The sequence below is a fragment of the Aristolochia californica genome, unplaced genomic scaffold, assembly GCF_029961685.1.
Source record: "Aristolochia californica isolate CCGP_79_NKW_82.1479 unplaced genomic scaffold, dmAriCali1.0.hap1 SCAF_5, whole genome shotgun sequence".
Classification (NCBI taxonomy): Eukaryota; Viridiplantae; Streptophyta; class Magnoliopsida; order Piperales; family Aristolochiaceae; genus Aristolochia; species Aristolochia californica.
The window spans coordinates 42,959,103-43,075,890 of record NW_027182214.1 but is presented as its reverse complement, the minus strand read 5'-3'; the positions used below and the strand labels follow the sequence as shown (position 1 = coordinate 43,075,890).

At 38.9% G+C, this 116,788-nt stretch overlaps 14 protein-coding genes and 2 pseudogenes across 21 annotated transcripts; 6 read left to right on the top strand and 10 right to left on the bottom strand.

The window, feature by feature from the left end:
* Positions 1–1,168: 1,168 nt before the first annotated feature.
* LOC137965388 (GDP-mannose transporter GONST2-like) lies at positions 1,169–5,348 on the bottom strand (annotated as a pseudogene).
* A 2,388-nt stretch (positions 5,349–7,736) lies between these two features.
* Positions 7,737–12,115, bottom strand: LOC137966067 (glycosylinositol phosphorylceramide mannosyl transferase 1-like). Its single transcript, XM_068812534.1, has 5 exons — positions 11,697–12,115; positions 9,113–9,509; positions 8,384–8,547; positions 8,190–8,260; positions 7,737–8,109 (listed from the first exon to the last, which is right to left on the bottom strand). Exons 1-5 carry the CDS (start codon positions 11,885–11,887, stop codon positions 7,949–7,951), a joined length of 984 nt encoding a protein of 327 aa, XP_068668635.1. The 5' UTR covers positions 11,888–12,115; the 3' UTR covers positions 7,737–7,948.
* A 4,583-nt stretch (positions 12,116–16,698) lies between these two features.
* On the top strand, positions 16,699–18,411 carry LOC137966068 (probable aquaporin PIP1-4). Its single transcript, XM_068812535.1, has 4 exons — positions 16,699–17,118; positions 17,488–17,783; positions 17,908–18,048; positions 18,140–18,411. The coding sequence occupies exons 1-4, from the start codon at positions 16,788–16,790 to the stop codon at positions 18,233–18,235; spliced, it is 864 nt and encodes a 287-aa protein (XP_068668636.1). The 5' UTR covers positions 16,699–16,787; the 3' UTR covers positions 18,236–18,411.
* Positions 18,412–19,705: 1,294 nt separating this feature from the next.
* On the top strand, positions 19,706–33,481 carry LOC137965802 (succinate dehydrogenase [ubiquinone] flavoprotein subunit, mitochondrial-like). Of its 2 annotated transcripts, XR_011116158.1 has the most exons (17): positions 19,706–19,935; positions 20,748–20,918; positions 21,060–21,147; positions 21,543–21,689; positions 21,781–21,921; positions 22,498–22,583; positions 22,703–22,795; positions 22,876–22,939; positions 23,077–23,220; positions 23,470–23,657; positions 23,756–23,930; positions 24,022–24,192; positions 30,225–30,294; positions 30,399–30,519; positions 30,603–30,640; positions 32,548–32,721; positions 33,370–33,481. XR_011116158.1 is itself a non-coding variant. In XM_068812152.1 (16 exons), exons 1-16 carry the CDS (start codon positions 19,837–19,839, stop codon positions 32,648–32,650), a joined length of 1,899 nt encoding a protein of 632 aa, XP_068668253.1. In that variant the 5' UTR covers positions 19,706–19,836; the 3' UTR covers positions 32,651–33,167. The 2 variants fall into 2 exon arrangements, 1 of the variants encoding a protein (XP_068668253.1); XM_068812152.1 differs by lacking the exon at positions 33,370–33,481 and having other exon boundaries at positions 32,548–33,167.
* A 1,948-nt stretch (positions 33,482–35,429) lies between these two features.
* Positions 35,430–37,819, top strand: LOC137966102 (glycerol-3-phosphate 2-O-acyltransferase 6-like). The gene is made up of 2 exons (XM_068812589.1): positions 35,430–36,157; positions 36,709–37,819. Exons 1-2 carry the CDS (start codon positions 35,543–35,545, stop codon positions 37,615–37,617), a joined length of 1,524 nt encoding a protein of 507 aa, XP_068668690.1. The 5' UTR covers positions 35,430–35,542; the 3' UTR covers positions 37,618–37,819.
* A 5,238-nt stretch (positions 37,820–43,057) lies between these two features.
* Positions 43,058–44,366, bottom strand: LOC137966668 (uncharacterized). The gene has a single exon (XM_068813355.1). The coding sequence runs from the start codon at positions 44,276–44,278 to the stop codon at positions 43,193–43,195; it is 1,086 nt and encodes a 361-aa protein (XP_068669456.1). The 5' UTR covers positions 44,279–44,366; the 3' UTR covers positions 43,058–43,192.
* Positions 44,367–46,269: 1,903 nt separating this feature from the next.
* LOC137965386 (probable anion transporter 1, chloroplastic) lies at positions 46,270–48,868 on the bottom strand (annotated as a pseudogene).
* A 4,073-nt stretch (positions 48,869–52,941) lies between these two features.
* LOC137965385 (cytochrome P450 86A1-like) lies at positions 52,942–54,498 on the top strand. The gene has a single exon (XM_068811683.1). It carries the CDS (start codon positions 52,942–52,944, stop codon positions 54,496–54,498), a length of 1,557 nt encoding a protein of 518 aa, XP_068667784.1.
* A 965-nt stretch (positions 54,499–55,463) lies between these two features.
* LOC137966323 (probable methyltransferase ICS2) lies at positions 55,464–57,992 on the bottom strand. Of its 2 annotated transcripts, none has more exons than XM_068812905.1 (5): positions 57,819–57,992; positions 57,537–57,706; positions 57,033–57,443; positions 56,141–56,413; positions 55,464–56,037 (listed from the first exon to the last, which is right to left on the bottom strand). In XM_068812905.1, the coding sequence occupies exons 2-5, from the start codon at positions 57,609–57,611 to the stop codon at positions 55,684–55,686; spliced, it is 1,113 nt and encodes a 370-aa protein (XP_068669006.1). In that variant the 5' UTR covers positions 57,612–57,706; positions 57,819–57,992; the 3' UTR covers positions 55,464–55,683. The 2 variants fall into 2 exon arrangements, with proteins under 2 accessions (XP_068669006.1, XP_068669005.1); XM_068812904.1 differs by having other exon boundaries at positions 57,537–57,660.
* Positions 57,993–63,006: 5,014 nt separating this feature from the next.
* Positions 63,007–63,745, top strand: LOC137965384 (WUSCHEL-related homeobox 5-like). The gene is made up of 2 exons (XM_068811682.1): positions 63,007–63,460; positions 63,567–63,745. Exons 1-2 carry the CDS (start codon positions 63,007–63,009, stop codon positions 63,743–63,745), a joined length of 633 nt encoding a protein of 210 aa, XP_068667783.1.
* A 3,820-nt stretch (positions 63,746–67,565) lies between these two features.
* Positions 67,566–91,796, bottom strand: LOC137966503 (uncharacterized). Its single transcript, XM_068813143.1, has 7 exons — positions 91,569–91,796; positions 90,100–90,191; positions 89,659–89,964; positions 89,432–89,514; positions 69,204–69,285; positions 68,268–69,109; positions 67,566–67,585 (listed from the first exon to the last, which is right to left on the bottom strand). Exons 2-6 carry the CDS (start codon positions 90,152–90,154, stop codon positions 68,988–68,990), a joined length of 648 nt encoding a protein of 215 aa, XP_068669244.1. The 5' UTR covers positions 90,155–90,191; positions 91,569–91,796; the 3' UTR covers positions 67,566–67,585; positions 68,268–68,987.
* Positions 91,797–93,531: 1,735 nt separating this feature from the next.
* On the bottom strand, positions 93,532–98,743 carry LOC137965085 (3-hydroxyacyl-[acyl-carrier-protein] dehydratase FERN, mitochondrial). 6 transcript variants are annotated; one of them, XM_068811486.1, is made up of 6 exons: positions 98,589–98,743; positions 98,066–98,402; positions 96,930–96,995; positions 95,895–96,010; positions 95,647–95,785; positions 93,532–94,736 (listed from the first exon to the last, which is right to left on the bottom strand). In XM_068811486.1, exons 2-5 carry the CDS (start codon positions 98,324–98,326, stop codon positions 95,671–95,673), a joined length of 558 nt encoding a protein of 185 aa, XP_068667587.1. In that variant the 5' UTR covers positions 98,327–98,402; positions 98,589–98,743; the 3' UTR covers positions 93,532–94,736; positions 95,647–95,670. The 6 variants fall into 6 exon arrangements, with proteins under 6 accessions (XP_068667587.1, XP_068667586.1, XP_068667585.1 ...); XM_068811485.1 differs by having other exon boundaries at positions 95,652–95,785; XM_068811484.1 differs by lacking the exon at positions 93,532–94,736 and adding an exon at positions 95,006–95,289.
* Positions 98,744–99,148: 405 nt separating this feature from the next.
* LOC137965083 (sulfoquinovosyl transferase SQD2-like) lies at positions 99,149–102,884 on the top strand. The gene is made up of 11 exons (XM_068811481.1): positions 99,149–99,617; positions 99,946–100,012; positions 100,291–100,361; positions 100,660–100,777; positions 100,861–100,934; positions 101,025–101,080; positions 101,156–101,239; positions 101,318–101,405; positions 101,479–101,556; positions 101,858–101,914; positions 102,243–102,884. The coding sequence occupies exons 1-11, from the start codon at positions 99,250–99,252 to the stop codon at positions 102,736–102,738; spliced, it is 1,557 nt and encodes a 518-aa protein (XP_068667582.1). The 5' UTR covers positions 99,149–99,249; the 3' UTR covers positions 102,739–102,884.
* A 280-nt stretch (positions 102,885–103,164) lies between these two features.
* Positions 103,165–103,921, bottom strand: LOC137965084 (uncharacterized). The gene has a single exon (XM_068811482.1). The coding sequence runs from the start codon at positions 103,919–103,921 to the stop codon at positions 103,322–103,324; it is 600 nt and encodes a 199-aa protein (XP_068667583.1). The 3' UTR covers positions 103,165–103,321.
* Positions 103,922–103,953: 32 nt separating this feature from the next.
* LOC137965087 (josephin-like protein) lies at positions 103,954–105,267 on the bottom strand. Its single transcript, XM_068811489.1, has 2 exons — positions 105,135–105,267; positions 103,954–104,424 (listed from the first exon to the last, which is right to left on the bottom strand). Exons 1-2 carry the CDS (start codon positions 105,216–105,218, stop codon positions 103,954–103,956), a joined length of 555 nt encoding a protein of 184 aa, XP_068667590.1. The 5' UTR covers positions 105,219–105,267.
* A 345-nt stretch (positions 105,268–105,612) lies between these two features.
* On the bottom strand, positions 105,613–107,097 carry LOC137965383 (uncharacterized acetyltransferase At3g50280-like). The gene has a single exon (XM_068811681.1). It carries the CDS (start codon positions 107,095–107,097, stop codon positions 105,613–105,615), a length of 1,485 nt encoding a protein of 494 aa, XP_068667782.1.
* Positions 107,098–116,788: the final 9,691 nt, after the last annotated feature.

Below are 116,788 nucleotides of genomic sequence, written 5' to 3'. Positions count from 1 at the left end.
TTTTAGCTTTCTTAAGATTTGTAGCGATCATGTCCAATTTTATGTAGAGGTCATGCCCAATTTAGGTAAAAATTATGCATAATTTTATATACAGTTTATTTTATATGTATTTTATGCAAAGTTTTAAATATTGGTTGGAGCTCGAGCTCAATTAAAATTATTGGGTTTGAGTTCGATTACAATTTTAAGCTCAAGGCTAGACTCGGCTCGAGCTCGAGTTCGAAATATTTAAATCAAGCCCAACTTGAATATAAGCAGGTTCGACTCGACTGTATGTCATCCCTAGGTGAGATCTGTTAAGGAATAGTCCCACATGGATTAGTGAATACAAAGATTTTGAGTTTATTAGTTGGAAAAAAAAGTTTCCTAAGTCAACTAGTTATTTTGGAATGGGCCTTAAACCCAAATTCACATGGTATCAGAGCAGGTACTCATATGTGAGCCTCCACCCAAATTATCTACATGTAGAGCCACAAAAGAGAGGGCCTACACATGAATAGTCCTACATAGAGAGCCTTACACACGAATAGTCCTACAAAGATACTTCTTAAGTGGATGGGCCTTAAACCCAACTTCACAAGATCCTCCTGCTTATTTGCATCAGCAAGGGCACCCCCTAGCCTCCATTTCTTTGAATAGGGGCAGTGATAAAAAAGGGTGAGAGTCGCACTCCCTACTTACATGTTATAGATAGTAAAGAATAGAAAATGTTGCATGTGGCCTAGCAAGAAGCACGGCATTGGGTGCCTATGATGGCAACTCTGACTCAAACCTAATGTTCGACTTGTACAAGTTGTAAGCTCATCCAAAGCATGGTTTTCCCATGATGGACCACTCAGTGACCGGCCTCACTTGGGTCATGGACCAACGTCCGTTAATTTGCTTTGGAGCTTGATGAATTTGATCAAAAGTGGTCCTTAACATGAAGCATTTTCTTATAATGAACGGACACATACATCTCACGTTTTAGTTGGATTTTCACCACGCATACGGGCTACTGGTAATACTTTATATGGATCCGTGGCACTGAAATTTGGGAAGCCCAGTTCAATGGTTTGTGAAGAGATTTAATTCGACCAAAAGAAACTGCAAATATTCAATACAAAAGAGATTTAACATACTGTGAATCATTAAAATTTTGCTTTAAAGATTTTGACAGAGAGATAAACACATCCACATTAAACTTCTTTGCAATGTTGCTCATGCAGAATGCAGACACAGACACGAGCAACAGCTTGTAGTAAAGCTCACTATTTTTTTTTATCAATAAATGTATAAACGAATAAAAGAAACCAAATAATTCGTCCACTTCCCTGAAGAGCCGACCGTGGGGAATGGAAAACCAGGGCTGTCTGTTAAGGTAAGCCTGTGAAAGATCCTCCAAATATATTCAAGAACCATCTCCCTTTCTGATGAAAATAACCAAATGTTCATCACTGGAACTCCGTTCTGATCCTCCCACAGGAGCAGGAAAGCTCTCACTGTCTACCTTCAAAGAAAATTAAATTTTATTTCTTAGAGGGGTTCCATGGTGAACTACCTTGTGAGACAATATTCAGGACATTTTGGGCAAAGAGACCTGCTCATAATTAGAATGCTTTGTCAGAAATTCCAAAACAGAAAAATGAAGTTCTAAGTAAACAATGAAGGTTCTAATTGTTCAGTATCGAAGAGGATGCTAAATAAGTTGGGCACATTGAGTGGAACATTGATTAGCACAATACCAGCTATCGATATAGGAATCTTATTCAAAGAACCCACCAGGCTGAAGAAGAAAGTAAAAAACAAACTCTTTGTTAGCCATACATAGTAAAGTGTTTTGCTTGGAAAATAATAACAAAAGAAACAAAAGGAAACCAAATCATAAAAAATTCCACCTGTATGTTGTGGGACTACTTCGGTTTAAAAACTTACCTACATGGATTAGTGAGTACAAAGATCTTGAGTTTATTAGTTGGGAAAGAGACTTCCTAAGTTGGCTAGTCATTTTGGGATGGGCCTTGGACTTAACTTCACATGGTATTGGAGCCGGTACTCATATGTGGGCCTACACTTAAATTATCCACTTGTAGAACCACAAAAGAGGGCTACACGTGAAGGGGAATGTTAAGGAATAGTCCCACATGGATTTGTGAGTACAAAGATCTTGAGTTTATTAGTTGGGAAAGAAGATTCCTACGTTGGCTAATCATTTTGGGAAAGACATTGAACCCAACTTCACAAAACCAAATATCAGAAAACTGATAGAAAGTCCAAGTAACCCACTGAGTGTTGCCACAACCCAGAACATTGGCATCCCAATCACGTTACTGTGTATCAACCCCCCAGCTAGATATCAGAGAGGACAATAACAGGTAAAGATACTACAGTTTCAGGTGCTATATATAAACTGTCAAAGAGATGGAACTGCTTATGAGTGATAGACATCCATTCATTGAAGAGAAAGATCAGTAATATTGCAAAGGGTAAAGAGAGAGCATTATTTAGCAAAGACATGGACACTTCATTCAGAGAACCAGATATGGTTGACTGTCTTGCTCTATCCATAACTCGGCACAACATTAGCTGTCCAAGAAAGCAAAAGATAGGATAAGTATTGTGGAGTGAGGGTAATACTCTGTAAGATAAACTAAACTTCTATGATGCATTCTCCTTATTATAGTAATCAAGATACAGTAAAAGAGACAATTAATGAGAACACCAAAATAATAAAAGAAACTTAAAGAATAAGTTCAGAAATTGCAAACAGACTCTTTGATAGAATAACAAAGTTTACAATGATTTCGTGAATGAGAAATTTTAAACTGCCGTAGCAGGGTTTTAAATTTAAAAGCATCCTTAATCTCGAATAGTTTACCCATGTACAAGAAATTATAATATTTAACTTGAGTATTATGTATGGGGCTTTTAATACTCAATGTAAAAGTTCGCATAGGTATTTTAGGATATAAAAAGAAACTCATTTAAGTATAATTAAGAAAATAACATAATGGAAATAACCCATCAAAGTGGAAATTTCTCAAAGTGTGCAACACAGGAATTTTCCTCTCAATGTGGGTATGAGTTTGATCACAACAGATAACAGTATAGTTGGTATTTGAAGGAAGCCAAGTGACAGCCAAGTTGTGAAAGCATATGCACATCTGCAGACAACCTCAGAAAGGATTTTCTAGCTTCAAATAACAAACAGAAAACAAATCTAAGAAATAAAAGAAAAAAGAATTAGCCACAGAACAGGGAAAACATGTTAAACTAACTGAATAGCCTGCTGTGAGAAAGCAATTAACAATTTACCATGTATAACCCACTGCATCAAATGAGAGATCTGTAATGCCACCGCTCATGGCAGATATGATCTAAAAACATTCAGCGAAATATATTCAGTTCACATCCAATGGTAGCACAAGAGAGACAATGTTTTGGTGTTTGTGGGTAATATCTAACACTCATAGACTGGATACAAGTACAGCAAGAAAATTGATCCATTTTAACAAAAACTAATTGAAAGAAGGGCAAGATAACAAACCACAATAAACAACAGTTGTATGAGCAAATTCATACCATTTAAAGCATTGCAATCCAAACTTTTCTATTTTGACACTTCCTGAAAATGTAATATTCTCCAACTGCTGTTATTATATTAATGACATTCTTTAAGATTGTCACCATTGCAATGCTCATATATTTGAAACTGACAAAACATAAAAAATAAAAAACATAAAATAGAAACATATCAGTAAATCCTAGTAAAACATGAAAAGCTGAGATTCCAGAAATTGCAATATCTAATTTGATAAAAAGTCAGGAATCCAAAAGGTTACATGTACATGCCTGTTACAAGCATACCAACAAAGATGAGATTGAGAGGCACCCAAACATGAATGAACTTCCAAGAGAAGCCCAATGCAATAATCACTATTACACTTACTAAATTCTGCAGTATGTTAAATTGACTCGTAATTACTGGATGAGGACTTCCAGATTGGAGAAAAAAAGATTAAGAGTGAGAGTGAGAGTGAGAGTGAGAAGGTTGAAAAGAAGAAAGTTAGGGTTGTTAGGGTTGGTGAACCCCTTGAAAATGAAATAAAGTATAAAATCCAGGGTGAACCACTGTCCTTGAAGGATTTTTTTTTTTTTTTTTTGTGTGTCAGTGGTGATAATGTAGTATTTCAGGGTACAATTAGTTAGTGAAATATAAATTTTTTGACTAGTAACGAGATTATGCAACCTTATTTGACTTAAAATATTGCAATGTTAAATAAAATATCAGCCCCCATAAAGGATACCTTATTCTTCCTCTCTAGGCATGAATTTTGGAACTCATTTTACGTGGGTTATCTACTTTGACTCGGTTCACTAAAACAACAAAGTGGGTTCACTACAAGAATATGAATTCCATTGCCTTATTCCTAGTGAACTCTGAATATAAATTCCATTCAGCATGCCCTGTGCATCTAGGGAACCTTACAGTGGCACAATGTAAACCACAGATGCTACAAATAATGACATTAAGAAATCTTAAGCCACAATTTTTCAGAATGAAACCAGGTACTTTTATCCAGCTAAGCAATTAACTTTGGTAGATCATTCATGAATACAGTTTTGCTACCTGGTAAAGCATTAAAGTAATTTCCGCATTAAAACCATAGCCGGATAGAACAACTTTGTTCAACAATATCATACAGCAGGAAGAAATACAGTAGGCTGCTCCTGATAGGAGGGCCCAGACATTCTTTCAGATCCATGCTGCCACTTAATTTTGTTCTATTATTATCAGGCAATATTCTGTAACAGTGGAATGTCCCTTGACATGACCATGGAAGTTTTTCCCTCGAGCATAAAGCTTTTAAGAGATGAAGGTCTCACAACTCATAGTCACATGCATATCAGATGTTGAAAGCAAAAGTTTCAAAATTAAATAAGATGAGAAAAAATATTGAGGCTGATAATTTTAACAATTACTTGTTTCTTGATGCTCTCCTCACTACATTTGTGGCAATTTTTACAACTGCAGTATTTCCTTCCTTCAGAAAATCATGGAGGATCTTGTAAACTATACTACCACATTTTCAAAGTTTAATTCCTCTTTGACATCACAAACTCTTGGATTCTCCTGATCATGGGTGCAGTTTGAAATTTACAGACATGACAATACACCTGAAAAAGGGAGTATTAGATCAGTAAACCACAAAACTGGTAGGAGTGTCTACAGTCACCGAAACTGAAGGACCTGAAGGACCCAGAGCCACTTAGAACATGGTGGCAGGGGTGAACATCAGCTTGCCAAATGCTAATAGGAAGACCACAATATCAAACACTTCAACACTAACTTCCAGGAAGAATGACATATTGCCGTGTGAGACAATTCCATGTAGGAGTATGGGTGAGCATTGAGCTGGGTTTCACGGTGAACCCTACCCAATCCAACCCAAAAACCCTGGATTCGGGTTTCAGGTTTCGGGTTTCACCCCAAGCGTCAGGGATGGAGCAGGAAAAAAAACATGTTGGGTTTCAGATCAAGGAGAGATTTCCCCAAACCCAACCTGCGGGGACGAGACATAGATATAAAAAGGGGTAGGAACGGGTCAGAGATTAGTTGGTTTGCGGGGATGGGATGGGTCGGGTTTAAGTTAGGTTTACGAGGATGAGGTGGGGATTGGTCAAGTTTAAGCCAGGTTTACAGGGACGGGGCGTGGGGATGATGCTCGGATCGGGATCAGGTTTGACGTTTGGGTTTTTTTCGGGTTTGGGTTTTGGGAAACCCGACCCCGACCTGACCCATGCCCACCCCTATGTAGGAGAACCTCTCACACACATAAGTAATTCACCAAATAGTCGCACCTTAGAACATATCGCTAATCTGATAACAGCATGGCACTATCCATCTCAAATTGATTTTGGAAAGGTTTGTGGTTTACTGCAAAACGTCATGCTATGTAGGTGCATGACACATTGGTGACTTGAAGCAACAAGAGGTAAAGTTTACACCATCCAATGACACCAGCTCAAAATTAACTTTACATTTCACATATAGACTTAAGTGGATGCTCAATTTGAGTGTCTTGGTACACACGTATCAAGTATATCAAGGTTAAAAATTGTAATAAATTATAGGAACAATTCAAATCATGAATTACTGAGCTATGTATCTTCTTAACCAAACGGCAATAGTGCAAATTTTACACGATCTGACCACTGAACCATTTCCATAGGAAACAAACCAGTTACTTGGGAAGAATCCATAAAGCAGAGGAGTCACGTAAGTGGACACAGATGACAATGACAGAATCAAATAACACAGACAACGTCAAAGACAATACTGACATCCAACATCCAGAAGAAAGATTCTCTTTAGTTACATAAATTTGGAGCAACAAAAAATACACAATATATGAACTACGTAAAAAATTCACATGCAATAAATTTAGATTCTCATATTCGATCAGCGTTCATTCATCCTAACAGAAAAAACAAAGTACAGAATGATTTTGAGAAAGCAGTAGCTGAAACTTAAAAGAAGGAAATGTAATAGAAGTACATACCCATTTATCAATTAGATCAATATATAGTACCAGAGTCAATTGTAGGATCTCCGGCTGTTGCTTTGTTCTCGAGCTCGACAACAACTAAACCTGTTCTTCTGAAAAGCGATGCTGTCGGCTTTCCGAGAATGGAAAAAGAGAACACGGAAAGAAAAATTTTCAGCTAAGACTGCCAACAACATAAACAATATCAAAGGCACCAGAGAAATTTCAAAATTATGACGAAGCGCATACCTCCTTTTGTTATACGCAAAGGAGGAAACGATGGAAGAGAATCTAGAGAGAATAGATGGAGAGGGAGTTTTTCTTTCAAACCGAAGAGCACGGAGCATTAATGCGACGAGCTCTACGATCGAACCATCTTGAGATGAAATTTTTTCTAGCAGTAGGTCCCGAGATTCGCAAAGTCAGATTCTCGGAATCCATTGCTTCAAGACTTGAAGGGTTTAGCGTTTCTGACTTGCAGCTGACAGACGTTGCAATAAGCGGCAACCGTGTTTGAAGCTGGTCGACCGCTGCAGCGCGCCAAAAAAAGGGATTTCATATGTGAACAGGGCGATTGTCGAGGAATACGGAACCAGTGGCGGCAGTGGGCTGGTCCGAGCTAATCCGTATCCCGAATCTCCGTCGTCCGCAACCTCAAATAAACCTCAAATAGGGTGGTGGCACCGAGCTAAACCGATTCGCAAAGCATTCGAGGTTAACTCACAAAACTCCGGCTACTTAAACTTAAAATAAAGCTTGTTAAATATAACATATCAAATTCGAGATTTTCCAAACTCTACTTGTTAACATCGACTTTTTTACAAAAATACTATTTACTCTAATTACTCTTGTCAATTCTCTCTTTAATTTGGTTAATAATTACTCTTATTTACCTCAAATATCAAAGATGATCGATTGTTCAGCAAAACATTTGGTATTATTATTTACGGATAAAATAAATACTATTAATAGAAGTATTTGCTATTTTTTAAGTCTATTAAACTGATTATTATATTTTCAAACAGAGAACAAATGTTGCATTACCTGAAAACTTCCACCACTGATCAGAAAATAGAAGTTTTCTTTTTTTCATGCGAATGACCAAGGCGGCACACCTGCTGAAATGGTAAATTTGTCATCAATGTTGTTAACGAAACTTGTGAATTTCACAAGGTAAACAATGCAAACAAAAAGGCAAATATACAGGGGTTTGCACAACATCCCCATCTAATAAAAGATTTTGGATGTTAACAAAGGTATTAAATGTCTAACTACGAGATAACTGATCTACTGCTGCAATGCACATGATGACTTCTGAAGAGGCTCTAAACAAATAAATATGATACACAATGGCGTAGAATAAAAGGCTAAGTGAAATCATGGGAGATAAAAAAACCCAATGAACAACAAAATCCAAGATATCACCACAACCAAAGATTGCGGCTGTCTACAGCCTTCACGGATGTTGATACCAATGGCATATATCCATATACCTCGGCAAATTTGTTCACACATACTGATCTGCGCTCACTGTGACCTCCCAAACTACTGATTCCAGTGGAGCCAATCTCAAATATATTACCTGCATCAAGCAAAAGAATAAATAATAAGGATTTCCCAATCAGGTAGGAAAGCAAGCTGCAACGCCAGTCAGATATTTACCTTTGACCCATATTGGAGGAGCCCTAGTTGCATTTGCAACAAGGAAAGCCATTGCAATATCTTCACAGTTCCTGGGAAATCAGAATCTAATGCACATGAATATGTGATTTCACATCTAAAGAAAGTTCAGAAAAAAAGAATAATCAAAGAAAAGTAAAAATGTAAAAGAATATTTGAAGTAACTGAAATCAGACCTATTCTTTGTTATATAATCTCGGATAGAGGCTGGCATGTGATTCGTGTATAATTCCAGATACTTCTTATGGAAAAAGGCTGCCTTGGAAAGCACCATACTATATCTGCCCATCCACCACACTGACCACCACCCTCCATACGAGTAAGTCTCTGATTTGCTCATCTGCCAACACAAATTCCACATTGATCATTACCTTACATTTGGAGAATGGAGATTGCAATAAAAAAATATACAAGGATGCTTTGGGAACACATTCTTTTTGGCAGGTTCCAATACTAAAATTTGCAACTTCACGATCAGGAGAAGAGTTGCTTATAAGTGTTTTTATGTGACAAACAAAGTAATTAAGTTCATTCTGAATTTTTGGAGCTATGCTTCCAGTTGTGCAATCATCTACAATCCAAGTAAAGGAACACCTCTAGGGAATCAACCTATCTCACATTGAAAAGCTAAAAACCATATTAATGGTGAGGACATTGGGCCAGTAGGCAGAAGGTCCCACATCCTCAACCAAATGGATCTTTTTTTTTTTTTTTTTGAATAAGGATCCCATGAATCTTGCAGCCATCAAAGCCAACAATATCACTCGGAGAGAACTAACTTTCTTCAAACACGGCCTTCATCATTTATTTTAAAGCAACTATGACAGTGCACAAATAGGTCTTATTGGACACCTTCTAATAGAAAGATGTAGACAGGATATTAAGAAGAGAAGATGAACTGTTACCGATTTATCTAGCCAGTGCATACGAGGCACAAATCCCACCATGGCTGCAGGCGCACTCTGCCAAACTTTGAAAGCAAATTCCACGGAAGTGCATGGAAATATAACATCATCATCAATTGAAAAGACAGCTTCCGTCTTTAAATCTGGAATCTCCTTGAATCTGTTGTTCAGACTATCTTCCTTATGTATGTCAAACTTCAGTTCAATATGCCTACCATCTCTAGAATTGGACTGTACAATGTGCCTTAAGACCCTATGAAGAGAATCAGAGGGTGGTTCTGACTCGCTCCAAACAATATGTATAGAATCGACACAAAGACAGGCTGAGTAGTGAGCAATAGATTTCTTTAGAAGATCATTTCGTTTCCATGTGTTAACCACGATGGTAAATCCTGGTCTGCACCCAACTAAAGAGGATAAGCATTTAGAAGCACATACGTAAAATCATTGATTTTTTTTTTACAAAGACATAAAATCATTAAATAGCCATACTTAACCAAAGAAGATCACTAAAAAGTAATGAATCACCAATCTTACATTAATCAAAGAAGATCATTAAAAAGTTATGAATCATCAATCTTACATTATCATGAAGAGGTCAAATGTCAGAGAGAAAACTGTGAATTAGCCATCTATCACAAACACTCCAATTCAATAATATCTCGAGGACAAGAACAAAGTTAAAATGACAGCCTAATGGGAAAAAAAGACATTAAAAATACCATTCAGTGTATTTTTTTATCAGCAGTAATGGTTGTTCCATCAAGAACCAAAGACAAGGGGATATCACCCAAAAACTGATAAAGAAGTTAGATAATAAGAAGATCATATCAGCAGTTCTACCTGGTAAGAGCTCTGACAAAATGAAACGTTACCATTTTATGTCACTGGCTATTTATGGCTGGTTAATCTTTGAATATACAGAATCACTTCATAATCAAAGGCTAGAAAGCTAGAAGAATTATAATAATTTCTGGATAAAAGTTAAGTGTCTTCCTGCTTTAAATTGGTCTATTTTTTAGTAAGTTAGAGTCAATTAGCTGTATGACTTATAATACTCTCTACTTCTAACTGTTTTAGCACTCCCTTTTGTATCCAAAAGTTTATTATTAAGTGGCACTAAAAAGAGATTAGATGCTCATTGAAAAAACAGCTCATCAAGTTGATTATTTCACTTTATTCTCTGTTCTCTCATTCTTTGTTCTCTAGTTCTGCTCTCTTTTCTTCTTTCTAGTCCTTGTTCATTTTAGCAATGACAGAGAAAACAGAAAAAAGAAGGCATTCAAGGAAGAAGAAGCCTTCAGTTTGCTCCTACCATTCTCCTCTTCTTCTTTCCTAAATTTAACAATGATGACTAGCCAAAAAAATAGTACCTAAACACTCATATGGCAGTTCTTTCAATTTCAGTATAAAATGACGTGGAGCAGCTACATAATTAATTTACCAGCATGCCCTATAACAGGCGTAAGCTGACGAAAAAACAGATAAAAGAAAATTTCAAAGCCTGGTTTCACACAACCATTCCTCACATCCAAATACTGAAGTTAATCAAGCTTTCCTAATGGATAGCACAAATATGATCACCAGCTAAACCTGAACACGAGAAATAATTTCATGCCCATTGGTAGTAAATGTTACCTGACTGGTTTTCTAGACCTTGAGTTTTAAGTATTATTCATTGACATCAGATCCATCTGTAGTGCGCTCAACTGCCTGAACAGTGTTCTAACCTTCCAAACTTCCAAGTTTTACTCATAGCTCTCGTTTCTATTGGAATTATATGCAGCTAACCTGATAGCTTCTAGTCCTTGACCTCCAACAGTCTAAAAAAAAAGCTTAAATTCTAAAGCAATTAACGTCATCTATTTTGACCAACTCTTAGGCGTAATAAGCAAAGTCCTCTTCATCTGATTCAATAATTTAAAAAATAGTTACAACAACTCCAACTATAAAGAACAAGTAAGGTTAAGGAATAATAAATCTCTAGAAGTTAAACTAAGGAATCAACATTAAGAGATCAATACAACAAAAAAATGTAGATAACGAACTCGTGTAGCTAATAAAACGACGCATCGACGAGCTATAACTGGTTATTTGCAAAGCTGCACTCTAGCTCTTTAAATATGACATGACCGAAGTGATTCAGCACCCAAACTTTTTGAATAAATCTACCAAATGTTGACCTTATTTAGAGATTTCTTTGCTCTCGAAAGCTAACCAGAAAGTACAGTTTTAGAAATGTATGCTGTCCAGTGAGCGCGAAAAGTGCAATAACATAATTGGCAACCGAGAAATCCGATAACACGCTAAGAACGAAAAACTCTTCACATAAGCAGTCATTGAAGAAGTCTTCTGGAAGTTACACAAAATTACAGACCTTAAGCCTTTAGATCTAGGGTAGTCGTTCCAAAATCAATTTCCGGAGCACTTGAAGCTCCAGCAGTTTCAGAATTACTTCCAATCTAAGAAGAACTCTCAAGCCGGAGAGGCAGAAAGCGGCAGAGCAGGCCAATACAAGTCGATAAACAGTAACTTAATAGGAAAAGCGAAAAGCGAAAAAAGAATAAAGAATTGGCGCGCAGACCTGGAGGGAGAAGATCCAGTGGGAGAGTGACGATGCCGCCATCCCATAAAAGAAGCGGTTCGGCCGGCAATGAGGAAGAAGGTGAAGGCGATGCAGCAGGTGAGTAGCAGCTTGATCTTCACAGAAGCGGCGGAGATGAGAAGCTGGCGGAACCTAAGGAGAAACCTGCGGCTATAAGAGTTCCCTCTCATCAGAGCAGCGCTGATCCGTAGCCACCAACGGGATAGGTTCAACAGGCATTTCTCAGGGGCGGCTTCCCGGGCATTGGGATTGCATCGACGGACGCTACATGAGGATTGGATAAGCCCGAGGAGCAGGAGACGACGTAGGCTGGTCCGCTCGTTGCAAGGCCTGCTTGTCCCTCTCGTTGATTTCCGCTCTGCGAAGACAACGTCGCCTGATTCTTCCCTTCCTGGCTGGTTTCCTCCTCCACTAAGTCAAAACCCAAACCCGAAACAAGACCTCACACGTGCCAAGTCCGTCGACGCGAACGAACCTCAGTGGATAGATTAAGGTTTGAACTTCAAAGAGCTTGGGGATCAACTCCAAGTACACAGTTGTACGGTACTTTCGGCGTTTGGCCAGATATCATCGTCGAGCAACCTGGATTGAATTGATCCACAGCTCTTCTTTGATACACTACAATTGGACTCGTGACTTGGTTGACTGAACATAGATTTAGGGGGGGGGGGGGGGGGGGGGGGGGGGGGGGGGGTTCTTTGATAAGAGTATAATTTCTTGTGACTTGGTTTAATGAACATAGATTTTAGGGGGGGTTAGTCAACTTGACTCATGACATGAACTTCAGCCGTATTGTCCAGAGGTCGTTAGGGGAGAGCCAGATTTCAAGTCATGTACGTGACTAAGGGGGGGTTAGTCCACAATGAAGTGGAATGAATTCCCCCCGCATTATTTAGTTCATCCCATTTATGGCATTAATCCAGAATGATTTGAATTGAAGTGAGATAACACCGTTTCATTCGCTCAGGCAAAAACGGGAGAAAGCTGTTTCCTACCTATTTTGCGAATTATCAGCTTTCCACGCGCGACGCGCGTTGCTTCTTCCCTTCCCCCCTCTCGTCAGCCTCTCCAGACGCAGAGCCCCCTCGGCCTCCCTCTCTTCCCCCCCCACCACCCCACCCCCGTCGGCCGTCCTCCCTCTGCCCCCACCTCCGTCGCAGAGCACAGGAGGCTCTGTCGCAGAGCCCCTCGGCCTCCTGGCTTCTCTTCTCTCTCGGCCTCCCTATTTTCTCCCTCTCGGCGCACTGTTGGAGCGTCGCCGTCGCCGTTGCCAAGATCGCCGCAGAGGAAGACGAAGACGATATTTAATTTTTCCTAAGTTAGGAAAAATTAAACATCGTCATAATTGGTTTAATTATCCAATTAATTAAACCATTAGTTTTATTTTTTGTTAATATATTATTAATTAATAATATTTAAAATGTATATTATGTTATTGATAAATTAATATATTTATTTATTTATTATTTATTTATTTATTTTAATTAAAATAATGAGTTTTAATGTTAAACTATATCTTATGTTATTACAGAATAATTTATTTATTTATTATATTCACTTATGTTATTTTTAATTTTTTTATTTATTTTAAATAATTTATTCTAGTCACACGTAATTAGTATATTAATTTATAATAAACTATAATCATTAATTGGTTTAATTATCCAATTGTTATAATTAATTAAACCATAATTATTGTTTTAATTTATAATAAATTATAATCATTAAGTAATATAATATATTTTTTCATTAATTAGGATATTAATATATTCTAATACTACACGTTAAATCACTTATAAGTGTAGTAACCACGTTTATTTCTGTTAATTATATGTTTAGGTATATGTTCTATTTAAGTATATTATAAAATGTTACTTATTCTCTTTTTTATATCATATTTTTCATTTGGGGGCACTAACACTGGAATCTGTTTTCCAGCCACTTGAACTCGTTTATACTAACACCCAAACGTAAATTGAAGTGGAAGCAATTCATCTCACTTCAATTCAATTTTCCACTTCATTTCCACTTCATTGTGGACTAACCCCCCCTAACATGACTCAAGATATCATGTCCAAAGCGTAAATGACGGAAAATGTTTTTCGCCCAATTTTGGATGCTGATATAAGATAAAACAAGTATGATCAACCTTGGAAGTAATTCTTGTTTTAAACATGGTGTTACAACTTTAAAATAAAGACTCAACTTGCAACTTGAAGTTGCAACTTGACTCATGTGACCTTGGCTCAGGCAATGTACTATTGGAAAATGTTGGTCTTGATTTTCACTAGTTTTGATAATAAAAAATATTTGATACTAACAATGTACTTTGAAGTATGCAATAGATTTTTAGATCAAATTGTAATTAATTTTAACTTCAACTATAATTCCAAGAATTCAAACACACAAAGCATGCAAATATTAATCAATCGTAAGAAAAAAACAACTATTTTTATAGTGGTTCACAAACAGACATTGTCTCAAAGTGTCAATCTATTCCCTAGGTGTTTATACCTTGGGAGTCGGTTCATTATGCTTATCCATAAAAATAAAAATAAAAAACATCTACAACAACAAATCCAAATGGTCCAAATTACCGCACTTGTCTAACACTTGGGATTTATGATTAGTAACTCTAGCTACAAGCATCTAGACACTTAAAAGGACGTTTAGCAACTATTTATCAGTTAATCCAAATATTGATTGATTTACAATTTCAAGGGAATTTATTTTTCAAATTTAGTTCAATAATTACAAAATTAAGTTCGATATAAATATACCTAATCCTATGGTGAATCTTCTAAGTATATTTAGCAGCTCAACGATTTAATAATTTTAAAAATTTGGTTTTTAGCTTTAGAGGAGGCATAAATTCTCAAAATCGTGTGTGAGGGTTTAGGAGGCTTGGAATTCATAGTAGCAAAAGTTCTAAGATGTTTGGGGTGAACTTTAGTTAAATGGAAAAACTCCCTAATATAGTTATTATGGCTGAATAACGATATTTTATCATTTTAAAAATTAGGGCAAAAATAGGTCCAAAAATTCTAAACATCTTGTGTTAAACCCAATTTTTGCTACTAAAACATAGTGGTAGGTCATTGACAATTTTTGGAGGTCTACAACTCCTGAATCTAAGCTTGAAAGATTTACAATTTGAATTTTTCGTTGCATGTGGTCGACTAGATGGACAATAGTAGACTCCATTATTTTCTGCCAAGTTCGGTTTTTGTATGTGGTTGACTCCTTTTCTTCTTTTGCCTTGTGATCTAATCAACTATAGGTCATGTTCTCAAAAGTTCTTCATTCTAAAAATATTTATTTCTTCATGCAGTTGACTCATAATCGATTAAAAACATAATTCAATAATTATTTCCGCTTAGTTGAGTCTTTTTCAACTTCAATTCTTCATTCTTCCTATTGAAGTGGTTGACTCATTTATGTTTATTCAATTCCCTTTGCATATTTTGATAAATTACCCTTCTTTGTTACAAAAATTGAACTTGCATGTTACGATTAACCATCTTTATTATCGTCAAAATTAGGGCACACCGAGGGATCTTGAGATCTCACTCCAACATTATCTCTTTTTTATGATGACAAACACATTTAAAATTCAAGAGCAAAATGCATAATGGTTTCGAAAATAACTCTCGTGACTTTGAGTTTGGTTAATTTTTGCATACTTGCTCTCCCTCAATGTATGATTTCAAATTAGATTTAACAATTGGATTTTACTCCCCACAACATTCAACAAAAAAGAAGCTCCATATACGAAAATGAATACAAAAAATGAGAGCTAATATAAAATGAGTCTAATACATCCAAAATGAAATTCTAAGAATAGTTGGAAATGATAAATTGTTCATCTCAACAGGTTGACACATGTAGGTGTCAAGTCAATGGAATGAGAGCACCTCTAGAGGTTAGAACATGTGCCATCTTGGGTTCTAGAGGTAGAACATGTGCCATCTTGGGTTCAACCATGAGATGACATTACAAAAGTAGAAGTAGGATGAACCATTGGACAATCAATAGTGAGGAGTGGACCCTATGTTTGTAGTGGGTAGTCACCACTACTCAAATCACTCTCTTTCAAACCCAAGTCCTGGCAGTCCATTAATGGCCAGGAAAGTTAAGCACGCTGCCCTCGTGACATCACCAAATAATTTTGTCTGACCGGCCCAATCACTTAGCCGCCCAAAAGTCGGTCGCCGCCAACGGCTGAGATGCCCTCTATTTCATGCGACATCGCAATCAGAAATACGATTCAATCAAATCAATCGAAACGTGGCCTATAACGTCGTCACTCTTCCTCCATTGCTTAAATACTAATATAACCCTATTCGTAAACTGTGAAGGAGAATACCAGCCACAAACATTTGAACCGGAGAGAGTATTTTCGTCATTTCACAGAATCTTCTTTATCGTGCTTCTCTGTGGCCACGATATTTTGCTTTCTCGTGATATCTCCGCCGATCCGTGCCTGCTTAAACAAGAATTTGCTGGACCGGACGGTTCAGGTAATTATAGCACTCAAAAAATGATTAAACGGATATAACCTCAATTAACTTGAGATTATTCTCACATCTACCAATTGGTTTGCTTAATTAAGTTCAATAACTCATTCCGGTTCTTTTTACTTGTTCGAACCGGTCCAGCTCACGAGCATATGTTAGCAAAAATACGTGGCAATGTACCGAATTATGTAGTTGTCTCTATCCTCAACGAATAGTCTTCAACCACGTGTACTGACGTCAGTAGAATAAAAATAGTTAATAATTGCTAATCATCAAAGATGGGTATTTTAACATCGAAAAGGACAACGAAGCCCGTGAATGAATGGACAACGGGGCATGGTCGGTCGCCCCACCGGGCACCGCCGTAAGAAATATCAATTTCATAGCCTAGGAGTGGGCCAGCCCGGCGGGAGCTGGCTTTGCTATAAATGCGCCATTCCACCATCCACTCTGTACAGCTCGCAGTTGAGACCGAGTCTTCAGATTTTGAGAGAGTGAGGCGTTGAGCAGACTAGGACTAGAAGCGCGCGCAGGTGGGAATTCTGAGATAGAAATGCAAGGCAAAGAGGAAGATGTTAAGCTCGGAGCCAACCAGTTCGCGGAGAGGCAGCCTCTGGGGACGGCGGCGCAGAGCCAGGACAAGGACTACAAAGAACCTCCGCCGGCGCCGTTGTTTGAGCCCGGGGAGTTGACCTCCTGGTCGTTTTACAGGGCAGGCATCGCAGAGTTCATGGCGACTTTCCTCTTTTTGTACATCACGATTTTGACGGTGATGGGAGTGAAAAGATCGCCGAACATGTGCGCCAGCGTTGGGATTCAAGGGATTGCTTGGGCTTTCGGGGGTATGATCTTCGCCCTCGTCTACTGCACGGCTGGAATCTCAGGTATTCTCTTTTTTCTTGTATATATCTCTGTGGCTCCTTTTTCTGTTCTATACTTCTTTGTTTTTTAAACTGACCCAAGAAAGAAAATCGAACCCTCGTCGGGGATCTTGGTTTCTCTTTTTTACCTGTTAAGAGTACGTTTTTTCTTGTTTTGTTTCGATACTTCACTTTTACGATTCATTTGTTTATGGAAACGAAATTTGTTCATTTCTTCATGTTTTTCCTCTGGAATAGGAAGATGATTCCTATTTTCTTTATTTCTTTTCTCTCTGTGTTTCTCTTACGTCTGATCAACTTTTGCTTCTATGCCGATGAAGATTATTTTTTGTGTTAAATAAACTGGAATGAGGACCCTTTTCTACTGTGCAGGTGGTCACATTAATCCGGCTGTGACATTCGGTCTGCTCCTTGCTCGCAAACTTTCCCTCACTAGAGCCCTCTTCTACATAGTGATGCAGTGCTTGGGCGCCATCTGCGGCGCCGGTGTCGTCAAAGGCTTTCAGAAAGGTCCCTACCAGGCTCTCGGAGGTGGTGCCAACACCGTGGCCCACGGCTACACCAAGGGCGATGGCCTCGGAGCTGAGATCATCGGCACCTTCGTCCTCGTCTACACCGTCTTCTCTGCCACCGATGCCAAGAGGAGCGCCAGAGACTCTCACGTCCCTGTAAGCCCCCTCTCCTCCCTCTGATAACTGATGATCATCAAACTCTTCCCTTGTTTTTTTTTTTCACCCTGAAATCAGGTCTCCTGGGCTAACTGGATGTGTGCTTGATGTTATTGTGGGACAGATCTTGGCTCCTCTTCCAATTGGGTTTGCCGTTTTCCTAGTTCACTTGGCAACCATCCCCATAACCGGAACTGGAATTAACCCTGCTAGGAGCCTCGGGGCCGCCATCATCTACAACGAGGATCATGCGTGGGATGACCATGTATGTTCTCCATTTCTCCTCCTATGTCTTCATTCATTCATTTAAACATTGGAAAGAACTAATTTTTGCGTCCTCGTTTCTGAATTTGCAGTGGATTTTCTGGGTCGGTCCCTTCATTGGAGCATTCCTAGCAGCAGTTTACCACCAGGTCGTGATCCGCGCCATCCCATTCAAGTCGAAGTCATGAAGAAACAAATCCCATTTTCTCTCCCCTCAATTATAAAGCACTGAAGTGGAGTTTGCTCATGGAGTTTGCTCATGTTTTTTCTTTCTTTTTTCTTTTTGTAACCCCTATATGTATTTGATTTCTCTGTAGTAGCTGTTACGGTAAAACATGAATGGATTTGGCTGCGTTTGAACGGATGTTTTGAACTGTAAACATCAAAATTTCACGAACCCAACCTACTGGAATAATTTCCTGTGGATAATATTGTTCCATTTCAATTCCATCAATCCCGTCTCCTCTACCCTTTTTCTGGGGGCATACTGTTGTTGGAACCAGGAAGACGAACCGCGCAGAGCATGTGAATAAAGGCAATATGAGTGGTTGGCCCATCCCCAGCCTCTTCTTCTTCAGTTTTTGCCCTTTCCAGTGCCAGACAGCCGGTGCCCTCAAATCATGAAAGGGCAGTCTGAGTCTGAGACTTCGATTTACTCTGCATAAAAAACTTCTTTTTCTTTACTTTTCAGTTTGGAGAAAAGGAAGTGCGCATGGTAGGTGGTTGTTTTCAGTTTTATTTTCAATCTTATCTTTAAAAGTATGACGTAACTAGTGTCGTTCATTGATTAGAGTGGATGAAGATTAGCTTTCAGAGCTTGCAGTGATGTAAGGAACTGGAAGGTCTGATTAATTCTAGTAAACGCTGCAGAGATCGTCTTCTCTCTTGCAATGAGAGCCTTAAATATATAAAGCTAACTATTTGCTTCCTTTAGAAATCGAGTTCAACAAACAAAAATACCAAAAATCATTGATAAGGGCAAGGACAACCAGAGATATTTTATCGTTTTTGTTTACCAAATTACACAAAAAAGGCTCAAATCCCACCAAGAATGTTTGTATTCAACTTTTTTCTTTCTTTAAAAATTAGCATTTACCTGCACCCAATTTTCAATTTAACCTTCAATTTTAAATTAAATTACTTATATTTTTTTTATTTCTAGTCTATGTCTATTTATTAAATTGAAGTCATATGAGAACTTTATAGTCCTATATATCTTAATGAACGTAAAGATTTTATATTTATTAGCTGAAAAAAAAGTTTTCAAAATGACTAGTCATTTTGGGATAAGGTCTTCTACCCAAATGTAATAGGAGAAAAAATAAAATCTAGAAACTATAGTGATGCTTAGATTTTTCGGACTAGGAGAATGACTCTCCCTTTCCCTCCCTCCCTCTTATTTTAATATCCACAATTTGTGTATGTTCCTTGACAAATATTAGCTAAAAAGCTTTGCCTAAGTAATGGTTCCTTTGACTCTAACAATGTTAGAGAAAGTCTTTAGAGGAATGAAAAAACAGATTGCCAACGAGGTTATGACGTGGTACTAAATTGTCGTGCAAAATAAAGCCACGTCAGAGGCCTTGACATTACATGAACTACTCAAACGTGGCATTATTACCACGTCAAAATAAATCCTTTTCAAAGGTCACTCAGGTTTTTGTTTTCCTTATTTCCGTCCGCCATCTCTACTCCCTGCTTCTTTCGTTACAGAGCTCTCCAGCAGTGTCGATCGGGAGGCCGGAAAGGTGGGTTTCAGATAAGATACTACAGCATTCGGTAAACGACGATGTGGCGCTGCCTCTCTCGCGGTCTTCGCCTCTCATCGGCCTACAATAGATCGGTCTCAAAGGAGCCTTTGCTTTCCCGATTTCTCTCTACTGATTCGGTACGAGTCTTTAGTATCTATCTCGCTTGCTCCATTTTTTTTGTGTGTAAAATTTCTTTCATTTTTCTCTGAGATCTCTATATCGATGCTGAATTGGTGATTCTTCGCTTGGTATGATTCCTGTTTGTCTGCTTTCCGGTTAGTACGTCTGCACTTCATTTGTGCTCTATTTGTTTATGCATTTCGTCTGTAACGATTTGATCGGCCTAGGGAATCTAACTTTACTCCTTCGCCGGGCATCAGTCGGATCCGTACATTTTCTTTGGTCCATGTATCACTAAATTCGATCTGAAGGCTCTCTAAATGTTTTGTAAATTTAGTTCTTAGTTAGCTACGTTTTGGCTGCTAGTTTTAGTGACAAAGAGTAATGTGCTGGACATATGTCTCAAATATTTTTTGGTCGAAATTGTCTGTTGCTATCTGTCACGTGGTCATTGTCTATTTTGTTTGGTGTCTGTGTTCGCTGAAAACATTTCCAAGTTTTGGAGCAGCTTAAACTGCAGTGTTATCTGAATTGATTTTATCCATTTCTGTTCAATTGTTTCAAACTTGGTTATTGTAGAAATACTATCACTTTGTCATCTCTGTTTAACATTTTCTATCTTTTTCTTCTATATGATATGGTTTTGTTTACTGTAAAGTCCAATTTTTTTAACTGTTTGTTTATGGCGTTGTCAAACTTCTTTGATTTTGCCTTTACGCCATACATTTTTATGGTTTTACCTTTTTGCAAAAGATTTCTCTAGTAAATTATGCTTTTCCCATCTGCATACGAATTTGGAGTTGAGTTTTATTGAACTTGTCTTTTGCAGGGGGTTGTAGGTAGGTCATCTTACACCATCGTTGATCACACCTATGATGCCGTTGTGGTTGGGGCAGGTGGAGCAGGTCTCAGAGCGGCTATTGGACTTTCAGAACATGGGTTCAACACTGCCTGCATCACAAAGCTCTTCCCAACTCGATCACATACTGTTGCCGCACAGGTATGAAGACTTTTTTTCAACATCTTATGGACCTTTAGTTTCTATACAAAGCTTATGATTGACATTCCTTGAAGGAGAACCGGAATATTAGCTGTCAGATTTTTTTTGCTCCTTGTGAATATGCTCTTGGATTCTTTGCAGGGTGGCATCAATGCAGCTCTGGGGAACATGACTGAAGATGACTGGAGGTGGCACATGTATGACACAGTTAAAGGAAGTGATTGGTTAGGTAAGTTCCACTGGTCATTTTCAGTTTATCTTTTGTTCTTGGATCCTGGAATTGCAATTCTAAACGTGCATCAGCGTCTTTGCGAAGCTCAGGTTTGCATATCTTTGACTTTCTAGTGAATTAATCCCTCAGTTTCTTTTCTTCTTCTTTTTTTTTGGCTATAGTTGAGAATTTCATTGAGAAATAGAGAGCAATAGAAAAGAGCCTTGCAAACTAAAGGCCCTAAAACCCTAATTTCCTCATGTAAATTCAATAAGCTGGTTTAACGGGATTTTTCAACTGTTAATGCACTCTAGAAATAGATGATATAAAATCTCTGTTAACAACTACTTGCAAATATTGATGCTTAAAATATTTCTTGGTGTTCTCAACAAATGGACTATCATGTTTGCTAGGTGATCAAGATGCTATCCAGTACATGTGTCGAGAGGCACCAAAGGCAGTAATAGAGCTCGAAAATTATGGATTGCCATTTTCTCGGACTGAAGATGGCAAAATATATCAGCGCGCTTTTGGTGGTCAGAGCCTTAATTTTGGAAAAGGTATATAGACACAAGACATGATGTAAGGGTCCTATCTGTGCTTTAGATTAGTAATGTTGTCTGATGCATAGGTTTTATGTCCAATTTGTAGGTGGTCAGGCTTATCGTTGTGCTTGCGCAGCTGATCGAACTGGCCATGCTCTGTTGCACACTCTTTATGGTCAGGCGATGAAACACAATACACAATTTTTTGTCGAGTACTTTGCATTGGATCTTATAATGGATAGTGACGGTAAGTTGTTTCATGAAGTGGAACACATCTACCTGCAAAGTGGAACTTCTATTATTATCTCATTTGGGTCAGATCATCAATTTTGCTGTATCTTGTCGATTTGAGGCATAAAATTTCTCATCATAGAATTTATGTGGTATTTCTGGCATCTGATTTCAAAGTCAGATATAATCTGTTAGTGTTTGGAAGGTTGAACAGTGAACCAGTCAGACATCATTTGATGCTGAGTGTTTCTTAGCTTTTGACTGCATAGCCTTGTACAGTAAATTTAATTTTGATGAAGATAGACATGCAAATATGTGAAATTAGTGCTAAGCATACAGACACTTGTACAAATGGCCGCAAATGAATGGATTTTTTATTAGCTATTGTCTTGCGAAAGAATATTCCAAGTTCCGAATTGTGAGCCAATGAATTTGATTGAGAAACAAGTAGTTATCAGGTTGTGGTAGGTCATATAAGGAGCACCATACACTAGTACTTTTTCAAGAGATGTATGCATCAGCTTTTATTGATGTCAGGATTTGAGATCAGACCTCTTTTATGAAGTGTTATTGTCTTTTTCACATCATACAGGTGCCTGCCAAGGTGTGATTGCACTAAATTTGGAAGATGGGACTATTCACCGGTTCCGTGCTGCTTCTACAATTTTGGCCACAGGGGTACAAAAATTTTGTGTGTTTGGATAACATATATTGTACTATGTTTACATATATATATTATGTATATGATTTCTACATTCTACTCCTCTTGAACTTTTGGATGCCATACCACATGTTAGGGTTATGGTAGGACATACTTCTCTGCAACTTCAGCTCATACCTGCACTGGTGATGGCAATGCAATGGTGGCACGTGCCGGCTTACCTCTTGAGGTATGTTAGTTTTCAAAGTCAGCAGTTGTTTGAACTCTTTCATGTATCTTACTATATTTCGGTGCTGAATCTATGTGTAGGATCTAGAGTTTGTTCAGTTCCATCCGACGGGTATATATGGTGCTGGATGCCTTATTACTGAAGGTTGCTATTTTTTTGGTTGTTGATTTTTTTTTCCCACATTTTATGAGCAGATAGCTAGGGAGCCCAAAACCTGATCCAGATTAATGTGCAACTTTCTCAACTTTATTTTTGCACTGGTTTATGTGGATGATGTGTAGGATCTCGAGGTGAAGGTGGTATTCTCAGAAACAGTGAAGGTGAAAGGTTCATGGAAAGATATGCCCCAACTGCAAAGGATCTTGCATCACGTGATGTTGTTTCGAGATCAATGACAATGGAGATCCGTGAAGGTCGTGGAGTAGGTATTGTTCCATCTATTTCTCTTGTACTTGGACATGTAGATTACAAATGGAAGACATATTTCACTTAAGTGCTTCCAGTTGTCATATTTTGGACACTGAATTTTACATGTGAATGCTTACTATCTAGAATGAACTTAGCCACTTGCTATCTTCTGGGATCTCAAACTGATTAAAGTGCTGTTCCTTCTTTTAATTAATTTCTTGTTGTATTTTAGAGTAGTCAGCAAGTGCTATCTTGTCTTTCAACAGGACCCCTGAAGGACCACATATACCTTCACTTGAATCACTTACCCCCTGAAGTGCTGAAGGAGAGACTTCCTGGTATCTCTGAAACTGCTGCTATTTTTGCCGGTGTAGATGTTACAAAGGAGCCCATTCCTGTTCTACCAACAGTACACTATAATATGGGTGGTATACCTACAAACTACCATGGGGAGGTAAATAAAGCAGCAACAATGAGATTTAAGTTGAGTTTGGTGCTGATTTTTTTTTTTCCACTTACTGCTTTCCTTATTGTTGCCTGTTTGCTTGTCAGGTTGTTCATATTAAAGGTGATGATCCTGATACACTGGTTCCAGGGTTAATGGCTGCTGGAGAAGCAGCTTGTGCATCAGTTCATGGAGCTAACCGACTTGGTGCAAATTCCCTTCTTGACATTGTTGTTTTTGGGCGAGCTTGTGCCAATAGGATTGCAGAGATTAATAAGCCAGGTATATTCCTCTTTTGCTCTTTACAATATTTAAAAATTCTGAAGCATGGTGAGTAACTGCGGAATGATTATGTCTACTTATGCTCTTATAGGAGCAAAACAAAAACCTCTGGCAACTGATGCTGGTGAAAAGACAATTGCATGGCTCGATAGACTAAGGAACAAAAATGGTTCACTGCCTACTTCAACAATACGTCTCAACATGCAAAGGACTATGCAGAATAATGCAGCTGTCTTTCGGACTCAAGAAACCTTAGAAGAGGGTAACTGATCTTTCTTCCAAGTGTCTCATCATGCACACGTAGCAAAAAGAGAATATCACCCAATTATTTGTTTAGGTAGAATACCAATTTTTTTGAAAATGGTGGTAGCTTTATTAATTAACTGAGCATTAGTGTTACAACATAGGGTACAACATAGGACACAACATAGAGTACAAACAATTCAAGGAGCTAAAGCTCATGTGAGGGCCCGAAGGTCAAGTTATCTCTGGAAGCCCCCATCTTTTGCTAGCATATCAGATTCGGAGTTAGCTGATCTTGGGACCTTTTTCTAGGCTTTATGTCATTCAATTGTTATGTTTATGATTGTTGAATTTAGGACACTGTGAATAATACCTCGAGCAAGGGGGGAGAGAAAGAAAAAAGGGAAAAAGAGAAAAGCTCTCGGGTAGAGAGAGAAGAGAAGGAAAATAAGGGAGATTAGAGAGAGAGAGTACTTCACACGAGAGAGGAGACAAATAGAAGAAACTTGTTTGATTTTTTCGAGTTACAATCACCCCTATTTATAGTTGAGGAGGTGATAGAGTCCATGTACAACTAACCTTAGGACTCCTAATTACATTCCAACCAGAACTCTCTAAGATAAACCTATTATGATAAGATTACATTATCTATTTAAGAGACTAATTTAACTCAACTACAAACACCTTCTTTAAGCACGTGAATCAAGCTAGAGAGCCAACTCGTTTTTTTTTTTTAAAGATGTATTTATATTAACAAGAGAAATTATAGAAAAGGGTGCATATCCCTGACAACTAGCGATTTTAGGGTAGCTCCCTGCTTAGCAAGCACATCGGCTGCCAAATTTGCGGATCTCGGAATGTGAGACCAAATACAAAATAAAACTGAAGTAATTTCAATAATCTCTCGAAAAGTGTCCCAATGGCGCCACGGGGGAGGGGTGCACACTCGCACCATTCAATGACCACCTTCGAGTCCCCTTCAATATGAAGGGGACCGATGCACTTATCTCTAAAAACACGAAGCCTGTTGAGAAGGCCATGAAGCTCCGTAGACGTAGAGTCGGCGATTCCTAAAGGGCCAGCATATGAGAAAAGTTGGTTGCCTGAATGATCCGAAATAACCCCTCCGAATCTAGAGATCCCAGGATTACCAAGAGAAGAGCCATCACAGTTCAGCTTAAGGTAACCAGGTTCAGGAGGGATCCATTCCTACATAATCAGGACCTTTGTCCCAGAGTGCATCATAGCCAAATTAATCCAGTTTTCACGGATAGGGGTACCCACAAAAGAGGAGAATGATTTCTTCGTCAGGAGCCAAGAAGAAATATGTCCCACCACTCGGTCCGCCACCCGGTCAGCTGCTTCACTTTTACTATCAAACCTCGTACGATTGCGTTTATTCTAGAGACCCCACTGGATGAAACTATCACAAGCAGAGAGTATCACTTTTCCGAGGCCAGGAAGGGGCGTATCAAGGAGCTAGAGAGCTAGCTTGTGGTCTTATCTTGTGGGTCCCACATGATCTTCCAGCTCTTGTAGATAGAGGTACTAACTCGTGGTATCTTTGTGGGTCCCACTTGATCTTCTAATCTTCTATTCTATTTCAGCACATGTTCCTTATCTCTTAGCTCGATCCACTTTGGATGAAGACTCTTGTTGACACCTCTCAAGCTCATGGTGGGTCCTACCAGTTTGTGTAGCCATGATGGGTCCCACATTGTAACAATGATGTCATCAAGTAGGTGCCTTAGTTTCCATGGGGCTGCTTCTGGTTTGCACACCCAGCCAATAACTAGTGCCAAGTCTCACAATCAGTGGACTTCTGAAGTGTTGTTTGTATAGCTTGATACCAGCCTGGTAATGCTCTGGTTTCTGCCTTGTTTGAGCTTCAAGTCCTTACTGTGCCCCAGTAGGCCAATTGAATACCCCATTAGAATCTCTAATTAGACCACCTACACCTCCTGGACCAGGATTTCCAAATAATGATTTGTCAAAATGTAGCTTCAACCTATGGATGGGGATTGGGGTGGGGGGGAGTTTCAAACTGCTGAATAGAATGATCTTTTGCTAATGTTTTCTAATTAGGGAGCTCCAAATAGGTGGCATTCTATGAATGCTGCTGGCCCATTGAAGAGCACTATGTATTACTTTTTCAATGGCTCCTCCAATGTATGCTGGTTTTCCTTCGAACATTCTGCTATTCTTTTTGGCCTTATGTGCTAAGGCACTGCAGCAACTGCTGCCTTCCATTGTGCTTTCCCTACTGTGGAAGGAGCCAAGAATGAGTTTGTTGCAAGAACTCTCTATAGTTTCTGGGTTTGCATATCGGTATACTGAACTGCTGAATAGAATGATCTTTTGCTAATGTTTTCTGATTAGGGTCCAAAAATGTGGCATTCTATGAATGCTGCTGGCCCATTGAAGAGCACTATGCATTACTTTTTCAATGACTCCTCCAATGTATGATGGTTTTCCTTCAAACATTCTGCTATTCTTTTTGGCCTTATGTGCTAGGGTACTGCAGCATCTGCTGCCTTCCATTGTGCTTGACCTACTGTGGAAGGAGCTAAGAATGAGTTTGCTGCAAGAACTCTATATAGTTTCTGGGTTTGCATATAGGTATACTGAACTTGGACAAGATTCCCCCCTAAATCTCATTGCTAAAGTTACAGTGCAGTAGGAGGTGGCTATAGTTTTCCTCCGAGATTCCACAAAACTTGCTTAGGCTGTTGACAATAGGCTGCCCCTTTTTAGAGAGCTTGCATTTGAGTATTTTACCATGACCTGCTGCCATATGAATTGCAGCACTCTGTTTTGTTGCTATTAATGGCCATGCCAAACGTGCCCCCGTGGCTGTGCTGATGGGGGCCTGTTGCTTTTTCCAAATTGTAATAATAGCCATAGAGAATGTGCCTGATGAGCAGAGGCACCATGCTGGGTCATCTTCCCTTTCTCCTGAGAGAGGCGCTGAGTCTAGCAGCTCCAGTAGGCTAGTGAGTTCAGCTATTTCATCATTTAAGTTTCTCTTAATATTGAGATTTGAACCACTGTTTCCCCCCTCAACTTTTCGATTGTTGAACTGTGATATATGGCTTCTTGCTAGCGCATACAGCCTTGGGAACACTTGCTTCAGCATCGTTTCTCCTACCAACCAGAAAGCTACCGAGTCTCTCCTACTGTGAAGCGTGAAATTCTTAAACATGTCTTTTTCTCTTAGAACTACTTTTCAACACCGGATGTTCTGGGTGATGGGCTGTCTGCAGGTGACCAATTATTTTGATCAGTCCCATATTTCCTTCCGGAACCATTCTTCATAAAAAACTTCTTTGCATACCTCCATAGCCATTTCCCTAACAGTGAATTCATTAATCTTAATCTTTTTGTCCCAAGTCCACCATTTGTTTTTGCTTTAACACACTTGGTTTCACTGAACCAGTAGGTTTGTGAATTGGCACTTCCACACCACAAAAATCTACACTGTATTGCTTCTAATTTGGCAGCAATACCTGCTGGCATGGCAACAATGATAGGAAGTAGTTCTGTATGTCAGCTAGGGATGCTTTGATCAATGCTGTCCTGCCAGCCCGAGAGAGCAACTGCCCCTTCCAAGTGTCTAGCCTTCTCTTACATCTATCTGCCATAGGCTGCTATAGTTATTTGTTTACTCTTCCTGTAAATAGTGGTAGACCCAAGTATATACTTGGAAGCTCCATGGGAGAACAGCCTAGTACCTGTGCCATGCAAGATTCCATGTCTTTGCTGATATTGACTCCAATTCACCCTGATTTTATCCAGTTAACTTTCTGACCAGACATTAACTCATACAGGTCCAGAACTGCTTTTGTTTTGATGGCAGAACTGCCTTTGTTTTGATGGCCTGATCATGCAGTCAATATGACCGTATCATCTGCAAATTGCATGATGGGTACTTTGAAATGATGGTCTCTCGAGCAGAAACCTGCTATCCAACCTTGATGTTGTCCTTTGTACACCATAGAACATAGTGCCGATTTAACTTCTAATAAGTTATTTGTCCTATTATTTTTCCAAATGAAGAAAAAGTTATCTGCCAACACTATTCATAAGAATTCATTTGCATGAATTTCATGGTTATTTATTGGTGTGTGCTCTTCAATATTTCTTTTGTTCCATCTACAAAGTTTAAGGTTGTTGAAGAGCAGGTATGTAAGAGTATTACATGACTTTCACAGAGCTAAAATTAATATGGTGGAGTCTAAGAAAAGTCTCACAGAAGAATCTCAGTTATTGGATTCGTCTTGTTTCCTCTATTATAAATAGAGGCTCATTTACTCAAATTATAACAAGTTAGTGAAGTATTTTTCTTTTCCAGAAATTAATATGGTATCATAGCTAGGTTTTGTGAGTTGACTTAGTCAACCCACCGAGATAATGTGATCCTTTTCTTACTTATCATCTCTAGTAGTTTAGGTTCGTATTCTATTTTTTTTCTTTATTTCCTGTCCCAATACCCGTTGTTTTCTTGGTGCTAGCACCTCCATACTGAACTTTTCATATTGCAATTTATATATTGGAGAAAAGATATTCGAGTCTACTTCCCAACACAAAAAGAAGTTTAGCAATCAGAGTTTTCTACAAAGAGAAATTGATATTTGAAGCAGCAAAAGTCTACAAGAGATGTTCGAGCAATAGCAAAAAACTTCAACTTTCGAGGCGTTTTATGCCACCAAGAATAAGATTTTATATGAAAAATTATACATCAAAAGAAAGATTTGTACGTCTATTTTCTTACCTATCCAACCAATTCTCAATTTGAGTGTTCTAGAGGGAGATATCAATCTTAGAAGAGTCAATGGTCATGTTGGTCAAAGAAGAAAGAGTACTCGGTTCGACCAGATTAAAGAGTCTGAAATCTATCAGATTCTTTCTCCTAAAAGAAGTATATTTTGTGAAGAAAAGTTATATTTGGATGAAATGTATCAAAGTCTAGTTTCAGAAGGAGAAAATTCCATGTCAATTTGATCTATATTTAAGGAGATATTCGCATTGGAGTCGTCAATGATCAAACTACATAATGAAGCAAATTAAGTGGTCATAAAAGATTCAAGAACGAAGTATTTCATGTCAAATTAGGGATCAATTTAAATATCTTCGAGTTTAGTTTTTTGAGCAAAAAACCGTTTGTGATTTTGAGTTATATTTTTTGAGATATCGATATAAGAAGTACCAAAGGTTAGTTCTGCCAAAAATCTCTCATTTTTTCCTATTATCTCTCCACATATTGATGTGAATTGAGTTTCCTTTTATCCTCAAATACGAGTTTTTTAGCCAAATATCTCTTCTAATTAAAAAGTTTTGGTTAGACATAACATCATGATGTGCTCAATCAAGGTATACAATATCTTGCTTCAATGTTGTTTTTAAGTTTTGCGTTTTTGTTCCTTGGTTGTGTATTTTTTACATAGTTAACTCTAAAAAATTGTGGTCACCCCAAAAAAGTTATACTTGGAAATTTATTAAGTTTTACCGTTATAGACTCCCCTAATTTTTTATTTTTTTAAAAGCTCATTTTGGAAGTATGAGTGTTGCATAGTAACTTCCTTCCGGTTCAAGTTGTTTTCTTTTGGTATTCTTCAGTTTATTTTATCGTGTTTTCATCACTTCAGAGCAATGCCTATACTCACTACTTAAAAAGTATAAGAGTGTGCCCAACATCTAACTTAATTTAAGTCTTTTATTCTTCACCCAATAGGTGATTTGTGTTTGAGCTACCGTTAAAAAGTGAGTAATCTCTTTGTAAAGTCCTAAAGTTGGGCTGTTTTTCCGCCTTTAAAATTGAGCGGAGTGTGTTTTAGACTATGACCGTACTGGGACAAAGGTAGTTTAATTGTAATTGGATTTTACTTGTTTCCTCTATTATAAATAGATGCCCATGTACTCAAATTACAATAAATTAGTGAAGTATTTCTCTTTTTCAGAAATTCAACAAAGGTAATTCAATGTAAGAAAATGACATTTGTGTAAGTTGACTGCTCTATTCATTTTGACTATATAGTGAATTTTGCATTTCAGGGTGTAAGTTGATAGACAAAGTGTGGGAGAGTTTTGATGATGTAAAGTTGTGTGATCGGAGTCTGATATGGTAAAACATATTGCCTGTGGTAGTGGCCTGTTAATGATATCTCAACCAAATTCCAGGATGCGAATTTTTGGGGAATAATGTGTTCTTTTTAACATTTGATGCAGGAACTCTGACTTGATGGAATCCATAGAACTAGAAAACCTTTTAATAAATGCTTGCATTACTATGCATTCTGCAGAGGCTAGGAAAGAAAGCAGAGGAGCACATGCCCGTGAAGATTTTACGGTGAGAATCCATGTCTATTGAAAACTTTGATACCTTTAATCACTTTCATTTCTATTTGATGTTTATGTTGCCCTATTTTGCAGAAACGGGATGATGAAAACTGGATGAAACATACATTGGGGTTAGACTCTCTCCCTCTCTCTCTCTCACACACACAAACATATTCACGCATGCACAGTGGTTCATTTTGATCACTATGGTTTTCAATTATATCTGATGTGAAGCATGTTTGGAGCACTCAAAACTATTACTAGCCAGGTCCCTGTTGCCTTGCACACACACTTGCAGATATTTTTCTTATTTAAACACTAAAACAAGTGTTACATTTTTTATGAGTTTAATAGTTCCTTCATTAGAAAGTTGAAGTCATTTCATCAAGGGGAATTCTCTAAGGCGGATAGATATAAGGAAAATCAGTGATGCTTTTGGCACTTCTTAGAGCATGGTCTCGAAAAAACTATCAAGGATGGATGAATGCCCTTGATCTTGAACGAAGTTACCCTGTCCTGCGGTGGTGGCTGCATTTGGGGAGTTGTGCCCTTAGCCCTGCTGATGGGGGCTGCCAAGTCCTTTTTTATGAAGAGGGCCATAGTGAAGTGACCTGAAAAGTTTGAAAGGCCTAGATATTATTAACTCCTTATTTGTGGAGTCACGATGACCTAAGGAGACAGAAAAGACTAGGTAGACCTTACCTATGTAGTCCTTAATAATGCTATCTCTGCCTGCGGGTCCAGGATATTTTTGGAGCTGCTGTCAAAATTGATCTTGAGAAAGGAGCACATCATGGGGTTAACAATAGTGTGCCTGGATGGAATGTTCACCGACCTCCAAGTTTCTCTGGAAATGGAATTGGGAAAGTGGCTAAGCTCAAGGAGCTTGTTGGCCTAGAAAAGGATGTGCCTTACATTCTGTGAAACCACCAACCTCTGATATCAAAGGTTCTCCCCTTCCAGGCAAACCGAGATCTGCATTAGTTAGGCACATTATTTTCTAGCCCATTGTCCTGAAGAGGAAAGCCATTGACTGCTCCAGAAGGTTTGAGAAAGATGTGGGCAAACAAAGTTAGAGCTTAAACTTGCAAAAGATGGCACTCAATAATTGCTGGGTGAAACAACTGTGGAGGACGAGATGCTCTGCCCTCTCAATTGGTGCGTCATGAAGTCCTGAAGCTTCCATTTGGTTGCACACCTTCTCTGACATTGATTGATAGTTAGGACCATACATCACTGCACATCAAACAAAATGAACAAACTTGGAGGGCATCAGAATGACCCAAGTATTGGCCAGTACTGGCTTGGTGGAAGGGTCAAAGCCACAAAGACATACTAGGAGCCGGCTGTATATGATGTGGAAGAGCTCGTCTTACAAATCATTGTGTCATCTCCTACTTTCATGATAGCAGATTACAAATCTCATAGGCTTCCTGGTTAGAGAGGGCATACTTTAACTTATGATCCCAAGGGTCAGGCCCTGTTCACCATGTGGTATGAACTAAGGACCAAAATTGAGGGCCATGAGTGATTCTAAAGGTTATGGGGGAAGCCTTAGCAAGGGTGTCCTCCCCTTAACCAAATATCCAGCTAGAATTTGGGGAGGTTGCCATTATGGATGTGTGGGCTAAAATCATGAAAGAAGCTGGCCTTGGTTTGCAAATGGATTCCAGAGGCTAGATGCAGAGGTGGAGGTGAGTCCCAAAGGAAGCCATCAGTTTTCAATGCATCTATATTTGTTTGTGATGATCTTCCTCAACCTCCATCCAGTTCACTTGATGATTCTTAGAATTTGAGGAAGTGCCTCTCCAATAGGACCTCCTTTGTCAATAGCCTCAATGTGGCTTGCAGAAGAAACCTGCAGCGAAGGAAGGATAGAAAATATAATGGATCTCATTTCAATTTGATACCTTTTCTAATTGTTTCATCTTAGTTTTCTTTCATAATACTTATTTCCTCCTGTTTATTTTTTTCTTCTCTCTTTCTCTCTCTCACCCCTTCACTCTCTCTTACGGACTGTGATGTTGTGTTTTTTTAGGTACTGGAATAATGGTGCAGTTCGGCTTGATTATAGACCTGTCCACTTGAATACATTGGATGATGAAATTGAATCATTCCCACCAAAAGCACGTGTTTACTGATAAAGATATCATGATGTTACCTTATTACTGGAGAAGCATCAATAAAGTTATGACACTTGCTTTGCTGAATGGTATTACTGCAAAGTTCTTCATATCTCCAATAAAGATTAATTTTGGAGGACAGTTTTGAATAATTTTATTTCTTCTCTGTCCACGCATTTCAGATTTTGTTCTCCATAATTATAGATGGTGATTCAACCACCTCATCTCTTAGATGTCCATGCATACTGATCCCCATGGAAATTGGGTTACATAGAGATGAAAATTAAGCATTATCTTCTTGTTGGAATATACAAGGGAGTCATGTACTTCAGTCAGCATATTATCTGATCAACTAGCTGAAAAGGGTGTCTCTAGGCTGCAGATTGCTCCTGGGCAGTCTGTCATAGTAAAAGAGATTTAGAGACATCCCCTTTGTATATTTGCGTATCATTAATTCCTAGCTATTGATGTTTGAAAAATTAATGTAAAGAGACAATTACAGGTCATATCCATATTTGGCATCAGTGGTCTCACCCTCTCTTCAATTTTTTAATCAATTCATCCAAAACTTTTGACTTTGATGCCACAATTAGCATTGTTAGTGATGATGAGATGTCAATTTCTCTCCTTTTCTTTTAATAATCTCATGGGGAACTTGAAAAATGCTACAGCTGGTTGGTTCTTCTGGTGGGATCTAAATAAGATTCATTTCTCCTAATCTTTGTTTGTTTGATCAGGTGATTGTTCGATTCTGGTATTGTGAACGGAGCTAAAGACCCTTACAATCCAATTCATTTTTTGCTTGTATGGTATGCGTATTGGGCAGTATTAGTCTTTCTCGGTCAATTTTTTTTTTTAAATGACAAATGCAATATTATATCCTATATCATACATACATTTAAAAATTTGAGGAACGTGCCAATTACTCGATGGCGACAGTCTTGCTGAAATTCAAACACTTATTTTTTTCTTTTTTTTCCAAATTTTGTTATTGAAGGAAATCTAAACTATAAGAAGAATCAGCAGTGCATTAAGTCGTTGATACAGCACGGAATCTACGCCAAACCTCCAGAATTATATCCTGCTCGGTTTGCTTTTTTTCTCTTATTTTCTATGATTTAGGTTATTTTATAATTAAAAATAAATTAAAAATATTAACTTCTGGTTTAAAAAAATCTTACACATTTCATTTCAATACATTAAATTTAATATATTAAAAAAATATAAATTATGATTATAAACTATTTTAAAAATAATTTAGTTTTTAAAATTCTTATTTGTTGGTACAAAATTTCTACCTTTTTTATAATAAAAAATATATAAAATTTGTCTATTAATTAATTAAAAAATCTTACTCTTACCTATTTAACACCTTTTATTATTGATTTAAAATATATTTTAATAAAAAAATATTTCAGAGTTTTAAAATCTAATTCATCGGTATACATTTTATTATATTATATTTACAATAATAAAAAATAAAATAAGTATAATTAATTAAAAAATCTTACTCTTACCTATTTAAAACATTTTATTATTGATTTAAAGTATTTATTAATTGAAAAATATTTGAAAAAATTATTTTAGAGTTCTAAAATCTATCTTACTCGTAAATGTTTTATTACCTTATATTTACAATAATAAAATATAAAATAAGTATATTAATTCATTAAAAAATCTACTTCTAATATGTTTAACACGTTTTATTATCTATTTAAGATATTTTCTAATTTAAAAAAAATAATTAGTAATATTTTTTTGAGTTTTCAAAAATCTTTTTTGTCGGAACACATTTCATTACCTTTAATTTATTATAATAAAAAATAAAAATTTAATATTAATTATTAAAAAAATCTTCAAATCTGATTAACACCCATAATTATCGATTTTTTAAAAATTTAAAAATATTTATTGGAAAAAAGAAGGTAGAAAATTTATACCAAGAAATAAGAATTTTAAAAACTAAATTATTTTTTACAAAATATTGTATTAAATTAAATAATATTTTAATATAAAATAATTACATAAAAGTATTAAGGTATTCATAAAGTATTAAGTATAATAAGGTATTAATTATTTTTTTAACAATTATTTTTTATTTTTTACTATATTAAAGTAAAGGTATTGAAATGAAATATGTAAAGTATTTTTAAAACCAGAAAATAATGATTTAACATATTTTTTAATTACAAAATAACATACTTCTATCATGAAAAAAAATGGGAGAAAAAAAAGCAAAGTAACATGGAGGGCGTATTTGATATAAGACCTTTCAGGTACTGGTGTGGCACGCTGACATGGCACCACATAAGCAGTCGAAGTTTACATGTCACCTTTGATTATACACATGTAAAGTTGATGAGTCAAAGTTGGATATTTGTGCAATTAAGTTCAAAAGTTGGTTATTTGTATTATTATTTTTTAAAAATTAAATAATATATTAAAATTCCTTTTTTTTTAACAGAAAAAAAAAGCTGACGGGGTCCAAATCTACAACTCAATAGTCGCTGTATTAAATACTAATCCCCCTCCTCGTTCTCACTATGTCTCTATTGGGTTTAGTTACTTGCAGAAAAGAATCGAAAATCTGGATCTGGAGGCTGGTGCCAAGCCAACGCCAGCTTGGGTGGCCGCCGTCCTTAAAAGCTCTGGAATTCAATGTAAGGAGGTGTTGGTTTCAACTTTCAACCACTCGGACCCTCCACATACCTGCCCTAATTTAATCTCCTGAAGTTGCCACGAACACTAAACCCGTACGAAAACTCTTCTCTACATCACTGTTGATTACTATGTTTGTTGCAACCTTTGCTTCCTTCCATTTAAATTCTCCCCTCTCTCTCTCTCTTCTCCTTCACACACACACCTTGCCAGCTCTTCCTTCTTCTTCTTCTCTCTCTCTTCCTATCTCTAATGGGGTCTCATCGTTTTGAGACCATCTCCAAGTGCAGCTCCGAGGGGAGGTCCAATCAGACGGTGGCCGCCGATCTGGATGGCACCCTCCTCCGGTCTTCCAGTGCTTTCCCCTACTACATGCTGGTGGCCCTGGAAGGGGGCAGTCTCATTAGAGGACTTCTCCTCCTTGCATCCGTCCCGTTTGTGTTCTTCATCTACTTATTCGTCTCTGAGAAACTGGCCATCGAGATCTTAACCTTCATCTCTTTCTCCGGGTTGAGGGTGCGAGACATCGAGACTGTGGCGAGATCCGTCTTGCCCAAGTTCTACGCGGAGGATGTTCACCCGGAGGGCTGGAGGGTGTTCAGTTCTTTCGGGAAACGGTATATTGTGACAGCGAATCCCAGGATTATGGTGGAGCCCTTCGTGAAGGGCTACCTCGGGGCGGACAAAATCCTCGGCACCGAGCTGGAGGTCAATAAATCCGGTCGAGCAACTGGGTTCATCAAGAAACCCGGTGTGCTTGTCGGAGTGCACAAGAAAGCGGCCGTCGAGCGGGAATTCGGTGAGAAAATGCCGGACGTCGGCATGGGAGATCGAGAAACCGACTTCGATTTCATGGCTCTCTGCAAGGTTTGATCTTGAAAACGAGAAAGGATTTGTCTCCTGAATCATTATGTAAATTTCTTTTCGTATTAATATCGACAGAAATACAGTTATACTGAAACACAGCACTTTAATGCAGTCCATGAGTGGTTCGTCGCCGTCTTTTTCCGTCTGCTCTGGCTGAAAGTCAGTTCATATATCCAAGGAAGTGTCCAGTTTTTTTACAACCCCTTTTTCACCTTATTTGAGAAGCCCAGAAAGATGCTTTTCGTCGATTGAATTCATTACAATCTTTCAGTGTTTTACTTTTTCTTCTATCTGGTTGTCTTTGCCTTCATTCCTGACTTTCTTCTCTGGTTGGAAGCAATGCCAGTGAGACAAACATAAATTTACGCTGAAAGTTATTAATGATTTCCCGTCAAATTCATACCATCTTTCCTACCCGCACACCTCAACCGAATCGACCTTCTTCTTCCGAGACGACTTCATAAAACTCCCATGATCTGTATCTGTTTCTTTGTCCGCTCCACATCAATATTTATTTTTGAACCTAACCGTGCATGTGTGTCTATCCGCAGGAAGGGTACATGGTCGTCAAGACGAAATGCGAAGCGGTGCCAAGGAACAAGCTCCTGAGCCCAGTCGTGTTCCATGACGGGCGCATGGTGCAGCGACCGACGCCTCTCGTCGCACTCCTGGCCTTCCTCTGGATGCCCATCGGCTTCATCCTCTCTCTGCTCAGGGTATACCTCAACATTCCTCTGCCGGAGAGAATTGTGCGTCATATGTACAGAGTCCTCGGGATCCAACTCATCGTGAAAGGGAACCCTCCACCTCCGCCGAACAAGGGACAGAGCGGTGTACTCTTCGTCTGTAATCACAGGACGGTACTGGACCCGGTGGTCACGGCGGTGGCACTGGGGAGGAAGATCAGCTGCGTGACCTACAGCATCAGCAAATTCTCGGAGCTAATCTCGCCGATCAAAGCCGTGGCACTGTCGAGGGAACGGGAGAAGGATGCGGCTAACATCAAGCGCTTGCTGGAAGAGGGCGACCTGGTGATCTGTCCGGAAGGGACCACTTGCAGAGAGCCCTTCCTGTTACGATTCAGTGCCCTCTTCGCGGAACTGACCGACAGAATTGTCCCGGTCACCATTACCACGAAGCAGAGTATGTTCCACGGTACGACGGTTCGCGGGTGGAAGCTCATGGACCCTTACTTCTTCTTCATGAACCCGATGCCGACTTACGAGATCACCTTCCTGAGCCAGCTGCCAGCCGAGCTGACCTGTACCGGCGGGAAATCCCCAATAGAAGTGGCCAACTACATCCAACGGGTGCTGGCAAGTACCCTCGGCTTTGAATGCACCAACTTCACTAGGAGGGACAAGTACGAGATGCTGGCCGGGACCGACGGCCGCGTCCCTTCCAAGAAGGAGAAGGAGAAGGAGAAGGAGAAGGAGAATGAGAATGAGAAAGTCAAGTGATGAAACAAAAACTAGGCGACTGTATTTTGCTTCGTGTTGCTCGTTTGTTGTAGTGTTTAAACAGACTAATCTCACTGCGCCTCTCTCTCTTTCTCTCTATATAAATGTCTTCTTCTTCATAAATCAACATCTATGTATGTGTTGGTGTAATTTATCGGGAGTTCAACTCCAAAGGAAAGCATTGATTGATTGATTCTGTTCCCCCTTGTAGGCTTAAGACCATTATCATCTTCCTGTTCTTGTATTTATTGAACCCGATCTAGTTTGGTGGAGTTGCAGGCTTTGCAGCACTCGAAAACACGGCATGCGATCACTGGTGGAGAATGGGAGGATGGCAGCATTTAATGCAAGGAAAATTAAGGTTTGTTAACTGTTACACAGAACGAAGAGTTGCAACTGTTTTCTTAGTGGAGGGACATGAGAATAGAAAAGAACGAAAGCAGCTCTTCGCTTCGCTTCTCTACTGTCCAAATGAATTGATGCCGAATTGGTGAAGACGAGCATTCTGTTCTGTCGTTGCTGACTGATCCATCATGAACAGAGATTATGTGGTGGGTAGTCTACGAGGAATAAAGGGCTCTGAAAGTTGTGCATCTTCTGGTTGCTGCTCTGCCAGTGAATCTCGAGTAATTAATGCAGCGTAGTTGGATAAGGGAAAGAAACCGGAGGTTCGCTATTCTGAACAGAAATCATCTTTTTATTAAATGGGAGCCTTTTTTTTTTTTTTTTTTTTTTACCGGAATACCGATTTAAAATAACTTATTTATAATAATAACGAAGACCACAAATTATTTACAAAACTACCGAATTTTGACCGGTCCAATATACATGTGGACAGTCAAAGGTGATACGTAAGCTTTGACCGCTTATGTGTCGACACCTCATCGGTACAAGTAAGGTAGTTAAACACATGGGCTGCCACATCATTATTTTACATGTGTGTCATTTGACACGTCATTATCAATTTCTGCTATTGCCCTGTCATCTCTTGCCAAGTCAGTTCATTCCACGTAAGCCCTTCGTTTTAATTTTTTCGTTATGTTTCTTCCTCGGTCTTTCTCCTCTCCTCTCCTCTCATCTCCTCTCGCCCTCGCTCCTGCTGCCACCGAGCGGCCACGACCGCTCCCCTGCTGTCGCCTCTCGGCCTCGGCCGCTCCCCTACTGCCGCCTCTAGGCCACGATTGCTCCCCTGCTGCCGCCGCTAAGCCACGACCGCTCCCCTGCTGCCGCCGCTAGGCCTCGCCCTCGACGCCCCCCCTCTCTCATTCTTCTTCTCCATTCCCTCTATTCATCCTCTGGCCGCCCCTTCTCTCAGAACCGAAGCTCTACTCACCCGATTTAGGAGGGTGATTTTTTAGGGTTTTGGTTAATTGAATATAATTATTGTATTTAATTATAATGTTGATTTGAATTTAGGTGTTTAATTACTGTATTGATTTTTTTGTGATTTACTATTTAATTTCTAATTTTATGTTAATGAAATTTCTGCCAAATTAAAATTATTGTAAAGTTTTGTAAGATTTTTAATTAAATAATATATATTTTTAATAAATTATTACCTTGTAAATAAGGTGATAAAAAGTATACAAATAAATTATATTTTTAAACACTAAAATAACTTTTTTGTATATTTTTTTTATTTATAAATATTTTATATGGATAATATATGGGTAAGACTTAAAAGTAAAAAAAAATTATTTATAAATATTTTAAATCCATAGTAAATGGGTAAGAGTTAGATTATTTTTATTTATAAATATTTAAAATATTTAAATATTATTATTTTGTAGATAAGGTGATAAAAAGTATACAAATAAATTGTATTTTTAAACTATAAAATAAATTTTTTATATATATTTTTTAAAATTTTAAGTATTTTAAATCTATAATATATGGGTAATACTTAAGAGTAAGATTTTTTTTATTTATAAATATTTAAAATTTGTAAATATTATGATTTTGTAAATAAGGTGATAAAAAGTATACAAATAAATTGTATTTTTAAACTCTAAAATAACTTTTTTATAATTTTATAATTTATAAATATTTTAAATCTAATTAATTTACTTATTATTATTATTTTTAAGTATGAAGAAATAAAAAGTGTAACGATTTTTTTAATTAATAAATATTTTAATTGATATTAAATGGTGTTAAATAAGTAAGAGTTAATTTTTTAATTTTTTATTAATTTTTTTAATAATTTATTATTTTAAATATAAGGTAATAAAAAGTGTATTTAATTTTTTTAAAAATTATTCAAAATTTTATCAAGTAATGACGTGGCATAATACATGTCAACTATACTGACGTGGCAGCCCATGTGTTCAACACCATACTACACCGATGAGGTGTCGACACGTAAGTAGTCAAAGCTTACATGTCGCCTTTGAATGTCCACATGTATAGTGGACCGGTCAAAGTTCGGTAGTTTTGCAAATAAGTTGAAATCGTCGGTATTTTCATAAATAAGTTTTTTTAAATCGGTATTTTGGTAAAATTCCCTTTTTTTTAATCTGTTTATGATATTTGCATGTATATCGTATAAATCTAGTTACAGTAAGGCTGTCAATGATGGGAAAACCAACCTCCCAGTGAATACTCAAATCCAAACCTACAAGAAACCAATCCAATTCTATCGGATATCCTTTAAAAACATGATGAAAATATAAATATTGTTTGAGATTGTAAAATTAAATGAATCCTCATAAAATGAGATGAGATTTGCTAGTCTTTGACCTGAAAGCGCCTAGCCAATACACCCAAAATACTAATCTTTTAGGTGTGGAAAGCTACCGCTTACAAGAGGACGAAACCACTCTGACACCCACTCCGCCCATTCTTGACCGCCTCTCACGGGATTCGAATGCGGGACATGGCGTGTCTAGCTCTGATACCATGACAGTGCCTAGCCAATACACCCAAAAGACCGATCTTTTAGTTATGAAAAACTACCACCTACAAGAGTGGACATGAACCACTCTGACAATTAACTCCATTTCATTCGGAGTAAAATATTGTTTGTGATTGTAAATTGCTGGTGTGGAAGAATCAGAGAAAACTTTCATCTTTCCCTTATTAACTCCATTTAAGACATTTGTAGCTATTCATGTGGATGTAGGTAAGAAATGAACCTGTTATTGATTAACCCAATGTATTAAGAGATGTGACTTCAATGGTTTGAGGGACGTGAAATAAAGTCAAAGCCTTTTTATTTCGGTCATCTACATTTATGTCTTATTATTACATTGTAGAATAGAGTTACAATTACACCAGAGGTTTCATGACTCACCCAAGTAAGATTGGGTTTCTCCATGGGTCAAAGTGAAGAGGGGCTGACTTGGAAAAGGAAGAGTTTCACAAGGTAAAATGAGGGGAATTTTACTAAATTACCTATTTTTTAATAATATTAACAAAAATAACCAACTTCCAAACTTAATATAAAAATACCTAACTTTGACCGGTCAACTACATATGTGTATAGTCCAACTCGACACATCAACTTTGACCGCTTATGTTTTGCCACAATAGCATGCCACATCATTGAAACACCACATCATCGAAAACACATGTAGATATGTTATCAGAATGTTGCATCACCATTCCAAGTCAACATACCTTTATTCTCTCATTTTTCTTTCGCAATTGATTTAAGTTCTTTTGTAATTTTAAAAATATTAGTTTCTGATTTTAAAAATCTTATACATTTCATTACTTTCTATTTAATATTTTTTTATTAATTATTAATTATTAATGTAATTAATACCTTACATTATCGATTTAAGATATTATTTAATTTAACACAATATTTTTTATTTTTTTAAAATATTTTTTGTTGTACATATTTTACTACCTTCTTTTTTAAAATAATAAAATATAAAATTTGTATAATAAAAAAATCGTTTTCTTACCTATTTAACACCTTTCATTATCGATATGAGTTTTTTTAATTAAAAAATAAAAAATCTTATTTATCGGTATACGTTTCATTATCTTCTATTTATTGTAATAAAATATCAAATAATTATTTATAAAATCTTTTTCTAATGTAATTAATACATTTCATTATCAATTTAAGATATTTTCTAATTTAAAAATATATTATAATGAAATTGACATGCTAATGTGGCACTACATAAGTAGTCAAAGTTGGACTATACACATGTGTAGTTGATCGGTCAAAGTTGGGTATTTTTATATTAAGTTTGAAGGTTAGTTATTTTTGTTAATAGAGACTTTTAGGTTTTTACCCAATTTTTAAACATAATTAGACAAATGAAGAACTTTTGAATTTATTTAAAAAATACCCAACTTTGACCAGTTAACTGTATATATGTATAGTCAAAAGTGACACGTAGGCTTTGACCGATTACGTGTTACCACATCATCATTATACGTTAGCACTCGTTGAGTCGAACATCATGTCATCTTATAGACACATCATCACACATGTAGGATGCCACTTTGTTAAATTCTTTGACACATCATCATGCCATGTCATCATGTACCACGTAAATTTGATTTTTAAACTCTAAAATATTTTTTTTGAATATTGTTTTTTAATTTATACATATTTTAAATCGATAATAAAAGGTACTACATGGATGATGACGTGGTTAGTCACGTTATATTTTAAACTGAGGATTTTTTGTCATTTAATGACGTGGCATCCTACAAAGGTGATGACGTGTCGTTCGACTCACCAACTGTTGATGTGTGATGATGACATATCGACACATCATTGCCAAAACATACATGTCACTTTTGACTATACACATGTGTAGTTGACAAGTTAAAGTTGGATATTTTTTTAAATAAGTTCAAATATTCGTCATTTGTCTAATTATGTTTAAAAAGGTTGGGTAAAAACCTAAAGGGTGAAAGAGAGCAAGATTTGGAAGAGGAAGAGAGGAGAAAATAGTGTAAAATACCATACTCTTGAAGAAAGGAACCCCTTTTTATTCTTTCTTTTTTCTCCACTTCTTCCCCAAAGATGTTCCCTGTCTCTTTAGAATTCTCACTCTCTTTCACTTTTTCAAAGAGGGGTTGGACCATATAAGAAACCCGACAAACTCCCCTATAGAAGATACGCATTTGGAAACCAGTAGCTTTGCAGAACTTGGAAACCATGGAAGTCTCCTTTAACTTGTCTGAATAAATGGGAAGTCAGTAGCTTAGCAGAAGGACTGTAAAGAAGGCTTTTCATTTTCCATGGCGATTATTATCTGCAAATGAAACTATCTTTCAAACCACCATGGAAGTCTCCGTTAATTTGTTTGAAAAAAATGGAAAGTCAGTAGCTTTGCAGAAGAAGGAAGACTGTAAAGAAGGCTTTCCTTTTTCCATGGCGATTATTATCTGCCATGAAACTATCTTTCAAACCATCATGGAAGTCTCCGTTAATTGGAAAGTCAGTAGCTTAGTAGAAGAAGGAAGACAGTAAAGAAGGCTTTCCATTTTCCATGGCGATTATTACCTGCAATGAAACTATTCGATTCACCACAGCAAAGCTATTTTTACAATACGAAGCTGAGTCTTAATATCGGAGACTCGTTCTTTTCCTCTAACCACACACTCACAAGCTGTATTCTATTACAAAGCAAGGCAACACGGCTCGCGGACTAAACACCAAAAGCTCGTCGTCCAGCCCGTCTTGTTGAGCCCCACCACCCGCTACGACCGAGTCAAACCCTCCGTCTTCCTTGTCGTTATCCGTCACCTCGCTCACCTCTTCACTCGCCACTCGTCCCGCCACGACTCGGCACACCAGCATCGCCCGCTTCACGTTCATGAACCTGAACTCCTCTTCCAGTTCGTCCGGGATCGCCTCGTGCGCCCGCCTGCTGCTCCCCATCGTCCGAATCCCGTCTAGTTTCCGGGAGAATCCGCTGCGTATGATCCCGCAGACGCTGCAAAACTCGTGGCCGCACAGGCCGCAGTAATCGTCTTGCCCCAGGGAGCACAGGAATGTCGAACAGTGGAAGCGCAAGAGCTCGTTCCCGTCTGCTATACAGCGTTCATTCCTTCTACCTCCCAGCTTCGCAGCTTTGGCTTTGATGGTGTCTCGGTATTCTTCGAACCGGGCGAGGATTTTTGCGTTGTTGTGGATCTTGAGGATGCGGTGTATCTGCGGTGAGCGGGTACTGTCTTTCCCGTTTTTCCACCCCGTTTGGAAGATGATATTGACGATGTTTTTGGCAGAGTCGCCGTCATAGAGCTCAGACACGGCGTGCTTCGTCGATTGATGTAGGTCGAGCTGTGCCGTCCCGTGGAAGATTTCTCCACAGGTGGAGCACACGAAGATATCGTTGCGGAAATTGAAGGAAGAAGAGTTCTTGAGGATCATATCAGCTGGCAAATCAGCTTCTGTGAAAGACCTCGTCGATCTCTTCCGAGACGGAGTGGCAAGGATTGCATCGGGTGATCCGGACAAAGAAGCCGCAGGTTCGATTTGGGTTTGTGCACTTCTCTTGGGCTTCTTGAAGGAAAAGATTGGTTTGAGGTACAGCCATGGATTGACGAGGTGAAGATTTCTAAGCCTGTTCTGTTTGGATTGAAACTTTGGAGTCGATGGTCTACTTGCGAACGCAAAGCAACCCAGGTGGAAGAAGATAAGAAAGAACGAGGGCAAGCGAGAGAAGAAGGACCGTAAAGTCGCCATTCTTAGAGGAAGGAGGAGCAGGACACCGAGCCTGAAGAAGCCATGACAGAGCCACAGAGGCAGCGAATGAATCAACGAAACCGAAAGCAAAGGAAGAAGAATAAAAAAGATAAAAGACACACGTGGGTCCATTGAAGAATAAAGCTGAAGTCGGTGGAATGCAACTTCACCTTCACTGCTCCAGAGACTGCAACCTCTCCTCGTGATCGATCGATCTCCTAAAAAACAGTACTAACTGGCAATCAAAGAGAATGAGACGCCGAGAAGAAGCCCAACGGCTCGTTCATCTAAACCAACAGGACCCAACGTACTCATTCAATTCCTCGTCTCTCCGGAGCATATCCCGTTCGTCGCAGCACGGAAAATTTCTCAAGTATGAACACATGGGGCCAGCAATCTTCTAATGATTCCATCAGATTTCTCTTGTCTGCTTCATTACTCCCTTCCCTCTCGCGCCAAAATTAACTACCCACTTCGAACCGATTTTAACCAATCCCGGGTGTCGCGTTTGATTGAAAGGAAAAGAGAGGAGATGATCAGAGCAGTTAAAAAGGCGAACAAAAGGAAGTCAATCCAGGAAGAAAAGGCCAGAAAGACACAGACGATCATGAGCGTGTTCGACGGTGAGAAGGCAAATTTCTGAATCATTACGTTTTAAAGACAGGGAAGCCCGGGTTAGAAAATTATGAATTGGACAAAGCCACCACTTCTCCATGGTTAATCGGTGGCGACTGAATTGTGACAGAGAAAAGGTGTAAAACGGGGAACGCAGTCTCTCACGTCTGTGAGAGAGAAAGTAAACTGTAAAAGTCCTGAGATCGACCGACAACGTTAAATTGAGAAGTGGTGCGCCATAGCTTTTGGGCTGGACGACATAAAAAAGAAACTGGCAGAAATACTAAAAAAATGGAGAACAAAGGTGTAGAGAACAGACAATGAGACTCCTTTTTGGAGAAAAAGAAAGAAAAATATGATATGGCGTGGCTGTGTAACTGTGTTAGGCGAGGCCAGATACAGTATCATCCACTGTATCGTCACTAGTAAGATGCAGAAAGATTGTTTAGTCTATCCAAAGTGCAATTTACGGAGTAAAAAACTTCTTTGTTAGACCAGAACATGTTTTTACGTACAACTCATTGAACTCTCTTTACCATCAAAAGAGTAGAAGTTGGAATTGATGGACAGTTGAAACTGTCCCACTATTACTACATCTAATGGAAAACTACCTAATAATGGCTCAACTAACAAGTTACGTTTCTGAATACGTGTTATCTGGTCCAGTAATCACTGTTTCAGTCGCTCGTGAAGCTCCTCAGCATCATGCCAGTCAGTGGACTTTGCCGTGAATCAACCATTCAATCGAGTACTTTAAACATTTAGAATAAGGATATGGATTAACCCTTCCCTGCTCTTTGTTTCGCAAATGAAAAAAAGAAGTTGCTCAGTTGGAGAATTCAGTCCAGGAGGATCCTTTGGCCCCTTATGTGTTCTGGGCTGGTACGGAAATTACATTTTTATTATCTTTGGGCTGATAATGAAGAGAGCTCGATGCGAAATGGTGAAGAAGATGGTGTCTGAGCAATTGATTATGTGAAGAATGCCTTGGCAATGGAACAACTCCTGCCATACAAGTACGTAGAGAAAAATAAAGTATAGTTTGGGTACACTGTATACAGCAGAATGCCTCAAAGGTGTTGTGCTCTGGTTTTCAGCTCTCACAACTCTGGTTTTCATGAATCATGACGTTGTCCCAAGGCGGAATCCGCCAATCAAGGCTCTCAATATCTTTCTGTAGCTTCGAATGATGTTGAATAAAATGAATACAGCTAATTTCTGTGCCGTGCGTTAGAGGGTTTAGCTTTCTCTAAAATCTGTTTTCCCCCAGCAACCAGCGTCAGGTTCTTCTCTGCTTGCTCTGTTTCTTTCTCCAGTCTCCCAGTTCAGGTCCGAGTGCTTCTTATCTGTCCACTGAAATTCGGCTGCTTCAACTATCAGTCTAGGATTTTCTGACCAGTTGAGAAGAGATTCCACACCATAGTTCCAGCCAGATAGAGGCCAACTGAAACCTTGAAGATATCATCCCAAGAACCTGTACAAGTTTTCAATCCATCAGAAGTTACTGAAACACCAAGGTTGCACCAATGTATTTGATGTTTGAACATTATGATGAAATTCTCATTGGGAAGAGATTCCCACCGTGTAGTGGAGTTTATGTCATCTTCTTGATTATCATCAAATTGAGTGATTGTAACATGTAATATGAACTCATCCACATTTCCCTATTCATTATTTTCTGGTATCAGTTAGAACTCTTTCCTGGTTGATTATGATTCTCTTTATCACATTCCTGGAGGAGGGAAATGTCAAATTCTAGATGAAAGAAAACACCATGCTGTAAGATGTAGCCAGTTAGAGCTGTCCCAAAGACACCTGCTAAAACACCAGCAGTGTTTGATAAGCCCAACACTACTCCCTGCACAATTAAAGAAGCCATTATTGGCTAATACAAAGAGACCTTGTTGTTGATGTTGTGAATTGAAGATTTAAATTGTGGCTTCCAGAATAAACAATTCAAATATTTCCATTGGACCAGTATTTGAAATCAAAGCAGTGGAGAAACCCAGTGTTTAGGCAGTTACTTACAGCATATCGAGGACCAATATCTTGATGATTGGAATACAGACCGGACTGTGAGAAAGCATCAGTTCCCTGTTGAATATTCAAATTGTTATTTGACAGCTCGTGTTCATATTCATAAATGAACTGTTTGTTGGCATGAGTTGTCTCCCGAGAAATCAGAGGAGGAAAGTGTATTATGAAATTGAATATACGATACCAAAAGGATTTTTTGACACTGTTTCCTTACAAGGGTTTTGAGGAAAGTCATACTCCAGCTGGTTCAGATTTTTCTGATGAGTCCAAGTGAATTTCTCACCAGAAATATTTACGAACCAGGAGGAAAGTGTACAATCTCAGCACATACCCTACTGTACACAGTTCCAGAACTGCATGTTTTAATCTATGGATTCATCAACAGTGAGAAGATTATTAGGGCCCAGACCGGGGCCTTGGACAGGCTCCTTAGAAATATTACCAGAGATCATCAGTTCTCTTTCTTCTGGCCGAAGTTCTGGATCCTCTAGGGGTGAACTATATACCTACAGTATAATTTACAGGGGGATAATTAGTGATAAGCTTTAAAACTTAGCAAAGAAGAGTAAGAAAATGCAACACTAAAACAGAGGAGATATAGTTAAAATTAGAAAATTAACAGTAAAAAGGTACCTTACTTAGCTATGCTGCAAACTAAACAATTCCAAGAGAGCCAAAAGAGTAAAAGACTGATGGCCAGCCAAATTTATGAATCCGAAATGGTGAAAATGCCAGCCCTGATACAGAACCAAGGTACATTCCACTGTAAACTAGAGCCAGGGATCTGCTTCTCTCAACTACTGGAACCTATTTTGACAGAATATTATTCATGGCAGGCATGGCAACACCCTGATAAGACAATGTCAGATTCAGACCAAAATAGAATGAAACCAATAAATCCACTGTAGCAAACAAAGGCTAGCTGTAGAGTCAAGTTCATATCCTAGACAAAGTGAACTGAGAAAATCTGTAACTTCTCAAAATTATTAATAAAAGGTCGTTTGTAAAAATTTCTGCAATAACAGTAACCCAAAATTTTCTTATACAATATTCCAATAATAGAGGTCAAAAGAGAATGGACAGGGAATGTAACTCTCACGGTGGTGAATCCTTTTCCTCTTTTAATTGTTGTACATGAAAAGGAATGTCATTTGACAGATCATAGATGCATCTGTTGTTACAGAACTCAAATTTGAAGCTTCAAAACCATATCATCCTCTATCAAGTAAGAACAACAGTAAAAATTGGTTTATTTCACTAATGTTGAAAGTTGTCTAAATTCCTTGATTGCTTCTGTTCATCTGAATCTTCCTCTACTCTGATGGCAGATTTACAAAGTACATCTACTATTTCTATAAAGCCAGAAGGTCATAGAAGCAAGGCACCAACCTCACCGATTCCCATGAAGGCACGAGTGGCAAGTAGGAAAGGCAAACCAAGCTTAGCAGCTATAGGTGTAAAAACTGTTGCAATTGACCACCAAACAACTCCAAATCCCAGTACAAGCTTTGCCACCGACTGTGTCTGCCATATTCCTCCAGCAATCTACCATTTTAAATTATAAATCAGAAGCCATTTCACTGAAGATTAGAAATGAACTGGATGCTTTGTAAATTAAAACAGCTTTACTGTTTTTAAATTCATTTGGTTTCATTTAAGAAAGAGTAAAAAATTTTATCAAACTTGAACAGACACAAGAACCTGAAAGGGGAACAGTTTTGCTGCATGAGAAAGATTATGAAAATCAAATGACTATTACATATGGAAACTACATAGTCTCCATTTGTCTGAAAAGATAAATTGGAAAGGTTATAGTAATTAATGGCGGCAAACCTGAGTCAGAAGGTAACCCCAAAAGAAAGACGACAGGATCAGGCCAACAGTAGCAGGATTCCAATCAAACTCAGCCGACATGGGAAGGATAGGGATGCTCATGTTTACCTGCCAAGCAAGACAGATTCTAGTCCATCACAATGTATATAGAAATGGGAACAGTCAATATATATAGATTCTAAAACACAGACAATCAAAATTTAAAACCAAGATATTAAAATCGAAACAGTCAATATATATAGAAATGGGAATTTAACCAAAATAATCATTTAATATAACTTATTTTGGAAAACAACGTCGTCATCAAAATATTTTGAAACTACCCAATTTGACCGGTCCACTGCACATGTGTGCAGTCAAAGGTGACATGTAAACTTTGACAGCCTACATGTCACCACATCATCACTGTAGTGAAGTTAGATGAACACGTCGTCTGTCATGTTATTATTTCACCATGTCATCTGCTATGTAAACTGCCATGTCATAAAATAAAAAATTGAATAATTTTAAATAAATAAATAAATAAATGCACTTTTTATTACCTTATATCTTAAATAATAAATTATAAAAAATCTAATAAACAATTAAAAAATTAACTCTTACTTATTTAACACCATTTAATATCCATAAAAATATTTATTAATTAAAAAAATTTATCGTTACACTTTTTATTACTTTATATTTTTTAAAATAAAAAATTAAAAAGTATACGAATTAGATTTAAAATATTTAGAAAATACAAATATTTAAAATTAAAAATATTTAAAAATTAAAAAAACATATAAAAAAATTATTTTAGAGTTTAAAAATACAATTTATTTGTATAATTTTATCACATTATTTAAAAATATATATTAGTTAATTAAAAATATTTATAAATTAAAAATATTTAAAAATTTAAAATATTTATAAATTTAAAATATTTATAAATTTAAAATATTTATAAATTTATAAATATTTATAAATTTAAAATATTTAAAAATTTATAATATTAATATTTAAAAATTAAAAATATTTACAAAAAAATTATTTTAGAGTTTAAAAATACAATTTATTTGTATAATTTTATCAAATTATTTAAAAAATAATAAATTATTAAAAATATATATTAGTTAATTAAAAATCTTACAACACCTTTTATTATCAATTAAAAATATTTATTAACTGAAAAAATATGAAAATTTTACTTGAGTTTAAAAAATAAATGTACCGGTACACTTTTTATTACCTTATATTTAAAATAATAAGTTATAAAAAATCTTACTCTTACCTATTTAACACCTTTTTATTATCGATTTAAAAAATATTTTAATTAAAATTTTTGAAAATTTTAGTTTTGAGTTTTAAAATCAAATTTATCAATACATTTTTTTCAAATTTATCGAAGACTTTTTATTACCTTATATTTAAAATAATTAAAAATAAAATAAATATACTAATTAATTTAAAAATCTTACTCTTACTAATTTGACATATTTTATTATCGATTTAAAATATATTTTAATTTTTTAATTGAGAGGGGGGCGTCGAGGGCGAGGGTGAGGCTGAGCGGTGGGGAGCGGCGACAACAGGCACTACTAGAGGGGAGAGAAGAGGAGGTCGAGGTCGAGCGGCGGCGTCGAGAGGAGAAGGGACGAGAGGGGGAGAGGAGAGGACAGGAGAAAGATGAGCGGGGAAATAAAAAGTGTATTTTATTATTATTATTATTTTAAAAAATATTCAAAATTTTTATTTAATGACATGGCAGATGATGTGGCAAAATAATGACATGACAGATGACATGTTAATCTAACTTCATTGCACTGATGACATGGCGACATGTAAGCAGTCAAAGCCTACGTGTCGCCTTTGAGTGTACACATATGTAGTGGACCAGTCAATGTTAGGTATTTTTCAAAATATTTTGATGACATCGTTGTTTTTCAAAATAAGTGGTTTTAAATGGTTATTTTGGTTAAATTCCCTATAGAAATCAGTATCCACAAACTGTATGCAACATGCGTTGCAAGAACATCCTTGGGTATGTGACAAACAGATTAACTACTATGAAAATAGCTAAATTTTATACAGCTTTAGTTGCTCATTGTCAAGTAGCTCAGCTCATGCAAACAATTAATATATAGTCATACGAGTACTCGAAACGTTTTGATGGAGGTATGCATAGACAATCTTTTTCATAATAATTTAAATTATGTTTCTTCATTAATCATTTAGTCTTGTAAATTGTGATTTAAGTAGTAAATTTTATCAAATGGAAGAGATTTTGAAATGAAATGTCATTAATAACTCAACCTAAGTAATTATTGGTCGATAATATGAACTTCGAACGGTTTAATCTAAGGCCCTAATTGGTAAGGGGTTAGGGTTAATGATTTTGGCCATTGGATTAAGGCTTTACTCGAACTAAAAAAAAATAAAAAATTAATCATGTAGTTATAAGCTATTTTCACAGGGTTATAGATCTATTTACCCTTTAACTATAATAAGCTAGTATTAAGGTTAGTAAATCAATATCGAAATGCTGAAACTAAATCTCTTCTTATCCTTAACATCTCTTTGAGATTTCGGAGATGTTTCCAGAAGTTGTAGAGAACTTCTACTAATGTTCATTTAAAGTTGAAACTTATCAATTTGTTTAAAAATAAACCTATCGTAATCTATAACAAATAATTTGAAACATTTTTTAGTAATTTTTTTATTAAAATTAATTATTAAAATTAATTTCTATAATATATACATGTAAATATTGTTTTTATAAAATAAGATTCTTACTTGTTTTTTATATATTCTTAGCTCTTATGTTTTTTGTGCATTAAATAGATAAGAACAAAGGACAAAATGGAAAATTTTCTTTATATATTATGAGACAATTGGGACATTGACATGCATTCATGAATGTATATTGTGGTCATGGACACAAAGTAGCCAATGTTATGGCTAGAATGTACTATAGCATTCTAAAATTTTACTTGCAGCCAACTATATATATGTTGTTTTTGCTTCGTTTTAGTGCAACGTTTCAAATGTGGTTGTTGGAATTGGCTGCCTGTCTTTAATATTCATGTTGTGCCTTCTCTCGATCTTTTAGAGCAAATGGTTTCAATAGTGGTCTATACATTGTGTCTGAGTACGAAAAGAAAAACATTTTATGTAAAAAACCTGATCTTGTAAAAATAGGAGAAATGTATTTTTTGAAATCTTGATTCAATTGAAGGAGACATTACAAATTCGTTGACTTTCTCAACAGATCTCGATATTCTTCCCATGCAAACGTCAAATTTCTTAGCCGGGAGGTCTTATGGTTATCAGGTGAGATTAATCCATTTTTTCTCCTAAGGGAAAAAATCTCTTATGTTCGAGTTTCTTCTCAATCTTGTCATACTTAGTAATCTTCGTCATCTTTTTTCTATTTGGATTCGAGCTGTTCAAGCAACCCTACCTTGCCGTATTGTCAATGTGGGTAAACAATTTCCTACCAACTTTCAATTGTTCGTTCATGGTTTTACGGTCTCGGTTTCTGTTCTTGCTTTCAGACACCACGATGTTTCTTGTCTATTGTGGATAGAATCACGTCGTTGATATCTTCCATAAGTTGAATTTGTTTTATCAAATACAAATAACAGAAGATGAACTTTTTCAATGAATTATTCATATCGCCATTGAAAGAACATCAGTTGTTCCATGTTGATTTACCATGGAAAGCTCTTCCGAGTTGCCGATAAAATGATCCCTTCTGGTTCTTGAAGATCCAGAATGCCTAGCCAAAAACAGATTTCTGAAAGGAATTGAACTTGGAGATTTATCTTTATTTTCAGGGCATTTGGCGGATCGTCCAAGCTCTGTTTTGCCTGATCTGTTGGCTGCTAATAATTCCCCCCATTCTACATTCAGTCAAGAAGAGAAAACTAACCCAGATTCCTACTCCCTTTCGTGTGCACGAAGCACTTCGAACGTCTCTTCTTTCATGTCATCACGAAAGAAAAACAGGAAAGCATGAACACTGGAAACTCCCGGCTCCCTTTTGCTTTCGTGACTAAACCCGCAAACCCTAATTTCTCAACCACCCTTCCTACACCTTCTTTGTGGAAGCTCTACTATCTAATATAAATGGTCCGCTTCATGTGTTGCAAAATCCACACTGATCAAGGGTCTTTTCCCTCTTATTTTTTGTTCCAGAAATGGAAGCCTTAACTTTCGTCCTCGTTGGAGTCGGAATCACCGGAGTTTATCTCGTTTGGTTCTGGTTCTTAGCGAGGACGCTCACAGGTCCGACAGTATGGCCGGTCGTCGGCAGCCTTCCGTGTCTGATCACGAATAGAGCCCATATGCATGATTGGATCGCGGCGAACCTGAGGAAGACTAGTTCACTCACGTATCAGACTTGCATTCTCGCTCTCCCCTTTGTCTCAAGGAAACAGGGTCTCTTCACTGTTACATGCAATCCCAAGAACCTGGAGCATGTTCTTCGATCCCGCTTCGAGAATTATCCCAAGGGACCGGCCTGGCAAGCTGCCTTTCACGATCTTCTGGGTCAGGGCATCTTCAACAGCGACGGCGAGACGTGGCTCATTCAACGGAAGACGGCTGCTCTGGAGTTCACCACCCGGACTCTCCGCCAGGCCATGACCAGGTGGGTACATCGTTCCGTTAAGCTGCGGTTATGGAGTATTTTGGCCAAAGCACAGCAATATAGAATCTCCGTCGATCTGCAGGACCTTCTCCTGCGGCTTACATTTGACAATATCTGCGGCCTAACTTTCGGTAAAGACCCCGAGACCCTTTCTCTCCAGCTGCCGGAGAACCGGTTCTCCACCGCCTTCGATTCCGCAACCGAGTCAACCCTCCAACGATTCCTCTACCCCCAGATCATGTGGCAGTTGAAGAAGTTTTTGGGTCTTGGAGCCGAATGGAAGTTGAAGAAGAGCATGAAGGTCGTCGACGATTACATGACCGAGGCCATCGCCGCAAGAAAGCTCACTCCATCAGATGACCTCCTCTCGAGATTTCTGAAAAAACGTGACGCCAACGGGAAATTCTTCCCAAGTTCCGTTCTCCGTCGCATCGCGCTCAACTTCGTGCTCGCCGGACGAGACACATCTTCCGTCGCGCTCAGCTGGTTCTTCTGGCTGCTCACGCAAAACCGTCGAGTAGAAAACAAGTTAATCGAGGAAATTTCGAAGGTTCTAAAGGAGACCCGCGGCGGAGACCGGGAAAAATGGGTGGCGGAGCCTTTAAGCTACGAAGAACTAGATGGTCTCGTCTACATGAAAGCTGCATTGACGGAAACTCTGCGACTATACCCTTCGGTGCCCGAGGACTCCAAGTACGTCGTGTCCGACGATGTGTTACCAGACGGAACTGCCGTACCAGCGGGTTCATCTATAACATACTCCATATACTCGGTTGGCAGAATGAAGTCAATATGGGGAGAGGATTGCCTGGAGTTCCGGCCAGAGCGGTGGCTATCACAAGACGGGACTCGCTTGGAGCTGCAAAAGGACGGTTACAGATTCATGGCGTTCAATGCAGGGCCCAGAATCTGTCTCGGTAAGGACTTAGCCTACTTACAGATGAAGTCGGTGGCGTCGTCTATTCTGCTCCGCCACCGTTTGGAAGCTGTCCCCGGCCACAAGGTGGAGCAAAAGATGTCACTGACGCTCTTCATGAAAAATGGCCTCCGCGTCTACGTCCATCCAAGAGACCTTGATGGTATTTCAGGTCTTCTATCAACTTAATCGTGTGTTCTTTCATTAGGGAGTCGCTCGGCTTCAGTTACAAGGGGACTGTCGTCTTCATTCGTCGTGTCTCTGTTTTTTTTTTTTTTTTTCAATTTTCGTCTTAATTCTGAGTCTGTTTGCTCCGTTTTTAAATTTTCTTTTAATCTACAAAATGAGGTTACAGAGTACTCTTGCTGTAAATAAAAAAACATTGAATGAGAAAATAAAAAAAAATTATAAATCTTTTGTAATTTATACCGGAAGATGATCTTTCTTTCAACTTCTCAAGATTTCATTGTATCGTCAATCGATAGATAGGAACTCACCCAGCATAAAAATCATTCGGAGCAGTGAAATAAAGAATGAAAGATCCTCTTCTGTCAGATTAGCTTGAAACAAACAGAAACTAGTAATCGTTAATTGCACTATTTCCTTGGTTTACCAGCGGATAACGAACGCCGGATCCACTCAGCTGTTCAGAGTTGCTTCGTTAATTGGGAGAGCATACATTAATGACTCCTGATGCTGAACCGAGGGAAGAGTGAAGACAGGACCGTAAAACAAAGTTAGGACAGCGCACGGAGGTTAAACCAAACATAGAAGAAAGAAGCATCGCTCTCCTGTGGGCGGTTTCAGAGGAAGATGAATCTGGTGAGAGTGCTAGATACCTATCATCCCATGTCACCTGTGTAATTCTTCTGGGATGCACAGCTAAATGAGGTATCATAAACGGAGCCTCTATGCCAAGTTGCGCATTCGCTAATAGGTCGATCTTTTAGTAACATGTTCTTCCCTTTCTTCCGCCATTCCATCTCATTCGTCTGCTATGTCTACAATTTTATCAGTTGATTGGAGATCTGGAAACTCAAAAAGTTATATCATGGCTCCTCATTAGCATGGAATCTCATGTGCAATTGGGTGATCTTTTGTGACTCTGCTTACGAAATTTGTGTGGCCTTGAAATGTAGTTTTCGTAGAAACGACTTAGATAAGTCGGTATTTATTTTAAAAAGAGTGACATCATTGTCTCTATAGATGATAAAGCTTGCATAACTAAGCTGAGATTAAAATATACCTTCAAAAATATTTTCAAATCAAAGATTTGGGCACTCTCAAATACTTTTTTGGGTATAGAAGTAAGATATTGGCAAGCCATAATTAGTTTGCTACCACTCCGTATCACTCTCACAGCAAAATTAGTCCTCAAGATCCATCCCTCTTCCTTCTCCTCAACGCAATGAAGATGCTGGTAACCATGTTTATTTCCGATGCTGAATCCTCCAGAATGTGGGCAAGCTTGAGGTACAGATTATCCATGAGTTCTTCCCCGAAATGGTTCGCAATTACGGGCTCAGAAAATGATCTCACTTTGTTGGCGATCTTTTCTCCAATTCCAACATTATCATCCTCCCCTTCAGACCTTGTATCCAGCGAAAAGATTTCTATACATTCAATTGCAAAGGACCCTTCCTTGTGTATTTCATCTACGACTTCCTCTGAAGATGGGGTATAGTAGGGCATGTTGAAAGAGTCCAGCTTCTCCTTCCCGACAATCCCCTGCACAAACAAAGAAATTCAATAGGTAGGATTTTCTGATGCTTTCTCGACCAATTTGAAACATGGGAATACAGAAGAGAGCAGCTTCTTCATTCTTGGATACCTCTTGAACCATCTTAGAGAGAACCTCTGCCATTAGTTCCCAGGGATAAGTCGCCTCCTTACTTGTTGGGTCTGTTGTTGGCCTCCCATGAAACACTACTACCATTCTGCCGTCAGGAATAATCTCCTCTGATCTGTGCTTCAGAAACAATGAGAAATTCCTTTGGAATTGCTTCAGATAGGCTTCCCAAACACCAGGAGGGCTCGTCTTTGATATGTAAATCTTTCCCTTGTTCAGCGGCAGGCCTTCTTCTGTTCTCAGTCCAGAGGGGACCTTCAGTGAGTTCCACAGCAGCCAATGGTTAATGATACCAAGAAAAACAAAATCTCATTACTTAATTAACTACGTATCAGAAATGATGACCCACGAAGATAAAGAGAAGGCTCCAGAGAGAGAAAATGTAACACCAGGAATGATTCTTGTGTTATTGTTTGCTTTTATGCCAGTTTTGAAACAAGTAATTACTAGCAATATATCTGATACTTGAAGAACCACCCAGATTTTCATCAGAGTATAGCAAACATGGAAAATTGGTTCTCTTTTCCCTTAAACAACAAACTAGTTTCATTGAGAATGGAGTAACCTGCGACAGAGAGTTATTCTTGCCCTTGACAAAGAAACAATATTATAAGTAATTAGCAGAAGCAATAAAAAGTTCCCGTCAGAATAATTGGGAACGGATTGTTATAACTTAATTTCTTCATCGATCAATCTTGCAAGTTTCAAATGATTCACTGCTCTGGATCAAACAAGTATTCTATATATAAAGCAGGCACTTTGTGATAGAACCAGGGGAAAATAAGGCATTCTGATATTACGACCTCCGGCATCAAAATTCATTGATTCAGCAAATCCAATTGACCTCAATCCTCCCGTAAGAAAAGCTACTTACCCGAGACAGCCATTGGATACAGTAAGAAGCTCGAACGAAATGCAAGTTCTCCCTAGGAAAAAGCCTCCCATAAAAAGACCCAGGAACACCTGCTACAAAACATGACAAACCCTCTTCTCCCGTCACCCTCTTCAGCATCTCATGAAATGGAGCCAAATTCCGAAAAACAGAATTGAAATCATTCATAGGAAGATCATTCAAGCTAAGCCGAAATTCAGGCAACCGCCAATTGGCTTCACGACTTATCTCTGCGACGACCTTGACAATCCCGGAGATGACAGACAAGGTGCTCGGACCGGAAGAGGATGCCAAATCGGCTATGCTGAAGACCTCATTTGAGAAATTTTTGTCGTGGCATAGGTCACGGATCGCCTTCTCTATCAAGGGTTTTGTGATAGAATTCACCTTTCTCTATATAACGAAAAACACGAAAAAATTAAGAGTTGGACTGAGCAAATTTTCATTTGACAGAAGGAACTTTGAAGCTAGCGAAAGTAAAGGTACCACGAAAAAAGCGTCTTTAGCGTAGCTGGCGTCTCCTTCTCCTCCATTCATGCATAGAACTTCCTTCAAATCCATGATTACTGTGCCTTGCTCTCCCGTCCTCTTGGTTTTCAGCTTCAGTTTCCTGGTAGCGAGTCGGATTTTTGGAAACTCATTCTCGATCTTATGAACTTAGAATTGAAATCCGTTACTTAAAAATCGGTCAATGGGTATTGAAATTCAACTCTATTCCCATGGATTCTTGTCCTTGGATGATAAATTAAACAGAGGAAAAGAACTTACCTGTTGGAAGCGAAGACCAGCAAATCTTAGTTCTAATCTTTGTCCTTGAAAGTGTTAACAGTTGAAGAGAGAAAAGACAGGACGACAAAGACGAATGAATAGGTGGGAGTGACCTCCTAAAGGAAGCAGAATGCCCTCTTCAAACCCATTAAAAAAATTAATAGAAAGGACAAACAGATAGTAGGAAAGAGAAACATAAAAGAATGTGAGGGAGAAAGGATCAGAGCCTGTATATGCAAATATAAGAGAGAGGAAAAGGAAAGGGGAACAAAATCATAGCATGCACTTGGAGAATGAAAAAAAAAATAGAGCAATAGTGAGAAGTGGCATAAGGAAAACAAGGCAAAAATAAAAAAGAAAAGCATAAACACATAAGGAGGAAAAAATACCATCAAGAAGGAAAACTGAAGTAGCTAAGATAAAAAGAATAGAGAGCAACCACCAAGCATCAACACCAAGAAGATCAAATGAACAAAAATGCATGTATAAAATCCATTATAAAAGGATTGGACACTTTCCTTTTCTTTATGGAATTTTCTATTCCTTGGATATGGGAATTGGAATTGAAAATTACTTTTAATGAATTACAACTGCCAATTTTGTAATAATTTTTTTATGTTAGATGGTAGAATAGATTTCCCATAATGGAAAGCAAAATTAAGTCTGCTATCCTCCGGTTTGAAAATCTAACTCCCAAATATGTGGAAAAAACCAATATGTCGGTCTTTGAAATTATCAAAGCATAAATTAAAGGCAAAACTTTAGCCATCTTTGAAAATGAGTTTCTCATCGAAACCTTGGACTCAATTAAGGAGTCATTTTTAACTGAATTTAACAAAATTATAAAGAAGATAATATGTATATCTGCCTATGGTTTTTCCAAAGACGGCAATGATGGTGAAATTGAAGATCACTATGAAGATTGTAGTTCAACCCCAGACACGCAGCATGAAGAAGAGGATGCTTATGTTGATGACTATTGGGATGCAATAATTCATAAAATCCAAACCAAGGCTAAAAAGAAATAATTATCTTGCAGACAATGGCCTATCAAAATAGAAACATCATAAATTTTTTATTCAATCTTGATTAGAAGACTTCTCAAATTATGTTGGACCCCATGACATCTAGCATACCCAAATTGTGGGAAAAAATAAAATAAAAGTAATCACACTCAAAAAAGTAGATTCCCTGAAATATCATGTCAACCATCACATCAACAATGACTTAAAGTCTTCTTGGACAACTGGTAGCTTTTGGTTAAAAAAAACGAATGACATCTTATCGATGAAAAAGTTTTCAAAGATTCTTATCTTGAAGTTCAAAAGATCACATAAGATCTTGAAAATTTTTAATAGTGCATAATTATTGAAACACGTGTTGTAATGTTTTTGGTAGATGTTAAAAATTATTAAATACATCAAGTTACTTTTCTTCTCCTTTCTTAACCTGTAAGGTTCATATGTCTATAAATATGGAACCCATCAACCTGTATGGTATCACTTGAAAATAGTCTAAAGTTGTCTCCAAGGTTGTCGTGTATGCTTGTAAGTCATTCTTCTATAAATTTCTTTTTTAGATTTAAAACAAAAGTTTGAGAGTTTAAGTATTTGTTTGTTCATGCATTGAGTTATTCTAATTTGTATAATAGTAGTAGGTGATCCTTTCTTTTATGGTATCAGAGCCATTATGGTTAAAGGCTAAGCATTGAATGCTTCTATAAGCATGCTAGCAGGAGAAACAATGTAATTATGATATATTAGATTATGTGAAAAATAGGAAATAAATCTTTCTTTTGATTATTTCTTCTCTTTACCATGGGAGTGTCACCAAGTCACGTTGGAGTTAAGCCATGTGAAGTCGGGGTAGGCGTGAAAGGCTGAGTATTCCCTTGTAAATTCGTTGACTAACGTGTATGATGAAGTTAAGACGATAAGAAAAAGAATGATCTAGCTTTCTGTGGCTTCACTACTATAATTTTTATGATGATATCAAAACTCCTAACTAGGCTACTTATAGAGAATTCATACTAGCACAATCATGAGTTTGGCTAGAAATAGAAGTTCGTTTAAAAATTCATAGCTATTTGAATTTATTTTACAATAAAAGTTGAATGATTGGATAATTCTGTCTTTCAAACCTAGTTCAATATATAATAATGAAACTTTTACCCTTACTTCTCCCATGTGAATCAAAACCATGGAAAAACTATCAATATTGATGCCTAAGATACAACTCTAAAATTATTAGAGTTAGAGAATTTAAGAAATTATCTTAATTATTTTAAATATATGCATATTGGATACATTCAAATTGCATTCAAACCTTTAACTTTTTTAAGCATAAATACCTGCCTTCAAGCAATTTAGATCGGAAACCTTCCCTCATAGGTGTCATTGAAACCAGTCTCAATCGAAGTTTGGTTTATTTCAATGTTTATCCTAATCTCACCGTTTATGTTACAGATAGAAATTTAATGGAAGCATTACAGCTCAGACTTCTAACCCAAGGATATAACTTTTTACGTGGATCAGAAACTATACGCATCAATTTCAAGGTAATGAATACCTTGGCTCCCAAAGTACAAAGATTTCCTGAATTTGATAAAACTGTTATTATTTAAACAGATTTACTGAGTGAAAATGTTGCCACTCCCTGAATGATATCTTGGGAGAAAATCAAATTTTCTGACACTTGGGTTATTCCCCAAGTTGTTTCAAATTCCTTGATGAAATTCCTCATAAAACACGATTGCAAAGATTTTTAGGTAGTCTAAATTATATTTCAGACTACTATCCCAATCTTGACCACGATTCTAAACTGTTTTATGCAAGACTAAAGAAAAAACATGCTTGGACTAGAACCCATTATTTAATACTTAATAGAAGTTTTAGCTTAATAATTATTAAGTAGTAATAGTGTAATAGTAATTATTAAATATGTCAATTATTACAATTTAATAGTAATATTAGTAATATAGACATCAATAATAGCATGATTAGGTTATTACTACTTAGTAATAATATTAGCTTAATACTAATAATTAATTTAGGGAAATAATTATTGATAAATATTAATGACAATACTTATTGATAATTATTATAGTTACTAATTGTAACTTAACTTACAATAAATCTATAGCTAATAGAAAATTAGACTATAATTATTAGATTATGTGTTACCTAATTAAATAATTTCTATAAGACTATAACTATTAGACTAATAAATAATTAATGATTAATACATTATTGTATACATATATGATTATAAGTATTAGAAATTAAATCAATTAATAGAGTAATCGTGTATTAATTATTAATTGATAAATAATTTTAAAATAAGGAAAATGAATATTATTAATTATGTGGGTCTAGGTTGTAAAAAATACTCACATTATTAGTATGCAAGGAAGTAATTAATAGAGTAATTATGTATTAACTAGTAGTTGATGAATAATTTTAAAAATAAGAAAAATTAATATTATTAATTATGAGGGTCTAGTGCCATTAAAAATACTATGTATCACAAATCATTAAAATATTTGGTAATTATACTGGTATTTCTTTCTTTTTTGGACAAACAAATACTTAGACAAAATTAAACGAAGGATCCACAATGGACTAAAAATATTATTAAAAATTAAATTAAGGAAATTATATGTAACATATTATATAAAGCACCAGGTTAACATATCGTCGTCTCACTGAAACTAACCATCTATACGAAAGATGAGAATGCATTGCTGTTCACAGTAACTCCCTCCACCTTGTCACTCCTGATTCACAGAAAAATAAAACAAGAAAAGAGACCCAGAGATTTCAAAACCTCGTGGAGCCTATCCAAAATCGGTCTTCCGACCGCTTCAAGCCTGCAGCCATATCGAAGTTCATCCAAGTCCGACGGGGATGATGACAAGGGAGAAAGACAGAAGAAAGCTGGAAGCCGCCTTGAATTCACGCGTGCTATTAATCTATTCCTCCTCGCAATCTCACCTCTCTCGCAATCCAAGACAGTGGCAAAAGTCTCTTCCCAGGATTCCACTGCCAGAAGACGCAAACGACACTCCTCTCCGTCACGACACGCTTTACCCGATTCACTTTTCGTCTCCGACACATTTCTTTAATCCCAGTTTGAGAAAATAATTTGCCCCCAGCTCTCTCTTCTCCATGAGGTGTGTCTCTTGTTCTCTGTCCCTAATGTTGTCTCTCTTCGTTCTAAATTTATTTCCTAATCCCCACTTCGGATGTCGATGCTTCTCCCTGTCTCTCTCCATGGAAGTCAAAGATACAGGTAGGGGGACCCCATATTGGGTTCTCCATCAAGTCTCGACATGTACAGATTCTACAACTTTTGTGGCATTTTATAATCTGAATTGGGCGTTCAATTAGACAAACAAGAAGAATATGCTTCGGGAATTGTTCAAGCACGCAGGACGGATTTTCCGTGCTTAAACTTATTAAGAAAGAGAGGATAGGATCTAAAGTTAGTGAAGAATCCGACATGCCTGGTGCACTTATTAATTACGGCAGAAAGTCATCTCAGATTCTCTTAAGCTTCAGAAACTCTGATCAGTTCAGTTCTTCTTTCATGTTTCAATTAAAAAACTCTCGCTTAATTTAAAAGTGGGACGTAAGTACTGACCTTGCGATTCTTCAATTCGACTAATCAAGTTGAAAGGCTGGGTTCGATCTCAGTAAGCACTTTTGGATGTCATTAATGGAGTTGAAATCGGTGACGACCATGACAGAGAGGTGGTCCCGGGGCTTTGAATTTCTCTGACCTCTGAAATCTGAACTGATTTGAAATCAAGAACATGGATTCTGCTAACTGATAAGAATGGCATCGCCTCGTTCAAAAGATGACGGACCTATTGCTTGCACATTTAATAAATGTCATGTTGTCATCTCTCTTCTCTGGTGTAAGAGATGTCTGTTCGGCATCCAAGATGGAAAGGATTAATGGAGGTGACGATCTCAGTCATAAGGGAGGAGTGGAATAGTGGACGACTTCATACTCCATAGTCCAGCATTCCTGCATTGATTTGGATCATAATTTCAGGTCCAGACTCCTATGTTCCGGCGGTCGAAAAGTATTCACTTCGATCTTGTTAAAGACAGCAAAGCGACACTAAAATACTTGGAAATGTCTGCTCGCCGAACGAAACGTTGGACTGTGGCAGCTTTTCTGCATGGCCTTCTCTCTCACAGCACAAAAAACCACGATCGTCTCTGAGATAAACAAATCGGAACTCCGGAAAGTAAAGACATCTCCTCCTTATTATATAGCTTGCTTGCATAGGCTCCTATCCTTTCTGTTCAGAGCACCAGAAAGAGAAGCCGATCAGAGAAGGAGAAGTGGAAGATTGGATATGGACGAGGGAATGTCAGGTTTTTGCATCAAAGGAGGTGGGAAATGCGGTCGGTGGAACCCGACAGCGGAACAAGTTAAAGTTCTGACCGATCTGTTCAGATCTGGACTCAGAACTCCAAACACAGATCAGATCCAGAAGATCTCCTCTCAGCTCAGCTTTTACGGCAAGATCGAGAGCAAAAACGTCTTTTACTGGTTCCAGAACCATAAAGCCAGGGAGAGGCAAAAGAAAAGGAGGATCTCCGTTCGTGAACTAGATTTAGCTCCAAAACGTACGTTAAAATAGACAAACCTAGTCGATTTATTTAATTTCTTCAGCCATGTTCCGCTCTTTGATCTGCATCACTTCATTTTAATTATTTTCTTCGCGCTTTTCAGATTGCCCTGAAGCACATCAGATTGCGGGGAGAGAGAAGGCATTGGAGACACTGCAGCTATTTCCAGTGCATTCCTGCGAAGAAGCGGAGAAGGTGTGGTCGTCGAGGAGGGAGACCGTCTTCTCGCATGGCTTCGTCGGGAACGACTGTCCGCTCTTAGATCTGCGTTTGAGCTCTTAACAGATCAGATTCCTTTGTCAAAAGTATAGAACGAAACTGGAAGAAAGAGCAGACTTAGGGTTAAGAATGAGAGAACTCACAGAAGTACACATCATGAAAGCTGTCCTGTAGGGTTGAATCATGAAACGATGCTTTTATTCTTTATTGATCTCCAAAATGCATGAACTCCATTGCTCTAGATATGCTTTCATACAGGTAGCAGCAAGAGGATTAGTTTCCGTTTCACTTCTCTCTTCAATCTTCACGCAACGTTTCAAATTGCACTTCCCCCCCCCCCCCCCCCCCCTCCTTTTTATTCCCCTCGCATCTGAACAAATTATCCACTTTGCTGGTGAACGCATCATCATGCATCCCTAGTAGTGCAGCTACTTTAGGGGCTCTCTTCAGGTGATGCATGTGATACATGAGGCATGTGTTGCATGTGATTCCTTAATGTACTAAATTCGTAATTATTACATGAGGTCCACATCACAAACATGGATTGGTGATGGTCGAGATCATGCAATCCACCTAATGGTTAAAGTCATGCACATACCTTAATCGACAAGAGACAAGTAGTCAAAGTCAAATATTTTGACTAATGGTTTAAACAATAGTGCAAAGAACATGGTGTCATGAAGTCACATGTCATTTGACACGTAGCATAAGTAAGAAAAGGAGTTGGCTATGTTATGTTGAGTAAATAACAGACACAAAGACACCAATTTTAGCATGGTTCGCCTAAATCTGACTACGTTTAGAGACTGTAACATGATTCTTATATATGGAGAAAATTTCTTATAAAAATTATTTACAACACTCTCAAATCAATAAACCCATAATTACATTTAATCACAGAGAATAACAATTTTTACTTACTGTTGTAGTGCTGTCATTGTTGTTGCCAGCAACGGTAATCAGTCCTGCAACTGCAACGTTGAGTCCCATTGTATCTCACAGCAGCGTCGAGCCCACTGAACCCTCTCTGTTCAGCAGCGTCGTCCCGAGAGATCTCTTCTGTTTCCCGCAGCGACGAGTCCCACGGCCTCTCTCTGCAGCGTCGTTCTGACCACTCGGAAACCTTTCTCTCTTTTTACACAGCAGCACACCACCACCCAGATCTAGAAATCCAGACCCAAGCTCTATTTCCCCCCTTTTTTTTTCTTCTCTGTTTCTATTTTTCAACTTAATGTTTATGTTTCCCCACACACTGTTATCTACACGCTTCTGAAATTAAAACAGAAGTGATGAGCTCAAACGGGCTAGGCCCCTTTATAGGGCTGGGGTTGATTTTTAACATGTTATACTTCATGATCTTAAGTAAAAGACTTGGCTTTGTCACATGAACTCATACGAAGAAAACTTACATGAGAAGAAAACTTGTCTTTCTACAATCTTATGAAAAAAAATGGCCTTGCCACATGTAACAATCTCATCAGATGCCACGTGTCAAATTAAAGGCCAGAATGCGGAAGAGAAGTACAGACCTCATCCACCACTGAAACGCCTTGGCCTTTTCCTTTCCACGTTTATTCCTTTTATGGTTTTTTCATAAGCAAGTAAATCGACAAAAAGAAAGGAAGATGAGCTTCACGATAAGCCACTTGTGGCGAACTCGTGCTGGAAACGCTCTCCTGTAACCAGTCCTGCCCTCTTGCCTCATCGACCGCCAGATCGTTTCGATCTTTTTCTTCTCATCCTCCATCCGAAGATCCTCCTTCCGCCCCAGACACCGCGAGCTATATATATTACACCAACTTCATCCGCCTTCCAATCATCTCCAACCAGAAAGCTGAGAGAGAGAGAGGGGGTAGGAAAATAGCCCAGAAAGGGTAGGAGAAACAGAGACATGACTTCCTTTACCTTTGCTTTGGCTCCGGCGGTTCCAGGAAGAGTCTACGCCCCGACGGCTGCCAAAGGCGCCAGCGGCAGCGCAGACGAGAAGAGCCTTCTCGATTGGATCATCGGAGGCTTACAGAAAGAAGACCAGTTCTACGAAACCGATCCGGTCTTGAAGAAAGTGGAGGAGAAGAACGGCGGGACAAGGAAGAACTCGGTTGCTCCCCCGAAGAAGAAGAACGGAGGCTTTGGTGGTCTTTTCGCCAAGAAATGAGGTGGCGGCCGCTCGGTCATTGCCCACCGGAGTTCCGACCCTTTAGCTCCTCATTACTCTCTTTGTTTGGTTATTGATCAGCGAATTCATGAATCTTTTTTCTCTCTAGTATCATCTCCCGCAATTGCTCAAATTTATTGTGCGGTGATATGTTTTATTCTTATGCAACGGACGATCCTTCGATTATTGGAATTATATGATCTGATATCATTAATCTCCTTCGTATATCAAATCTGCATTTCGTGAACGAAGCCTGTGAATTTACTGGATCACTCTTACTAGAGAGCGTCGCCATGGCCTCTCTGGTCTCAACGAGTTGAACAAGTGTAGTTTGGAAATTACTTCATCACTTGTTTCAAGCATGATCACACGAGAAAGAAGTAAAGGCAAAAAAAGGTCATATTAAGCCTTATATGGTTCTTGGGTCGGGTTGGGGTTTTTAATCACTTAACTTGAACCTGAATTTCACCTCATTTGCTTAGATGACACTTTCTTGCAATGTTATATGTCAACTATGCTCCATCTCCTTTGCTTATGTAGCATTTAGGTGACACTTAGGTGACATTATTATCTAATTTGTTGTTGGCAATGGTTTATAAAATTGACTTCATATTGACCGTTGATTGGGATTTGATCTCAATAATCGATCCAGATTTAGATCAAAACTTTGATTTTGACAATTGATTGATTGTTTGATAAAATCTTTGTACTTTGATCATAAAGAATTTTGACTTTTACCATTGGTCAACTGGTGATTAGATTCCTTCAATCTTGGTCATTCATCGATGTTGATAATCTAAGACATAAATTGATTGGAAAACTATTGTACGCCACCATAACTCAAAAATATATCTCTTTTGAAATTAGTTTCGTAAGTTGATTTATGAGTCTCCTCAAGTTATTCTTGTGAAGACATATATAGAATTATAGGGTATTTGATTAGTCACCTGAAAAGGGGTTATTGTTTAGACCTCATATTCAAATTTTAATTATGTTAGATGTAAACTTAATAGGAGGTCTGCTAGTGATTTTTGTACATTTATTGGAAGAAATCTTGTAACATGGAAGAGTTTAAAGCCAATAGCAATACGCATGTTTAGTACTGAAATGGAGAGTACAGAGTTATAGCCCATACAACATGTAAGCTTATGTAGGCGAAGTCTTTATTGAAGGAGTTTGGTGTATCAGTCATTGTTCTTACAGAGATGAGTGACAATCAAGCTACTATGTTTATTTTTGTGAAAGAACAAACCATTTTGAAGTGGATTGTCAATTTATTAGAGATGCAATATTGAGTGGTAAGTTTTCTACTCCATATGTCAAATTTGTTGAAAGACTGGGGCAAATCTTTAGAAGGGTTTTGCATAAGGGTATTTTAGTCTTTCAATATAAGTATGATTAATAATAATTAGGAATTATTGAATCCCTAGGTTGAATGTGTGTGAGAGAGAGAGAGAGAGACACATTGTATGGGGTAAGTTTCTCAAATTGCTTCTGTTATTTGTTCTGAATTAGTTTTTTTTTTTTTTGAAAATTATATAAACATGAGTAAACAATAAACAAATTGCAATCACCATAACTTCAAAGCCAATGACAATATATAACAAAAGCAATTCAAGACCTTTTCAACTAAGAAAGAAGAAAAATGGTGAATGTACAGATTGATTTTGTGGTATCATAGCATACTCCTTTCCAGTGAGTCTTCGCCAGTTCATACCCAATTCCCTGTGCCAATTCACATAGGCTTTCTATGAAAAGAGAGAGTGGGAGCTATGAAGACTTGGGGAACTAATTCCAATCACCATTGAATATGAGAAAAAAAACTACAAAAAAGATCAAATAATTGAGATAACTGCTAAATTAAAGCTGCTTAGTATTTCAAAATGTTTTTGACAAAAGACACATAACCTTGAAGACTAGTTAAAAGATTAATAATCTTGCATTCCATAAGAGTCTATTAGAATATTGAAGAAAAGCATCCTCTCAGGACCTAGCAATGAACAAACATAAACAAACAAAGTACTTAATTGTAGAAAATTGAAATTCCCCTCTTCCAAACTTCTCTATAACAAAGTGGTTTGGTTTCTCTATAACTATAAGGTTAGGGTGGCAACTTTGATGAGCTAAAAAGGAAGATCAGAGTTTGGCTTAATTTTTTTCCCTCATTTAAAGATTTTAATTTAATCTATATCAAGGGAAGACTGAGATTTTGAGTTTCCTCATTTTTAAGAACATTCAAGGTTTCTCCATCAAAGTCATTAAAAAGCCTTCAGAGATCCCAAAGCAAAGCATTGACTCAAGTTTTATAACATGAGGATTCTATTAATAAGTAATGCATCCAAGCAGAGGAAACATTCATGCTATAAAACAGGAGTCCGACCAACAGGGTACATACACTTGGCAAACCAAAGTAAGGACATCACATATTACCTGAAAAGTTCTAACTTTCTCTGGGAAGTTTCCTGGATTCACAGTAATCTGCTCAAGAAGTACCTATAAACAGACCTAGTTTTCCAGTGCTCGAGTACAGTTCCTGGTGAGGTTCACATTAGAGAAACCCAAACAGACCCACGATTCTCTGAGCACATTGTGTTAAACTTTGGATATTTCCAGTACCGATGCATCAATAGGGTGACCAGCAGCGAGCCTATTTTCCATCGTCCGGTAACCAACTTCACTGTGCCTTTAAATTGCCTTCCCTCTAATCAATTAAAGAGTTTATTTAAACAAAAATATGTTGAGAGATGATTTGTTGACACCAAAAAAATCTCACCACCCACCACCATCACAACCACAAAGAAAAAAGGAAAAAAAAATTATGGAAGTGATTGATCTCATTCAAGGACAAAACACAGCTTTTCACTCCAGGAGCATAAGATTTTCTGATTTTTGCACACTATCATTCCAAGAAGCTATTGTTGCTAAAGATGGTGATGAATGCAAATTCACCCCCTACTTGTCGCGCTCCAAGGTCACCAAAATGTTACATCAATTCGAACTACGTTCAGGCAAAAGAAGGTCATAAAAATGACCTTTCGTTCATAAGACAAAAAAAGACGCAAGCGAAGGTCTCTTACACACATGAGATGACAAGGGACAACACGAACTAATCACAACAGCCTCCAAGCAGCCAGAATAGATGCCAGCATCTCACATGATTACATCGGCGTCATGTTCATGGTCCTCTTCCAACTTGAACACAAATGAGTAGTCTCGGAACGGCCTCAGCTCTTTGAATTCATCAAGAAAAGGTGCATCTGCTTCTGAGTTGCCTGAAAAGTTGCAATTCCAAGTAAGATGTGTAAACTAGAGAGAGAGAGAGAGGGAGAGACTTGAAGTGTAAACTAGTAAGAGAGAGAGAGAGACCAGAGGTAGAGTCAGATTTTAGACTTGGAAGCAACATTTCTGGATCCAGCTCCCAGCAAAAATCTTCACTTTCTTCACCTTCCTGGAAAAACCACAATATAATCGATTAAGAGGATCTGTGCCAGTCTTATGCCAATACTCTTTCTTTTCATAACTTTTTTTATCATGGGGCTCTAGAATAGAGTATCTAATCCAGAAAGTAAACTAACAACATGATTGATAGATTGTCACTTCCCTTTCTCCAACTTTCAACTAATTTGCCAGCAACTAACCCAGTGTCATTGTTCAGTAGTTGTATGGCTTTGTTCAAAATCTCTATCATACACTTCTAACTTTCTTGTATTAACATAAATTAATGGTTTCAACAGATTCAGACTTCAGCGAAGCTTTCAGGCATAACTGAAGTTCCTTTAATGTTCCTTGATTTGCATCACAATGTGGAAAGAATAAAATGGAAGGTTTTTCTTGAGGCAAAACATGAAATTTTGAGGATCCTGAAAATTTTGAAGTCTAATAGATTTCAATTATCCGATTTGATTATGACATGAGAATACAAATTTATACAAAGGGATATATCCAGAATCAAATCAAAATTCAAATCCTATTTATCTACAAGATTTCATATCTTCAATCTTTATCTTTAACACTCCCCCTCGAGTTGGAGTATATGTTCATGATACCCCAACTTGTCAAATAATGCCTCAAATTGGGACGAACTCAACGCCTTAGTGAATAAGTCTGCATTTTGGTTGTTGGTTCACATGTGTATTGTCTTAATCATGCCTGCTTGAATCTTTTCATGAACTAAGTTACAATCAATTTTAATGTGCTTGGTTCACTCATGCAAGACCGGGTTTGAGGCAATGTGTAGAGCAACTTGGTTGTTACAGTACAACAAGACCGACTGAGTATGTATGATTTCCAAGTCCTTCAAAACATTCTTCAACCAAGTAATTTCGCAACATGTAGTAGCCATAGAACGATATTTTGCCTAGGCAGTTGATCGAGCCACCGTTGTTTCCTTCATTGTTTTCCAAGAAATGGGTGACCTTGTTACTGACCTTCTTGTGTCCTTGCAGCGAGCCCAATCTGCATCACAAAATGCATTGAATTGGAGTCTAATTATGGAGGATAATAGAATACCTTGTCCTAGAGTTTGTTTCAAGCATCCAAGGACTCTATGTGCTGCCTCAAGGTGTGGAGTTCGTGGTTTTTTCATAAATTGGCTTAAAACATAGACGACGTAGACCAGAACTAGTCTAGTAGAGGGAAAGTAGATCAATCTTCCCACAAGACGCCTGTATGATAAAGGATCATTTAGGAGTAAGAGCCAAGTTTTGCTCCATTGGGAACCTTGTAGGTTTAGCTCCTAGAAATCCAGCATTTTCTAATATCTCCAAAGCATATTTCCTTTAGGAGAGGGAAATCCCCTTTGAAGACCTTGCTACTTTTATGGCCCAAGAAGTATTTGAGTTGACCAAGATCCTTAAGTTTGAACTGCATCTTCAATTTGTTGTAGATTGTTACCTGCCAAAACCATGTCATCAACATACACAAGTATTGTCGTAAAACTTCCCTTGTGGGATTGGACGAATAATGAGTAGTCTACCTTTGATTGATGAAACCCAACAGTCTTTAGGGCTGTGGAAAACTTCAAAAACCACTGTCTAGAAGCTTGTTTCAAGCCTTATAATGACTTGTAAAGTTTGCACACTCTAGTCTCCCCCTTTCATCCAAAACCTGGAAGTAGGGACATGTATACATCTTCATCAAGATCACCATGTAAGAACACATTGTTGACGTTTAGTTGGTAAAGATGTTATCCTTGAATAGCGGAGACACTCAGTTAAACACGTAGGGCGAACGTGTCTTGATAATCGAGTCCTTCAACCTGGTTATATCCTTTGGCGACCAAGTGGGCTTTGTAACACTCGACGGTGCTTGAATTTCATTATGCATGGCTTAACGCTATTATGGCCTGTAAGAAACTAGTTGGTTAATTGGTAATGGTTAATGAATTAGCAAAAACTTTATGAGAGGTTGTTAAATGAGCATAAGAAGGAATTTGAAAGGGTTCATAAGGTGTACTTGATGTGGTGACCACAATGGAGACAAATGATTGTTCAGGCTGTGACGGTAGGGTCGCTTCCACATGAAAATTTTGAAGGAAGTTGGGTCACTTAATTGGTCTAGTAGAGAAGCGACAAGCAGGGGGTGGCCTAGGAGTGGGACTTCGTATGTGAGGGGAATGAGCATTATCAATATTTGCAATTTCATGACTTTCTAATTGAGTCTGGTATATAGGAACATCATAAAAAGTAGATGTTATGGGAGGAGGAATCATGCGACTCTCAATGGCAACAGAAAAGTGTTTAAAAGGGAAGTATTTTTCATAGAAAGTAACATCTCAGGATAAAAACACTCTATGGAGTTCAAGATCATATTCTGTATCCTTTTTGTCCATAAGGGTACCTAAAAAAAATGCAACGAATTGTACGCACATCAAATTTGGATGGTTTGTGGGCATAAGTGGAGGCAAAACATGTTTGCAAATACTCGTAAATGTGAGTAATTAGGTATAGTATTAAATAACTGCTCATAAGGTGTTTTACCTTGCAAATTTGGGGTAGGTATCCGATTTATGAGATAAGCAGTAGTTAAAATGGCATCCCTCCCAAAATCTTTTAGGAAGATGGGCTTGCAAAAGCACTCGTGTCATGTTTAGCAGGTGTCTATGTTTGCGTTTTGTTACCCCGTTTTGTTGCGGGGTATAAACACAACTTGTTTGGAGGATAAGTAGTAGGCTGCAAGAGTAAATTCAGAGTCATTATCACTACGCACAACTTTGACCTTGGAAGAAAATTGGGTTTTTACCATACTAATAAAATTAGTCAAGTGAGTCTGAATTTCAGATTTGTGGTGCATCAAATAAATTCATGTGCACCTAGTAAAGTCATCAACTATGGTGAGGAAATATTGGGCCCCAGAAATAGATGCAATTTGGTAACCCCCCAAATATCAACATGCAACATTTCAAAAGATGATTTACTAGAGATTGTGCTAAAAAAATGGCAATCTAATTTGTAAGGGGCAAACCATACGATTGTTTGAACTACAAGAGTGTTTATTAAAAAAAGGAAATGAAACAGATACTTTATTTGAAGGATGCCCGAGACACGTTGATGTCAAAAAACCAGAAGGAGAATGTACAGAATAACAAGATGATTTTTGTGGGTGATCAAAGGTAGTAGAGACTCTTCTGTTCAATTCCTGTACTGCAGAAAAATGAGTAAGGAATACGATGATATAGAGAGAATGATAAATAAGTTTGTTTATGGAAATGAGGTTTAATTGGAAAATTGGGACATATAAAACATTACGAAGAACCAAACTAAAAGAGAAACTACTTGACCAACGTGTGTAATTCCACTATTCTGTTCTTAACAACACTCCAAGTTGTATGCAATTCAGGACAGAAAACAATTTGATCAGTTGCTCCACTATCAAGGATCCATGTGGCTTTCTTACTTTGAGAGGAGAAGTAGAGGGTTGTATCTGAAAGTTTATCATGGGTTGAGGAGTTACCCCCATAATTTGCCATGGAGGACTTGTTATTACTGAGCATTTGTAGGATTTGTTGGCATTGCTCCTGAGTAAAGGGAAAGAGTTGGAGTTGGAGATGTTCTTCTTGTTTGTGTGCTTAGTTGATTCTGTAATCTTGAGTATTCAACAAAAATCAACTATGTGACCCTTCCATCCACAATAAGTGCACTTCAAATGTGCCTATCAATTTGTCGCGTTATGATTGTCTTTGTTACATTTTTCACACGTATAAACCACCTTTCTTGCTTGAATTCTTGATGGCAAAAGTTGTTGCCTCAGGTTGAACTATCTCCTAAAATATGTAATTTTAATTATTGAGAGGTATTTTTGTCCTTTTGTAAATTTTCACTTAAACCCTGATTATAAGAAGCAAGAAGGGCCTTTTTGGCTCGGCTTCCAAGGCATCAAAGTTGCTCCTATTCCAGAAATCTTTTTCCTCTTCTACAACCTCCTTGAAGGTTTTTCCCATATTTCTGGATTGGTAGGGTAGAAATTCCAATTTTTTGCTTAGCCTGTTGGCTAATGATTATTAGGATTTAGAAGTGTTTGATGATCCCAATTTGAGGAAATTTCTCAAATCTACCCGCATCCATATAGCCTACATCATCCTGGTTTCTTGCAATTAGGTTTTTTCATCGATTTATGGTCTCAATTGCTTGTATTGATCACTATTGGTTCTAAATTGAATGAATTGGGTGTTAAATTACCCTAATTGAATTTGGTGTGGGGCCCACTTGACTACCCAAGCATAACTATTTGGGAAAATTGCTTCCCTTTGGTTAATTGACGCTCAAGTATACTGAATTGTGGTGTTTGGTGATATTTAATGGCTGGTTCTAGTACACGGTTTGCTGAAAGCTCAGATGTGAAATTCTCTTAATCTATTCAGATAACGATCCGATTGAATGGATCAAATTATGTAAAATGAATCAGTTTTGATGTATTTGAGGGTCAGAAGAATGGCAAAATATATAAATGATGTTCCCCGGTACCTGTTACTGAAGATTGAGTGGCAGAAGATAATTTAGTAATGACCTGGTTGGTCAACAGTATGAAATCCAGATTTAGAGATCAGATTTTGAGTTGCAGTACTGTTAAGGCAATGTGGACTACATTGCCTTCTAGTTTGTCTCAAGAAAGTAATTTGTCAAGGATCTATGAGTTATATGTGAAGTTTTTAATATGAAACTTGAAGGTAGATCAATGACAAATTATTTCACTGAGATGAGGGGAGTACTACAGGAGATTAGTATATTTCATCCATTTACTATGAATGTTGAAGACTACGAAAGAAAATCAGATTCAAGTAGCCTGATTTTTGGATGGTTTGGTGCACGAGTATGATGCTATTAGAGCTCAGCTGTTGGTCAATGAGGATGTCACCATCCTTGAGCAAGCCTTTAACAAAGTTTTTCAAGCTGAAGGTGCATTAGTAAATAAGAATGAGTCAGGTGGAGCTCTCTCAGAAGCAACTGCTCTCAACCTTCAATCTTCTGGTAAGCTTGATGGTCAGTTTCATTGTGGTAATAATAGAGATAGAGGTCGCTCTTACACAACCCGTGGTAATAATAGAGGTGATGGTTAGTTTCATTGTGGTAATAATAAAGGTAGAGGTCGCTCTTACACAACCCGTGGTCATGGCCGAAATGATCGGGGGGATCAGAAATGTGTTTATTGTGGTAGGACTAATCATATTTCTGAAAAATGTTGGGAAAATTTTGGTAAACCTACCTGGGCCAACTCTATAATCTCAGATAAGGATGCCTCCTCACACACTGGATCCTATGAGAAAATTCAGCAGTTATTACAGCGACTGGGTCAACTGACTGTTTCATCTACTACTTCTCAGACTATCGAAACTCCTCCTTCTTCCTCAGCGAGTGCCACAATGGCTAGTGCAGGTATGAATGCACTGAATATGTCTCATTCCCATTCTTGGATCATTGATTCAGGAGCCTCTACACACATGTCAGAATTTCAGTCCATTAATCCATCTCATTCATACCGTCGAGTTACTTTAGCTGATGGATCCACCTCTCCCATTCAGGGGGAGGGTATAGTTCACACTACTCCACAAATATCCTTAGATTTTGTTTTATTTGTACCAAAGTTTCCAGTTAATCTCTTGTCTGTGAGTCATATAACTAAATCCTTAAACTGTTCAGTAACCTTTTATCCTACTTTTTGTGTTTTCAAAGACTTGCGGACGAAGAGAACGATTGGTTTAGGACATGAGTAGGGAGGGCTCTACATGCTGGATGATGTATTTGTTTCTCAAGTTGTAACTCTCACTACTGTAGATTCTTCTTACATGTGACATCTACACTTGGGACATCCCTCACTGCTAAGTTCATCAATCTTTTCCTTATTTGTCAGTCGATATTTCATTTGATTGTGAATCATGTCAGCTGGGAAAGCATCGTCGCTCCAGTTCAGTCTTTTCCTTCTTTGCCAGTCGATATTTCATTTGATTGTGAATCCTGTCAGTTGGGAAAGCATCGTTGCTCCAGTTCAGTCTTTTCCTTCTTTGTCAGCCGATATTTCATTTGATTGTGAATCCTATCAGTTGGGAAAGCATCGTCGCTCCGGTTTCCTAGTTAGTTCTAGTCAAAGCACCAAGTTGTTTGAATTAGTCCACACTAATGTATGGGCTCCATGTCGGGTTCCTAGCCCATTTGGTTTTAAGTATTTTGTGTCATTCATTGATGATTTCAGTAGAGTCACTTGGGGAGAACTCTGAAGTATTTGATGTATTTCCTCAATTTTTTCAATGAAATAAAAATCAATTTGGTGCTTGTGTTCATGTACTTTGTAATGACAATGGTTAGAATATCTTAACCATAAATTTTCAATATTTTGTGTTTCTCATGGTATTACCCATCAAACATCCTGCCCTTATACACCACAACAAAATGGGGTAGCTGAACGTAAAAATAGACATCTCCTTGGCCCATATCCATTGTTCCTATTGTGTCTCTTTGACTGAGACATTATTATGGAAAGACTCCTTAGTTTCTGACTATTGTCAGCATTGGTTATTCTGATGAAGATTTGAATAAAGAACATTGTCGCCACATCATCTTATCTTCCTTTGATTCCCATTATCAAGTTATTGTTATTTGGCTGACTGACTCCTACCGTCCTTTATTTGTCTCTCCTCTTTGGCCAAACCCTTTTAAGGCATTGCTTTGTTTGGTCCCTTTTATTTATATGCGTGTTTCAAGTTCATTGAGACTTTTTATTGGTACTTCTGGGTCTTTTATCGTTGTCTTATTAATGACAGGCATTACCCACTTTAGTGATTATTACCACTTTATGTTTTATCACTCATTTCTACCTTTGAAAGTCAGTGTCCGGTGTTGGGACACCGTGATGGAGGAGCTTGTTACAACATCTATATTATTTGGTTCAAGTTGGGATCACTGTCATTACCTCCCAGCTTGAGAGGGACTGCTGAAGAGAAGATAGGGAAGGTTCTTACAGGACTCTCACACTAAGAAGTTTCATAGAGATTGAATGAATATGGTGGAGTTTTATCGGAGTCTCATAGAAGGAGGTCTCACAGTGTTACGAATTCTTAAAATGTATATTAGATATAATTTATGTTCATAATTGTTGTATAATTTGGGTTATGTATATAGGGTTATTAGATTAGGCTTAATGGGATGGGTGGCATTGTATTGGGCCCATGGGCCATTTTGTAACAGGAAAACCTAAAGCTTAAATACATAATTAAAGGGGGAAAAACCCCAATGGGAAGAATTTATCATTCATCTCTCGTGTTCATTGTCTTTGCCGAGAAACCGGAGAGCTCAATGCTCTCTCGTTTGGTGGTTTGGACTGTTCCGTCAGTCCTATGAGATAGTGGTGGTTTCGTCCACCACTGTAGGAGTTGTGAGCTCGTTGTGCTGTCAGCTTGTTCAACGCATTCCGTAAGAGTTCCGTCAGATCATTCGTTGTCGGAAACAAATCTTAACATGGTATCAGAGCTGGATTCGTCTGAAGATTGATAAAGCATCTCCGTCCAAAGGTTTTTGCCCGAAGTATCCCTGTTCGACGACCTACGCTGTCCGACGACTCTGATTTTGGCAGCGATTTCGGGGGTTGTCGGAGAACACCATCGGAGCTCGGAAAAGTCATTGGAAAAGCTCCAAGTATCCCTGTTCGACGACCTACGCTGTCCGACGACTCTGATTTTGGCAGCGATTTCGGGGGTTGTCGGAGAACACCATCGGAGCTCGGAAAAGTCGTTGGAAAAGCTCCAACGGGTGGTTCCGTTGCCGGGAAGGGTTCTGTTGCCGGGAAGGGTTCTCACCGGGAAAGGAGTTCTCACCGGAAGGGGAAAAGGTTCATTTTTTTTTCCGCCCTCCGTTCGATTAAGAGGAAAATTTTCATAAATTTTGGGGGCCGATTTGAAATTTTTGAAGGTGTTGGGGTAAATTTAGAATTTCTGATATTTTGGGGGCAGATCTAGAATTTCTGAAGGTGTGGGGGTATATTTCGAATTTCTGAAGGTGTGGGGGTTTCTATTTGGAATTTCCGAAGAGTGGGGGTATTTCTAATATTGCAGGGGTAGATCGGGAATTTTGTTGGATCCGCTCTTATCATGTCAGCAGACAAGTTAGATTTCTTTCCTATTCGGTTCACGGGCAAGAACTACGGTGCATGGGAATTTTAGTTCCGGTTATTTGTTTAGGGAAAGGGTTTTGGGGTCATATTGATGGGAGTGATCCAGCACCTGGCGATGCTAACGCATTGTCAAAATGGATCATCCTGGATGCTAGAGTCATGACCTGGATACTTAGATCCATTGAGCCTCATCTAGTCCTTAATCTGAGGCCCTACAACACTGCAGCAAATATGTGGAATTACCTCCACAAGGTTTATCATCAAACCAGCACGGCCCGTCTATTTCAAGTTGAATATGAAATGGCAAATTTCACCCAAGGCAGTCGTTCCATCGAAGAATATTTCTCGGACTTCCAAAATTTGTGGGCTGACTACACTAACATTGTTTATGAGGATATGTCCCTGTTGTTGCTCTCTCTGCTGTGCAAGCCGTACATGAAACCAGTAAAAGGGATCAATTCTTGACGAAGCTCCGTCCGGAATTTGAGATTGCTCGATCACATCTGATGAATAGTCATCCAGTGCCGTCACTGGATGCCTGCTTGAGTGAACTTCTCCAGGAGGAGCAGCGCCTTGCTACTCAGGCTAGCATGGAACATCGAGTTCAGGCTGATATTTCGGCTCCTGTAGCTTATGTAGCACAAGGAAGAAATACGGGTCGGGACACGAGTTCTGTTCAGTGCTTCCACTGCAAGGCATATGGTCACTTTGCTTAGGAATACCCCAAGAGGTCCTGTAGCTACTGCAAGAAGTTGGGTCATCACATCGCAGTTTGTCTAACACGCCCTGAAAGGAGGAAGAATACATCTTATCATGCCTCCACCGGTACTTCTAGTTCTACAACATTGCCGCCTGCCGTCCCAGTCACTACCATTCCAGTTCCACTAGCACCTGCAAGTTCAACCACACTCACTCCTGAAATGGTACAACAGATGATCATATCTGCCTTTTCTACTTTTGGTATCTCAGGTAAGCAGAAACTCTCTACTCAACCATGGTATTTTGATTCCGGAGACTCTAACCACATGACCAACAATGTTGTATCTCTTTCGAATGTCAGAAAGTATGATGGCAACCTTCACAGCGACACTGCTGATGGCAACACTCTGCCTATTAGTGTTGTTGGTGATCTCTCTCCTTCTTTAGCTGATGTCTTTGTGTCTCCTGCCCTATCGACAAACCTTCTGTCTATTGGTCAATTGGTTGATAAAAACTGTAATATTCAATTTTCTCGCTCTGGATATGTTATGCAGGATCGCGAAGGGGCCTAAAGTGGGCAAACTATTTCCACTTTTGCTTGTTAGATCTGGCAATAAGATGTGGCATAGACGTCTAGGCCACCCCAACTCAGTTGTACTTCGTACATTGTTTAAATCGGGTTTATTAGGCAATCAAGATTGTACTTCTCTTAATACTTATTTTGACTGTTCATCATGCAAAACTTGGCAAAAGTAAAGTTCTACCATTTCGCATCATGCCTCGCATGCCTCTCACTGCTTTGACCTTATTTATAGTGTGATGTCTGAGGAATTTCTCATGTTGTATTGCATGCACAAATTAAGTACTTTGTCACCTTTATTGATGACTTTAGTCGATTTACCTAGGTCTACTTCTTACGGGCTAAGTCTGAAGTTTTTGTTGTTTTTGTGACACAGTTCTCTGCTCACCTTAAAGTACTCCACTTTGACTCTGGCAGCGAGTACATGACTCAGCATTCTTGTCCCTCAACACCACAACAAAATGGTGTTGCTGAGCGGAAAAATCGTCACCTTCTTGATATGGTTCGCACCCTTCTCATTGAATCATTCGTTCCTCCTAGGTTTTGGTGTGAAGCTCTCTCTACCTCCGTTCATTTAATCAACCGCCTACTTGCATCATGTCTCTCCCTTTGTTAAATTATTTGGTTATTCTTCGTCCTACACTGATCTTCGGACGTTTTGTGCATTTACTTGATCATGAACGGCATAAACTTACAACCCAATTACTTATGTGTACATTTCTTGGGTAGGCCAGTTCTCAAAAGGGCTATGTTTGCTATGATCCCCAGACGCGTCGAGTCCGTGTTTCTCGGAATGTAGTCTTTGAAAATCAATATTTCTTTCCATCTCAAATTACTCTACTGTCTGCTCTCTGTCTAGTTTGTGGAGCTTTGATGAGTCTCACCCCACTGCTCCTGCTCCCATCACTCTTCGCAGATCCACGCGTCATTCTTACCCTCCTGCCAGGTATGGTTTTCCCTCCCCTGTATCTCTGGTAGCTACTTTGTCTTCTATTTCCATTCCTTCTGGCTATATAAACAGGCTATGGCACATGAGTGTTGGCGAAAGGCAATGCAAACTGAACTACAAGCGCTAGAGGAGAATCACACCTGGGACATTGTGGCTTGCCCTCCTACTATTCAGCCTCTTGGAAGTAAGTGGGTCTTCTCCGTCAAGCTGCGTTCAGATGGATCGTTGGTGTTAAGATTTGTTTCCGACAACAAGCGATCCGACAGAACTCTTACAGAATGCGTTGAACACGCTGACGGCACAGCGAGCTCACAACTCATACGGTGGTGGACAAAACCACCATTATCTCACAGGACTGACAGAACAATCCAAACCACCAAACGAGAGAGAGCGTTGAGCTCTCTGATTTCTCGGCGAAGACAACGAACACGAGAGACGAATGATCAATTCTTCCCGTTGGGGTTTTTCCCCCTTCCATTATGTATTTAAGCTTTAGGTTTTCCTGTTACAAAATGGCTGATGGGCCCAATACAATAAGCCTAATCTAATAACCCTATGTACATAACCCAAATTATACAATAACTATGAACATAAATTATATCAAATATACATTTTAAGATATCGTAACATCCCCCCTCAAACTGATGCTGGGGAGTCAACCAGCAACAATTTGCCAACCAAAAAATTATGTCGGGATTAAGACAATGCTTTGGTGAAGACATCGGCCACTTGAAGATCCAAAGAAATGTATGAAAGAGATATTACCCGGCGCTCCAAAGTGTCGTGGATAGAGTGACAGTCAACCTCAATATGCTTGGTGCACTCATGGAAAATCGAATTGGCCGCAATCTAGATAGCACTTGTATTATCTGCATGAAGCGGAGTAGATGAGGGCTGAGGAAACGGGAGCTCAGCAAGAAGATTGCGAAGCCATATAACTTCAGAACACGCGATACTCGGCCTCGGTAGATGACTTGGACATCCGGTCTTGTTTCTTACATTTCCAAGAAATCAATGCATCCCCTAAAAACATACACCAGCCTGTAGTAGAGCAGCGGGTATCGAGGCACCCTGCCCAATCTAGGCAACCAGACGTATTGCGGAGCCGGTAGGAAAGAATAAGCCACGAGCAGGGGAGCCGCGCAGATAGCGGATGATGCACTGAACTGCCACAAGATGAAGGTGTCGAGGAGATGACATAAACTGACTAACCTGATGAACAACATAGGAGATGTCCGGGCAAGTAGTAGTCAAGTATATGAGACTCCCGACCAATCGTCGATAGATAGTTGGATCATTAACCTCCATAAGCCACCGAAGATGTGTCCTCCAACCCAACGAGAGCAATAAGATCTTGAACTGCCGCAAAGGAAAACCTTTGGGTGTGTGATGTACCTCCAACCCTAAGAAGTATGTGAGTTGTCCAAGATCTTTCATATGAAAAGTGGCATGCAACACCTTTTGAAGCTTGGTAATCCGTCCAGAGTCAGTGCCAATAATGATGATGTCATCCACATAAACCAAGAGAATGACCATGCCCACAGCAGACTTATGATAGAAGAGAGATGAATCATACCGACTCTGGGTAAACTGGTGGAGGATAAGTGTGCCGCGAAACTTCTCAAACCAAGCCCATACAAAGGACAACGTAGCTTGCAAACATGATCAAGAGAGGATGTAGACATACCCGAGGGAAGCTTTCATCTTCCGGCCAATCACTATGGAGAAGGACATTCCTCACATCCGTCTGATGCAGTGGCCAGGATTGAGATGCTGCAATGGCTAAGATAGTACGGATTGTGGTCATCTTGGCAACTGGTGCAAAAGTTTCCTCATAATCAATCCCATATTCCTGCCTGTTCCCTAGGGCCACAAGGCGGGCTTTGTACCGATCCAACGATCCATCTGAACGCAGCTTGACAAAGAAGACCCACTTACTTCCAAAAGGCCGAATAGTAGGAGGGCAAGCCACAATGTCCTAGGTGTGATTCTCCTCTAGCGCTTGTACAATTTGCATTGCCTTTCGCTAACATTCATGTGTTATAGCCTATTTATAGTTAGAAGGAATGGAAATAGAAGACAAAGTAGCTACTAGAGATACAAGGGAGGAGGGTAAGAACGACGCGTGAATCTGCGAAGAGTGATGGGAGCTGGAGCAAAGGGAGAAGCAAGCGCCAAGTCATGATGAGGAGGGGGCAGCGAGGCAGTGGGGTGAGGCTCATCAAAATTCGACAAACTAGACAGAGAGGCAGACAGTAGAGTAACTTGAGATGGAAAGAAATATTGATTTTCAAAGAAGACCACATTCCGAGAAACACGGACTCGACCTAGGGATCATAGCAAACAACCCTTTTGAGAACCAGCATACCCAAGGAATGCACACATAACTGATTGGGTTGTAAGTTTATGTCATTCATGATCAGGTAAATGCACAAAACAAACACACCCGAACAACCAAATAATTTAACAAAGGGAGAGACATGATGCAAGATAGGCGAGGGCAAGCGGTTGATTAAAGGAAGGGAGGTAGAGAGAGTTTCACACCAAAACCTAGGAGGAACGGATGATTCAATGAGAAGGGTGCGTACCATATCAAGAAGGTGACGATTTTTCTGCTCAGCAACACCATTTTGTTGTGGTGTCAAAGGACAAGAACGCTGAGAGATATGCCTTTGCTCTGAAGAAATTCCTGGAATTTCGTCGACATGTACTGGCCACCATAGTCAAAGCGGAGTACTTTAAGGTGATCAGAGAACTGTTTTTCAATGAGTGCAAGAAACCTCTTAAAAACGACAAAAACTTCAGACTTAGCCGTAAGAAGTAAACCCAGGTAAATCAACTAAAGTCATCAATAAAGGTGACAAAGTACTTAATTTGTGCATGCGAGACAACAGGAGCAATTCCCCAGACATCACTATGAATAAGGGCAAAGCAGTGGGAGGCATGCGAGGCATGATGCGAAAATGGTAGACCTTTACTTTTGTCAAGTTTACATGATGAACAGTCAAAATACGTATCAAGAGAAGTGCAGTCTTGATTGCCTAATAAACCCGATTTAAACAATGTACGAAGTACAACTGAGTTGGGGTGGCCTAGACGTCCACATCTTAGTGCCAGATCTAGTGGATAGAAAGACTTTAAGTGAAAATAGCCAGCCCACTTTAGGCCCCTTCGCGATCACCTTCCCCGACGCTTGATCCTGCACAACACAGCCAGAGCGAGAAAACTGAATATTACAATTTTTATCAACCAATTGACCAACAGACGGAAGGTTTGTCGATAGGGCAGGAGACACAAAGACATCAGAGATCACCAATAGCACTGATAGGTAGAGTGTTGCCATCAGTAGTGTTGATATGCAGGTTGCCATCATACTTTCTGACATTCGAAAGAGATACAATATTGTTGGTCATGGCACCGGAATCAAAATACCATGGTTGAGTAGAGAGTTTCTGCTTACCTGAGATATCAAAAGTAGAAAAGGCAGATATGATCATCTGTTGTACCATTTCAGGAGTGAGGGTGGTTGAACTTGCAGGTGCTGGTGGAACTGGAATGGTAGTGAATGGGACGGCAGGCGGCAATACTGCAGAACTAGAAGTATCGGTGGAGGCATGATAAGTTGTATTCTTCCTCCTTATAGGGCATGTAGGACAAACTGTGATGTGATGACCCAACTTCTTACAGTAGCTACAGGACCTCTTGGGGCATTATTGAGCAAAGTGACCATATGCCTTGCAGTGGAAGCACTAAACAGAACTCGTGTCCCGAACCTTCTCCTTGTGCTACATAAGCTACAAGAGCCGAGATATCAGCCTGAACTCGATGTTCCATGCTAGCCTGAGTAGCAAGGAGTTGCTCCTCCCGGCACTGAATGACGATTCATCAGATGTGATCGAGTAATCTCAAATTCCGGACGGAGCTTCATCAAGAATTGATCCCTTTTACTGGTTTCATGTTCGGCTTGCACAGCAGAGAGAGCAGCAACAGGGACATCCTCATAAACAATGTCAGTGTAGCCAACCCACAGATTTTGGAATGGCTGCCTTGGGTGAAATTTGTCATTTCATATTCAACTCGACGGGCCGTGCTGGTTTGACGATAAACCTTGTGGAGGTAATTCCACATATCTGTTGCAGTTTTGTAGGGCCTCAAATTAAGGACTAGATGAGGCTCAATGGATCCAAGTATCCAGGTCATGACTCTAGCATCCAGGATGATCCATTTTAACAATGCATCAGCATCGCTAGGTGCCGGATCACTCCCACAATATGACCCCATAAACCTTGTGGAGGTAATTCCACATATCTGTTGCAGTTTTGTAGGGCCTCAAATTAAGGACTAGATGAGGCTCAATGGATCCAAGTATCCAGGTCATGACTCTAGCATCCAGGATGATCCATTTTAACAACGCATCAGCATCGCTAGGTGCCGGATCACTCCCACAATATGACCCCATAAACCCTTTCCCCGAACAATACTGGAACTGAAATTCCTAAGCACTGTAGTTCTTGCCCGTGAACCGAATAGGAGAGGAATCTAACTTGCCTGCTCACATGATAAGATCGGATCCAACAAAATTCCCGATCCCCGTAATATCAAAAATTCCAAATATACCCCCACTCTTCGGAAATTCCAAATACTCCCACACCCATCAATATGACCCCATAAACCCTTTCCCTGAACAAATAACCGGAACTAAAATTCCCAAGCACCGCAGTTCTTGCCCGTGAACCAAATAGGAGAGAAATGTAACTTGTCTGCTCACATGATAAGATTGGATCCAACAAAATTCCCGATCCCCGCAATATAAAAAATTCCAAATATACCCCCACACCCGTCAATATGATCCCATAAACCCTTTCCCTTAACAAATAACCGGAATTGAAATTCCCAAGCACAGTAGTTCTTGCCCGTGAACCGAATAGAAGAGAAATCTAATTTGTTTGCTCACATGATAAGATCGGATCCAACAAAATTCCCGATCCCCGTAATATCAGAAATTCCAAAATACCCCCACTCTTCGGAAACTCCAAATAGACCCCCACACCCATCAATATGACCCCATAAACCCTTCCCTGAACAAATAACTGGAACTGAAATTCCCAAGCACCGTAGTTCTTGCCCGTGAATCGAATAGGAGATAAATCTAACTTGTCTGCTCACATGATAAGATCGGATCCAACAAAATTTCCAATCCCCGCAATCAGAAATTCCAAATATACCCTCACTCTTCGGAAATTCCAAATAGACCCCCACACCCATCAATATGACCCCATAAACCCTTTCCTTGAACAAATAACCGGAACTAAAATTCCCAAGCACATTAGTTCTTGCCCGTGAACCAAATAGGAGAGAAATCTAACTTGTTTGCTCACATGATAAGATCGGATCCAACAAAATTCCCGATCCCCGCAATATCAGAAATTCCAAAATACCCCCACTCTTTGGAAACTCCAAATAGACCCCCACACCCATCAATATGACCCCATAAACCCTTTCCCTGAACAAATAACCAGAAATGAAATTCCCAAGCACCGTAGTTCTTGCCCGTGAACCAAATAGGAGAGAAATCTAACTTGTCTGCTCACATGATAAGATCGGATCCAACAAAATTCCCGATCCCCGCAATATCAGAAATTCCAAATATACCCTCACTCTTCGGAAATTCCAAATAGACCCCCACACCCATCAATATGACCCCATAAACCCTTTCCCTGAACAAATAACCGGAACTGAAATTCCCAAGCACCGTAGTTCTTGCCCGTGAACCGAATAGGAGAGAAATCTAACTTGTCTGCTCACATGATAAGATCGGATCCAACAAAATTCCTGATCCCCGCAATATCAGAAATTCCAAATATCCCCACTCTTCGAAAATTCCAAATAGACCCCCACACCCATCAATATGACTCCATAAACCCTTTTCCTGAACAAATAACCGGAACTGAAATTCCCAAGCACCGTAGTTTTTGCCTGTGAACCGAATAGGAGAAAAATCTAACTTGTTTGCTCACATGATAAGATTGGATCCAACAAAATTCCCGTTCCCCGTAATATCAGAAATTCCAAATATACCCCCACTCTTCGAAAATTCCAAATAGACCCCCACACCCATCAATATGACCCCATAAACCCTTTCCTTAAACAAATAATCGGAACTGAAATTCCCAAGCACCGTAGTTTTTGCCCGTGAACCGAATAGGAGAGAAATCTAACTTGTCTGCTCACATGATAAGATCGGATCCAACAAAATTCCCGAGCCCCGCAATATCAGAAATTCCAAATAGACCCCCAACACCCATCAATATGACCCGATAAACCTTTTCCCTTAACAAATAACCGGAACTGAAATTCCCAAGCACCGTAGTTCTTGCCCGTGAATTGAATAGGAGAGAAATCTAATTTGTCTGCTCACATGATAAGATCAGATCCAACAAAATTCCCGATCCCCGCAATATCAGAAATTCCAAAATACCCCCACTCTTCGGAAACTCCAAATAGACCCATAAACCCTTTCCCTGAACAAATAACCGGAACTGAAATTCCCAAGCCCGTGAACCGAATAGGAGAGAAATCTAGCTTGTCTGCTCACATAATAAGATCGGATCCAACAAAATTCCCGATCCCCGCAATATCAGAAATTCCAAATAGACCCCACACCTTCAAAAATTCAAGATTTGCCCCCAACTTATCAGAAATTCAAAATATACCCCCACACCTTCAGAAATTCCAGATCTGCCCCCAAAATATCAGAAATTCTAAATTTACCCCAAAACATTCAGAGATTCCAAATCGGCCCCAAAATTTCTGAAAATTTCAGAATGACCTTATGCAAATAATTTTCCTCTTAATCGAACAGAGTTTAGGGTGGAAAAAAAAACGAACCTTTCTTTTCCCCTTCCGGCGAGAACCCCCTTCCCAGCAACGGAACCACCCGTTGGAGCTTTTCCGACGACTTTTCAGAGCTCCGATGGTGTTTTCCGACAACCCCCGAAAGCGCTACCGAAATCAAAGTCATCGGACAGGGATACTTCGGGCGAAAAACCTTAAGACGGAGATGCTTTGTCAATCTTCGGACGAATCTGATACCATGTTAGGATTTGTTTCCGACAACGAACGATCCGACGGAACTCTTACGAATGCGTTGAACAGGCTGACGGTACAGTGAGCTCACAACTCCTACGGTGGTGGACGAAACCACCACTATCTCACGGGACTGACGGAACTGTCCAAACCACCAAACTAGAGAGAGCGTTGAGCTCTCTGGTTTCTCGGCGAAGACAACGAACACGAGAGACAAATGATCAAATTCTTCCCGTTGGGGTTTTTCCCCCTTTTATTATGTATTTAAGCTTTAGGTTTTCCTGTTACAAAATGGCCCATGGGCCCAATACAATGTCACCCATCCCATTAAGCCTAATCTAATAACCCTATGTACATAACCCAAATTATACAACATTATGAACATAAATTATATCTAATATACATTTTAAGATATCGTAACAGTTGGATCGGTACAAAGTACGCCTTGTGGCCCTGGGGAACAGGCAGAAATATGGGATTGATTATGCGGCAACTTTTGCACCAATTGCCAAGATGACCACAGTCCGTACCATCTTAGCCATTACAGCTTCTCAATCCTAGCCACTGCATCAGATGGATGTGAAGAATGTCTTTCTCCACCGTGATCTGCAGGAAAATGTCTACATAAAGCTTCCCTCGGGAATGTCTACATCCTTTCCTGATCATGTCTACAAGCTACGTCGTCCTTTGTATGGGCTTCAAGCCCCCCAGGCTTAGTTTGAGAAGTTTCGCGGCACACTTATCCTCCACCAGTTTACCCAGAGTCGGTATGATTCATCTCTCTTCTATCATAAGTCTGCCGCGGGTATGGTCATTCTCTTGGTTTATGTGGATGACATCATCATTACTGGCACTAACTCTGGACTGATTACCAAGCTTCAGAAGGTGTTGCATGTCACTTTTCATATGAAGGATCTTGGACAACTCACATACTTCTTAGGGTTGGAGGTACATCACACACCCAAAGGTTTTCCTTTGCGGCAGTTCAAGATCTTATTGCTCTCGTTGGGTTGGAGGACACATCTTCAGTGGCTACCCCCATGAAGGTTAATGTTAAATATAGGAAAGATGAAGGAACTCTCCTTGATGAACCGACTATCTATCGACGACTGGTTGACAGTCTCATATACTTGACTACTACTCGCCCGGACATCTCCTATGTTGTTCATCAGGTTAGTCAGTTTATGTCATCTCCTCGGCACCTTCATCTTGCGGCAGTTCGGCGCATCATTCGCTATCTGCGCGGCTCCCCTTCTTGTGGCTTATTCTTTCCTACCGGCTCCGCGTTACGTCTAGTTGCCTACAGTGATGCTGATTGGGCAGGATGCCCCGATACCCGCCACTCTACTATGTTTTAGGGAATGCATTGATTTCTTGGAAATGTAAGAAACAAGACCAGGTGTCCAAGTCATCTACCAAGGTCGGGTATCGCGCTATGCCTACAGCGTGTTCTGAAGTTATATGGCTCTGCGGTCTTCTTGCTGAGCTCCAGTTTCCTCAACCCTCATCTACATCCTTCATGCAGATAATACAAGTGTTATCCAGATTGCGGCCAATCCGGTTTTCCATGAGCACACCAAGCATATTGAGGTTGACAGTCACTCCATCCGCGACACTTTGGAACGCTAGGTAATATCTCTTCCGTACATTTCTTCGGATCTTCAAGTAGCCAATGTCTTCACCAAAGCATTTTCTCAATCCCGACATAATCTTTTGGTTGGCAAATTGTTGTTGGTTGACTCACCAGCATCAATTTGAGGCGGGATGCTATGATAACTTAAAATGTATATTAAATATAATTGATGTTCATAATTGTTGTATAATTTGGGTTATGTACATAGGGTTATTAGATTAGGCTTAATGGGATGGGTGGCATTGTATTGGGCCAATGGGCCATTTTGTAACAGGAAAACCTAAAGCTTAAATACATAATGAAATGGGGAAAAACCCCAACAAGAAAAATTTATCATTCGTCTCTCATGTTCGTTGTCTTCGCCGAGAAACCAAAGAGCTCAACGCTCTCTCTCGTTTGGTGGTTTGGACTATTCCGTCAGTCCCGTGAGATAGTGGTGGTTTCGTCCACCATCGTAGGAGTTATGAGCTCGTTGTGTTGTTAGCCTGTTCAACGCATTCCGTAAGAGTTCCGTCGGATCGTTCGTTGTCGAAAACAAATCTTAACACACAGAAGAGTCTCAGTTTAAAGGTGTTTTAGTTATGTTAGTCTTCTATTTATGTTGAGTTATTTAATTATGCTAGAACTTATCTTTATGTTGAGTTATTTAATTATGCTAGGACTTATCTTTATGTTGAATTATTTAATTATGCTAGGACTTATCTTTATGTTGAGTTATTTAATTATGCTAGGACTTATCTTTAAGTGTTAGAGTTTGGGTGTAATTGAGACAAGGGTAGTTTAATTGTCATTGGACTCCACGACTTTCCTCTATTATAAATAGGGGTTCCTGAACTCAGATTACATCAAGTCAATGAAGTTTTTCTCTTTTCCATTAATTTAACAAATGAGAATACAAACTTATATCAGGGGACATATCCAAAATCAATTCAAAATTCAAATCCTATTTATCTACAAAGTCTGATTAGTCATGGTAGAGCTACTAATTATTAGTCAAAAAAATTTACACCCCTTAAAACAAAGATATGAAACAGACTTCTGCAACAAACCTTTAAAGGCTTTCCATGGCCATAGGTTGTCCGTGTCCATCCATCCAGAGCTGACATTATAGACTCAACTTCCTTCTCCACACCTGAATAGAAAAGCGGGCAGAACAAAAGTAAAATTAAAAATTGTCAGCACCGAGACTTTAGTCAGAAATTTTGGACACTAATCAGGTCAGTTGCATTAGTGACTTAAGCAACCATTGCTATTGTATGAGTAATAGAGAACATACGTTTATTAGCAACATCTCTCTGAAGGTTGTATAAGTCATTCCCTGAGAAATATATATATTCTATCCCTTCCTTGGCCCAGCCATTGCATCTCTTTGTCTCATCTTCAGACAAACCATAGGTTTTTGGGACACTCTTCACATTCCCAGTACTTCTTAGAGCAGATTTATTTTTCAAGAAAGGAACCTTTTGTGTGCTGGAAAGTGCAGGCTCTCTGGCCTTTGAAATATCTGCTAGTGCTTTCCGCTCCTTATGACCCTTCTGCTCTGACTTTGGCACATTCACTTTTGATCCTAGAGCGCCTTTTCCTACATGTGAAATGCTTCTAAAATCATATTTTACCAAAGAAAAAGTAATAGTGGAAGAAATGCATAGACATTGATAAGGATAAAATTATCTTTCACATTAAACCAGAAACCCAAAAACTGAAGATTGAACATTACCTGCTTGTATGTGTAGGTTTTCATTTTGAATGGCAACAGGTGTTTGGGAGGCCATTTTAGTGACTCGAAAAAATCTCCTTAAACCTTGAAAACTGACAAAACCAAAGGTAGATATGAGAAGATCCATCAGTTTTAAGATGGGTGCAATAGTTATCAGTAACACAGTAGATTCATTTTATAACCTAAGTCACTACATTTCATTCTTCTTGTGCAGGTTGAGATCATCTGGACTTTCAGTTGTGCAGCTTGAAGGCAATCAGAGACCAGATCAAGAAGAAATCATTTAGTAGAACAACTAAAAAATATTTGTCATCGTCATCGACAACCAGTAGACCCTCCCAAAGCATCTAGAGCACATGGTTAGCACATGCCATGACCAGAAAAAGGTGCCTAGCTAGCCACTCTCATATTATTATATCTACAGAAAACCTATATAATTTTATTCTCAGTCATTTGCAGGTCACTTTTATGTTTGACCAGTGAGTTTGATGTGAATCATTACCTCTACCAAGCAGACCAGTATGCTTCATATGCGCTGGAGTTTGTACCTCAAACATGTTAATGCACTTTTGATTGTTTCTACTGAAGTAGGGTCAGTTCTTCCTAAATGACTAACAAAAGATAGGACAACCCTTCCTATGTTTTGAAACCTAAACTATAATAGGACAATTATACAGTGGCTTCTCTCACTTTTAGACAACTAACCTAAGATAAGGAAGCGCACCTGCCAAAAATTTTGCAATAAAAGATGAAAATGTAACAATTGTTTTGCAAACAAATGACTTGTTTGCACAAAGCAAGACACCTTAACAATATGAATAACTCCTCATATCTGACAGCATGCAACATTTAGCACATATACGAAGCTAGTGATAGAAACAAATAACTGGCAACAAAGAAAAATAGTAAAGGACAGAGCTCCCATGAGTAGAACAGGGGCCAGTTAGTAGCCACTACCTAACTGGAAGAACTGATTGTGTTGATTGGCATAATCTAAAAAACGGAAGCCATTTCGAGGCCCATTTTCAAGACCGCACCAACTCCAAATAAATCTCACGAACAATCATTGGCGTCCATTTGCTCAATTAGGGGATGCCACATTTTCCAATATAAATTTAACGCACCCTCTGACCTTGTTTTTCACATTTTCCATGGATTCAGTAAATCTGGTAGGCATAAAAAATTTTCAAAGCCAAAGAAAGGAAATGTACATACATCATGCTTGTCATCTTTAATAACAGTAGTGTCCCAAATTTATACACACATTTGCTACACACTCAGCAGCAAGTCCATCTACTTCTCAAATTTCAATGTTTTTTTAGAGTGTAACTATATTCAAGATGTTCAGGCAATTTTTCTAAACAAACCCTAACTCGCACAGAGAATCGTAGAAATCGCAGAAACTTCATAACAAGAAGATTAGAGGAAAGAAATCGAGAGGAATCCAAATGTGTGAGCTATAGTCGTACCCTATTAATTCCAGTCTTTGTCGTCTCAGAGAATTACAGCCCAACCAAAAGCAGAAAAGGCGTCCCTCTTCTTCTTCCGGCACCAACTTGAGAGAGTTCGCCTTTGAAAGTTGAAACTGCTTTGAAATTTAGATTCGCGCGTATAGTGAAACGGAACCTCCTATCTCAAACTCTGGAATAGTATTTCTGTTTCTCTTTGTATTTGGAATTTTTAGGTGTCAGGGTGAAATGAAAATTCAAGACCAAGCACATAAAGCCTGTCGGAGCACCAACGGCTCGATAAGAGATGTTAACGGCTAGTTTTAGAAACTTACATGACTAGATTGCCCTTGAATGGAATTAGTAATTTCGCATTATTACCTTGGTGAAAATGAATGTTGACCACGGTTGAATGTTGATGGTTCATTGAAGAAAGTCGACCCGGGTGAACAAAACCAGTTTTTTAAGAGATCGGTTGGGTTGGAGCCTAGGCTCAACTCTTGGGTATGACAATGGTTTGGTGACTCGGTAGGTTGACTCGTGACTCAGACAACTCCCAAGGTATTTTGCTCCTGGGAGTTTAGTCCACTAAACAAAAAGGTCAAACGACATCTATGGTTGTAGACCTAAGGGTCCACCCAATACTTGAAACTTACCATAAACATTATGATCTATAGCAAAACTCATTTTGACTATAGGTCTTCATTTTTTTCAATTGGAAATGTCAATTCCTTTGTATGTGTTCGACTCATTTTAGCCTTTATGCTTCAAGTTTTCATATTTTCTAGTGTTCAACTCCTGTGCATGTTCATCTCTATGTTTTTTTTTTTTTAATCTATGAATTTATTAAAAATTTTTAAAATATACTTGTTTTTCTCTCATGGATGTTTATAAAATATTTAATTACATTTTATATTAGTTAATTTAATGACTTTATTGTAATTAATATAATTTATTTAAAGCTAATAAAATAATTAAGGTGATCATGTTTATATCATATATCTTCTTTTTTAGTCTCCCTCATTATTTGGATAAAGTATGTTTGTCCATACGACTTATCCAATATGAAAAGTCATTTTGTACGTGAAACGTTATTTCAGTCATCCAATCATGATCAACGGCCATCTCTGTCGTCCGATCAACAGCTATCGTATTCATCCGATCAACAACTATGCTGAGATAGTTGTTTCGCACAAAATAACTTTTCATATTGGATCAACTTTGTGTTTATCTATTGCAACTAAGTTGAAAAAATAAGGTATAGAAAATCTTTTTAACCCACAATATAATCTGCTCTAATGGACACCCCATTTGATTACATGATGAGAATTTAGTGAATTAATGCTTGTTTTAATTTTTATCAAGCTTTTGAATTATCCAAATTAACGAAAGATTAAATTAATAGAAAAGTGCAATCCAAATTTTTGCTTTAAATTTTATTTTTAATTGTTCCAGATTTTGGTTATCCAATGGGGTTTGATAAAGGGCAGCAGTTCCTCCTAATAATTTTCATGGAGAAAATCAGTAACCACAAAAAATTAATTTCTGTCTTGATTTACATTTCTTTGTCCATATCAACTCCTACAAATCTACCAATGGATACACGGTTCAAGAAACTGAATTTGATCTTTGAAGAGATCCACACGAATTGAAAAACTCGATGCAATCATCTATGGCTTCCGTCCGATGTAAATCTACCTGAGAGTGGACGGGTCGAGACTGCTTGACAGAGCAGCTCCTGGGGGTCACTCTCTGTACAGAAATCAAACGCACGGCCCTGGCCACCTTGTTCCGAAGCCGGCAGATAAACCTTACCGGCGGGAATTCGGCGCTTTTGGGTACCCTAATGTTCCACACTCCGACGACTATACTCTTCCGATTCCCAGCAATTCTCGCGCTCATTTCGCGTTGCAGCGTCGTACTCGGCCTTGCTGTGCAGTCGGGACTGAAACTGAATGCTCTGCTTGCTCTAGCAGACATGTTTTCTGCGGAGAGGCTTTAAAGACAAGAATGGTCGGAAGGCCAAGGAGGGGGAATGAGTCAAGGTTGAAGGAGGGAAGACCAGAGAGGAAGAGCAGTATTTATAAAAGAGGAAAAGGGAAAAGGAAAAGAGGAAAGGAGGGTGGAAACGAAGAAAGGTGGTGGTCATCGAGTTAGACTTTGAATCTAGAGAGATAAGCTTGTCTAATAAGGTGTCAGTGATGTCCTGCTTACATCCGGAGCAGACAAAACATCCTTTGCTTTTCTGATTCTATTTTTCTTTTCGCGGCTTTAATGGGTCTGATCTCATTAAACGAAGCTGCACTCTTTGACTGAAGAAGAAGCTCTGTACAGTAACACACTTCAAAGCTTTTTAGAGAGATTCAATTACAGAAACAGTTCGTTCCCGATATTTCGAGAATTGGAAATCCTCAAGCATCTTAAAGAATATCCGAACCTGGTTTTGAGAATTAAGATCGGCAGCACTAACACAACTGAAGTAGTGGCAGACAGGACTGGTAGTGTCTTGATTTGGAAGGTAGCAGAAGCACGAGCTAAGCTCCATTGACATAAATGAGTGGACAAAGACCAAGGACATTTGTGTTGGAGACTTGTCGCCCTCTACCGGAAAATGGAGAAGAATCGCTTGCATTGCAGCAAGTGATCTATAGGAGCAGCTGAATAAGATTTCCAGAAATAAAGACCAACTGGAGATGAAGACCAACGGAGCTCCCAGCGGCGTTCCTTTTGAAGTGCATTTAGACCTCGCCTCTCTTTTTAGGCGCTTATTGTTCCCTACAGAGATTCAATTTGGACTGGAACTGAAGCCTGGAGATAAAGAGAGACAGATCAGTGGAAGACGAGAATCTTTAGAAGACTTGCATTAACATTAGTTGCTTTCGTGGGGACCCATCTTCCTCTTTTCTCCTTTCTTCTTTGGATAAAGTATTTCATGTTTCGAACCAAAGTTCCAGAACGGATCTGTTTTTGTGGGGACCAGATATCTGTACCAATTGTCTTAATCAATTGTCTCTTTACCAATGTCTGGTAGGAAATCGGTCTTCAAACTTTTACAGCGGCCTGAAACTTTTCAGAACCTGCTTCAAGTCTCGGACATCTGAAGATCTTCCTTCGTGACGGAGTTGCTTTCATTTCGATTCATTTTGTCAGCCTTCCGTCTTGGTTTTGCCTCTCCTTAGTTATCGTCTTCTGAAAATAAGAGAGAGAGGCTTCAGTAACTGATTAGAGTCAAGTGTTCTGTGGGTAATTCCAGCCAGGCCAAGCGACTAATTGGTCAAGAGGAAAAGAATGTTTGACGGGGGTACTGGTTAAAGTTGTTCCGAAGGGCAGATTCACGGGAAAGATTCAATTGACTACAACTCTGTTCACGTCTTTGGAAACATGTTGATCGTTTTGAATGGAAATTTTAGCGTCTGCTTTCAGAAATGAAAACACAAACAGAAGATGATCGACATTAATTTGCAACAACCACCAGAAGATTGCCTTCGTTTTCCTTTCCTTATTTTTGTTTTTCTTTCTAATAACCAAAGATAAAACTTGTATGGGAGAAGCAGCAGCAAAAAAAAAAAAAAAAAAGCAAAACAAAACAAAAAAGACTAGTCATGCCACCGTGCTCATTTCTTGCTCTAACTTCCATTTAAAACCACTGTATCAATGGCAACTTCCATTAAAGGTGCTTGAGTTCAGGTAACAAGAGAGCCCTTAAAAGGTTGGAAGAGGAATTTATTCCATATCTTGAGACCTGACAGGAGAATTTGGAAGATATGTTGAAACCTGATAGAGGAATTCTGTACATACATTCAAAACTGAGAACCAAATAAGCAGTTTCAGACAGTGTGTGAAACATAAAACTGCAAATGGCAGTTCTTTTAAATCAAAACACCAGATACCAAAATGGCAGCTTCATTAAAATACAGAATTGGCAGTTTGATGAATACCTTAAAAAGATAACTGCAAAATAGTAGTTTCATGAATATCTCAAAACCTGCCTAACAAGGTTGCTAATTGAATCCATGAGACAGAAAAAGACATTTTTTAATAATAAACTTTCTATCAAACAGTCAGCAATCAACAAAGTGGAAGTAAGATGATGGAAGACCTTACTAGCTAGCTAAGATCACCATCAGCAGCTTCTAACTGGCCCTTCACGTATCTCCAGTGTTGGCAACATAACCAAAGCTTCACCATCAATTACAAGGAGACTTCCATCTCTGAAGCATTTAGTAGAGAATTTTGCTCTGAGGAATAACAATAAATGAAGATACGTCAAAAAGCAAAAAGGAAACAGAAAATTCTTTGAGTGTGAAACGTAAAGGAAAAGACTCCATAAATAACATTGACACAGACAAGTATCTTTTCTTGCTCTCTCTAAGATTAAGCGCTTTCACTTCAGCAACCACCTCATCACCAATGTAGACTGGCAATTTAAACTGCAAGCGTTGTGAAACATATACAGCTCCCGGCTACACACAACAACATCAAAACTAAATCATAAAATTAAACATTTATGGGATATAAACAAGGGAAGGGAGAAGAGAAGTGCAGTTAAAACTTGAGAAGATCTTTGTTGGTATAAAAAAGTATGGAACTTGCTGTTAGGCACATCAATACACCTAGAAACTGTCTGCAATAGAATGAGAGCATTTCCACCTCCAATGAGCAGGTCATGGTTGAAACAGACCAATTTTATTTTGGAAACTGTTGATTTCATTAAGGATAAAAGCCAGAGCAGCAAACAAAACCAGCTACGGAGGGGTGATCACAAAAATTAGAGATTGATGATTGATCCCTTAGCTAAATTGTCAGCGAGACCATTAGGCACATCTTGTAGCATGAGACTATTTGCAGACAATATCTGTTGCGAGGATACAAATCTCCTTATAAACTTTCCAGTGCCTTCAAGGAGGCAAAAAAACCTCACCAGCTAATAACTGCCTTGGAACCTCCCTCCACCTCAAATGGCTTAGAAAAATGTGTGATAGTTCACTAATTTGTAATGTATTTGGTGTTAGTCAGTTCTTTTGAAGGTTCACTACTTTGTAATTTAGTGGGGCACTTGCAATAGTACAGTCAAACAAATTTCTCCAGCTGAAACTTAGTCAGAAAATCGCTGTTATGGGCACCTATTCTATTTCAAAGAATTATACAGCAACTTTAAGCAAAAGGATGGAAAACTAAACAATTTAAAATTTCACAAGAAGAAAGTCTCTTGCAAATTAAGTATGGGCCTTGATAAGTTCTCAGCACTTTCACAGAAGAGGAAACACAACTTCAAGCACTCAGTGTTGCTACCATAGGTTAAGCTATTCTACCAGAGAGTGGAAATGAGTTGGAAGAACTTTGGATAAAGTAAAGAAAAAGGGATAGTATGTTAGCATGAACCTCAGTGACAACTGAATTTTGTAGTGCTAAAAGATCATGCCTGAACAGGACAGACCCAAGCCTAACCTGCACCATAAACGATTTCAAACACGTGAGAAAAGGAAAAAGGCCTAAACAGAGTAAGGAAACGGTCGTGATTCCTGTTGGCATTAGATTCATTTCAGAAATAGGTCAAATAGTGGACTTGGATAAATACAAAGTGTCAGGTTACCATGTTCAAATCAAGTTCCAAGAAAGATGAAGGTTGGACAACAGTCCATGCTAACCTACTAGAACCAGAAGCTCAACAAAAACATTATAAAAGTTGAGAAAACACCAACTCAGGTTTATTGTTAAATATTTTCGGAAGTCAAAGGAACATTTTCTGATGGAGAGTAAGACACTATTACCTTTTAATAATAACCATTATGACTTTCTCAATACAGCAGGATCAGATAGACGTCCAGTCAACTGCCAAAGCACTGTTTTTATATTTTGTGCATAAGATCATTGGTCAAATAGTTCTACACCAGGTCGATTTTCTTGGAGCTTTAGAGATATGTCGATGCCCATTTTTCAATAGGAAGGTAGAATGCTCCACTAAAGATGACAGAAAAGATAAAAACCACCTTATTTTTTTATAGCATTATCAATCCAGAATGAAGTTAAAAAGTAGCAGTGTCACAGTATCCCTTGCCTTTCCATATGGAAATTATAGATGCCTAATACAATATAAAACCAAAATTCTAAATTCTAAATTCAAGAGCCAGTTTAAAGACGACCAAATTTTTTTCATTCCACAAAATTAAACAGGCAGCAAGTAGAACAACATATCATACTGAATAAGCTGAGAACACTGATTTGTAAAAGCTACTCTTTTGTTTAATGCATCAGAATTCAAGCAAATCTCATTTCAGAAAGCGAAAATGATATTCAATTGCGAATGTCAAGCAACTTTAGCATCATTACTTTCTTATTCCCTCACCTTATTAAGCACAACCCAAATCTCAATATAGGAGAACATACTCTTAACCTTTGACGTACTACACTGGCACCCAGTTAGTGCAAATATAGACAGAAAAACATGATAACAAGAATATAGAATAAAACTGAGAAAGAAGGAGGCTTCGAACAAAGAAAAAATTTTAAGAACTTACAAAATGTGAAGCGAGAATGCAAGGGAAAAGACTGGCAACAAGCATTCCATGAACTAAACGATCTTCGAAACCCTTGCCCTTGGCAAAATCAGAATCAAAATGGAGAGGATTGTAGTCGCCTGTGACCTCCGCATAGTTGACAAGATCGGGGTGGTTGAAGGTCTTCGGCTTCCTAAAAGTGCTTCCTACTTTCAGGAGAGGATTACTGGCAGAAGAAAATGAAGTTACGAAGGGTTTCACTATTCGACTACAGAACACCATATTGGATTGGATTCGTTGGTCAACAAGAGAGGCTACGCAAAGAAATCTCTTCCTTTCCCCCAACAAAGAGCAGAACCTGCAAGTGATTGACTGATTAAGATTCGAGACGAGAAGTGGCCTTGTCGGGTACTTTAATCTGGCCCCATTTCATGAAATTCAGTGCAAGTATAATGACAAACGTTTGTAGTAGCTATATTTTTATAAAGTAACGATCCAGAATCTTAGTCGAAATGAAACCTCTTGCGCAACAACATTCGTTTACCTTATCTAAGTCTATGGCCGGAATACATTATGACACACCACATAACTGTATGTAAACAAGGCAAAGATAAATGATTAAGAATATTAGGGCGAATCCGCGAAAAAAATCGGGCTTCTCAACTGGCCACCGGCGGCCTGGCGGTGCCGGTGGAGGCGATTCGGAAAATCGACAAGTAAAGGGGAAGGGGGGTAAGGGAAAGAAAAAATAGGCTTCCATTAAGCCAGATTTTTTCTTCCATAAATGCCCTAACTTAAAACTTTAATTCAAATATAGGAAGAAGCATGCTTATGTATTTATTTTTAAATAAAAGGGTATTAACGTCCAATAAAAAAGTAACATGTCATTTAAAGTTTTAAAAGGGACTTATTGGTCCCTACGGGTCGGGTTTGTGAAACCCGAACCGACTAAAACCCGGCGGGGTAGATATTAAAACCCGTCCCCGGGTTTCCAGGGTCGGGTCGGATCGGGTTCCACGCGAAACCCGACCCGATGCCCACCCTTACTCGGTGGCGTGTCCAAACTTATAAGAATTAAGGCAAAGCTAACCAGAGCCTCGACGGCATATCCTGCGTTTGATTCGCCTCCCTCTCCTCGAATATCCCCTCTTTGCCACCCTTCTCAAGCTTCAGATTCCAAAACTCCTCCTACCTCCGCTCAAACAATGAATTCAATAATCGCAATGTCGTTTCTTTCTATAAATTCTTCTCTTTCTTGCCCTTCCACAGCCTCCTCCTCTTCTTCTTCTTCGACCACATTCTTGTCCCCCTCCTTCCTCAGATTGTCTCCGCCTGATGCAGCTAGGCAAAGGCTCATACAGTTTTCATTTTCTCCAGCTGAAAAGCGGTCGCTGCATTTGAAACCCTGTAAAAGCAGAGTGAGACAGAGACACAAAGCCTTTTCGCGAAAGATGATAATTCAAGAAGTTAAGGATGAGGAAGGAGGAGATGCAACAGCTCCACTCTTGGAAGAGTTGGAAGGGTCAAGCAGGCCTCGTCGTATTGCTCTCTTCGTTGAACCATCACCTTTTGCGTGAGTCTGCTCTTTTATATTGGTTTTACAGGCTGGGTTTGCGAATTCTGATTTACAATTAGTGTTAGATGTCAGCTTCTGTTTTTCTTATTCTTTAAACTGCAACAGAAGTAGCACTTAGTAGGTTGTGACTCGGCTGCTGTTGTTTTAGTTTCATTGTTTCAGAGGGGTATAGGAGAGGTTTTGTGCTTAGCTGTTATTTTTCTCATTACCTGTTGAATTTAAAGCATTTTTGGGTTATATCATGTCTATGGTTAATAACCGTATTTTTTTCACTATAACTTCACTAATTTGTTTGTATTTGTGTGATATCATACAATTCCTGCAGTTATGTCTCAGGATATAAGAATCGATTTCAGAATTTCATAAAATATCTTCGTGAAATGGGGGATGAGGTAAGCCTGAATTTCTGAACTATCTTTCTTATTCATAATTCGTTGAGATTTATGCATTTCAGGCAGTACATGTTGTTTCTTCATAATTTTTTCAGACCAAGTCTGTGAAGCTGCAGAGTTCTACAAATTCCTGTTTACAGTACCCAATAACAAAATCGTCAAACAGTAGCTCTTTTGGATCTGATGAAAACCATATTTCACAACTTGAAAGCTGAAAAAGAAAGTCAAGAAAGTCCTATTTGAACTGAATGATGATGTCTCTTTTTCATGGCTCACAGGTCATTGTGGTAACAACACACGAAGGAGTTCCACAAGAGTTCCATGGGGCCAAATTAATTGGTTCATGGAGGTATTCATGCACCTATACTTACTCATTGCTAATTTCATGGTCCCAACATTTGTTTTTGAATCCTCTCTCCATTATATAATCACTTCTTAGTAATCTACCATTTGTCTAAGAAACATAGATATAGTGGCTTGCATAAAGTTGGAAGAAGATTACCATGCATCTTACAGTTATAAAAAGTAGAATATGTTAAGATACCTGAAAGCAACTTGATGACTTGAAAGTACCTGTTTCCAAAGATGAAGTGTCTTTTATTTCTAAACCATTGCTCTGACTGTTCCCCCTTCTTTTCTGTCTTCAGCTTCCCCTGTCCGTGGTACCAAAAGGTTCCACTCTCGCTGGCTCTGAGCCCCAGAATAATTTCAGAGGTGGCAAAGTTTAAGCCTGACATAATACATGCATCATCACCTGGAATTATGGTAAAACAAAAGAACAAGACCTTTTATTTTTTCAATAGACATGTTCTCTATGGGAAAAGAACTGAACTGAAAAATCTCATCAGGTATTTGGTGCTTTAATTATTGCGAAGCTTCTGTGTGTCCCCATCGTCATGTCCTATCATACTCATGTCCCAATGTGAGCTTGTTGTAACTTTGTACTCAATGCTATTTGAACTTACAGTAGGAATTGCCTCTGTCAATAATTTGAGTAAAATTCTGGTTTCAGATACATTCCAAGATATACCTTCAGTTGGCTGGTGAAGCCCATGTGGCTGATCATAAGTATGTGTTCTTTCTTAGACCAAGTAGCTATTTGAAATTACTTGTGGTATACTAACTTAGAATCACTTGGTGAAGGGTTTCTTCATAGAGCTGCAGATCTTACTCTGGTACCTTCAGCAGCAATTGGCAAGGATCTTGAAGCTGCTCATGTCACAACAGGTGAGATATGTATCCCGTTTTTGAACATTTTTTTTTTGAAAGAAAGGCAACTACATGCTAAACAGTAACTTATTGCAGCCAATAAGATACGTTTGTGGAACAAAGGTGTTGATTCTGATAGCTTCCACCCTCAATATCGCAACCCTGAGATGAGGCTCTGGCTAAGGTGAGACTCTCCTATTTGTCCTCTTTTTAGAGAGAGAATGCATGACAGAAGTTTGATTTTCCTGCCAAATCAGTGATGGGGAGCCAGAAAGACCGTTAGTGATTCATGTTGGGAGGTTGGGAGTTGAAAAGAGCTTGGATTTCCTGAAAAAGTAAGTTGTCTATTCATGGAGGCTCTGTGTTCAAAGTCACAAATTCTTTTGAATTGCTTGTTTTCCAGGCACATATTCTCTTGTATTAACCCCTGGCTTATTCAAGAGAACTTTAGATTTTTGAAGTCCTGAACTGACCCATCTTCTGGAAAAAACATATTTTCATTTAGAAGGTATTCTGTTGTAGCCGTGTAGCTTCATTTTGGATATTCCTTTTCAAATGGGTAGGAAATAAAAACTGACCCTTTTTCCAAGCACATCAATTTGTCGCCACCTCTGATATTAGAAATCTGTTGCACAGGGTCATGGATAGGCTTCCATATGCGCGGATAGCTTTCATAGGAGATGGACCATATAGGTAAGCTGTCTGACATGCAATGCCACCTGGTTTGCTGAGTAGATAGAAAATCAATTGCTGAAGGGTCTGTTTGGAAAAGAAAAGAAAATGAGAATTTGACTATTATTATTCCCAAAAATAGTTAATGAAAATGAAATTTTGATGATTATCTATTTTTCACTAACTATTTTTTGAAGTAATAATGGTCAGATTCTCATTTTTTTTTTTTTATTCTTTTCTAGGGTTCCAAACAGACCCGTAGAGTTTGTACTAATGCTCCTGAAAGCAGAAACAAAAACAGCAAAAAGTTTGCAAACCTTAACCTCTGATTTCTTTACCTTCCACACAGGCCTGAGCTGGAAAAGATGTTTGAGGGCATGCCGGTGGTTTTCACGGGAATATTACAAGGCCAGGAGCTCTCTCAAGCTTATGCAAGTGGAGATATCTTTGTTATGCCGTCAGAATCTGAGACCCTTGGGCTAGTTGTCTTGGAAGCGATGTCATCGGGGATTCCTGTTGTAGCTGCTCGAGCTGGCGGAATCCCGGACATAATACCAGAAGATCAGGAAGGAAAGACAGGCTTTCTTTTCACTCCTGGGGACCTGGAGGACTGTGTTTCTAAGATGGACATTCTCTTGAGGGATGACAACTTTAGAGAAACAATTGGCAGAGCTGCTCGGGAAGAGATGGAAAAGTATGATTGGCGGGCGGCGACCATGAAGATACGGAATGAGCAGTATAATGCAGCCATTTGGTTTTGGAAAAAGAGAAGGGCTCAGTTACTAAGGCCCCTGCAGTGGCTAACCAGAAGAATATTCCGGTCAACAGAGCCTGCTTATGTGTGACAAAATCTTGAATTGCAATTGGTCGATCAATTTGAATGTAACATTATGTACATTATGATGGAAAGTAATTCAGTTGTATATTTTTCTGGAAAAATTTGGGTGTAGCTTGCTAATGCTTTGCATGGAAAGTGGTGATTGAGATTTGTTTGTGCAAGTAAGATAGATTTTGCCTATTTCCAAGATTTGCGGCCAGTGTTCTCCCTCGTGTCATTGAGGCATGAATAACCTTTCCAAAGTAGAAAATATGTAAGCTATAATGAAATCAGTTAATGCACGCACGATTTAACAGAGCTGAAGTACCAACTTTTAACTTTTAACTGAACGTGTCCAAACCAAAAATAAGACGAAATCGATCTCGTAGCATCAACGCACACCACCATTTAAAAGACAAATAAACATCATATTTTTAAAGGGATATTTGCAATCGTAATTTATTCAAAATATGCCTCTAATCTAAATAATTAGACAAAGCCAATACTACATTTTTCTAGTTTTATGCATTTAAACGGATCACAAGGCATACCAGAAGCAATCCCGTAGCCTCGACTTTTCATTTATCACCAATCATCTGACCGGTGGATTTTTAATCTTCTTCTTCAGGTTCAAAAGCTTGCTCAAATTCAGCATCCATAATAACTCCACTCATAATATGTACAATTATCTCCCCTTTCCTAATGTCTACCAGTTCAGCCGAAACACTGTTGACCACCAAGACACTGTCAGGACGCCTAGAAGTGAATAATCTGAATCCAGAAATGGAGGCCAACAGAATCTCGCTACCAAAAGGCACCAGGGCAGAAGGCAAATGCTGTGGAACCGCTGAAAAGCTCAATACCCGGGAGAGAATGGCATATGTGTTGTTGGCTTCATGTTCTATCAAACTTGCATTAGCCTGAAGCTGCAGCTCACTTTCAAAAGCTTTCTCAGAAGGTACAAAGACGGTAAAAGCAAGATCATCTGGCAACATCTCAACCATCATCTTTCCAAACGTGCCCAATTTCTCTTTCTCCTTGAGCCTTTTCCCATATCTGAAAGCCCTTGAAAAACCAAATTTATTTCTTTCCAGTGTTACATCAGGCAGTCTCATCATCGAGGCAGTTAATACCACAATTGATGTGGCAATAACAAGTATAAAAATAAAACATATCAAGCTGCTGAAGGAGTTCCTTTTTAACTTCTTCATGAAATCCACAAGCTACAGACAAGAGAGATGCATCAGCTGTTCTGTTTGTCCTCTAGAACGAGTAAAATTTCCCCACCTTGACTAGTAACATCATCTAAAAATTCCTTAACTTCCCGTACATTTGCAAAGGTTTTGGGTGTACCCAGATCACTATCTAAGTTATACCAGAGTCCTGAAATCTTTCTCAATGCTACCCAATGCCTACTTCTCCAAAGCCCACCGAACTTCCTCACAGGGACATTGAGCATAATCCCAACTAAAGTCTCTTCAGACTGATCGAGATCGATAGAAGCAGCTCCATTACGACGGTCATGCCAAACAACCTTTTTCCCTTTTCCCTCCAAGGCACCGATCAGCACATTCACGTCATAGTTTCCCGTCAGAGTATTATGATGGTGCTTGAAGACTACTGATAGTGGACTCCAATTTTCTTTGTTTGGATCGATGAGGAGGAGTTGGTCAGCTATCCCGTCCAAGTCTGCCCGAGAGAAAGAATCCTTGTCCTGAACTATTGACAAAATTAGTGAAGAAAGATGACAAAACCACAAGCCCTTGTGGAGAACAAACCTACATGAGTCGATTAAAAGAAGAACTCTAGGGAAATAAAGGCACAAAGGAATAAATGCTCCAGCGATCAAAGCAGGAAAAGTAAGCGATTGCGGAACACAGCTGCAAAGGAAACGAATCAATACTACGGCGAGCAAAGTACCAAAATTAGACTCTTGCTAGATAGAGGTGCAAAGGAAATGAATCAATACTCCGGTGATCGAACTAGCAAAAGTAGTTTTCTTTTAAAACCAAGTTGTCTCGATTTAAAGCACGTTTTTTTAGCTCACTCAAGATGAATAGACAACAGCATCGAAATAACACTATCAAATCAACTACCAGAACCAGAAAACAAACTATTTCAGCTATTCCTTACAACTCTTGCCCCTCTAGATTGAACCACAACGAAAAATTAAAAACTTTCAACACGAACTCGCGACGATTTCCAAACTGAAAATTCTAGGGTTTAGGGCAATCGGGAACCACAGCTAACTTTTGATGAAAAACACAATGTAAATAAAAGAACAAAACAGAATCATAACTACAGTGAACACCGCAATCTCTCAAGTCAACAATCACTTAACCAGAAAATCAATCCGTGGACGAGAACCCGGCCTCATGTCTCCAACCAATTCATACAGAGAACATGGATACGATGTGAAAATACCTGGAGAAGATTATTGAGTGCATGCAATAAGCAGAACTGCAGTCTCTGCTTCTCGTGATAAATCCCCTTCCTCTCCTCCTCCATCGCCACTGCTACGGCACGAACAAAGAGACAGCCATCACAGACTGACCAAAAAGCGGCAAGCGGTTGCGAATTTGCGAAGAGAAAAGTAACACTTAAAGGCCAAACATTGACATAAATACCCTTCATAGGGCTTAGTATTAACCAGTAAGTAGTAAACGCTCGAAAGAAGCAGTGACAAAGGGTAGATGGGCCCCACAAGCCCCGTTCTAGCCCGAAGAGGGCTGCGGTGGGCATAGCCGCATTACATGATAGAAACAAGGATACAAAAGACAAACCGGCTTTCCGCCTCTTTATAACCCAGACAACATCAAAAAGCTTCCCCTGGAAAGGAAAACGACAAAACCGATCGTTGCCCATCTTATCCCCCTCCCGAAAGCGACAATTTATGGATTAATTAAAACGAAGATCTTGCTGTTGCGCCGCTCACGTACTGCATAAACTCCGTATCGGCCTCCAAACCGGCCATCGTTTCGGGCGCCAGGCACACCTCCAAGTCCACGCTCCCTCCTCCTTCCCTCCCCGGGAACGCCGATATCTTCCCGTCGAACTTGTTCGCCCGACCGCTCCGCACCGCCAACGGCCGTCCCCACCCGAAGTCGTTGTCGTACATCGGGAACCTCGGCGACGACCCCATGGTGATCGACGTCCCGTCCGGGTTCCCCAGCGGGAACACCCGCGGCTCCTTCTCCCATGCCTCCACCCCTCCTCGAACCTTCTCGTCGTCGTGCGACACCACGTTCCGGTGCAGCAGTCCCGCTGACCACTGGAGGTCGCGGGAAAGCAGCTCCCCCGTCGTGGCTACTGTTCGGATGCTCTGGATCGCGTTCCCGAAGTAGTAGGGATCCATCCGCGGTTCGATACGGTGGCGGCAGTTCACTGCCATGCGGAACGTTGCCTCCTTCCGGGCGTTGAGCTTTCGTGTGCGCGTCACCGACCGCCATAGCTGAGCTGACAGCGCTTGGAATGACGAGATTTCCTTTGACCGATCGACGATTTCGGTCACTGTCTTCTCTCCTCCAGTGCCCCGGAGGAGAGTGTCGAGAGCGGAGTTTATATTCCTGTTGGGGCACGGGAGCTCGCCTTTCTTGATTTTCAACTCGTCGTTGCTTTGTTTGCCTATGATCTCCGCGATCGGGATCAACGTTCTCCCATTGGCCCTCGCCTTGAGCTCTTGAATCGCTTCTCTGCTGAAATGGAAGATCCGCTCCCTAATCGGTGCCTTGGCGTCGAACGACACCTTCGGCCTACCATCACTGAACTCCAGCACCGCCTGCGAGTCTTTCACGTAATTCCTGCTAAAATCCGGAGAGCGGGAAATTCTCCTCACGCCTCTGCAGACCTCCGCCCAGCTATTGAAGAAGTTCCAGAACGAGGTCCCGTCCGTGACGGCGTGATTGACGGTACAGCCCACGAAAACGCCGTCCGCGAGTTCCGTCACCTGGACAGCGGTTATTGGTCGGAAATGGCCATCGTAACTGACGACCTCGTCGAAAGTAAAGAAGAGCTTGACCGAATCCGGCACGTCCGTCGGGGACAAAACCTCACGAATTATCAGGTTCCCTGCATTGGCATGAACGAAGTGGACGCCAGCATCGTTGCAGGAAATATGAACGCATCCAGCAGCATCGGTTACCAAACGACCAGCGAGTGGGGGGAAGTGGGTGAGTGTCTCCGCCAGTCCTTGCTTCAAGAGAGCAACGAAAGCTTCTATAAGGACGGGAGGGCGAGTGAAGAGGACACCCTTTTGAATGTACATACAAGAGAGCATGGGGAGATCAGAGACAGAGAGTTTGAGATTTCCGACGGTGGATTTCTGGACGGGGTAGACAGTGCATTTGGAGATTACGGATAGCGAAGGAGGACACGGAGAAGGAGACATTTTTTTCTGTTTTCGCTCTCGTGTATCTCCCGGTTGGCAGCTCTTGGTGTGTGAGCAGAGGGGCGAGGGGAATGGGGTTTATATAGGGGACGGGAGCGGCCCGGGTGCATGAACTTGGTCGTAGTTGCTGTTAGTTTTTCTTGTTTATCTTGTCTTAAAAACGCTTCCTCTTTTGTTATCCATTCTCCACCTTTCACGAATAAATTCAACAGGTGGAAGGCTAGGAGAAAAATCGGAGGTGATCGTGGCACAAGCGCGAGGAAAAAGAGAGTGGACAAAGGAATTAATTAAAAATGGGAGCTTGTGTGAAGAGAGAGAGAGAGAGAGAGAGGCGAGACCGCCTCAGGCAAGGAATCATCTGGGAATCTCCTCGTCACCTTCTGCGATGACTGCATAACCGTTACCGTCCACCGTAACGCGCTTTCCCGGGAAACAACGATTGGACATCTCCTCCACTGCTCACTCCTTATCTTTAATGCATCATACATGTGCTTAAGTAAGCTTAATTACTTAATTCCCTGGACGGCCACTCCTGACTGTGAATTGATTCACGCGGGAACTGGTCCCCGAGAGAAAGAGCACCACTTTGAGCAGCCAAATTACACCGGTAAGTCTCCGGTCGTACCTGGAGGCCGCAGTGAGTGACTTAAACAAATATCGTTTTGCCTTTAACGGCGTTCACCAAAAAATGGCGTTTTCTAGGGAAAGGTGTTTTGGGAGTTCCGAACTGTGACAGTCTCTGTTCCCTCACTGCGGCAAATCGGGAAATAATAGGGAGGAGGACAGGCCAGCTTGCTTCAACGGAAAACCAAATTTGGGATGTTTTGGGATCTACCCACTTAGTAAAGAGAAACAATCATTAATGGATCGTTTTTCATTTCATCAAGAGAGGAAAAAGAAAACACAGTGATCTCCGTGGAAGTGCGAGTCGCCAAAGTGACGGAAGCTGAGGGGATCTTCGCCAAATTTTCAGTCTTTCTTGATGCTCGTGCAGTGTCTAAGAATTACAACATTTCTTTCAGGCATTATATATAAAGAGATCTTCTCCCGTCCCCATATGATTCTTTACCGAAATCTCAATATTAAAACTACTACGTTCAGAATTCTGAGAGACAACGCAGAGAAGAATGGAGTTTCACAGTTTTAATCAAAAGGAAACGATCAAGAGATGAATCTACAATTGATACTATCAAGCCAATGCATCGCGTAGGAACGACTCCGAATCTGTTACGGTCTCAAACTCCACAGAACGAAACGCCGTCCAAATCATTTAATCCGATCGCACGCGTTCAAATACCAATTTGAGTTTTTCAAATTTTAATCCATGCACGAAGCGTAACCTGCAAACAAGGATTATCCAAAGAAAGAAAGAATCAAATTAACTAAAAGCTTACAGTTTAAACGATTCTCGACGGAGATTCCGACAGATTAGAAGATCAGAGCAGACCATGAAAGTGCAAGTCGAAATTACACTAATACCTCGGTTGCAAGTCAAAGGTACAGCAGCATTCATGAACCCGTGTATCATGCACCAAGGACCCGACCTGACTGTTGGTCGGTGCCACCCCCCACCACGGCCAGCCCCGCGTTATACAGTTGTGGTACAGCGGGCAATATCGTATCCAACACCTGTAAAAATAATAATAATAAATACAGGTATAAAATGATTTTTCACTCGGTATACGTAGGAAATACGGATATTAAATTAGGGTTTTAACGGACCCACGAAATCGACGAGTCAAATCATCCCCCCTTGCGTAGGAGAGAAAAAGGGGGTAGCGAAGCTGCGGGAGGAGACAAAAATGGGAAAATTGTAGACTTCCTAGCCAGCAGAAGAGAACCGGGAAAACCAAAGAAGGAAAGAACGGCTGTTTGGTTAAGTGGGATTAGTTTAGTTCGTAGGGTTGGGAATAGCAGTTAGATGGAGACACTGGAGAATGATTCCGGAGAATATGAGGCTTTTCATTATAATTTTGTGATTCTTATTTGTAGACTTAGTTTAGTGATTTCATGCATTAGGTTAACCGGTCATTTGAAAATCTATAAACAAAAGGGAGATGGTGTGAATGTGGGCATTTCTGGTTGATTTCTGTGAATCTTCCGCCATTACTGCGTTGTTTTGTTCTAAACAATCCTCAAGTTGGCAGGCGCAGAACGACGATGACAAAAAGAACAACAATGAATTAGATGGCGACCGTTTGGGTGTATATGCATGCATATTGCATATATATTGCTCTACCTTTTTTAAATGCCTTGGATTCTTTGGAGGAATCTTTAATCGGGTTTTACGTCACTCTCTCTCTCTCTCTCTGCCATTTTTGTTGATTGAGATGAAGTGGGTAATGAACAAGCAAGGTGTTTGACGAAATGGGAGTGAGAGTAATGGGGGGATTAGGTTTTATCAGCTTTCTGGGAAAAACATCGTGAGGAAAATTCATGCAGAGGTAGCGAGTTAGTAACCATTGAAAGAATCCAAGGATATCTTGGTTCAGTACTTGTAAAATGATTCTATGCCTTACCAATAAGCTGGGAATCGATTTTAGTTTGGAGAAATTACGAAAGAGTGAGTAATCGTTTTTCTTTTTCCTTTAAGAAGGAAGTTACGAGCAACCTTTTGACTATGAAATTTTATTGATCTGCAAAACATGAAGAAACTGAAAATGGGCATTACAGTAGCTCACGAAGCCACGCCAGTTCTTTCACTACTGTAGATCCTGCTCCAAATGAAACAAAAATGCGGCGAGCTGGATGAGCACAGAAAGAGCAAAGACCAACGAGAAGATTTAGACTCTGATCATAGTAGCTTCTCTTCTGGGTCTACTCTCATGCTTTGTGGTCTTCAAAAGGCTTGACATTTTTTTCTGTAGAAGAGTGGTTGCAGTCCCACTCCCTGTTCGCAATAATTCCCCATCCAGATTTGCCTCTGTTTTTCTCTTCAAAAGAGACCCACAGCCACTGGGAGAGAAATCATTTTGATGGACGACAGCATCTCTGTTCCAATTTCTTACTGGGTAGCTCCGAGCAAAATGACTGCCGAATTTGGGATGGAATATGAACGGGATATCATTACCCATTTGGGTCGTCAACGAAAGCAGATTTGTCGTGAGGTGCACACCGATGAATGTAATCTGTGGAGAACCCAAGTTCTAGATTGGTTTTTTTACTAGTTACTGTAAGCTCAGGATCTTGAGTTTGTTCACTTTACGTAATGGGAGACTGAGTTGAGACGCGCTCCGTCTGATCCACGATCAGCCACGTAGTCGTCTTTCTCAAGTGGTGGTGAAGAATAGCGAACCCATGAAGATCATCATGGCCAACTTCATACATTGAACTGAACTGACACCATTAATAAGACAAGCAACAGAGCACTTCATCATCCATTTGCTTTACGGTCAATCACGGTAGTGAGACGAAGCATCTAATGCTGCTTGTCGCTTTATCTCAGTGGTAGTCTCCGGTCCTTTCAGCAATATGAGTTGAATGACTGCTTATCAATCAACAGCAGCTACGAACCTCCAAAAGCCGAAATAATTGTGCTCATATTGTTAGCAGAATTCCTAAAAATACATGGTATTCATAAAAATTTAAACACCCCAACATACAGACATCCAGCCATGGAAGTTAGATTCCAAGAATTTCAAGAATAATTATCTAGTCTATCCAAAATACACTCGATAGAGACACGGGCTTCCGTACTAGACCAGATCTTCTTTTCCTTTACCGTAAAAACATCACGTACTATTCAATATTGTATCACAATATTGTATCCTAAAAAAAACATATATATATATATATATATATATATATATATATATATATTTATATCCAAACAAAATAATTTAAATTGTATGAATCGTGCAGTAAATCCTTTAGAGCAAGTATTATCTTTCACGTATCACAATGAAATTTTTTTCTTTGAATGATAACCTGACAGAGAATTTTCTCTAAACTTCATGTATACAACTAAATAAGAAAATACAAATATAAAATTAATAGAGTTTTTCAATTGATAAAATGCGATACAGGGTATCTCAATCACATAAAAACTATATAATAAAATTGAGTATCGTATGTTTAACGTATCCCTTATAAGCAATAGGTGGTAGACTTTTTGTCAACTGCTCAATAATCATCAATCCAGTGTTGATGTGCTCTACATCCACTTTATTTGATTTGACATATTCTCAAATAACTAAATATTTAATGTCAATGTATTTACTATGACTTCCGCTCTTAGTGTTCTTGGCCAAAAACACTGTAGTGTGATTATCGCAATAAATCCTTAATGGCTTGGAAATTGTATCAACAATTTCAAACCTAGAAAAAAAACTCCTCAACCATATAGCATACGATGTCACTTCAAAATATGTTACAAACTCTGCTTTTGTGGTAGAAGTAGCAATCAAAGATTATTTTGCACTTCTCCAAGAAATGACACCTCCAATTAATAAAAAGACAGCCTAATATTGACATTCTCGAGTCAAGGTAATTCAACAAGATATCAAACTTGGTTATTAGTCATTGAATCCAACTCTTTCTTCATGACATCATACCATAATGTAGATATATTTCCACGCACAACTTGTGAAAACATAATAGACTCATCTTCAACACCAATTTTCATATCAAATTTTTGAAAGTACACAAAATAATCTAAAGAAATTGCAGGTTTTCTAACTCTTGAAGATTTTTTTTAATGTTACTTCAACATTTTCAGGTTGAGAATGCTAAGTAATTGGATCTATAAGAATATCTCCATGATGATGTGGTTCAATTGGTTGTTCGTGAGTAATCGAATCTTGATGATTATCATGAAATACAACCAATCTATGTGAAGATATAGGAGCATGTTATAACTATTATTCTCCTCAAAAACTAAGTTTTGAGGTTGGCTACTCCCATTAATCTCATCATTCTCAAGGAACCTTGCATTCTTAGATTCCACAATTCTGGTCGCACTAGGTGGACAATAAAATTTATATCCATTAGATTTTTCTGCATAACCAATGAAATATCCACTGATTTTTATTGGGTCTAATTTTGTCTCATGTAGATTTTAAATTCTAACTTCAGTTGGGCAACCCCAAACATGTATATGTTTTAAACTAGGTTTCCAACTTTTTCATAACTCAAATAGCGTTTTGTGAATTGCCTTGGTTGGAACCTTATTTAGTACATATGTTGCAGTTTTTAGAGCTTCACTCCACAAAGACAATGGAAGATCGGAGTTACTAATTATACTCCTCACCATGTACATTAATGTTCAATTTCTCCTTTTACCCATTCTATTTTGAGATGGTGAGCCCCACATTGTGTATTGTGTCATAATACCTTATTCATCAAGAAACTTTGCAAATAGACATGGCAATTGTCCTTTTTCTTTTTCAGTGTACGTGCCATAATATTCACCACCTCTATTTGACTTCACGATCTTAATATATTTGCTCAATTGTTTATCTACTTCTACTTGATAGACCTTAAAAGCATATAGTGATTCACTTCTATCATAAAAACTAGACTTGAGATTTTACTGCTCTAACCCCAAGATACATACCTCCAGCCATGACAGTTAGATTCTAAGAATTTTAAAAATAATTATCTAGTCTATCCAAAATGCAATCGATGGAGATATAGACTTCTTTGCGAAACCAGATCCTCTTTTCTTTTACCATGACCTACCAACTTTTCGAAACGTGTTTTCATAAAAAGAGGAGAAATTATAACTGAATCTACTATCGATACATCTAAGGGAAAACTACCTCAAAATGTGTCTAACTCATGGAACCTGTGTAACACCTTTCATCTAACTTGTCGCAGATGAAAGCAAAATCCAATTAGGCCCCGAGGTCGCTACCCATCTTGTCCTAGTATGAGCCAAGTTCTTTGGCTCACATGTGGCGGCAGTAACTCCGTAAGATGTCCATGGGATGCCGACGACTCTCCTTCCACGTGAAGATTACAAGTTTTAAAGCTAATCTCTGTCGGTAGGAAGGCAAGAATTCTCATACGCTTTCACTGGAGGAGCTCTGGCACTGTCTTCATTGACGTGACCACAAAACTCAAGTTGCAGAGCTCCACTAAATGAGAACCTTCCCCTCATGGCTTTTCGATAGGACGCATGCCTGAGATACGACATTCGTTTTAGCCTTTTTCTTTAAACACTCAACCTTAACTCGAATAGGGAGTCCCCTCGAAAAGCCTGGAGAAAGAAATATTAAATGCGTTCATATATATGGAACAGGAAGTTGGTTGACCTTTTATGTCTTAAAGTCATTCGTTTATTCAGGTCTGATGTGAATGAATCGCCCTTTCTCGATCTCTTATGATGCTACAGGGTTAAGAGGGATGCAACCATTAAACAATAGAAAGATTGCGAAGTGGCGACACTGGTTCCTCCAGCATGTGGAGCTGACGGGACTGCCATGGTCGGTAGAGGACAAGAAGGTACATGCTTCCCTGGAACACCTGGTTCTCTTAGCTTTCAAATGGGAAGAAAAGAAGAAGAAACAAAGGGGAGTTAGGGTCCCCATTAACGTTTTCTTTCTTAATCCATTTTTGGCCTATACCTCTGACCATGCCAAGAGAAAGCTGAAAGCAAATCAAATACAAAAAGGACTAGTTGGATCCAACCAGAATGCTTCTCTATGAAGTACAACCAAGAGCCTTGTTCTGGGCAAATGCAAACTGGAAATGATGTGATGGCAGCATGTTGGTTGTTGGGCAAATACAATTAATAGAGCAGATATTTAATATCCTTTTGGGGTCCCCTCGTCTTACCTTCTACTTCACTCTGTGAAGACTGAAGACCTGTTATCCTTTCAAGTCGACAGAAGTCACCATCTCCACTAGTTGGGTGCTTGAGATATTCATGAATCTCTCTGGTTCATTTTTTGTTTCTGATCTTTGGGGTGTGCATTGACCGATGACAACATGAAAAACAGTCCAATACATTGCCTGCATGAGGTCTTTTCATCAAGTTAAATGTGTTTTTGGATGTTAGTAAGAAAAGAGAGGATAACAGAGAGACCGTGAAACTGCTTTACAAGAGTTTTTAGTTTCTATTTTATACCTTTTATGGAAGAAAAATTACATGAGAGGAAAAACAAATCAGCATTCAATCAAGAAAATTTCCAAACAGGAGGAAAACTGTCAATTTTATGTAAAATCCAAACGCATTGGACTCACTATTCTGCTATCTTTTATCTGTGGAATGAAGTACCCACTAACCAGATTAGTTAAATATCTAGGAGAAATAATGATTCACAGGTCATAACCAACTAAATGTGATTAAACTTGATAGATTTTGACAGGTGACTCGACAGGCTCTATTTCAATTTTGCTTAATATAATATCATAGCATAAGCCTCTCCAATCACCATCTTTGAGTGGAACATGACAGAATCATACTTAGCCAAATTTGACCTTTAATCCCTTTTCTTTATAAATCAGAATTGAAAGAGGAAGGTAGTGAGACCCACACCAAAGGAAGGTAGGGAAAACCTCCTCTCATTATGTTGGTAGGAGCATTGCCAGTATGAAGAAGCACTCCTCCTTCTCTGCTAGTAGAAGCGAGGCAAGGGAACTGTGGAGGTTCCCTTCCCACCTACATCCTCTGTCCATTGCATGCGGGGGTCACAAGGGGAGAGGGAGGGAGAGAGAGAGAGAGTCATTTGCAATGGACAAAAACGATGGAAATGGGAGGGAACCTCCACCTTCCCCCCACCCGCTTCCCCCTCCTTTCTCCAGACAGAGGGGGAGGGCCTCCTACTTGTTGGGTTGGTAGTCAATAGAAAAGGCAATAGGGTCTCCCTCCTCCTTTCATGTGTCCTTGGGCTCAATTATTGCATAACTACCTAATCGTTTTTGCGCGTGACAAAGTTAATAGTTACCTTAACCTCATTTTTTACTGTTAACTGAGGGTTAAATTAATTGGACAAGGTCACAAGATGACCAATTTCACAAGTAGTAATTCTTCTGAGAATAACTACTCTTAGAGAACAAAACCATCTTGGTTCAAGAATGAAAGATCGAAGTCTCATTCATTGGTAGCTGATATTGAGAGATTAGCATCATATGATAACATGGTAATATTCGGAGAAACATGGAAGAAGAGAGGCAACAACCCCCTTCCCTGTGAATCCAATGTAGAGGCAAGATTAGATTAGGGACTCGCCCGCTGTCTTGGCAGTCAATAATAAGATTGGGTTTTGAAAAACCTGACTTGAACCAAGCCTAATTGCCATCCCTATAGTCCTAAACAAACAAACTGCAGGAGCTTAGAAGGTATTTGAGACGCCCAGAAAAAAAAAAATTCAGAGGACAATTGGTAGCGAGCTTGAGGTAGTTGTAGTCAAATGTGTTAATAAGTAAAAGATTTAAATAGGAAAAGAAAGGTTTGTATTGACAGATCCCTATGAGAAAGCTAAAAGACATGCTCTTACCTTTTATCTTAACTTAAGGGGGGTTAGTCAACATGACTCAGGACATGATCTTCATACGCATTACTCAGTTCATGTCCTGAAGTCGTTAGGGAGCGCAAACTTCATGTCATGTACATGATCATCCATGACTCAGGAGTTCATGTCCCAAGAGTAAACGGCGAAAAGTGTTTTCCGCCCAATTTTGAGAATCATGTACATAACACTATCGTAGGGCTCTCTCTACCGCACACCCTCTCTGCCATTTCATTCTCGCAACCGTCTCTCGTTCTCTGCTCCCTCTCTTGTCTCCACCGTCCTTCTCCGATCTCCCTCTCTACGGCGTCCATCTCGCTGCGAACGCCCTTTTGGCGTCCTTCTCTCCATCTCGGGTTCGCTCTCCCTCTGAACCTCCCGCTCGATTTTGACATTTGGGCTTCGATTTTTTAATTTCTACTTCAATTCGACATCGATTTCCCCCATTCGGCTTTGATTTCAGCCATCGGCTTCGGTTTAATAGTCATCCTCCCTCTCCTCTCCCTCTCAACCTCCATCGCAGAGCACGGGAGGTTGAGCATCTATTGCAGAGCTTCTCAGCCTCCCTCTCTTCTCCCTTTCGGCGTACCGTCGGAGCGCCGCCTCTGTCAGCGTTGCCCACTGGCTCGCCGTTGAGGAAGACGACAATGGTTTAATTTTTCCTAAGTTAGGAAAAATTAAACTATTGTCATAAAAATCATTAATTCATAAATTTTATTTATAAAATAATTATTTTTATTTATTTTATATATTTATTTTATAATTACTATATTAAAATAGTGATTTAATAGCCATAATTAAAATATTGTTAAAATAAATATTTGATAAATTATTTTGGCATGATTATCCGATTCCTATAGTTAATTAAACCAATGGTTTTAAATTTTGTGATAATATATTATTAATTAATAATACATAAAATATATTATGTACAAATATATAGTGTGTTAAAGTTATGATTAGATCAACTTTTTCTCTTAAATTATTTAATTTTAGGTTAAAGTATATCATATGTTATTAATAAATTAATAACTCAACGTATTACTTTCATTTTTGTTATTTATAACGTTATTTATTTATTATTTGTAATTAATCATGTACGTATTTCATTGGCTCATGTAATTACCATATTAATGCACAATAAAATATCTAATTCAATTAATAAATATATTAATATATTTAATTATACATTAAATAACTTATTCGTGTAGTAATAATGGTTGTTTTACCTAATTTGG

Excerpts from the sequence above, each read along its gene's own strand:
- LOC137966067 (XM_068812534.1), bottom strand. The coding sequence starts at position 11,887 with ATGAGAGGGAACTCTTATAGCCGCAGGTTTCTCCTTAGGTTCCGCCAG. Across the intron at positions 8,548-9,112 it reads TGCACTGGCTAGATAAATCG|ATGAGCAAATCAGAGACTTA; the intron begins GTAACAGTTCAT and ends TTGTGTTGGCAG. Across the intron at positions 8,261-8,383 it reads GATTATATAACAAAGAATAG|GAACTGTGAAGATATTGCAA; the intron begins GTCTGATTTCAG and ends CTGATTTCCCAG.
- LOC137966068 (XM_068812535.1), top strand. The coding sequence starts at position 16,788 with ATGCAAGGCAAAGAGGAAGATGTTAAGCTCGGAGCCAACCAGTTCGCG. Across the intron at positions 17,119-17,487 it reads CTGCACGGCTGGAATCTCAG|GTGGTCACATTAATCCGGCT; the intron begins GTATTCTCTTTT and ends TCTACTGTGCAG. Across the intron at positions 17,784-17,907 it reads CCAGAGACTCTCACGTCCCT|ATCTTGGCTCCTCTTCCAAT; the intron begins GTAAGCCCCCTC and ends ATTGTGGGACAG.
- LOC137965802 (XM_068812152.1), top strand. The coding sequence starts at position 19,837 with ATGTGGCGCTGCCTCTCTCGCGGTCTTCGCCTCTCATCGGCCTACAAT. Across the intron at positions 22,940-23,076 it reads TGGATGCCTTATTACTGAAG|GATCTCGAGGTGAAGGTGGT; the intron begins GTTGCTATTTTT and ends GATGATGTGTAG. Across the intron at positions 23,221-23,469 it reads CCGTGAAGGTCGTGGAGTAG|GACCCCTGAAGGACCACATA; the intron begins GTATTGTTCCAT and ends GTCTTTCAACAG.
- LOC137966102 (XM_068812589.1), top strand. The coding sequence starts at position 35,543 with ATGGGGTCTCATCGTTTTGAGACCATCTCCAAGTGCAGCTCCGAGGGG. Across the intron at positions 36,158-36,708 it reads ATTTCATGGCTCTCTGCAAG|GAAGGGTACATGGTCGTCAA; the intron begins GTTTGATCTTGA and ends GTCTATCCGCAG.
- LOC137966668 (XM_068813355.1), bottom strand. The coding sequence starts at position 44,278 with ATGGCGACTTTACGGTCCTTCTTCTCTCGCTTGCCCTCGTTCTTTCTT.
- LOC137965385 (XM_068811683.1), top strand. The coding sequence starts at position 52,942 with ATGGAAGCCTTAACTTTCGTCCTCGTTGGAGTCGGAATCACCGGAGTT.
- LOC137966323 (XM_068812905.1), bottom strand. The coding sequence starts at position 57,611 with ATGGATTTGAAGGAAGTTCTATGCATGAATGGAGGAGAAGGAGACGCC. Across the intron at positions 56,414-57,032 it reads GTATCCAATGGCTGTCTCGG|GTCCCCTCTGGACTGAGAAC; the intron begins GTAAGTAGCTTT and ends AACTCACTGAAG. Across the intron at positions 56,038-56,140 it reads TCTCTAAGATGGTTCAAGAG|GGGATTGTCGGGAAGGAGAA; the intron begins GTATCCAAGAAT and ends TTGTTTGTGCAG.
- LOC137965384 (XM_068811682.1), top strand. The coding sequence starts at position 63,007 with ATGGCCTTCTCTCTCACAGCACAAAAAACCACGATCGTCTCTGAGATA. Across the intron at positions 63,461-63,566 it reads ACTAGATTTAGCTCCAAAAC|ATTGCCCTGAAGCACATCAG; the intron begins GTACGTTAAAAT and ends CGCGCTTTTCAG.
- LOC137966503 (XM_068813143.1), bottom strand. The coding sequence starts at position 90,154 with ATGGCCTCCCAAACACCTGTTGCCATTCAAAATGAAAACCTACACATA. Across the intron at positions 89,965-90,099 it reads AAACCTACACATACAAGCAG|GAAAAGGCGCTCTAGGATCA; the intron begins GTAATGTTCAAT and ends TTTCACATGTAG. Across the intron at positions 69,110-69,203 it reads AAAATCTGACTCTACCTCTG|GCAACTCAGAAGCAGATGCA; the intron begins GTCTCTCTCTCT and ends GCAACTTTTCAG.
- LOC137965085 (XM_068811486.1), bottom strand. The coding sequence starts at position 98,326 with ATGGTGTTCTGTAGTCGAATAGTGAAACCCTTCGTAACTTCATTTTCT. Across the intron at positions 96,011-96,929 it reads AAAATTCAGTTGTCACTGAG|CCGGGAGCTGTATATGTTTC; the intron begins GTTCATGCTAAC and ends TGTTGTGTGTAG. Across the intron at positions 95,786-95,894 it reads GAGAGCAAGAAAAGATACTT|AGCAAAATTCTCTACTAAAT; the intron begins GTCTGTGTCAAT and ends GTTATTCCTCAG.
- LOC137965083 (XM_068811481.1), top strand. The coding sequence starts at position 99,250 with ATGAATTCAATAATCGCAATGTCGTTTCTTTCTATAAATTCTTCTCTT. Across the intron at positions 101,081-101,155 it reads GCCCATGTGGCTGATCATAA|GGTTTCTTCATAGAGCTGCA; the intron begins GTATGTGTTCTT and ends CACTTGGTGAAG. Across the intron at positions 101,915-102,242 it reads ATAGGAGATGGACCATATAG|GCCTGAGCTGGAAAAGATGT; the intron begins GTAAGCTGTCTG and ends CCTTCCACACAG.
- LOC137965084 (XM_068811482.1), bottom strand. The coding sequence starts at position 103,921 with ATGAAGAAGTTAAAAAGGAACTCCTTCAGCAGCTTGATATGTTTTATT.
- LOC137965087 (XM_068811489.1), bottom strand. The coding sequence starts at position 105,218 with ATGGAGGAGGAGAGGAAGGGGATTTATCACGAGAAGCAGAGACTGCAG. Across the intron at positions 104,425-105,134 it reads CACTCAATAATCTTCTCCAG|GACAAGGATTCTTTCTCTCG; the intron begins GTATTTTCACAT and ends TCAATAGTTCAG.
- LOC137965383 (XM_068811681.1), bottom strand. The coding sequence starts at position 107,097 with ATGTCTCCTTCTCCGTGTCCTCCTTCGCTATCCGTAATCTCCAAATGC.